Source organism: Lytechinus pictus, chromosome 2 (genome assembly GCF_037042905.1).
Source record: "Lytechinus pictus isolate F3 Inbred chromosome 2, Lp3.0, whole genome shotgun sequence".
Classification (NCBI taxonomy): Eukaryota; Metazoa; Echinodermata; class Echinoidea; order Temnopleuroida; family Toxopneustidae; genus Lytechinus; species Lytechinus pictus.
Window position 1 is genome coordinate 53,442,057 of NC_087246.1, and position 144,179 is coordinate 53,586,235.

Sequence of the window (144,179 nt, forward strand, 5' to 3'; positions counted from 1 at the left end):
GTGTATAGCTAGTCGTGGTCCACCTATAGCCACCCCCATCAGTGATTATCAGTAGACCTGAAGGGGGGGGGGGGCACTAACATTGACGAGTGGATACCATACGCGACCAAAAAACACGTAAAAAGGATGTACTTTTTCAAGATAGGGCACGTTACGTACGTAACGTGATTAGGGTGTCTAAAACACAAAAATAATGAAAAAAGGGTATTTATTTCGCTTGGAAAAATATATTCGTTAGGGTTAAATTTGCGGGGATGATAAAACAAAATTAAAATGTTGTATAAAGGATGTTCTTTTTGCATCAACACTACGTGTTTAGAGTCCCGATTTGCATGAACCGTGAGGAAGGTGGGGCCGTACTAAACCAAATGGTGTGTAAATTAGGTAAAACCGACGACCGACGGACCCGTGACACAACAATAAAATATCGCTGTATACTTGTTTAGGGGTTCATTTCAGGGAATACTTGCCAAGAGTATAGTTTTGTTTCCAATACTTGTTAAGGGTAGGGTTTCAGACGCCAATACTTGTTAAGGGGTGCATTTTCAGAACATGGAAAATACGTGTTTAGGGTGCTTTTCGAGACTCCGTGGTCGTGCATGGTATCCACTCGTCAATGGAAGTGGCCCCCCGGGCCTGAAGTTCAAGGAAATTCAGTTCGCCCCCCTCCCGGCACAGCTATGACGCCGAATGATAATAATAACGATGATGATGATGATAAAAATAATAATAACAATAATAATAATAATGATATATAGCAGATTTTTAAAAAGAAATCCACCCAAACAGTGACATCGATTAAAAAAAAACCTATCTAGATTCGTAATTAAAGAACGTAATTCCCCACCTCCTCGCTCGATTCGCAACCACGATGGCGGCCTATGATGATCTTGATAATTTCAAAATGATATTCTTCCTTTCCCGATAACATGTTGAGGGTAGCAAAACAGGGACAGAGAAAATTTGAGGGATAACCATGTAAAGCAAGAACAAAAACAAACAAACAAAAAATAAACGGCAAAAAGCACCTTTTCGGGTATTATCTAGATCAAGTATATATGACCCATATCTGCATATGGTAAACTAGGATTTGTTAATTTCCACTTCGAGTCAGGGGCGACGATCCGGGTGGGGGCTTAGTGCCCCCACACTTTTTGAAGCACAGAAAAAGTGCCCTTTTTACGCAATAATAATGCCCCCTCACGAACGTGTACTGTGCCCCATTCACCTGAGGAAAACCCGTTTTTAAGTGCCATTTCTCGTATGATCAGTGTTTTACCAAAAATGCCCCCTCACGAACGTGTCCCTTTCACCTGAGAAGGACCCGTTTTATGTGTTAACGAGTGCCCCTTTGCCTTATCAAAGGTGCCTGTATAGTCATTAAAAACACTCTTTTCGTGCCCGATGAGCGCCCTTTCATTTTAATCGCATAATCCCTTTCAAAATATGATTTGCCCCTCTCGCTACATCCTTTTTTTTAATAATAAAATTCATCCCTTTTAACCTCTAACTAAATGCCCTATTTTAATATGCCCTTATTTACTTTTGATGCCCCTTTTCTTTTCTAGTTAGTTCAAAATTCAGTCCGTTAATGTTCGGATGGCGTCCCTTTTCCTTTGGAACAAGACGTGTTCCTAGTATATGATTATGGAAACAGGAACAGCTAGCGTTTGCAACCCCTTTGGCTAATTCCCATCAAGAAACGATTACTACTTATTAAAGAAAAAAAACACTTGTAAGAATAATCCTACGTGAGTGGGGTAGATAACTTTGTTTAAGATAATGCCCTTTTCGAAAGAAAAGGTACCTTTTCTCCCCTGTGCCCCCACTTTCAACTTCGCTCCACCGCCCCTGCTTCGAGTGCTGTCAGTTGTAGTATGGACCAATGCAGAGGTCTCCCAGCTGGGAACTTCGAGGCTGTCTGGCTTCAGGGCAGTAGAAAATTTTTTTTTTTTTTTTTTCAAATTTGAAAGTGCTCTTTTTTAAAGATGAAATGTGCCCTCTTTCAACATAAAATACCCTTTTAAAGTAAAACAATACATATAAAGTTAGAAAATCACATTTGGGGGGCTCGCGCTTCGAGCTCGCATCAATTATTGTTTAGTAAAGGTACTTATCTTGTTCTTGGTTACAAAAATGCTTAGAATGTCCAGTTTTCAGATTGGAACATCACAAATTTTTGGCTCGCGTTTTGCGCTCGCATCAATTATTGTTTAGTTATTCTATTCTTGGTTTTAAAAACTGCTTAGAATGTCTATTTTTCAGGTTGGAATATCACAAATTTTCAGCTCGCGCTTCGCGCTCGCATTATTCAATTGGTGAAATATTAGTCATATTCATCAGTCACTAAATGCAGTCTTTACCAGCTTCCTTTTCTGGTCAGTATATTAAAATTTTCAGCTCGTGCTTCGCGCTCGCATAAATGCTTAAGTTAGATACACATCATCCATGATTTTAGTACACGTACAAGTCATGAAATGTCCAGAAGTTTGAACTCGCGATTCGCGCTCGCAATATCTCGCTTGGATGCCCTTTGTAAACAATAATTTGCGCCATAATTGACAAAAAACGAGTTCTTACAACTTCAGATTTGAATTTTTTTCAAAACCGCTCGCTCGCTACGGTCGCTCGCGGAAAAATAAAGCCTAGATATATATTTTATCAATGCGAAATAACTTCAAGAGGCTTTGCTCAACTTGATTATTACAAAACACAGGCTACTTCAGTACTTCACGCAGATGATACTCTCATGGTGAAAATATCAGTTTGCATCAAAATGCCCATTTTGACATACAAGTGCCCTTTGGGGGTTTGCCCCCCCCCCCCCCCAAAAAAAAAAAAAAAAAAAAACGAAAATACGTTCCGCCGCCCCTGTATATGACTTCCTTACAAACGATACATTTTCCTAACGAAAATATACAATTATATATCTTATTTTTCATCACCAGTCATTACAGACAAAAATAGACAACAATGAAAATAAATGAAGCATTATTTGCGTTCACAGAAAATGAATTATTTTTTTTAATTTTATTGTGTGAAATTATGTTTATGCATTTTTTTTCAATGAATTGACAATTTATTTAATGCATTAGATCATCGCTACAACTTATTTCATTATAAGGGAGACGTATATTCACACATTACTGTATAGAAAAATAAGATAATTATGATTTCATGAAATAACATGAGAAAAATAGGAAAGGGGAATGTGACATCATCAGCCAACCTAATGAATACTCATAACGACGTGCACATAAGTGATTTTAAGGTTCAATAACTTCGTTATTTGTTATCAAATTTTGATAAAATTTTCAGCATTTCGCACACACTTTTTAGATATAGTTATTTTCAGCACAGAGTAGCCCTATAAGTTGGACATGCAAAAACTATGAAAAGGGATAATAATTATGTACCGGCATGTACAGTGGAAAGGGTATCATAATTGACAAAATATGTATTCTGAATTCCGTTACACCCGAAAAACTTGAAATATAAGCTATAAAGTTCTCGTTTTCTCAGTTTAAAATATAACATCCGAATACTCCGCTTATATGTAACCCATTCATTTTGTCAGTAATCAAGGATTTTATCCCGCAAAGTATACTACGTGTGGAAACATAATCGTAAATACATTTTTAGGCTAAATTAATAAATCGTTTAAATTCAAATTAAACAGTGAATTCAGGAAACAAGGGTTATTTTATACTCTTGCTAAACATGCTAAAAGCGATCTGAATTGGGTTTTTTTTTCTCTCAAGAAATAGAATTCCTAATATTCAGAAGGCTATTCGAGAATTTAATGAGTAAATTAATATAACAGAATGAAAAAAAGATCATATTGTATTGGATTTGATTTCTTCAGGATCTGGTTTGAATCTGTACATATCATTGTGTAGGCATGTCATGTGAAAAGAACGATGGGCAGACGAAGCTCGCTTCATCTGCAGTCTCTTGGTGCGCCTCTCCGCCTCGAGCTTCCGTCGCCGTGCCACGATGGCAAGGACGACAGCGATGACGATCAGGATGATGATCACGGCAGAGATCACAGATATCGAGATGACGAATTCCAGTCGCTGGAAGATGCTAGTCGTCTCCTCTGTCGAATGAAATTATTATTTTGACTCAATTACTATGATTGAACACCCACGTCTTCATATAGACCTTTAATCATCGTCATCGAACATCATCGATCATCATCATTGTCATCATCATCATCGTCGTCATCATCATCATCATCATCAATCATCATCAAGATCATCATCATCATCAACAACAACTTCATCATCCTCCTCGTCATCATTGATCATCATCGTCATTATCATCACCTCGTCAGCATCATCCCCATCATTATCATATACGCATTATCGTCATCATCATCATCATCATGATCGGACCTTCATCATCATATTCATCATCATCATCGATCATCATTAATTACCACCACCACCCCTACCACCACCACCATCGTCATCATCATCATCACCATCATCATAATCATCATCATCTATAAGCCTAAATCATCTTCACTAAACACCGCCATGAAAATCCACCACCTCATTACACTAACATTGGAACCATCGCAATTTTCACCATCACAACCACCATCATTATGATATACCAGCATCATCAGCATGAAGCAATTAATCCCCATCCCCCGCGCCGGTAGCCTCTTGTCGAGGCCCTGTCGGCTGCTTTCCGAGCGAACATGGCAAATAAGGGAGAGAGCGAAGCAGAGCTCGCGCCAGGCCTAATTCGCTTCGCGAATTAGGAAAGCCCTCGCTTCGCTCGGGAAGCAGCCGCCAGGGCCTCGACAAGAGGCTACCGCGCCGGCGGCCATCCCCATCATCATTATTGTGGTGTTTAAAAATGCCATTCCACTATAACAGTACTATCCCTATCTTGACAATCACTATGGTATAAAAGAAAAGGTCAAATTGATTAACTTTGTTTTTTATATCCCGGGATGAGTATGCATTAACCAATATAAATCATTAAATACCTATTTGATCCTATAAACGAACAATTTGGGGAATTATTTTCTGGTAATCCTCAAACATCAAATACTCTCACCCGAGTCACCTCCATCTGCAGCTGCTAATTTCAAAGGAATCGGTGGCGGGGGAGGAGGTGGGAGTTGCGGTAGTAGAAGAGGAGTCGGAGGAGCTGGTGGTTGTGCAGGTTGTGATGTTGTCGTTGATGTTATCATTGGTGTAACTTGTTGTGACAGTGGTGGGTTTCGTAGATTCCAATGGAAATATGGGGGCATCTGATGCATCCATCTCCACATGATTTTCCTGTATGTCCTCCAATATTTTCAGAGAAAATAAAATGTGTCCAATTAAAGTATTTTATTCAAGAGAATTATGATCTTCACTTATATAATAGAACACAACTTATCAGCCTGACTAGTCTTCTGTATATTTTGAGCTTTTTAGAACATTACTTTGAATTTATTGATAATCAAATCATAATTTGTGGCCATAGTGAACTCGAAATAACCCGAATAACAATGTACCGGCATACTGGCTGTTTATTTATTTATTTATTTAAAAAAACCTATGTGGCATGCAAGTTTATAACGCCATGAAGTCAAAAACACTATAATGATTATTTTTTGCTGAGATAGGTGCAGCCCCATGCAATGAAATAAAATGAAATTTACCAGTCAATATGATGGCATGCATATTTTCATGAGAACACATGCAATTAAGGCTTAAAATTTAGTTCACCGGCTAAGGATGCTCACTTTTGGTGACATTTCGATAAGTCTAAACTATTTAGAAGACAAACTCCCCTAAACTCTTATAAGTATTGTCACTATAAACCTTTTATTCATATTTTTCAACAGAAAATTCACATCAGTCATTAAAAGAATAAAAGGGAACATAAGTACTCACCACTTTGATGCTTCCTAAAGAAATTAGTATGATGGATGGACTCCTTTTGTTATACTGCGTCTAAGGTGTATTGATTAATAATGATCATGATGACACTGTTAAAGATAAAGGAAATGAATATGTCGTATATTTAAACGCATATAGTTATTGAGGACTGGATTATCCATAAACCGCTAATAAGCCATACAGCTCTATTGAAGCTCTTAATATGCTCTTAATCCCCAGTGTGATAAGAGTACAGAGAAAAATAATTTATTTGTTAATATTATTGTTGATTCAAACCCACGTTTATGCTCAGAGGTTGCGTTAGGATTTCATAGGGGGGGAGGGGGCAGACAGCAGCACTTTCAAAGAGTTAACGATTGACATATTTGTATTGTGTTTGGGTTTGATGTATTTTCTAGAAATCTTTAAAGAAATCTGATTCAATTGACAATTCAATTCAATTCTTCAATTCTTTTATTTCATTTCCATTCAAAACATAATACAAAGTAATATAAAGTAATACAAATCAATTACAATGTTACAGAAGGGCATTCTTACTTCGTAAAAAACAACAACAGAAAAAACAGTATAATATAGAGCATAAATGGAAATGAGGGGGATCCACTAAGAAGCAAAGCTTGTAAATTGTGGATCCCCCTTGGAAAGGAAGTAATAGTAGACTTATTCTCATATGCGTACATACATGTATATGTATTACAGGAAAGAAAAAGAGAACAAAAGAAATCATACGGATGCAAATATAATTACTGAACAAATGCAAAGCTTTTCACACAAAGAGGTCTTCGTAGTAAAGACAATGAAACTATCTGTTCGCGAGCATGATAAGTTTTACTAGCAGGTCTTGGAATTGATTTTTGTTTAATATTTGTACATACATGTACGTGTTTTATGTTATGTAGGTCCCCCACGTAATGTCTCAATTACCGATGGGGCCACCCTGATAAAGTAAATAAATATTCCCCCTCCGTTGATCTTAAATGATTTTTTTTTCATTGCGACATTCGATAAAAAAATGATTTTGTCGAACCTGCTAAGATTACAAATAAATGGTAATTTGCGACCGAAGTATAAAGACTATTATAAAACAAACAGTAATAGAAAAATACCTCACCTGGATCAAGTGAAGCACGATGGGTATAACTTTCTTACTGAGGGAAATTGATGCCATATTGCAAACCTACGATTAATTTTTATATACATGCTCATGCTATACCTCCCTTTTTGCGTAAAATAAAAATATAGTCAAAATATAAAAAACGCAAAAATGATTTGTGCAATATTTCACACATACGGTCAATTTACGCCAAATTGTAATAGCATATATAGCTTTGTATATAACAATTATCCCTGGAAGTTGAATCTACAGTGTAACTGTTTTGCCCCACTTCTTCTTGACTGTCCCAGTAGCGGATTCAATGGAGGGGAAGGGGGGGGGTCAAGGGCTGGAGGCCGGGAACTGATTTTTTTTAAGGCATTTAATATAATGTTTGTTAAATGTAATATACGTAGGCCTATTATTCTGATTCCTTGCATGGGATCAATAGATCAGGGGGCATCATCGGTGGATCCGGATACACTTCCAGTCCGTGCCCCCCTAGCCTCTTGTCGAGGCCCTGGCGGCTGCTTCCCGAGCGAAGCGAGGGATTTCCTAATTCGCGAAGCGAATTAGGCCGGGCGAGCGCAGCGCTATATATTCTTCGCTTCGTTCGGGAAGCAGCCGCCAGGGCCTCGACAAGAGGCTAGTGCCCCCATTTTGACAGTCATAGCCTAAAATTTTTTAATGTAAATTTTGTCTTCAATTTTCGCTTCGTTCGGGAAGCAGCCGCCAGGGCCTCGACAAGAGGCTAGTGCCCCCCCTTTTGACAGTCATAGCCTAAATTTTTTTCATGTAAATTTTGTCTTCATTCACATTTTTGCTTGTATTTTTTTTCGAGTGAAAATGTGCCCCTTCCCTTTTGGAAAATCCTGGATCCGCCTCAGGGGGCCGCGGTAGGGGGAGCTATAGGTGCAAAAATAATCACAATCAGATGGTTAGTTAAAATTTTACACTTTTGTACAAGGTTTTTGGAAAAAATGACCCTTTTGACTGTTCAAAAATATTCGATGGTGAATGTTGCAAAATTTGTTTAATTTTTTTATCATTAAGCTAGACCGAAACATCTTTATATTTCTGTCATCAGGGATATGATCCACGTAGCTGAGACTTCGTCTGGCTCCACGGCATCCTCTCCTATACATGTATAGCAGGAAGACTAAAATAAATCAGAAAGTGTTTTCAGTCTTTCATTAGGCCTATCACACACATGGGCGTAAATCCGGGGGGGGGATAAGGGATACTCCCCCCACACTTTTCGGAGAGGGCCTGTACAATCACCCCCGGCCTTTTAAAGACCGACAGAAACGATATTTTTTTAAAATCATCAAATGATTAATACTGATGTTAATGCGTTGATTCATCTTTAAATGCTTATAAATTTGCTCAATTTTGCATTCAAAATTTCTCGCGCGGTCGCTCCGCTCCGAACATCCTTTGAATACACTGGCGTGAATGGGGGCGGGGGTCAATCTATCCTAGCATCTTTGTGGAAGCGGGGGATAAATAAAGTACAAAAATATAGGTATATGCTCTATATTGCAATGAGTTTCTGATGACATTGACCAAATCAATGCCGTTTATAAAACACAGAGGCAAGAAAAAGGACAGCAATATTTCCCACACACTTTACAATTTCATCCGTTTATAATTAGACTATATATCACATTAATTCCATAACAATCTAATAAATGTTTCAAATATTGCATAACCTCACAATATAATCTTGAAGATTATTCAAAATCTTTCCTTTCCGCAATTTATTTCTTTATATTTGCACCACTGTGCTATTACCACATTTTTGGAAGTTTATACTGTGGTCTGTGATGACCTAAAATCATGTCATAAAAGCACCCTTATTCCCGATAATAATAATTCCCTTTTTCATTCTCATCTCATCTTTAACCAGTGAGCAAATGGATTTTCATTGAAAAAAGATGGACTGTTAATACTTATTTGCTATTTATATTTCTCTTTCCTTTTCTTCTCCATATTCATTGATACCGGTAATTTACCTTTATAATATATCCTATTTATACTGTATGCGCATCACTTTAAACCAGGGGCGTCGATCCATTTTTCAGATTGGGGGGGGGGGGCAAAATCATGAATCAACTTTCCAAAGGCGCTCGATCACACAAAACAAACTGGACTCAAACACACACACACACACACACATATGCCTATATGTATATATATATAGATTATATATATATATATATACACACACACACACACATCTCACCAACAAATTAAATTTTAAAAAATTTAAAAAATAATAGATGCGAGCACGAAGCGCGAGCTGAAAATTTTGATCTAAAAAAAGAGTTTTTAATAAAGAACAAGAAATATATCCAACAAAAGATTATTGCAAATCGAAGTGGGAGTTCTTTTGAGGGATAGAACTGAAAACTGGACATTCTATTCACCTATTCAATCATGAAAAGTATGGGTTTTGCTACAGAAATGATGCGAGCGCGAAGCGCGAGCTGAAATTTTTTTACATTCTAATCTGAAAACCGGACATTTTGAGCACGATTTTAGATGAAGAACGAGTTGTGTATCTCAATCTCGCTTGCTGATTTCTGTGTAACATTACAATCTTATTTTATTTTTTGCACATGCGGAATTATTGGGGGGGGGGGCAAAACGATATGTTTGCCCCCCCCAATATTTTCATTGGTGGGGCGGTTGCCCCCCCTGCCCCCCCCCCCCATGATCGACGTCTCTGCTTTAAACGACTGTAGCAACTTTTCAAGGCACGCCCATATACGCCCACTCGCTGCATTTCTACCATAATTACACATCCCATGAAATACGATTTCGGTCATCATTATTCCAACTATATGAAAATTTGCTCGCTGGCCTCGCGCGCACGCATTTGCTGTACATCATTTCTTTATAATATCCTAACAAATCTAGGGTTCATAAAGCTGTTCGTAAGTTAAGAGCGACTTTAAGAACGACTGGTGATCCTTTTTTATCAGGGGCCGCGGAACGGTTTTCAAAGTGAGGGGGGGGGGGGCTGAGCCAAAAGTGGGGGGGGGGGAGGCTGACCATGCAAAAACTCACAATCCTATGGTCATTTTTACGTTTTTGTACACGGTTTTTGAAAAAAGTGGGGGGGGGGGGGGGGCTGAAGCCCCACCAGCCCCCCCCCCCCCGCTTCCGCAGCCCCTGCTTATATGGCAAATGATATTCACCATTAGATGTTCACTGGTGATTATTAAGAGCAAAAGAAAGGTTCACCAGTCATGCGTAAAGTCACTCTTCTTAAAGGAATGGTCCGGGCTGAAAGTATTTATACATAAATAATGAGCAAAATGCCGAAAATTTCATCAAAATCGGATAGCAAATAACAAAGTTATTGAATCTGAAAGTTTAGCAATATTTTGTAAAAACAGTCATCATGAATATTCATTAGGTGGGCTGATGGGGCTGATGATGTCACATCTCCACTTGTTCTTTTGTATTTTATTATATGAAATTAGATTTATTCAAATTTTTTCCTCCAAGAACTAGAAAAATTGGATTGAGAACTGATTTAGTGCATTAGATATTTATTACTGCAACTTATTTCATTATAAGGGAGACATATTATTCACACAAGTATGAAATAATTGAAAAAATATGATTTTATGTTATAACATAAGAAAAATGGAAAGTGGGGATGTGACATCATTAGCCCACCTAATGAACATTCATGACGACTGTTTCACAAAATATTGCTAAACTTTAAACTTCAATAACTTTATTATTTGTTATCCGATTTTGATGAAATTTTCGGCATTTTGCTCAGTGAATTCTACTCTATATATTTTCAGCCCGGCCCATCCCTTTAACTTACGAACAGCCAGCGGCGTAACAGGGGTCGGTGGCCAGGGGGGGCAAGAGCCAAAAATTTCCCGGTCACATCATGGTATGAACAGGCGTAATTGTGTAATGAGGGGACTATTTTGAGAAGGCCAGATATTGCGTATCGAGCAAAATTTATCTTTAAAAAAAATTGCGAGCGAGCGAAGCGAGCGAGAAAAAATTTTGACCTTTTTAATACGAAAATCCAATTTTGTGATAGATTTTGACATGATATCCAATGAATAATAATTTAACTCTTCTCTCTTTAGATTCCTTTTTTTTTGGTCTGTACGCCACTGTGAACTGTGGGCGCAGTATAGCACATGTGCTAAAAAGCTGCTTTACATAAGTCCCGAGCGAGCGAAGCGAGCGAGAAAAAAATCACCTTTTCATGAGAATCTAACTCTGAGCTATTTTTTGACATTATATTCAGTAAATAAAATCATATCATACACTTTTCCCTTTGCTTTTCTTTCCTCCTTCTTTTGTTCTTGTTTGTAGAACTTTTTGGGGCCATGACCCAACCATTCCATACGCAGTGCTGCGCGGTTGGGGTCCGGGGCGGAGCCCCCCGGAACTTCTTGATATCAAAGCCATTTAAACCTCGCAGATTGCCGCTATTTTAATCAAATCGCGGGCATATACAGAATATAGCTTTTACACAACACATTTATTCAACCCAGTTGCGCAAAAGTCGCCAGCGTGCAAAGCGAGCTGGGAAAAAAAATTCCTATTGAAATTAAATTCTAATTATGTGATAGATTTTTCCATTATATTCAGCAAATAACACATTTCATTGTTTCCATTCATTTCATTAAACGTTGTCTCCCATAATTTCTTTTATTTCCTCTTGGGTGTGGAACCAAGACCCCCCCCCCCCCCGCGCCTGTATGCCAGTGATTGAAATTGATTGAACGGGGGGGGGGGGGCGTTATAGAGCCAATTGAAGGTTATAAATGAAGAGCCCCTACTGCGTGGGGTCTGGGGCAAAGCCCCGGTAGCTTATTTGCATAAAATTTAGCAAGCTTATAGCACAATGTTGTACGCAGTTCATCTTTCTTTCCGCTCTTTAATTTCAATCATCGGCAGCCCGGTCGTGTTATGTTTTTTTTTTCTTGTCCCTTTTCTTTGTTTTCCAATTGAGCTTTTGATTAATTACATTCTACCTTCGTTTCCCGCTATTATTTGCCATTTTGTCATCTTTTAATTTATTTCCCACCGTGTTATTGCATTACATAGGCCTATTTCGGAATGATTTGTTCTTTCTCAAATGTTCTTCTTTCGTAGATTTTCCCGCTTTCCTTCCTTTTCCATGAAAAAAAGAGTTTTTTCTTTTCACTTTTCCCTTTCCCTTTCCTTTTCCTCCTTTCCTTTTCCCCTTTCCTTCCCCTTTCCCTTTCTTTCTTTCTCTCTCCTTTTTTCTTTTTCCCGTTTTTCTTTTCTTTTCCCGGTGAAATCCGCCAGGGGGGGCAGCTTGCCCCCCCTGCCCCCCGCCTGTTACGCCACTGCGAACAGCTTTATGAAACACCCACCATTGGTTTTATATAATGTACACATTAGTATATGCATACGTAGGCCTATACATGGCCCGTGATGTTATAACTACTTTCACAAGGTTTTTGGACATCATCATAATTATTGCTATCGACCCCCCCCCCCCCCCCCCCCCCACTGCTCGCAGCTAGCTAAACAAAACAACGACAACATTACCCTACGGTACGGTACTTCCGGGGAAAAGGGCCGAGTACAGTTCAAAGGCGGACAATCATAGTTCATATTGTAAGTGATTTTGTCGATGGCCTACATAGTCTCTATTGTTTGTATAGTCTTTTAGTACTCATTCTTAATTAATTTCATGTATCCATGCTTATGGACAACAGTCATTGACAGTTTGTCTCCTTCGAAAGTTCGAGTTCGACTCTGCGAAGCGAGACTCGCACAGATAGCGGTAGCTGGCTTATGTCGCGTTAGTGATATCGCTTATGTGCTATTCGAATACATGTATCAAGGAATCGTGATATTTTATATTGGCATGTGTGCTTAAGAAATTACGTACGTCTATAATAGGAATGACTTTTCAAATTTGCCACTGGCTGTTTACCAACCATTATCTTGATCTGATGACCTTTAATTTGTACCTCAACCTGTGATGAATTCTATAACTGTAATTTACTAGACCTGAATATTTACTGTGTAACAATCCCTTGCCTTGTATTTCTTTTTATTTTTTAATTTGGTTTCTGATTTGGGGGCGCCAGTAAATGCAGTTTCGACTTTCGCACCGGCCGAGTTTGATTTAATTTTTTTTTTGACTTTGTCTTTGAGAGAATTTCCCCACCAGTGATTGTTTGTAAATGTTATAGCATAATAGCAAGACTCTCAATCACATTTCAAGAAATTCATGGTCAATATACCCACTGCTTTTCAGAATATCACGATCAGGAACAACTGTATTTCGCCGGGGGGGGGGGGGGGGGTAGCCTGGTGGTTCCTGGAGAGTAAAAGTCATTTATTGACGTAGGCTTACTCTCACAGAGCCTGGGACGGCATGCCATTGCTTTACACATACCGATGAATTGGGCAACAATCATGACAATAATGTTGCTCCAAAATAGTTGTTTTCTTTAAGGTTTTGAGCCCAAACTTATGTAAATGGGCTAAAATACATTATGTAAGCATTTGGCACTAAATAGACATATTTTGATCAAATTAAACAGAAATAATAGAAAATATTTTAAGTAGAGAGGCATTTACTTACAGTCTGTTATTGCCATCTTGCTGTCTTTGTTATCGCGTAGCCTAGCTACAAAGACGCGTATAGAGGGCAACAATATCATGAGCAGTGCCAACTTTAATTTTAAAAAATACTTGCATCGCCCGATAAATATCATGAATCGTAAAATACTTGCATCGACCGATAAATATCATGAAATACAGTTCATGACTGCATTCAGTCTCCACCTGAGAACATTCATAGCCCACCAGTAAGCCACAGACAAGCAGTTAACTTAAACTCCTGCTTTAGAAGAAGTGTATTTGCTTTTCTTTATACAGTTTGCTGTAGGCAGTGAGAAGGATGCAGTCCAGGAAGTTTCGAGACCCTCCTAAGGTGACAGGACTGTCCCCCAAGGAGGGCCCACCAGGAACCAAACTCACCATCAGAGGTGAAAACCTAGGGATCAATGAAAAGGACGTCTTCAGTGAGTTCATTCCTTCATTATAAACAAATATTTGCCCTGACCTGATCAGGGATAATAGAACATTTGGATTGGGGCTTGTTTAAAAAGTACCGGTAGGTCTTATCGCCAACAGAATTCTCAATTGTTCAATAAGCATCACCACCAACTCTGCAATTTTTTCAAGCATGCTTTTTTTAGGAGAATTTCATGGTTAAAAAACTAGTATGAGTGTTAAGCAATGTTTTTTTTTTTTATATAAAGTTTAGTTATGATTGTAAACGTGTGTTCAAAGCTGAAGGAATAAAGTTGCAGCAAACAAGGAATTCATGAGAAAGCCTTTAAAATGGAAGTTAATTTTCACCATGTAGGCCTATCATTGTAGATCTAAATCAGGGGGCCGTTTTATAAAGCGGTTCCTAAGTTAAGAGTGACCTTAAGAACGACTGATGAACCTTTTTTTGTGGTAAATTATATTCACCATTAAATGTTTGTTGGCGATTATTATATCACGCATAAGTAAGTTTCACCAGTCATTCTTTTAAAGTCGCTTTTATGAAACACCCACCAGGTTCAGTTATGTAAACCTAACTCTGTGAAATCTAAGCTGAAAAATTATTACACTGGAGATTGCTAACACAGATAAGCACATGTGGGACAGTGTATTTTCATTGCTTGGAAAAAAAAGAATTGAAATCTGGTTGGATTGCCATGCTTATTTTGCAAATATCTCAGCATTTAAACATTTTTTCCAGAATATTTTGTTGAATAGTATCTGTGCTCTGTAATTCTATATTGTTATTATTTGGCACATATATATATCTCTTTTTTAAAACATATATTTGGGTGGTCATTTTAATGGATGCTGTTTGAGATTGTTGGCTCAATTGGCATTTACATTTAGATGATTTTTTTAAAGTTTTAATTTATGGTTGAATCTTCCATTCAGTCACCTCTGGTGTATAATTATTTACAAAATTAGAATATGAGTGTTAATTGAATTAAGACATTACATCAGGGGACTAGCATTGTTGTTCAACCTTTCTCATGTTTATGGATCTGCCAATATACTGTTTGCCGAGTCAATGTTATTTTTCTAGTCTAGTGAATCTCATAGACTTGCATGTAGAAAAATCAAATGTTGGGACAGCTTATTGTTAAGGACCACATTCATTACTGGCCTGCTTTATAGTTCAGTGCATAATGGAGATATTATCATTTTCAGTTTATGCATTCATTATCATGTGTGTATTTGGTGTGATCTTTTTCAGGTATCATAGTATGTGGAGTCAACATCACACTCCTAGCCGAATGGATCTCACCCAGTAAGATTATCTGTAGAACAACCAATTGTAAAGGCCCTGGTGATGTCATAGTATCCACCAAGTCCGGAGGCATCGGCACTTCCACGGTCAAGTTCAGAGGACTCCAATTCTTACCAAGTAAGTCAGAGATTGGAAATTTACCCATTGTCATATTCATGTAATGACTGACTATGCTTTGTCTGAGCAGGGGCCGTTTCATAAAGCTGTTCGTATGTTAAGAGCGACTTTAAGAACGACTGGTGATCCTTTCTTGTGGTAAATTATATGTTCATTGGTGATTACTTAGCGTGTAAGAAATGTTCACCAGTCGTTCTTAAGGTCACTCTAACAAACAGCTTTATGAAACACCCACCTGAACAGTAGAAAGAAAAATCAAATATGGCATTGTATTATTAACTGCCATCATAATTGGTCCTACTGAGATACTTGGGCTCTGATAATGGGAAGATGTTTTTGGTTTGGGGAATGGGTCAAGTTTGTAACAGATTGTATACAGTATATCTGGCTCTTTGTTGATTTCTTCAGAAGGAATTGAAGAGGAAATTTAAAGAAGGATGATTAATTGACTTTTCGTGTTTACTTATGATAATTCTGTTTTTCCTGACTCTGTTCCCTCTTCAGATCCCCTTCAAGATTCAGCCATTTGGGTTGATGAATCATCATTGTTTGAGAGAAGACTAAACAGCATAAGTCGACCATCATCACCCCTTCAATCAGGAAGAGAAGATCCTCTGGGTCTACCCATGGAACACACTCCGTAAGCACACTCTTCTTCAATCTTTCAATCTGCAAGAGAGAACTAGTAATGAATGAATGAATTAATATATTTATCCAATGCAATGATAATAACCATTTTACAGCCAATCAATTATGAAATTCCTAGAAAAGCAAGGATAGTAGGAACCAGAAAATAGCATGAATGCTGAATGCTAGTCAATTCTGGCCCCTTGTAGTTTAGGCAGATAAAACATGTGTTTCTTAACTTGTTAGTTAAGAATGAACAATCGTGTGTCTGCTAAATATACTCTGTAAAATATAAACAATGCCTACATATCAATTTAACAAAAACTAACATTATTTACATACAAAAGATATATAACAGAGAAAAATAATATTGGATAGTTGTTGGATTAGGTATTCTATTCAACCAATTGAATTTTCACATTCACTTGTACAGGTGTTAGACAGGTCCAATGTGACTCTATGTTTGAGCGTAAATGATATTTTTCTACTCATTAAAGTCATATATACTGATATACCTGTAATTTTCTACCTTTTTTCGCATTGGTGTGCTTTTAGAAACTATTTCACCTTTTGATCATATGCAACTATATGAATTTCTTATTTTTGATGGAACATTTTGAAGGGATCGAGTGATAGTCTAGTGATTGGGTATCCTTAAATTTCTTTACAGTTTTTCTAAGTGTGGCATGATGATCATATTTGCACATTGATGTTTTCCCTTTATTATCTATTCATAACTGACATTGATGCATGTTGTTTGAATTATTTGAACCAGGCAACTTTCTGATGAAGAAGCTCACCAAATGTTTCCTAAAGGTATGTTATTTATTTTTGAACTGATGACTTATTTTATGACAATGTAATTCATCCTAAACACAGACCCATATGTATAAGTAATGGCTTGAATCAGTCTTAAAGTGTTTGTTAGTTTATCAACAAAAAGATATGAATTTGATGCAGTGATGGTTACTTCAAATTTGATTATTAAGTAGAATAGGTGATGTTTCATTTGTACATGTTATATTGAGTTCATATATACTTAGGTTACTAGAAGTTCAAACAATAAAAGAGATGAAAAATTTCTCAGCCTTTTGGTTTTCTGGTTACAAGGAAATAGCTAATGAAGATTTACCACGTAACAAAATTCAGTAAATGTTCCGTTGCTTTTGTTTATTATTGTTGTAAGTATGACTGTGTTTTGACCCTGTAATTTGAATACCATGAAAGATAGTTGAGTTGTTTGTGACAGAACAGAAAGCTTACTGGCTCACGTCTAAGCATTTCTTCTAAATAAATTTTTGTCTCTCTTAAAAACAAATTTGTATAAATCCAGGGAGTAGCAACTTAGCACACAGGAATTTTGAACCAGCTCTATATCTCATTGAAAGTCACAGTAGTACCAGGTACGTATTGAAATAAATTACTGTGTGTATAACAAATATATAGTTCCAAATACAATATCACAAGAATACCAAAGTATCAAAATTACAATTTTAAGTGATAGTATCTGTGTATGTAAAATGTTTGAAATTATTTAGAATTGATCAACTACAATTCATCATAAAATTTGACTGATAAATTCAGCCATCATTAGGATCTTACTATTTAAATAATTTTGGACTTTGAAAACTAAATGGACAAGTACAGAAGAGAGATATTTTCATCTAAAATATTGGACTTTAGTGATAATCAGTGGCTTGTAACGCAGAGCTTAGCAGTGATCGTACAGTTGTCTTGTGAGATTGATTTCATGCAATATTCAATGAATTTAAAGGAGGAGTGAACTGTGTGTGGTCTCTCATTGACTGTGTGTTATAAATACATAGTCTTAAAATATACGTTTTCAGATATCTACTAATACTACAGAGAAAAAATTGACCTATAATTGTATTTGTGTAGAGAAACTCAAATGTTTTGAGAGGAAAAGTAATTGTTTTGCTATTTGGTAACATAATTATTGCGGTATAAATGTATTGAGTAGTCAGTTAGCATGTTATCATTCAAGTGGGTCTATATTACTAAACTACACTAGCATTATGGGTCAGGAAATTGGCCAGGTATGAGTAGTTGAGGACTCGAGATGGCGCTATTGGTTCATATCTGCTTTAAGCTCTGAAAATTTGCCTTACGATCAGGGGCAAAGCTTTATGGGGCCCTAGTTTCCTCCAGTTGAGGCCAGAAGTTTACATACACCCAGGAAATGCAAAGAAAGTTGACACTTGCCAAACATCATAAAATTTACTGTATCTTAAAAAATATTTGTGCTATCATGATGAATTTGATATCAAACAAATCAGTATGTCATGCCCCTTCATCACATTGCTTTGTCATCGGAGCTGAAAAATATTTAGGTGTTATTTTCTGTGAACAATCTTCATATTTTAGACAAATTAAGAATAAAAACTTGACAAAAACATTTCATATTTGTGCTAGTTACTTTTCAACACAAACATTTAAGATTACACTTTTTTGTAGTTTTGGTATGAATGTTACTTTTTTTTCTTTGAAGAAAATTCCACCTTAAATATACTTTAATCCCTACGGCATTCCCATTATGTGAAAGAGCTTGATGTGAAAGAGCTTGATACACTCTTTCATTTGATACCAAATTCATCATGGTCGTATTTATATTTCTGAAGATATAGTAAATTTTATGGTGTTTGGCAAGCGAACAAATTTCACTGAATTCCGTGGATTATTGTTTCATTTGTCACCAAGAAAACTAATTTCTGCACTGTTTTCCTCATCACTCTTACCTCCTTCCTCATCCTCCACTATTCCTGTCAAAGATTATCCTTAGATCAGATACATAGGAAATATTAAAATGAACACTAAGTGCTATCAGGGCCCCATCTTACAAAGAGTTGCGATTGATGTGATCAACCTCAGCTATATGGAAATCCATCAATGTCATAATTTTTTGTACGGGAAATTTGCACAATGTCCTTTGTAAACAAAGAGAAGCACACTGAATTTTCAAGAAAACGAGAGATGTATAAACACATACATCGTATCTAGAAAATATTTTGAACAAACATGGATTTTAGATGTTGACGTTGCTGGCTTTCCATAGTGGTGGTTGATTGGATCAATCGCAACTGTTTTTAACTGACTGGGCCCTTGTCTTGTTATGTAATTGCCTCTTTAACTCTGTTTAACTCTGGTCGCATAGATTGGTATTTTCCTAACATAGAATGATAGTTTCAGAGTGTAATGTAGCCTACATCATGATTATTTTTGTTTCTTTCTTTCTAGCTTTGGAGATCTTAAGAAAGGTTTGGAGCATTTGAAGAGACAGTCATCGGGTCTGAAGACTGAAGGACCACAGACATTCATCAAATCAAACCTGGGTACCTTCATGAATTGTCAGGACATTCTAGCAAGTAAGAAATGTTATTTCCTAAACTCAAATTTTGGGGTAATCTTTGTATTTCATCTGATGCATACTATCTGATGCATACACAAAATAATGTTTTTGTTCAACTTTTCCTTGCTTTTAGTATTAAAGTTGTAAAGGACCTTGGTTGAAAGTAATCCTGAGTATAGGTGGTATTCTGTAAATTATTGTATATTTCAACCTATTTCAGTTTACATCGCAGTCATAAATAGGGTACACTATTCACTTATATTACATTTTTGACGTATGCACTGGGCCATGGGCACAATTTTGCACAGTGCAAAACAATCACAAGACAGTGTATTCCTCATATGACAAGTCAAAGAGTAAAAATGCAGTTGGCTACAATGATTTACATAGTTAACTTTCATATTTTCCATTTGATAATTTTGTACATTTGATGCTGTAAATATGTAATATCTCTCGGTCATGTTGTTTAATAGCACTTTGTTCTTGGTTGTTTGGACCAGAGTCTGTGTTTAAACCAGTCATTTTTTTGCACTTATTAGAAACCAAAAGTAATTTTAAAGAAAGTGAAAGAGTATTCAAGATGTCGATACCATACTGTGGAATTATTATTATTTTTCTTTATTGTACTTTTTTCTTCTAAATCAGCTATTCATGGAGACCTGTGTAGGCATGAGAACATAGGCGATCGGTTGAAAGCATCCCCCGGGGAGGAATCTATCGAGGTAGACGGAGGAGATGAAGGGAAGGAAGAGGATGAGATGGAGATGAACGGAGAGGGAGATGGAGGCCAAGAGAAGGCTGTCACTCTGCAGAAGATTGAGGACTTGCTTATCAGTGAGTTTGTGCTAAAACTTTTTCTCTATTTACCTAAAAAAGATTGAGAGCCTAATGGCCCAAATTCACAAAGGTGGTTTTGAAAATGTATGAATTGTTCTTTAAAAAAAATAGGTATTCGCCAGTGTAATCCAAATGATTCAGTTTGTATGGATTAAGACCTGTGTTGTAAAAATTTTGTGATGTAACACTATTGATGATTTTCTGCTGGCGATCATAACTGATTGATTCTAATTGGATTACAGAAGGAAATTAAGAAATGTTGATACTTGATATGTTTGTTGATTAAATAGAAATACCTTGTTGATCACATTTTATTAAGTGGAATGTGAGAAACTGCAATCTCTTATTTAATCCATATAACACAATTACATATTTGTGACCAGCCACCCCCAAAACAACAATAAGTCACTAGGAGAGGTTCTCTGTAAATAACCAAATTAGTAATTTGGTTTTCAAGAGGTGAAAATTAAAATAAATAGCTTATCTGAAAGAGTCATTCTTCTTCTTCACACTGCTAGAATGTCAAGAGGTAAAGTTAAATGGAACACAAGATACAAGAGCTTCTTTGAGACAGGTTTTTGTGAACTGCTTGGAAGTTTCACCAAAATTGCAGTGTGCACATCTCATTCTTGAGTGAGCCCCAAATTTAAAATCTTGTTTTCTCCTTATTTTTGGAAGCTCTCACTTAGTTTCTTCTGCATTCAGTCAAGTATTTGTGTGGGTTATTCCTGATGAATTTTGACATGTTATATATTATTTCAAAGCTTAGGATGTGCTGTTTCAAACTCAATAAAATTATCAAAATTCATTTTTGGCGACATTTTGGGGTGGCTGGTCACATTTGTGATTCCTAGGCTGTATTGTTCTGGGCCTTGTCTTACAAGGAGTTGCGATTGATCCGATCAACCTCAACTATGGAAAGCCAGCAACACCCACATCTAAAATGCATTTTAGTTCAAAATGTTTTCTAGATATTATGTATATTCATTGTTTTCTTGACAATTTGGTGTGTTCGCCTTTGTTTACAAAGGACATTTTGCAAATTTCCTAAAGAAAAAGTTATGACACTGATGGATTTCCATAGAGTTACAATTGATTGGATTAATCGTAACTCTTTGTAAGACGGGGCCCTGATTGCTCTTCTGTTTATAGTACAGCTCACTGTAAAAAATGAGAATACATAATTATGCAGATGAATTATTTCTTTTCTTTTTCCCTATTCAGAGGGCAATGAGAACGCTCAGAAGATATTCCAGAGTGTGTTACATCGTAAAGACCGAGCAGACTCCACCAGGAATGCCCTCAACGTTCTCAATAGATTCAAGTTTCTCTTTCATCTTCCAATCACAATTGAGAGAAACATCAAGAAGGTAGGAATGATTAACCAACGATAATTGACATATATATGGTATTCACTCCACTTCCTTGTATGAATACCTTAGCTTGTCAATACCAGTCCACTGTTTAGTAATTCATGATATAAAATACAGTTATGGCTTATTCATAATTCATTTAAAGTAAAAATCAATTTTCTGAACAGAAGAAGAGTAAAAACATTTGTTTGCTAGACTTTGTACTATAGGCCTTTATGGCAAGTGATGTTGAGAGATACATTTGTTTCCTAATTTTTCTTGAAATCTAGGCAGATACTTCTTTTTTAAAATGGTTAAAGGACAAGTCCACCTCAACAAAAAGTTGATTTGAATAGAAAGAAAAAAAATCCAACATGCATAACACTGACAATTTTATCAAAATTGGATGTAAAATAAGAAAGTTATGACATTTTAAAGTTTCGCCTAATTCTACAAAACAGTTGTATGCACATCCAGGTCGACTTTGCATCCGACTTTGATGAAATTTTCAGCGTTGTGCTAGTTTGATTTTTCTCTATTTATTTTAAATCAACATTTTTCTGGGGTGGACTTGACCTTTAAGAAACAATGTGCCTATATCATTAACCCAGTTTTCATTAAAAACCGGATCCAGTTCCTATTAGAACTTAACTTATATGTGCATGGGTGTTCTTGTGTTGATTTCTTGAGATGACAAGTTATACCAATTCGAAAGTATTTCCTTTAATTTAATTTCATCTCAATAATCCCTTTCGGTTTGACATTTTTTTTTGTAATGCAGGGAGACTATGAAGTTGTTATCAATGATTATGAGAGAGCTCGACAGCTATTCTCTAATACACAGGTATCAACTTTTAAGAAAGGTGGGTATCACGGTCATGGTCATGAAATTGTTATTCATATTATAGAGCTCAAATATTGTTCATACACAAGCCACATTATGAAGTATATTTTGTGCTGATGTTATAATATGCTGAACAAGTTTTAAAAATCTATCTTCTATTTTCATCACCCATTTAATAGTTTGATTTAGCATTCTTTTGCTTGCAATAGTTGGCCTCTGCACTATTTAAATTACTTATCTTATGCTTACAGTATTGTATTTCTGTCCATTTTGAGTCGAGCATAAAATCATTTGTAACTAATTTATGATACACCCCATACATGAACAGTTTAAAGTATAAATATAATATATATAATATAATATAATATAATATGATATGATATGATATGATATGATAGATATGATATGATATGATATGATATGATATGATATGATATGATATGATATGATATGATATGATATGATATGATATGATATGATATGATATGATATGATATGATATGATATGATATGATATGATATGATATGATATGATATGATATAATATAATATATTATGCTATTATATATAATATAATATATATAATAAGTAATTATAATTGTCTGAAATCTTCTCATACCCATTCACTATTGAAAGTACAGTATTGAAGACTACATACATGTATCATTATAACAAAGGATGTCATGCCAATTAATCAAACCTATAGCGACATACCATTTAATCCTTGAAAAATACTTTGCAATGATATATACATCATCTTGAATTACCTGTTTACTCTTTGGTTTGCAGTGTATGATGAAGTTGAGAATAGGATACGTGAATTACAGGTCCAGCTGCATGAAAAACTCATGGAACTTCCAACACCTTTAGACGAACAGAAGAGGCTCATAAGGTAATATTGTCTTTCACATGTAACTTCTTTCTGTATTGTGGATAGCACAACTTTTTGAAGTTTGAAAATTCTGTTCCTTTAATATTATTGATTTGTGTCAGATGTGAATATTTATGTCTAGGACGACCTCAAATGTCATCACCTGAAAGATGTCATCAGGACACAAACCTCTGCATCAATTTGGAACTCCCCCTTGGATTACAGGCACACGCCACAACGCCCAGTTAAATGAATGGCTCGGGTGTATTTATATAATGTATGGACCACATTTAATTGCCTATATGCATGTATAAAACTCGATGAACCATGTTCATTGCGTCCAAAGTCATCATCATACTCCAAATCAGATGATGCAATCAAGTCAATAACTAGTTCTTTGTTTTTTTCCCCAAGTTCATACAAAAATGCTGCAGATTTCAATTTTTGAGATTTCTGATACTTCTCTGACTCCCCTAGAAAAATCCTAGCATTTATATACATTTAATTGCTGTTATTGTAACATATGCAGGGAATAATTTTCCTGATATCGCATCGCAATTTGCTCTACATTTTCGAAAGATTGCTATGCATAAAGTCTTCTGTTGAGCATATTTTTACATATGACTGTACATAACTTAGTTGAGAGCTTAATTCTCATGACCAAAAATGCTATTCAAGTTTGTAAAGCAAAATTATTCCCTGATATGACTTAATAACTGGCTTACTATTGATAAAAAAGTTAGTTTCGTTCTGCATTTTGAACAATTCCTGAAAGTTGCATATCCTTGAAGTTCTGTGACTTTGGCATATGATTGTCTTGTCAGGTACCTGGTAGAGCTAGGTGGTCCAGGAGATCCAGCCTGGGAGTGTATCGTCAATGAACACAAGTGGATCCAAGATATACTAGCAGGATGCAAGGATCAACATATCCAGATAGGTGAGCATGCCTGAGTGCAAGGTTCCGTCTTACATAGAATTGCGATTAATCTGATCATAACAACTATGGAAAGCCAGCAATGTCAACATCTTAAATACATGTTTGTTCAAAATATTTTCTAGATATGATATATTCGTATATTCACTGTTTTCTTGACAATTCAGTATGCTTCTATTTGTTTTCAAAGGACATTGTGCAAATTTCCGAAAGAAAGAATTATGACATTGACGGATTTCCATATACTTGATCGGATCAATCATAATTCTTTGTAAGATGTAGCCCAGATATAACAGTCTTCAGGCATAGGCAGTTGCCTGATTTCAGGCTCTGACATCCTCCCATTTCAAGCATTTTGTCTCGCTTGTATAGCAGAAGCAAAACATCGGCAGTGATTTTCCGATGACAGCAGCTTGGTCATCAATAGTAAATCTTAACCAGGGTTAAGTGTTTGAAGTGTCATCATAACTTAATCAATTGTAGGGTCTATTTCATGAAATTTTGAAATAATGGTAATCAACTCTCGCTCGTTAATTGGTTTGAGTTCCAGGTCACATGATCTTGGCAATCAAAAGGCTTTCTAGCTTTTAGTATTGTAGCCTATTCATTGATCATTGGTGAATGGAATTAACTCTGTCACCAGGTCCACTAGAAAGAAGCATTTACATATAATATTGAAATAGCTCATGAAGCCATTCTTTTTATGTGAACCTTTTATATTTACATCATAATGGGTGATAATTGTACATGGACACCATTGTATGGACTGCATCACTTTATCCGAAGCTTCCAACTAGTACTGATTTTCAGTAATTGGTACTGAAACACTGATGGTTTAATGCAAAATACTGATTTCTAAATTTTCAGTTTCATGTGTTGTTCTAAGGTATTTCTCTGAAAATACTGATTTCCTCACCAAAATACTGATTTTCAGCTTTAAAAATATCAAATGTTCTTGTCCGGGTTGGCAGCGCTGTTGGGTTTCTTACGATAGTATACACCTGCACAATTAAATGTAATTCGCTGTGCTGCCGAGGCTTTTCTTTCAGTAAAAACAATAAATGATTTATATAGATGGGTAAATATGGAATATAAATTATAGAAAATATTTCAGTAATGTCATGAAGTCGAAACAGCTGCAATTGAACTGCATTATGCCGGCTAGACTGCCAAGTGTGTTCTTCTTGTAAGGAAATTTACACAGTACTTCATTCTAATATAACATTTTACACAATTAGATGAGTATCACAGCAGAAGTGTTACTGGAAAGAAATATCTGTTTTCATCTTATATTTCAGATCAAAAAGGATGTGAGATTGTTGAGCCACCGAGTCATGCCTCTAAGGTCAGAGGTCATCGAAGAAACTTTTCTGGTAAGACAATCAATTTGAGATTACATAGTAACATTAGAAGAAAAAAAATTGAAACACCAAAATCAGGTCAACAATAATTATACTGAATACTTTTAAATTCAAATCATGATTATTACAAGATAACTTAGTTTTGCTGTGACATTAAAAAAAAAGAAATTGGCAATGGAATGGTGATAATTCAGGATCTGGAAATAAGACACATATTTGCCTATATCACACTCAAGTCATGTTTTTTTTATGTATTTTGTTTTTCCTTCTTCTTCAGGGTCTGGTATTCAAGTCAAATTTACATCTGATGCAAACAGTAAGTGTACCTCACTTTGTATGTTAACTATCTTTTCATATTTATTTTTTGTTATTGCTTAACTATTGATGTGTGACTCTGTTGCTGATATCAACATTTTTTTTTACTTCTTCAAAATGATACTTTATTCCTTTCATTTTTTTCTTTGATACTATCCCATCGTGCCCCCCCCCCCCCTGCAAAAGATAACGCTGTCAAATTTTCCTACTTTTTTTCTTGGCTTGCACATTTTTTTCGACTAAATTCATGATACATGGGTATAGCATCTCAATACCGTGTAACTTTTCTTTAAGCAGTGGCCAAAATTGCTAATTTTTTAAAGTGAAAGTGCAAAGAGGAAAGGAAACTTTCAGGGTCTGTGGAACAGAGTTTTCTTTAACTTCTGAAATTAACAATGCTTTTTAACCAAAATTTGGGGTTGAAAGTGGGGGTTTCAACTGCAGAACATCTGTATCATTTATTTGATATTTTTTGTTAACAGGCAGATGAAACAAACATTGTCCATGTCTCAGTTTAATTCAAGTCTGAATGTTTTTTTTCAGTGGATGGCAAGTTTTCACCCCCTCAGCAAGTGTTGTTCTTAGAAGAGCTAGCCGATAACCTTCTATCGACCTTCCCCAACCTCTGGAGGCTTGGTCAATCCTATTTCAATGCATCTGTTGTATCAGAGGTACTTGCTAGCATGGACTTGTTCAGTAATTTTCACTCAAAATTAATAGATTATTTTTCTTGTGAAAGTAAAATGATATTGATTGTAACATAAGTAGATTATAGAAGTGCAAGTATTTTCATTTATTGAAGGCTCCATTTTATAAATTAAAATTTACGTGACCAATTCATCCCTTTTTTTTTAAAGAATTGGTTTGTCTTGTGCACATCAATTTTTTTCCATCTTTAAGATTTCCTCTTCATATGCATTGTTAATTGATTTTGGAATCGTAATTGAATTGAGCTTAGTGTTTTCTCATGTTGGGGCATTGTGGTCTAGTGGTTATGACTCTTATCTATCAATCTGAAGGATGCAGGTTCAAGTCTTAGCCATGGTATGTTTTCCATCAGCAAGTAATTTACCCACACTGTGATGCACTCAACCCAGATGAGGTGAAAGGATACCCAGTAGGAAAAAAAATCCTTGATTGCTTGAGCACCTATATGGGCAGCGCAGCTAAAACTGGGATAAAAATAGTAGCATTGTTTATCCAGCTATTTTTACTATTATCATTATTCTCATGTAAATAACTGAATGTCGTTTCTTGTCGAAAAATCATTATGCTACTTTATTCTAGAACACTCAGATGATGTGTTTGTATGTTCCAGACTGCCATATATTAAAGGAGAATGAAACCCTTGAAACCAGCTGAATCCATATCAAAGAGAAAAATCAAAGAAACATATTGTTGAAAGTTTGAGGAAGATTGAATGAATAATAAGAAAGTTATGCGCATTTGAATGTCGAGATCACTAATGCCATGTAAATCCTCCCAGTGGCAATGCGACCAAGATCTGTGATGTCACACACGTACAACTCCCTCATTACTTTAGTACTTTTTTCACTTATATTCTCACTTTTATAGAGTCTATCACAAGGTGAGGTGTTCTCTTTATGAGAGGACAAGTATAGAGGTTTCACAACATTATATCATTGATGAATCGTTTGTCATATGATTAGAATGAGCAAAAAGAGATGTTTTGGGGTATATTTTCAGTGTCCAAAAGGGGAGAGTTGTTCATCTGTGACATCATAGATCTTGGTCGCATTGCCAATGGGAGGATCTCCATAGCATTAGTGATCTCGACCTTCAAATGATCATAACTCTTCTATCGCTAGTCCTATTTTACTCAAACTTTTGTTGATCTTATTCTTTAATTTTTCTGCTTTCACAAAAGCTAACTTACTCCAAGAGTTTCATTCTCCTTTAAGTAGGATTCTTTTTCTATCTTACTCTATTCTGGTGAAAGTGTTATTGTATGTTTGTTTATTCATGTGACAAAACAGGCTGGAGGCAAGTCTATGACTGTGGACTCGTCGAAGGAAGCTTCATTCACTGTGAGTATAAACTACATTTCTGCCTTTAAAAAAAATGAACATAATTACATCAATTTATGTTAGAAATCTGCACCATCCATTGATTCATATCTGAATTTTATGTGAGGGATTGGTTTGAAAATGATAAAGTTTATTAGTTCTTTAAATATGATGAACAAGTAGTTTCAAGTTTGTCAAATATGTGTTGTCCATCATTTCTTTTTTGATATTTAATTCATTTTCAGGCCATGATGACAAAGATCACTACTTACTTTGCGGACCTTGTGAGGGCGGCATTCCTTCCGGAATCACTTGAGAAGAAGAATGAGAAAGAGAGAGCTAAACTAGGAGAGTGGGGTGATAGCAAGAATGAAGTAGGGGCAGGTGCATGGCTTCCTCAGTGTGTTCGATCCATCAGGTATTTTCACTCTTGCAATTTTTCAGTTCAAGAATGCAGTGTATCATTGCAAAGCTTACCACATTTCTTGATGAGAACTATGCATTACGACTTAAATTGTTTAAATTAATGTTTATATAGAATTACCTGGAAAGATTATGAGGTTTCGCCATGTTTTGTCTCTATTTTATGTTCCAAAATCTAAATTTGATAACGAATTTTCAGTCGTTATGAGATCAAACTATTTTAGATTAGTTTTTGAAGTGCTTCTTTTTACCAAATTATTTATCTGTAACTCACAGTAGGTTGAGTTTTTGTCTAGTTATTTCTCTTTCAATCGGAGTATGACTCTTACCCCATGGAAGTCCTTAATCATTACTAGCTGATCTGAGAGTTAATTCTATGGTTACTTAAATCTTAAAGGTTCCTTCTAAGAATGTTGATAAAGCTTGAAGAACCATTTTCTTGGAATCCTGCATTCATTAATAGCTGATCTTAGGGTGCATTGTTTAGTCATTCTATTTCTCTTTCAATCCCACAGGTCTGTTCTAAGTTGCTCGATGAATCACTTCTAGAACTGCATTCATTACTGGCTGATCTTAGGATTTATTGTTCTATTTCTCTCTTTTTCATCCTACAGATCAGTTCTAAGTACCTTGATGAATCTCCAAAGTTCCGACCTCACATCTTGAAGTCCTGCACTCATTACTAAATTAACTTTTAAGGTTCCTTGTTCATTCTCTCTCCTTCTGATTAAATCCTACAGGTCTGATATTAGTACCTTGATGAATCTTGAAGTCCTGCACTCATTACTAACTTAACTCTTAAGGTTCATTGTTCATTCTCTCTCCTTCTGATTAAATCCTACAGGTCTGTTCTAAGTACCTTGATGAATCTGGAAGTACCAACCTCACTTCTTGAAGTCCTGCACTCATTACTGCCTGATCTTAGAGTTTGTTGTTTGGTAAAAGTTTGTTGTTTGGTTAATCTCTTTGTCTTTAAATCCTACAGGTCTGTTCTAAGTACCTTGGTGAATCTTGAAGTACCAACCCCACTTCTTGAAGTCCTGCACTCATTACTGGCTGAACTTAGAGTCCACTGTATGGTCACTCTCTTCAAAGAGGCCACAGAAGGTAAGGAGAATTGTCATTTTCCTGGTCAGGTGTCAGAATTAACCGATGCTCTGCACGTTCAAACAAAATTAAAGCCTTTCTTTATATCCAGCTCCCTCGCAATCATTGACAATACCACCATATTTTGGGGGAATCAAATTGTTATGAAACAAGAAAGCTAATGAATATAAGAACACTTCAAAGAATTTTGTTGATTGTTCTTAAGAATATGCATTTGATTGCGTCGTTGTTAACTAATCATTTTGATATGCTTGTAGATGATTCCAAATCACAAACAAATCCTTCTTATCCAATCATAGAAGTGACTTACGGTAAACCATATGATTAGTCCTGGAAGGACTTAGAAAAGTGAATAGAGGTAGAAGTGAAATGGATAGGCAAGAAAGTGGAAGGTTGGAAAGCAGAGAATTCATTCCTGAAGTGAGAGTTGTCCTTAAAGGACTGTAAACCAGACAAGTTTGGAGGCTTGAGTAGTTGGAGAGATGAGGGAAGTCTTGCTCGAGTCGGCGAGTGGTGTTACAGAGCAGGAGAGAAGACTCGGGGGGGTTTTCAGACAGATTGACTGTCCGTCTTCCACCCGTCCATGTTCTCACCTTTCCATTTCACTTCTACCTCTATTCACTTTTCTTAGTCCTCATAGGACTCACCAAATACACTTCCTTGATTGTCCATACCACCATGCAAACCTTCAAACATCAACCAAATCCTTCCTATTTAATTGTCATAATTTTTTTCCTTCTAGATATTTACAGATGATTCTAAGTATGAAGTTAGGATTAGTGTTGTAGCGGTTTGTTCATAAAGGCATTTATCTAGCTGTGCCACCTTCCACCCACATATTAAATGTGTAACCAAAAGAATGCGATCATGAATGTAATTAGATTGGCATGTATGTGCTTATGAAAATAATGCCTGGAGTGTAGATGATGCACTTAATGTGTAGAACAGTGATGAAAATGATAACATGACTTGTTGTATGACCTACTGTATTTGTGTGCCGCCTCTTAGATATCAAGGCTCTTCATGGCCGTGAGACCTGGGTGCTTCAGATGGATGAACATGGAGGCATCACAACTTTGGTAAGTCTGATATGTTATAATCATCTTAACATCTTACAATGCAGTTTAGTAAGCTTCTATTCAAGTGTGCATGAATCTTTTTGGAGCAAGCCCATGATTGCTATGTAGTTACCATTTAAATTATTGAGCACTTATATAGGATCTATTCATTTTTTATTTGAGATTGCAATATGTTATAAGAACTAAATTTTCAAGTTATCTGAGTAGCATGCAAACTAGTAAAACATATTTCCAAAGTGGTTTAGACATTTGACACAACTCTGCTTCTTTTACCAAGCTTTTGTTAGTCTGCTTTTAATATTCAGTAACAGATGTCAGAGCTGCCAAGTAGTGCAGATTTTTTGTATTTAGTACTGAAAACTGAGAAGAATACTGATGGTTTCATGCAAAATACTGGTTTCTAAAGTTTCAGCTTTGTGTTTTGTCTTATGGTATTTCTTTGAAAATAATGATTTTCCCACCTAAATACGCATTTTCAGCTTTTAAAATATTGAAATGTTCTTGTTCAATTTGGCAGCTCTGAGATGCCATTATTTTTCTCTTTTATTTCTCTTCCCTTCGTTCAAGTTTTTTGTCTGCTTACTGAGTACAGTCTGCTCTCCCCTTGTATCAAGTATCATGATATGTTTATTTGTGGAGAATTTGCTTTTTGAGCATTTTTAGACCTTCTTCTAAGATGGATATTGTACCTTTTAATGATATCAACCTTGTCAAATAGAGTCTCGGAAGGAGATATTAATAGAAATGATTTAAATGTGATGATCTTATTTTTCATCTTTCAGCCTACTCTATTTGAGAGTATAGTAGTAGACACATTACAGCATCTCAAGGAAGTGATCAGCTGTAATAGCTCCAGTGAAAAGAAGGTTTGTATGCAGGATGAACATCATTATTGTATTCCCAATTCATTAGAATGTACTTCAATTGCTAAGCCTTTAAAAAAAAAATACTTGATGGTTGCAGTGTATGAAGTGCCAAAAGGTTTTTCAAACAGTTGCAGTGTATGAATTGCCATGTTTTTTTAAGAGAGGTCACATTTTTTGGTACTTTCGGGGCTACTTTCCACAACTTGCTGCCTAAATCTGCAACATTTGATAAGCTTTAACATTGCAATGGATGGGGATGGGCTATTTGTTTTGGTTTTCATGGCCCTTTTGAGCATTTCGGGGGCTAAATTACCCCCAACCCTCTTGTAATTTTTTCCCCTTCAACATACCCTTCCAAGAGGATGGTATGAGATAACAGTATTCAAAGATTGTTGGATCTTTTTCTCTGAGATGAAAATATGTATCTTGAAAGGAATTATTTCATTTGCATTTTTAGTGAACAATATGTAAAGTTGCAGGTTGATTAAAGGAGAAGTTCACACTGACAAAAAGTTTATTGAAAATATGGCAGAAGATAACATGAACATTTTTTGTGAAGGTTTAAGGATAATTCATCAAAGATTTTTTAAATCTATGAGAATTTTAAGTTTTGAATTTGTGATGTCTTATGTGAGCAACTTCCTTTTATATCGTGTATTAAATTATACTTGTATCTAATGTCATTTTCTTCAAATATTGTATCATCAGTTTATCGCCAAACACATCATTTTGTATTTTGGTAATGCAACTTACACAGTGTAGTCTGTGCAAAGATGTATGATAATTGTGGGAGAATCTTTCCATGTTTTTCATTTGTTTCTCCAGATCTTTGATAACAGACATGTAGAGAGACAGACTGTTGATTTATCTTCTGATATGCTCATGGTAAGAGGTTTCTTCTCAAATCTCATTATTTAGCTCTTGAATTTGATCAATGTTAAATTGTTTGATAAATTTCTGGAGCAAATTAAAGGTACACCGAAAGTTACAAATGCATGTACTTTCCCTGTTTATTCATACCTATTACAACTGTTATGAACAGTTAACTGAAATTATACAATATAGTTTTATCAAACAAGGAAAAATTAATATTTGGGCTAATTACGGGTCCTCAGTTATGTTAATCAAGAACTACTGTGTCTTGTACCAAATGATTATACTTGTTTAAGAGTGCTCTAATTATACCAGTTGAATTTGGTCATCCTTTTTTTTTAATGAGTTTTTGAAGTAGTTTTTTGTCAATTGGATTATGCCTTGGCATTTGATGTGATGAAAAGTCTATTTTAATCCTTTTATATAACAATCGTTGACCCTTCATTTTCAAGTATTCAATCCATCACAGTGAAATTATTATTATTGTATCGTATATGGATATGTATTTTTATGTTTTTGAATGATATGATTTTTTTCTTTTCTTTCTTTGAATTTTTGTAGGCATTTGCGTCATGTCTTGAACAGTTAGCTTTTCTGGGAGATGATGGAGACATGCAGAAATTAAGGTAAACCTGTAAATGACTAAAATTAAAGAAATGAAATATCTCATATTTAGCAATGTCTTAGGTATATACATTTCTGAAGAGAGCAAAAAGGAGAGAGAACTTATGATGACATTATGAAAAAAATGCATGCTTGAGTGAATGGTTGAGGGTAATCATGAATTCGGAAGGCAGGAAACTTCTTTGTTTCATTTTGAGACATGGTTGAATTAATTTATCAAGAGGTTAGACAAAAGCATTTGTTATTGGATAGTGAATAGCCACTCTTGAAGTCCCACCAGTAGATAGTATGCATACATGCACTAGCAGATACTAATTCATGTTTAGAATGAAAAATTATAATTAATGTCAGAGAACAGTATAAGTCTACCCCAGGGGACTCGGAAGGAAAAGAGGAAACGTAACCTGAGACTTTGTTGCATCTTTTTCACAAATCTTGTTTTTCTTGAATTGGCAGCCCCCGATAAGTTTAAAAAAAACAATGATGTAGGTGAAAGACGGAATGTGATGTGCAGTACCAGTCACAATTTTTAACTCACTATATTACACTAAAAAGCAGAGAACAAAAGCAAATCTATTGTTCTGTGCTTGACTTGTAGTTTACTGTGTGGGTTAACTTCAAAGATTCATATCATACTTGGTTATTTATTGTTTTTACTAGATTATCTGAGGCAGCAATGAGAACTCCTGAATCTCTATTCCAGTCTCCAGAGGACAGTATCCCATCCATGGTAAGATTTGATCTATGTCTCTCTACTCATGATTCCACAAAGAATGTAGAACTGAGAAGAGTTTGGTGAAGGCCTATTTGCTCGTGATGTACCTCGTCACTGGAATCCTTTTTTTTGGGGGGGGATGCACTTAATAAAATTTCTTGGAATAGAATCATAAACAAAAATCACAAATCGATGATGCAAATGCAAACACAACTAATTGCACTGTTTTCTTGGAAAGTAAAGGTCAACCATGGAGAGTGTGCAATACATATCCGAAGGGAAAGAATGCCCATGATAGAATCACGATTGAGATCTCAGCTGTGTTTCATCAAATTTTTGTCTGGTTTTGCTGAATCCCCTTAAAACATATATTTTTTTCAAATTGTTTTGTGTTTGTATTTTGGAAGATTTATTGTTATGATGATGAAAGATTTTATTATTTGCTACTCTAGTTGAAACTAAATTAAAATGTCTTTTAAAACCATGATTGTAGGGTAAAAAAGGTGTTTAATAAAATCTGAATATAGGTCATCCACTCTAGAACAATTCTATTGCCCTTGAACATGAAGAGACTCCCTCAATTATAACTATTTAATACCAAATTTGCTTTATGATCATTCATAGTTTTATTGTGTCTGTAAAATTAATGAAACTTTATTTTATTAATCAAACTCTTTCCCAAATTTTTTTTTGTAACTGTTTTTTTGTGTTGATATCATCGTGCTTGTTTTGATATCTTTTTCTCTTTGTTTTTCTTAATACAGGAACAGTGTTTGGTAATTGTACTGAGTAACTGTAGTCATGTTTCTCAACATGTCATCCCTAATCTGATTGAGCAGTTCAAGAGACTTGGCTATCCTAGCACCCATGAAATAGAAAATGTAAGTAATTTGCTGTGAATTAGAACCTGGGGCTTGTTTCATAAAGACTTCCAACTAAGGTAACTTTATCATTATTGTAACTACCATGGAAACCTTGATTTTGAATTGCTGCTGAGCCCTGTTACCATAACGATAAACTGATGTACGTAATTTAGATCAGGGCTAAGGTGCATTGAGTCAAGTTTATAGCTTTTGATATTGAGTCAATTTTGGTGTCAAGTAGACACTCAACTCGACTATTTGTGTTTGATTTTATTTTTTCCCAATGACGAATGATAGAACTCTGTGACAAATATACTTTCAGACAGTCATATGTTTTCAGTACATTTTAACAGTACCATCATAATCTGTCAATGTCTACATATTTTGGGAATCGGGAGCGCAGAATTCATAAGTTCATTTATTCAAAGTACTCAAATCTTGTTCCATTAAACCTGCATTTGTAGACTTGAGTTCATTCATGGTAGTGTCTTAAGACTTTTAAAAATAAAAATTCTTCAGTATAAAGAACCAATGGGATTCTCCATTTATTTGTTTACAAATGCCAAGGTTTATACAAGTCTAGAGTAGTATGATGAACTAAATAAAATGTTCCAATGCAATATGTATTGCTCATACACACCTGTAGATGTCCCAAGAAGCGTATGCAGAACTTGACGAGAAGATCTTCGAAGCTTACTGTGAACAGAAGATAGATCCGTTGGTTGGAGCTCTGGAAGTAGGGGTCTATGCTGGCAACTATGACTGGGGCAACTGCCCTGAACCTATAGGTATGATTACTAGAACCTTCTATGAGTCAAATCTACTAACACCTATGAAAACTGCTCTGATGGCCTTATGCAGGGAATGAAGAAAACGTAAACATCAACGATATTCTGTCGATGAGGCTGATTCTCTTACTTCAGAATATTCCTATTAATATTCTATGAACCAAATAATATTTCCCTGGTTTTCTATTTGCTGAAAGCTATGAGTATTGTTCATATCTTAAAGAGTAAATCTTATCTTTCTAAATAAGACCATGAATAGATTATATCATCGATTTAAGAAAAGGTTAAAAGTACTGTGAATAATGTGATCTCTTTTTTTTCTTCAAAATAAAGATCTTATGGTGTATCAGTATTCAGCATTCTGTTTCATAAAAGTTTTTAAAAAAATATAAATGTATGACAAGTTTGCTGTCAGTAAATGAAATGATTCAATATCAGTAGTATGTAACTTACAGTGCCCAGATTAAGGAACCAAATGCATTCTTATCCTGCCATTGCTCAAATCAATATTTTGAATCTGTATTTTCACTCTCCACGAAGTGCCTAGAAGAATGTTAATTGTTAAGATGATGCTCACTGTGATAACTCAACAGGGAGTAGAGAATGCTCATATATATAACATTCCCAATTAAACATGAAACCTCCAACTCTAAAGGCTTAAATTACCTATAGGCAAGGGTTCAACCAAGATCAAATTTCATTGAATTTAAGAGAAGACAAGTTACATTTACAACATTTCTTGATTTTTTTTAGCTCAGCCGAATTCAAACTGTATCAATATTTGTTATGTAGCTATTAAACAGTGTAGCCAATTATGCTGTGGTGTATTGCAATGTATATACAATTTCAACACATGGACATCTAGTCAACATTTCATTGAGTTATCTTCACTTGAGAACTTGTTATGCTTAATGCAGTAAATAATTTGAACATTTACGGTCATTTTTCCACCACTTGGGCAAGATATAAAGCTACATTGTGTCTAATTGTACCCTAGACAGGAATAACTGTCTTTTCTGGGGATTTATTTATCAATTTCTGACATCTTACTATTATTCCCAGTGAATGTAGCCAAAATAATTCAGTGGAACAATCTATTTTACAGACACTGAAGCTTTTGGTATAAATGTACCCCTATACTGTCAAAATACCACTCATATTGTGGAACTTGTTAAATCCTTCCATTTGATACCAAATTCATCATTGAATTGAATTGAATTGAAAAAGTTTTATTGATATTGCACTTTGCAACCAAGGCCTGAATTGTGTACAATTTACAGGTCTACATTTATAGTGCACATAACTAGTTAAAAAAACATCAAACTTGAAATAATAACAGTAATATAATGCAACTCAATATAGACTGTGAACATGCGTACCAAAAGGAAAATGTAAAGACTGAAAAGTAAAAAGTAAAGACTGAAAAGTCGTGGTGGTGGAAGGATGCATTTTATTAAGCATCCTGATTTAAAAAGCAAAAGTAACAAGATTTAAGCAGGTGACAAAAAGTAGGATGGAGTCCGGGGACGAGTGAGCAGTCAAATTCAACCAGAACAATGGAATTGATTGTTCAAATCTATTGCTCTGGTGGGACAGAGAAAAGGCAGAATCGACTAACATTGCCTGGAACTATGCATTATTTTGGCCGATGGACAATTACTTTCGAAACACTCACATTCATACCACACTCCTCGTACACCAACATTCATGTTTGGGCAAATGACCCTGAAAATACATTTAAATAACTTCCTTCCAACCCTCACATTAAAAAGTGGGGGGGGGGGGGGCTGAGTGCTCGCACATCCCAAGAGTCATCCTACTCAAACCAGAATATGTGTACATAAAATGTAAAAGATGATACAATATGTAAATTCATAAAAATGTCCCCCATCACATGCAGAAATTTTGATGAAAATGAGTAGAAATATTGGCATAAAAATCCAAACATTGTTTCCTTTTAGTTGGTACAATGTGATGTACATGCACATCAGCATTAAAACATCTGTGATCCTAATCAATTATAATTGTTTAAATTTAATTTAAAAGGTTCTAAAAATATTTTTAAATTGCCATCAAATGTTTTTGAGGTAGTGTCTAACAAATTGGAAACAAAATATTGAGTCAAAACAATTTACTTAAAATCAGATAAAAGTGTTCTTTTATTGAAATACTCACATGGTGCAAATATTGACAATCGTACATGAAATAATAATAATTTCAATATTAAAGGCCAAGTCCACCCCAGGAAAATGCTGACTTGAATAAATAGAGAAAAATCAAATTAGTATAGTACTGAAAATTTCATCGGATGTAAAATAAGAAAGTTATGACATTTTAAAGTTTCGCTTATTTTTCACAAAACAGTGATATGCACAACTAGGTGACTCAGTCGATGAGGTCCATCACTCACTATTTCTTTTGTTTTTTATTGTTTGAATTATACAATATTTTATTTTTTATAGATTTGACATTAAGGACGAACTTGACTTAACCATATAGTATTAAACAATGCTAATTCCACACGTTCTGGGAGGAATTAATCGTTGTATCACTTGACAATGAGGAGAAAATTAGAATATTTCATATAATAAAATACAAAAGAAATAGTGAGTGGATGACGTCATAGTCTCTTCATTTTCATACCAGCCAGGATGTGCATATAACTGTTTTGTGAAATTAAGCGAAACTTCAAAATGTCATAACTTTCTTATTTTACATCCGATTTTAATGAAATTTTCAGGCTTGTTAGATTTTTCTCTTTTTATTCAAATCAACTTTTTGTTGGGGTGGACTTGTCCTTTAATCTAGTGCCTATTAAAAATTTCTCTAAGTGCTTTACATTACAAAACTTAACTACTTAACATAATTAAGTATATTGATTAACCCAATTACATAGCTAACATAATTACCTTGAATAACTTAATTACCAACTTCAATACCTCAATTTACTTCAGTGCTTTTACTTAACCTAACTACTTAACTAAATCATATTAACTAAACTCAATTGCTTAGCCAACTTCACTACCTTGAATAACTTAATTACCAACTTAAACACCTTAATTTACTTTCAGTGCATTTACTTCAATCTAACTACTTAACTTAATCATATTAACTAAACTCAATTGCTTAGCCGACTTCCTGAAATAACGTAATTACCAACTTAAAGACCTTAATTAAATTTATAACTATGGACAAATTAACTGTGAAAATAAGAAAAATCATGAAAATTAAGTGCTAATTCAAAGGAACTGAGAGAAGAATGGGATCTCAAGCTAAAGTGAAGTGAGTTCAAGAGTATAGGAGCCACAACTAAAAAGGCTCTATTGCCATGCGTATGAGAGGTTACCTTGTTACGACCAAAATGAGTATCCACGTTTACAAGCAAAAATATATATTGATAACCTAAAATACAAAAAAAATTAAGAAAACAGTGCCCAATTAGTTTCATAAGAATTAAATATATGATATATAGAAGTTGCACGAAGTGCATGTCATACAATAATTTTTATTACATGAAAAGCAGTTGACTTGGGAGAGGATGCTAGTCCTCGGTGTTTATAAAGTGGTATGTTAAAGTGAAAAGACATGTTTTTAAATTTCCTTGTATATTATTAATTAAAAAGGCATTTTCATTGTTCTGGCTTGAAATTGTTGAAAAGATTTCAAATGGCAAAGTGTAATTAACCATGAAATTAAAATTAGAACGGAACAAGGCATGTTCCTTGGGTACTCCATCATGATATGCATTTGACCAAGTTTCATTATTTATAGTACTTTGTTGACGACATTCTAAAAAAGCCCATAAAATTGTTAATACATTATTTTTTTTACAATCAAAATATTGTAATCCAAGCAATCATGTTGATAAGCCCGGGTTTCCCAAACTTAAAGGAAGTTACAAAGGATCCCATACTCATAAGCCAGCTGACTAAAGTCAATGCATCTTCCTTTTGATTTGAATTCCAAAATGTACTTCTCAACATGCAACTGATAAGTTAACAATAAGCGTACGTAAGGTGTATATTACAAGAATAATGATCTTACTTGTTAATGGTTAAATCTTCCCAAATCAGGCGATTTTGTATCAATTTATAAGATTGATGTGACAAATACAAATTACGATGATTGACGATATGATTTACCAACCAAGATGCATAGATGAATGCATGAAATGGGACCATAAAATGTAAGTCGTATCATTCCTGAGTATGGGGCATGGAGGCCTTAATTGTGCCACCAATGTTTCACTCACGGTTCAACATTTTTTTCAAGTGAGTGAATAATGATTTGAGTGCATGTCAAAGAGACCATGATTTGAAAATGGACTTATATCCTTTGACGTATTCTCCCCTAGGACGAAATCACCCATGCACTTTTGAAAGGATTAGTCAAAATGATCAACATACCTTCAAATATGTATTCAGCGTAATAATTGCATCCAGGAGGGGGCCAAAGCTAAGTAGAAACTAACGAGTCGTGACGTTATATTTTCTAGTTGAATCATGATATTCATGGATATAGTAATTGCGGGAAACGAGGTTTGAAGAGTAAGCAATGTAAATCAGTAGCTGGTGAAACTTGTTATCTAGAAATTCAAATGAATACTATAATGAAACTCATCCCCATAAGGTAAGATCAAGTAACCCATACTTCGGAAACTGAGAGCGTTCTCTCCATTTCTTTGAATAAGATTTCCAATATGTGGAATATCATTCAAGGAATTTTTTTCTCCAAATACTACTGAAATTAAATTTTTCCCCTTTGATTTCTATGTGAACAAGATGATTTTATTTCAATGCACTGGCATAATTTGTTTTAAAGTAAGATTCTGATTATGGTATTTTATGAATTCTCACAATCCTTAAAATGCTATTTTTTAAATTTTATTTTGTTTTTGGGGGGCGTGAGTCTATCAAAAATTTCAGCTCGCGTTTCGCCCTCTCATTAGTTTGATGTGCACCGGAGGAAATGTTAACTAGGTACCATGACATGTTCGGCGACAATTGCTCTGATGGAAAATCTGCATGTTAAGCCAAGCATAAAACTTACCTCCAAAACTAAATAAACCTTAATCCTTATCTTTACATCATTCTGAACCAGAAAGAGTAATACCAAACCCAAATCTAGAAAGGGGTTTATCGGGGGAGAAGTTGGGTGGAACTGTAAATCATTCCATATTTTGCTTCTCATAATTGACAAGCACATGAAACAGGGTTATCATGAACTGAGCGGGGCTTTAGAACGTTTTATATGAAAATTAATTCTTGTGCAGGTCACACTTGAGAAACAAAGAAACCCTTCTCCAGTTCTCAAAGAATTTTTGTGTCTTTGATTATCTGCTCCAGTTTTATTTCCTCTTCCTCTTTTCCTTTTATTCCTCTTTTAATTTGTTTTCACTTTTTTCCCCACATTTGTTTATGATTTTCAGTATAGCGATACGAACTCACTACCTTAACATGAAACATATTTGACGAGGTCTTTATGTAGATTCCCCTCAATTTGTTTTATTCTCTGTAAAGCAATACAATTTAACTCGCCACCTGACCATGAAACATATTTGACATGGTCTATTTTGCTACCTGTATGAAGATTCCCCTCTTCATTATACAAGGTGAACATAATAAGATTGGATTTCAACTGCAGCATTAGCATGCAAAAAATTGGGGGACTCTTTTTGAATTTCGATACAATCCTTGTTAAAATTGATTATTAAAGTTTTGATTCATAGGATGGTTTTATTTGATGAAAATTCATGAGGTCAGGGGGGTGGGGGGCACATGCAGCCCGTGCCCCCCCCCCCCTCTTTTGAGAGCCATAATCAACATTTTTAATGCAAATATGCCGTTTTTACCCAAGTGTGCCCCCCCCCCCTTGGAAGGTGAGGACCTTTTTTTTTTTTTTTTGCTTGTTAAATTTTCTGCAGCAGAATCTAGACTTACCATGTCAGACTCTACATTATGCACTATGCAAAAACTAACGGTGTCTTGTAGACTAGGGGGAGGGAGAGAGGAGGGGAAAATGAGGGAGGGTGTGCGGGTGTGTGTGTCGGGGGAGGAGGGGTGTCATGTTGAGCACCCTTTTACAAGACTTATCAGTGACAACAAACCTGTGTTAAAAGCAACCAGATTAAAACTATTTGATTTCCTGATGTGATGATGAATTTGTCGTGGAATTTCAGAATTGTAATTGAAAACGCACTTTATGAAATGATACACTGAATCTCATGATAGAGGTAACAAATGATACATGTACATTACCAGTACATCTGCAATGCATTTCTATATATTAGTATTGTGTTGAGCAAAGATGAGGTCTTGGTCTGTATAAAGAGGTCACAAGAAAAGGTAGGCCTTGAGTCAATCTACTATATTGAGCACTATTCAAGTCATTATTGAACCAAATCTGTGTTCTTATTGTATAATGTAGGAGCAAGTCCGTATGTGAAGGAAGCACTGATGAATGCTGTAGCCATTCACGCTGAGATCAATGCCATAGCTCCTGCCTTCATGCTTCGCGTGATGGGGCGTGTCTTAGAAGCCGTAGCGGATGAGATGTCACGCATCATGAGCTGCGTTACTGGGTCGTTCTGTAGTAATGGTGCTGTTCAGGCAAGGCTAGATATTGGTATGCTAGAAGAGGCCATGTCGCCATACAGGAATGCAGGAACAAGGTCAGTTTATGGTAACAGTTTTCAAAATGTGAAATTCGAATGCATTTCGCAATTTAAAATGGAAGTGACTGACAAAGAAAATTCTCCAAGGACAAATAATTATCATAACATTGGTGTGTTGGCTCAGTTGGTAGAGCGTCTATCTCACAACCAGGAGGTTGGGAGTTCAAACCCCGGCCGCGTCAGACCAAAAGACGTTAAAAGATAGGAGTTGCTTCTACCCTGTTTGGCGTTCAATGATTACTCGTTGATCTGGCTCTGCGGAGCGGCTGCCGGGCCCATGATCGATTGGGCAAAGCAAATTTTTGGAGTATTTCATTTCATGTCTATTTTGAACAATGAAATATGGAATTATTTTATTGATCATTTAGCTTTCAGCAATTTGTCTTGAATTGATTCTTTCTAATGAAATATCAATTATTTTGTAATGGAAGCAGGGTGCTCTCTTTCACCAAACTGTGAACTCAGACTTGTTCAGATCATTGCACATTTTCTCTTTGGCAACAAAGTGCTGTACACACCGCTCTACATGATTCTTAATTTAGAAAATTACTGTTTATAATTATTTTATTGATTGTGGTAAGCACGTTATGCAATTGATTTGTATATTAATCTTGTTTGTATTTTTTCTATTCCAGTGCATCCTTCAAAGAGGCATTGTCAGTTGTACCACAAATCAGGACAGAGTCCCACAAGAGGTGAGTAAACTGTGATCAAGATATGACCCACGGCCGGTATCAATGGAGGCGCGATAGCTCAGTCGGTAGAGCGGGGGACTCGTATTCCGGTGACCCGGGTTTGATTCTCACTTGGTGCGCTAGTGCCCTTTGGTAAGGCATTAATCCTCAGTACCAGGTCCTTCGGAGAGGACCTTAAGCCGTCGGTCCTCTGGTTACTTGCTTACAAGCATTCATGCTTTCTTAGCAATCAGGTAAAAAAATCACCACCAATACCAAAATACCAAAGTTCGATTCTTAAGCCAGGATTTTGAGCATTGTACTAAGTATTCTGCTTAAGTAAAGCGAAGTTGGCTCAGTCGGTAAAGCGTCTGCCCGTTGAACCAAAGATCGTGGGTTCGAGTCCACCCCGGGCGGATGACTGAAGCCAGTGCGTTGTGTGTAAACGTCTCTCCCCTGTTTCATAGATGCAGGCTATGTTACAGTGGAAAACACTCCGTCCCTCAGATAGGACGTTAAATTGAGGCCCCGTGTACAGGAGAATCACCACCTTTGCACGTTAAGAACCCACTGCACTATTCGAATAAGACTAGGGGGAAACCCGGGTGTAGTGGTCCACCTGCATTCCCCCAACCAGTTATCGGGAGGAGAGACCTGCGGGTCACAGTTCTGTGTGCGTGCCATTGTAGGCGACCCAGATTGGCTGGCTCCTCCGATGCGCCTTTGAATGTCTTTGACAGATATATGGCGCTATAAAAATGCTGTGCATCATCATCATCAAATACTTAACCATCTTTAGTAGTCAATTGCATTTTGTGGCTATTAAAGTATTTTGCTTAAATCCAAGTCAACCGCCTACATGGCTTGCGTGTAGTTTGCAAACGTGATATGCACAGTGCATACATTCTACCTAAGATGGATACATACATTGCACATTATTTGGCTCAAACTTTATGATGTAAAAAAGATTATTAGTAAGATCATTAGATTATTTTTTTTTGCTTAAAGTTTGCTTGATAATATAAAATACATTGATGTGATCTGAATACAAGTTTAAGCATTTGCTTAGCCAAGTAAAATACTTACAAAATCAATACTTTCTATTGAATACTGGACCAGATCTTTGTATGATATGCTGTATTAATTTTATTGACGTAAATCATTCATGGAGATTGCGAGTAAAAGATGCATGAAAGAATGAACAGATCATCTTTAAGGCGATAACCTGTAAAAGCAGATTTATTAAATTGGTTATTTTTCCATTGGTCCTTGTCTTCTTTCATGTGGCCCATTTCTTAACGGCTTGTTATCAAATGCACAATTTTGATAACAAGTTTGCGATAAGCCAATCAAATTGAATGATTTCAGTAGCTTTAAACTGTTATTGCATGTTGGTTGATATAACAAGTTTTATAAAAACGAGCCCGTTATTAATCTTCAAGTCTGACCCAATCTCAATTCTTAGAGAACAACAAATGATTCACACAACATAAATCTTGTTATTTAGTAATATGGTTGTCATTCTTATTCTTATTCTTCACTGGTATTCTCTTCCTTTCATCACCAGACTTCTCCAAGAACTTCAGGCCAGCTTCCAGCGTGACCTTCAATTCCTCTTGACCTGTTTCACGACAGACTCCTAATCGTCATGGCAGCAAGATGGCCCCTCTACAAAGGATAATCAAACGCTCGGGTCGTACTGAGATCCATTCCAGCTTCATTAGGAAGTCCGTTGTCATGTTGCCACAAAGAGGAAATTGAAATCGAAGCCACAAATGTATTTTGTTATATTACATAGGTTATGTAGATTCAAATCAATGAGAGGTGCTGCACAGCAAGAAATGTGAGGTTATCTTTAAGAAAATGAAGTCTCTGATCGGATAATATAACAGATTTTTCCTGGCTGCAGACCTCTTCAAACATTGTTCTTGTTCATGAGCTCTCCTGTGATATCTGTGATAACAACACAGACAACCTTGTATTATTTGTGTGAGGCCTGGGCCCTACATGCCCACTGTAGTGAATGACCTATGCCCTAGCCTGCGGGTCTTGATAAAACTCAAGGCTGTGTGATTTGTTGACAGCAAAACGATCACATCATAGCACTTACCTTTCCTCCCGTCTATATAGTCTCGCCACATCAGCACATCTTTTGCGAGATACATAGTTGCGCGCATTGCAGGAGCCATATCATCACGTCGTTTTAGTGAGAATATTATGACTCTAAAAGGATTATAAAACTATTTTTCCCATGTCCCTTCCCAGGCTCTGGAGTATTGATACTATTCTAACTAGAAATTATGAAGTTTTGCACTCAAGTAATTTTGGTTTTATTAACCAATAATTTATTGAACAGCTCCAATTTTTTCTTCTGATTTACCCCTGAGCAAATGTATGGTATATAGTAGTATAGATTCAAATCCTCCCTTTTTTGCAAGGTCATTTTATGGCCCTTGAAAGGAATGAACATTTTAAAAATACTGATGATAATTTATGAATTCTTTTTTCCCGTAAGTGAATGTATATATGGAATAAAAAGCATATCAATTTCCAGTGAGGAACAATACGTACATGTATTCGCACTGTTGTTTGTCATGATCAGCAGACTGTAAATCTGTCTATTTAATCCTGCCATGGCTATTAATTATCAAGACGTTAATCTACATATGAATTCATGAGTAGAGGGTGGAACCATTAGAGTAGTACAACCTCTGGTAGCCCTGTATTATTATTATTATCATTGTTATTGTTATTATTTGTCTTTTTGGAGATTGAAATCCTTGGATCAAGTTAGTGTGTATGAAAACAGACTAAGATCAGTGCAATTTTTAAAACCATTGGACAGACAATAAGATAAGTTAGGATTTGTGATGTCACTGATTCAAAAAAAAATCTTTTCTTTTTGCACATTCTTGTGTTAGTATACAAATAGCGGATAGGCACAAGTGCAATGGTGCGTGATTTCGCATAAGGTGAAAGGAAGATGCTCTATTCAACTTGAGGCTAACGCCTCGTTGAATAGTGTCTTTTTTTCACTGAATGCGAAATGTCGCACCATTGCAAGAAAAAGAAAATTTGCTCTTTGTGTTGTACAACGCCTCTGAAGTTAGCGAAAATACAAATAATCGATTTTTCCTACGTTTATCTATGAAAATAAAGAAAATGTTGAAAGCAATGCGCATTCAGCCAGTAAGCCCTACACGCATTTAATAAGCGCATGCAATGTGTTAAATCATATTTTTATAGCGTCATCAACTTTTACTGACCCGTGCAATGGTACATTAAGGACGGAACATTAACCCTATCTTAACTGGGCTATTTCAGACCAGTATGTATTTGGGGGGGGGGTCAATTTGACCCCCCCCTCAGATCTCATCCGCTGATCACGTGATCGCCGCGAAAATTTGTATGCGCATAGAGCCGGATGTCAGCTAAGTAGGTGTTGTACAATAATATATTTTATGGAACCTCTAACTTTTCACCCCCCCCAAAAAAAAAAAAAAAAAAAAAACACCTGATCTATGGAAAAGCATGTCCACACTCAAATGCTCAATATTTGTATCTCTGATTTTTCCGTTTTCATGCAAACTAGTAAACTTGTTCTCAGGATTTTATTCTCTAACTCAATACATTGTTATTTTACATGGTTCTTCAAAGTTCAACTTCATCAGCAAGTCCATCCTTACATCAGTTAGTTTAGATAAAAGCGGAAATATAAGAAATTTCCTTCAAAAAGATTCAAAATAAAAGTGGATTGCTTGTAAATAGAACCCAATAATTATATTTGGCTAATTTCAAAGTTATTATGCATTATCCAGTAGGGAAAATGAGAAACTATCTATCCATGTGCAATATTTGTTTTATTAAATAAAAAGTATATTATTATGTCGCCTATTAAATAGAAATAAATATTATGTTGCCTCAAAATTATCTTTGAGCTGTTTTTATTGATGTCATTATCTTGAATGGGGGAGGGGGTAAAGTGTACATATGAAAAGAATATCAGAAACCATTAATTCATTTTGTCTTCAAAGCTTTTATTCAAGACAAATATGATTGATACAAGTACATTCTGACTGTACTTTAGAAATCCACATGATAATCTCATTCGTGAGTATCTGTACCTTTGTTCAAAACTTAAGACTATAAGTCTTATCAACAAAATCTTAAAGAACAAACAATGATAATGAAATTGTTAATAGGAAACAAAATTGTAGTTCACATTTTCCTGATTAACTCACTCATACCATAGCAAGTCTGGCAAACATTTTTTTTCTGTAGAAAAATTAATATTAGAACAAAGGACAACCACAATAGCTTGCTAAATGAAAGATAATACATGTAATAGTTCGCCACAGATACTGTGGGTCATACAATAAGCAAACAGAAACAAAAAGAAAATTGAAGCAATATATGCAAGCAGGACAATAAGTCTCGTAATTCACTGAAAGTATAAAGTGTCACTTCAAATATCACTTATTCCCTGCGAATGCAATTTACCAGGTTATGGAAGGTATGTTTACATGTATGGCTTGATGAAAAGATACGTTCTGTTACAAATCACTGTTGGTAATGGTATGCATGACACAAAACAGAAAAAATAAGTGAAAATAACCTACCATGATTTGCTTGACATCTTTCTTTTCAATTGACAGCATGTTCATGAACAGGGCCTCTGGTTCTAACAATACTGAGCACTCATTACAGGTCAAAGTTGAAATACATAACAATCAAAGAACATGTATCTCGGTATTCATACGAGGCATTTATAAACGTGTACATTATGACACTCCACGTCCCAAGCAAGTACGGCCAGCTGGGGAGCGTTTCATGAAAGGACTTGTCAGACATTCTATCTAACAAGTTTGTTTTATCTGACAGTTACCATAATAACGGTGCTTCTCAGCCAATCAAATTCAAGGAGAGGTCCATGAAATGCTCCCCTGGTGAAACATCAAATATATTTTTATAGTAAAATGTTATACCTCCTCATGCTAGCCATGTAAGGACTATTTCCGAGGAGGGGTGAATGTGCACGAATGGCCTTGATGTCCGGGGTTACAACATGGAAACACATGCTAATTGTTCAGAAAACCATTGATTTATCATTCCTAAGAAAAATAACCCCCAAAACATACATGTACATGTTCATATCCCCAAAGATAAAGCATACAAGTAGTATACTGTAGATCACAGCCTACATGTATTTGATTTCAATCCCGTCATAAAAAAACACAGATCATTGTGAATTCCCCAACCATTTATTGTCAAGAAAAAAAACAACAGAAATCTGCATTCTACCTTCAGATTTTTTTTAAAGTTCAAATCAGTAAAGAATCTATGATCTTTTCGTTTGCACATGAGACCATCTCAAGCTCAAGAAAACTATCAAAGCTACCGGCACTTCAAAATAATAACAAATTTTGAACTGATGTGACAAACTTGTGCTCCTTTACAGAATATGTAATAAGACTATGGAAAATAAGGCACTTGAGAGTTTTCTTTTAGCATGAAAGTTACACAAATATTTGAGCAAATTGGAAGTACAACAAGGGCAATATTTTATACTTTCATTTAACATGGGGAAAACTCTGTACACACAGCATTTAGCAAGAACATGTACATCATTATTCAGGAATTCATGTTCTTATGCCAGCATATGATAAATCATTCTGTTTGAAACATTGAGAAGCAATGACAGTTTTCAAATGTCTTCTGATATTTCAACATCGTTTCGCTTGTTGTATTGTTAGAAAGAAGATACATGTATAAATCAGTCATTAAATGACCATTGGCTTGCTCAACAGAGATTACACAAGCAGTAATGTCAGGGTTTCTCAATATTTATACATTTGAAACATACAAATGGCTAGCAACAAGTGAACATACAAAATATGATATTTTTCAAGTATTAATGTTTCCTACTGTAGGTGACATGTATCAATGATCAGCGACTTTTATACTTTTTTTAATGAAACGTATCACAAGGATGTTTTATTCATATTTATTGCTTGCAAAAATCTTCGCAGAGCTCTCGGTAATCAATTCCAACGAAAGAACATCATCCCCAGCTTTTTTTTTCATTTATTTTTATAATTATCCCGATCTAAGCAATTCCATCCATTGTGTACTTTGTCCATTCATTGTGTACTGTATTACACAATGTTTATAATAACATTCACATGTATGCACTTTTTGACAAGATACATGCATGTGAATAATTGTTGGCAATGCCACAAGTGACACATTTTAAATGTGTTCACATCTCCTAGAAAGGCCCATCATCAAAGTTGCACATGATAAAATAAATGATAGAATAAAGATTTTTCACTCACAGACACACTATTGACATTATCTCAGAGTCGACTGTAACACTATATGATTTACACTATGTACAAATTTCATAAATCAACTAGTTTTCACTTTTCTCCCAAACGTTTCATTATTTTTACAATTAAATTCCTTCAAATCCAACTTTTATCATTTTACATGTACAGTATAGTTACTGTTTAGTAATTAACTTTGAAATCAAAATCACAGGGAGAAAAGAAGAATAATAATTAGAAGGAAAATATAAATATCTTTAATTATACTGGATCAATATCATTTATTAGCTTTAAATATATATTACTTAAATAACTTCATGGAGCAATGTAGAAATCAGATTAAGTCAATGCTTGTACATACACATACAAAATATCTCATCAATATTGAATTCACCATTTATTTCTTAACATGTGATACCAACAACAAATCTATTCAAACAAATAATAATGACCAATAATCTAGAGGAAAAAAAGTAATCAGAGAAAAAAAAGTAGGAGACAGTTTAAAGAGGGTTAATAATCCCTTCATAATAATATTACATAACAAATACATGTGAGCTTCACATTATTATGCGAGTTGCATTAAAGTCAGTGCGTAGAAGCATCACAAAAATAATTCAGATAACCTTGACCTCTTTTGGGCCTGCCTTCTAGTTTATAAACTAGAACCATTCTACTTATATAGTATACATATTTGCTCTTAAGTAGATTCTCTTTCTCAAGTGATACAGTTTCTATATCTTGAAAAAAAATGCTTCTACATACATATCAGACCAATGACTGTGTCCACAAAGTAATGACAAGTTCTAATCATTCTTCAAACAAAAAATCAAGCTTTGCCTGTCAGAAAGGAAGAAAGCCTACTAATATATCAACTCAAATTATCATGCATCACACATAGTCCTTTACATAGCAGTACAGTACTTTATTTTTACATTATCCCATCAACATGAAGAAGATGATTCATTATACATCTGCAGGATCATGTCCTCTAACCACCCCTTGATGATGAAGTTTAGATATCATAATTTGCTTCCTATTCCAATATTGCAAGGTGAGATTCAAATGGCACAAGATGATCTTCCTCTGAGCAACATAATTAGTCAAATAGAGCCATCAGGGTAAAGGTGAATGATTATTCCATAAACTGCAAACTCTGGGAAAAGTCAGGTTCCTCGAGCAGTCTGTTGGTTTTAGAGAACGATTTTTCCTCTTTGCAAGTGATTGGGCAGATTCCAAATAATCAACACACCATCTGTAATCGATCATTGTAACACTAATATATCACAGTTATGCAAAGCAGACATTTGCTTTCACACACGTAAATTTGCAACTTCCCGTTACCAGTCAGAGAGCTGGCTTCATCATCCAATGAGGTCATAATTATAATCATCAGAAGAGCATAGTACACCTTCTTGCAGCGATACAGAAGTTTGTCATCGAAGGATCCATCCTCGCTTTAAGCATTCTGTGCAATGTTCTCAATCACATCATATCGTCGACAATCAAACAGAAAAGGAGGCAAAAAATAGCAAAGAAAATGCTTTAGACATTCTATAACTGGCATAGTATTCAGAGCAAGTGTTTTGACCATGCCGTCAAAAAATCATCAAAAATACATCCCTCAAAAGTGGCTCAACAGTAGTTCCTTTATCACCACAAAATTGAAATCCATTAATTATCTGCATACAAGTTGTTGAATCCAAGATTCATTCACTTTCATGAAGTTGTAGGTTTTGTAAGCAGGTCTTTCCTACGATAGAAGAGCAAGTAAGGTATACACGTTGATAGAGGCTTGGTGACCTGTAGGGCCTTGACCGGCTTGACGATACTATCATCACAACGGAGCCATCCACTGGATCCTACGTGATAGACATCTGTTATGTAATGACCTCCTGATGCTTCTTTGCCTGTGTGGTACACAACTACAATAAAAGGTAAAAACCAATGTTGATTTAGATTAACAAGGCTACCTGCTTGATACAATCGTCCTTGTGATACATCATATGTGCTACAAATATGAGTCTTAAAGTTCATACTTGAATTCAGATAAATGTTTAATAAAACAAATACCATATCTAAAGCAACCAACAACGCAATCAGAATAACAATAAATTGTTACAAGAAGAACTACCTACTGAGTTTCACACTTTAGATTATATCAAATGCATAATTCATGGAATTAACTGATTTATTTACTACTACTAAAAACAAGTTACCTGCAAAAAGCTTGTAAGTTCTTTGAACCCCTCCAATTCGAGACTTGGTGTTTGGAGAGATGAGGTCTGAAAAGGAATAAGAAGATATTCAAAGTATGTCCTAATGTAAAGAAAATCAATTAAACATTGTCTGTTAAAATTCATTGCATATCCTCATCACTCCCATGCTAATATGCAAATATGTTTCTTACACATATATAAAATCAAATAAAGCCAGGTTTGAATTCCTGAAACAGAATGATTCTCTGCTTCTTTTAACAATACGGCATCACGGCCCGGATGTTTGGAACAACCTTCCGAATGATATCAAACAAGCTGCATCTCTTATATCATTTAAAGCTTCACTAAAGAGGTACCTTTTATCTAAATACTTATAAATTCTCACCTGCACTCGCACTCACTTGCACACACTTCATCTTGCCCCTTCCCCCCCCCCTTTCCTTTTATTATATTTTAAGCAATATAAGTGACATCACTTTTAAATAATAAAGACCCGGTATTTTTATTATGGTTTCCATGTAGCCTCTTTTCCCCTGGCTGCTATTATTTCAAGCTTTCAGCTTACGATAGCTGGCCTCTGCATTTAAATTCATTTGTTATTGTTTACATGAATATTATGTCTATATATCTACTTAACTACTATACAATTGTCACCTTTGTAACTTGATCAGTATGTATGTTTGATTTTATATCATTGTTATAAATTTGTAATTTTGATTTACTAATAAATGCAGAAAACCTGCTTAAAAAAAAAAAAAATAGTAATCAACCATCACAATTCATATATATCTCGGCCAAATACTGTCTTATTCAATTTGCAATTTATCACTCTACACTGCATTTATTTTTTTATATAAACATGAAGTTTTATCTTATTCAGCTTCTTTCTCGTGATACAGATGCTTTGGGGTCCCTTTCTTATGATGGTGGTCCCCAAGTGTGCGCACCTAACGATTTGAGTTAAGATTTAACATGAATTTCTTTTAATTTCACAAAATCTTTCAGTTAATAATGTTCCTCATATCATTCTGAGTAAGTGAGCCAAATATCTCACAAAAATTTGAAAGAAATATAGGATTTTCTTGGAAAAAACCTCGGGCAGTCATTTTCAGATTGAAAAATAAAATGGTACCCCATGTCTGCGCACCCATTTACGTTGCACACGATTCGGGTATTTTGATGAGAAAGGCTGCAGTTTCAGGTTGTCACATGAAATGCCTAAAATTCATTATTTTTCCACCATTTTGAGTCGGATTTTTTAATGAATATATGTCTATGTGTTGCATGTGTAAAGTTTGTATTCGTTGCGTATCTTCTTTTACTAGCATCGCGCAGATACGCGTGTGCGCAGACAAGGGGGACTGCGCAGACTTGGGGGAACTTGCCATATATTTGTGTACAATTTCACATGGACCTGGCCATGAAGGGTTATTCTATTATTACGGGGGTGCTGTGACAATGTTCAGCACCCCCAGTAACAATAGAATAATCCTCTGTGGGCAGGAGGGCCCTGCAATTTTAATGGCGAGTGGGGAAAGGGGTTTTGCAAATCTTGGAAGAAGCAAGTAGACAAGTATAGAAGGGTTGTGATAGATGATGCACTGAAAGAGAGTAAGAAAGAAGTAAATCAAGGATCGTTCATGAGAGAAAAAGATTTTTAACTTCTGATTTACCAATTCAACTATAAATATTCTTTTTTTTTTTGCTGTCATGTCCCATTTATCATTGTCGCTGCACGGCAATTCCATTAAATATGTACATCCAAGGCCTATATTGGGGGATCTTACTGAAATGATTTTTTATCTCTGTTTTTTATTTAATAACTTACCTGGGGGGGGGGGGCCTTTTCAGCCCTTTCGATATTTTTTTCATGATATATATGTTGTGTGAAAGTTTTTACTGTGCCGCTCGCTGACTTTTTATATTTAAGTCTTGCACAACTTTGGAGAACAAATTTGTGAGGCCCAAGCACATGATTACAAAATTACACAACATTATGTAAGTGCATTGTCAGACCAAAATTGCTTGTATATATCATGTAAAAAGTCAATAAAAAATCTGTTTCATCTAAAATTCATAAATGAGTGACTATTCTAAGTTTATTGACAACAGTCATTTAGTTTGATGCTATTTATGACTGAAATAATGTCCCTGATGAAATTTGTTGGGAAAAAAAACAATGAAATTAAAAGATGAAAAACAAAGAAAGACATAAGAAATAAAATACAAAGAAATAGATTTTTGTACCGGATTTTTTTTTCTTTAGTTATTAGGAATGCCATAAAGAATGTTATCACCACAAATTAGCTTTCTAGGAGCTTTATTTAGTGAAGTAGAGCAAAAAGTATGATTTCATGAATAAATTAGCATAATTCCTGTAAAAAAATATATGAATTTTGTGTAATTTCCCTGCGTACAATGGCATAGATTATGTCATTCTCTCCCTTTCTGCAAATTTTTGTCATGATCACGCGATCCGCAGTTGAGATGTTGGGGGGGGGGGGCCTGTTTAGCCATCTCCTCCCAGGATTTTTAAGCTCGCAAAACAGCCCAGGTAACTTAGGGGTTTAAGCACTCCACGAACAAGAACAATTGGGGTTGGGTTTACAAAAATGTTGATTATTTTATGGAATTTCCCTACTGTCAAGCCTGTCATCCACCTCATGTCTCATGTTAACAAGGAAGGTGCTTTTAAAACATTACTTTACCTTTATTGATTTCGATCTCCATGCCATAATCAATCTTCTTCATCAGTTTCTGGCATCCTCCTGACTTATCATAGAGGAACCTCTTCAGATGTAGAATGAGGACCGGTGGGAGTTCTTCAAGAGTGACACGACGGAAAGCTTCAACCTGCAAACATTGTCCACAAATTGGCATTATGATAACAATGGAAGGAGAATAATTTCCCCCAATTCACAAAGAGTAGATATGACAACCATTTATACATAGCATTGCAGCGTTTGATGGTCTAAATTTTTTTCTTTCAGTTGTAATAAAATTTACTCTGAATTTTTGGGAGGACAGTTATTCTATGATATCTGCAATATACTGTGAAAAAGGGAAGAGTAGGCATCACCTTCAGTGGAATTTTTTACAATACCATTCGATAAAGCTGTTCATAAAGCTACCTCAATGTATTCTTGTGCAAAATCAGAAAGAAACCTCAAATTTCCCTGTTGTAACAAAGTGGGACTGAGTTTTTGACAAATAAAATACTTATATTCAAATGAATGTTAACAACAAAGATCCTATATCAACTTTTGGGTCCTGTAACACAAAGGTTAGCGACTGATCGTACGCTTTATTTTTATGATTAAATGTAGTGTAGTCAATGCAATCAATTGAAACAAAATGTTCTACAATGATTGCTTTTAAGCTTTGTGTTACTGGCCCCTGATCATACTAGTCATTTTTAAGTAATCAGTAAACTACTTTATGAAACTGTCCTGGAGCCCTGGAACATAATGGATACAAACTCGAAACCCAATGCCCGACCAGCCATTCCATTCGCAAAATCTATGGGAATCCTACGCCCTGCACAACAACAAATTTCACAGAGATTTTCGATCAAACTTGCATAGAAATACAAAAATTATATCATATTAAGCACTCACTTCTTTCTTGGTCTTGTTTGACATAAATCCATGGACAGATTCCTTATTTCCAAGGTTATCCAAGGCATCCTTCAGGTTCCAGATGTCTGGAGACTAAATTTAATAAAGACCAATAAAAATACAACTAGGTTAATAAAAACATAGCTTACTGCATAGGAGGTTTATTATATTTTGCAACAACAGAATATTTGCAGATATAATCAATTTCTTATCTGGTATCAATATGGTTACACAATGCACAAGCTGATCCTAGAAAGTAAAGTTAATCTCCTTTGGTAGAGGTATACATAAAAAAAAAAAAAAAATGATGGCTGGATTTATATAGCATTTTTTTGCCTGAGGATACAAAGCGCTTGCTATTATTACCCCGGCTTTAGCAAATAGATGTCTTTAATACATGAAAACCTACCTGAATGTCTAGCTGGAGAGAGAAGAAAGGCTGTAGAGTAGCAGACTCTTTAGAGCCATGTTGATGAAGAGCAGATCTCATGATACCTCCAAAGATCTTAGAGAGAGGGGAACTTGAGAACTGAGCCTGTAGAGAGGGATGGATTCAAACATAGAACAATCAGTGGAGAGTAGCAGTGGGATTCTAAATAATCACAGAATCGCAATTTCATTACAAGAGTAATGACTTTTAACAAATGACTTTGCCTGACTTTTAACAAATCCCATTCGTCCGTAAATACTTTTTATAATGATTTACATTGGTCTAATTAATGCTTGTAAGTATAAGATTAAATAGAATTTGGAACATGTACAAATATTTAGAAAATAGATAGCAAGTTAAAATAGAAATATAACCAAGAAGCCTGTTCCACAACACAAGTGCAGTAGCTATTCATGTTCTATGGTCATGCAGAGGGTTGAGTTGGATAACTCCTATAATAACCTATTCATTTGAATATGTTTGCATTTATAAGACAAGCTAACCACACACAGTGTTTGATAGAGATGTCAAAACGCCACATGGCATGTTCTTCGTACTCCCACAAGCTTGATAGGGAAATGCAGACCTGTAAATGCGATGCAAGGAATTTCTACAAAATTTGCCAGAGAATACATGCACAGAGGTGAACTATGGGTTGTGTGACCAAACCATTGAGTAGATCTGCCTTCTGATAGACGATTTGTTGAAAGACCGTACTGGTGGACAACTCACGAGTCTAAAGTGTACCTTGGGGGGGGGGGGTTGACTGAGGTCATACTCACCTTTCTTGTGATGCTGGACTTGTTCCGTGGTCCGACCTGCTCCCATTCATCATCATCACTACCTTCCTCCTGATGACCATTACCAACATCACCATTAGCGACTGCCACAGATGATGGGCCATTCTGTTTGGGATCTATTCACAACAAGAATACATTCTAATAATAGTGACACATCTACCACGTAATTAATGACAAAGATGGTGACATTTCAATATTTGTATTAATCCACCAAGAGGAGGAGTTGGTGGCTAGAGAAGAGCAGAGAAAACTTAAATATTTACTGTAATCATACTTGGCCCTTCACCCAACTAAATGATGCATCTCATTGAATTGACACCCTCCTGCCTCCAGATCATACGCAAACTATTTCATAAATTTATTTTATAATCAACATATGTCTTTCTTCTGAAGACAGCCTGAAAGGACACAGTGATTCAATGCAGCAGATGGCCAAGTACTTGTCAAGGAACCTTTATACAAAATAAACTCTTAAAACATCATGGTGCATGGGGGGGGGGGGTTCCAACCTAAGATTTGTCACATTGCTGTTCAGACACACAATGTTTGGGTGCATTTCATAATAACTTTTAAATTCTTGCTTACCGACGGCATTAACGTCTTCTCCATTGTAAAGCTGAATGAGCGAAGTCATCTCATCATGGAGACCATTCAACAAGCATGACAGGAACTCTTCTGCATCCTCTTGGCGACCATGCTGCTCAACAAACACATCATAAAACACAGAACATAAAAACTTATTGACATAAGAAGTTACAGTGGTGCTCAAAAGTGAACCCCACCAGTAGTGAACATATTTAACCCTAATTCTCCCGGGGGGGGGGGGGCCATAATGGCCCCCCCCCTCGACAATTTTCGCGATATATCTGCTGCGCGAAATTTTTTGACCTCGCCGCTCACTGACTTTTTACTTTCAAGTCTCGCGCAAATTTTGAGACCAAATTTGTGACGTCCGGGTACGCGGTTACGACATTACGCAACGTTATGTAAGTGCATGTCAGACCCAAAATTGCTCATAAACGTGATTTCATGTGCAAATCCAATGTAAATTGTGTATTTAGCCAAAATTCATTAATGTATCATTATTTCTACTTTTACTGATTAAACTTAATTAATTTTGCCTTGTTTATGATCAGAATTAAGTCTGGAACGATTTCCATTGAAAAAACAATAAAAAACACAAAGTAAAAAAACAAGGAAATACATAAGAAATTCATAAAACAATAAAATACATAAGATATTTATTTCAAAACCGAAGTTTTTTTGAATTGCGATTGTTAAGAATGCTACAAAGAATATTTTTAGCAAAAATTAGCATTCTAGGAGCTTTATTTAGTGAATTAGAGCAAAAAGTATGATTTATGCATAAATTAGCATAATTAATTCATATAAAATAAAATCTCATTATTTTGGAAAATTTTACCATACAGCCTTGTAGATTACATCGCCCACTACCAGCGTGCAAATTTTTGCGTCGATCGCGCGATCGGCGGCCGAGATCTTAGGGGGGGGCCATAATGGCCCCCCCCCCCGGTAATGACAAGAATCAAAATACCCCGGGAGATTTAGGGTTAAAGTGTTGAAGTTCTGCCATGTTTATAGATAATTCATAGTGAAGCAGGGCCCTGTCCACAGAGGATTTTTCTATTGTTATTGAGGGTGCTGAGCCTTGTCACAGCACCTCCAGTAACAATAGATTATCCTCCGTGGCCAGATCCATGTTGTGAAGTCAGGTGACAAAATATTAAGTTTGTTTCTATGGGCTCGTCAAACATCGTAGTGTTGTTGTCTACATTCAACACTTAGCATGAAGGAGTGCATTTTATGGTGGGGTTCACTAACTTTTGAGCACAACTGTACATATCAAATTGATTCACAAAGTGCTGCACTAAGCCCAGGCCAGGTAAATGGGTACCGTCAGGAAGAAATTCCTCAAAAACTTGTGAGTGCTGTGGTAGCCAAGCTTAGCCACTGTAATATAGGAGCATCTCGAGCACCTTACAAGGTGGATATGTAAACTATACAAATATCCAAAATTACCAGCATTATGATTACCATAGTAGGTTCCATGGTACATGTACAAGTAGTTTTAACAGGGGATATTCATTGATGTCATGAACATTGGACAAAGGTCTGCTATTGACATTAAGGTTTCAATGTTATAGTTGCACCATAGGGACGGTTGTAAACATTGTAATACATCTTCTAAACTTGACTTCATGACTTATTAATCACCTGAGATGACTTGACTTTGGTTGTGTGTCTTACCTTCACAGAAAGAGAAGTATTGGCAACAGAAAGCATTTGATAGATGACTGTTGGCTCAAAGCACGTACCAGGGCGCAGGTCTTGGGGTGAGCGCTTACCCTTAATCTCCTGAAACTCCTTCAGAAATTGATACCTGAAGTACATGAGTATTGAACAAGAAATAATTGACTTTTTCTATTCTATATGTAATTCCATCACACATACTATCACCTATAAATATTGCACAGTTATGATTCTATTTCATATGTTACTATTTCATATGTTACTATTTCATACTTACATTTATTAAATGGTAAAATAAATGACTAGATCTTTCTTAACAAAACAAGTGGAGCGCCTATGGCAGTCTCACCTGCATTACAAAATTCAATACAGCAGTAGTGCTGACTTTGAAAACAACTATAGAATAATTATTCACAAAAAACACCATTCATATCATGATAAAATACTATGTTCATTGACCCTAAAAGACATTTGACCTTGATCGTGTGACCAAATACTTGTGATACTTGATTACCCTGATGTCCACATTTCATGAACTAGATCTATAAACTTTCAAAGGTATGATATGATGGCAATCCAACAAATTCCCCAAATATAGCCAAAGTTTATTGACTTCGGTCATGTGACCTGAAACTCACGCAGGATGTTCACTGATGCTTGATTACTCATATGTCCAAGTTTCATGAACTAGAACTTTCAGAGCTATGATATTCAAAAAAACTTGACCATGGTTAAGATTTTGTTTTGATTCCAACAGACCTTTGACCTTGGTCATGTGACGTGAAGCTCACAAAGGATATTCAACTCGTATGTCCAAGTTTCATGAACAAGATCCATAAACATTTAAAGGTATGATGGAAATCAACAAATACCCCCAACATGGCCAAAGTTCATTGACCCTAAATGACCTATGACCTTGGTCATGTGACCTCAAACTCTGGCAGGATGTTCAGTAATAATACTTGATAACCATTATGTCCAAGTTTCATGAACTAGGCCCATATACTTTCTAAGTTATGATGACATTTCAAAAACTTAACCTCTGGCTAAGATTTGATGCTGACGACGCCGCCGCCAGAAAAGCGACGCCTATAGTCTTACAAAACTACACCATGATTATGTACATCTTTCTTTCTCAACACCAATGTCACATTGCCTCCATTAAACCATCCAGATGACTACTGTTAGAATCATCACCATAAACACCATCGTCACTATCACTATCATTACCATCACCATCGTCATCATCATCACCATCAGTCCACCACCATCGCCGCCGCCACCACCACCACCACCACCACCACCACCACCACCATCATCATACCATTATCATATATAATCATCATCCCCATCCCCACCACAACCACCACCACCACTACAAGATCACATCAACATCACCTAAATTGATTTTACCATCACAAATGATATCATTCCTTACAGTGTCATCATCACTACCCTCTCATTTTGGCATAGCAACCTGAAATGAGCTTCCTGAGGTGCGGTTTTGTGTAACCATGGTCTTGAGTTTCATTTCTACAGTGTTACTTACATGGCATCAAGCATGGGGGTTGAGCTTGACTTGCGTACTCCATGGTTGAGAGGCATATTCTTCATAATGTGATAGAATGGTGGGCAAGATAATAATGCTTGAAGAATCTGTATCGAATCAGTCAAAGGAATCACTAAAAAATGGCAAAGCTCTACTACACAACTTTCTCCTACAAATAAAACAAGTGAGTAATCTCCCAATTTAATCAGATTAGAGGTTGAAATATGCAAATATTAATGTTTGACAAAATGAAGTATCTGCCTACCAGCAATGTAAACAAGTTAACGATTCATACACGAAAGCATTAACATGTCCTTTCCCAAAGTCAAAGATATCACTGTACTTTTCCTCACTTCTCCTCCAAGTATGGAATGTGTACCCGGGTATTAAGGAATTCCTTCAATGCTGCCCACTTTACCGACTAGCAGAGCTACGGCAGTATTATTTGGAGCAGCATGAGCACCGTGTATACGTACATGTATAGTGCACAATTGAACAACATAAAGCATCTACTTCCATATATTAATTGTAATTACTACTATTAATATCATCCAATGATGTTTATAAGAGGATACACTGTTGATGTAGCACCAGTTGGCTGTATTAATGAGACCACGTGGCTGCAGGTTCATGGGATGGTGTGACGGGATCACTTTATTCAAGTGTTCTGGGGGAAAAATCAAAACAGGAGAAACATGAATATATAGAAATTCATCAAGACTAAATTTGAGTTGACCCATTAGCTTTTTTTTTGACCGGTGACCGCTAAAAAAAAAAAAAAAAAGAAATTCAGTGTTACCAAAGATTTTCAAAATCAACTGCTGTTATACCTATACTTCCTTATCTAGATCTATGTATCAAAATTTTCACATGACAGGGCGCGACAAACCCGGTTGCCCGGGGCAAGTGAAATTGACGTGCGGGCAAGCATTTTTCAAAGTCAATTGCCCGATCGGGCAAGTGCTTGTTTTGAAAATGAAAAAGATAAATTGACAGTAAAGTTTAATATATTGCAATTATCGGCCAATTATCTCTCATACAATGTCATACCAGTCAAAAAACAGTGGAAACATGTCAAATCAGCGCCAATTTAGTGAATTTACCGACATTTTATCGCCAGCGGTCCCGTTCGATGGGGGCTGCCATCTTACTTTCTAAACTACACTGTGCGCATGCGCTACTAATCGACGAAGGAGCTAGCTGGGGAAACCCCTCTCTCGCCCTCTGAGCGCATGCTCTAATACATCGGCGCTACAGTACATGGACGGACGTACACGAGCGATCGCGAGCCAGTCGACTCTCGAGCTAGATCGCGCTGAATGCATGCAAGCTTCGGACTGACTCGGCCAGGGTGACCAGACGTCCTGTATTTTATTCATTTCTAAAAACATTTTAATTTTGTTTTAATTAAAAAAAAAAATTAAAAAAAAAACACCAAATATCATTAGGATTTTTGTTATATGATTGGATTGTTTTTATTTGCTTGAAGTTTGAACTTTTTCCTCTTTCTTTCTTTTCTATCTTTATATCCTTCCTTCTTGCCCTTTTTTGTTACATATCTAGTTTTATTTCCTGATCCTTTCTCTCTCTGTTCATTTTCTTTCTTTCCTTCTTTCTCTTACTTGCCTTCTTTGTTACATTTCCTTTTTTTATTTCCTTCATTCCTTCTCCCTTCCACTCGTTTTTATTTTCGTTTTTTCTCTCCTTCCATTATTTTCTTCTTTTTTTTCATTCTGGCCTCCCTTCATTCTTTCCTCCCTCTCTTTCCTCCTCTCTTTCTTTCATTATTTATTTCATTTTGTCCTTCTTATTCTTTACCCTTATACTTTCTTTCCCTTTCTTCCTTCCTTCCTGTTTTCTTCTTTCTTTGTTTCTTTCTTTCCAAGAATGAAGAAAACATTTTCTTTCCTTCGTTCTTTCTTTCTTTCCTCCTCCTTTTTTCTTACTTTCTTTTTGTCTTTCTCTTCTTTATCTTGACTTTCACACATTTATTCATCTTCCCTTCTTTTCTTTTTTTTTCTTTCTATATTCAATTCAAAGAATGACGGAAACTTTTTTATCTATTTTTATTCTCTCTCTCATCCTTCTTTTATTAGAACTTTCTTATATTTTTTATTATTTCCTTCATTTTCCCCTTCATTTTATCTTTTCTTCTCAGTTCATCTCTTTTCTTTCTCTCCTTCATTCTTTCGTTCACCCTCCCTTCCAATTCTGTATATTTTTTTCACAAGTCTAACACTGTGTAGCCTTCTTTCTTGATCTTTTTTTTTTGTCGATTGTCCTGTATTTCATTTTGTGAAATCTTGTCACCCTGGCCAGGACTCAGCTTCAACTTCAAACCAAATAAACAATGAGTCGTCAGACTATTAAAATAGGCGACTTTTGTCGTCGTGATCGGCGACCAGAACTTGACCAAGAGTCAAGAAAAAGAAATGCCAAGGGCAGCGCCAGTAAATTAAGTTCAGCCAGGACAGAAAAGAATAATTAAGAGCAAAAGAATTTTTGAAAAAAATCGGGCAAGCAGTTTTTTCTATCGGGCAAGCAAATTTTTTTATCACTTGCCCTGTCGGGCAAGTGATTATTTTTTTTGTAGAGGCCTGCATGATATTATATTTTCCGAATGTTTAATCAACCAAGTGGAGCTATAAAATAATAGTACCGAGATTACTCCATTTTCTAGAATTTATCAGCTCGTTAAGTTATAATCCTAGTGCTAGTATATTGTGAAAGTTAAGATGCATGTATATAGATCTTGATGAAGGCATAAGTACCGTTAGTTGATAGATATTCTCACTGAATTTCTTATGTACATGTATTCCTTTATTTTGTGATCCACCGGTCTGGAAAAAATTGCATCATTGACCAGCAGCATCGGTCGGTCACCGGCTCTAATCAAGAGTACACTAACCGATCAATGTGCTTGTAAACAAAGGGTCATTCAGGTCCATAACTTGCAATGGTTCTAGATGTGATAGATGATATATTCTCAACTTCATGAACTCATAATATATGCTTTCTGTGATTATACATCAGACTTCAAATTGACTTTAATCTTAAATATTTTATGATTTTAAAAAAGATCCTTACCTCCTAATCTCTTGGCATGTGGATCTTTATCAGTTGTGACCAAAGAGACGGATCCATCATCTGACACCTCTCCAGGAGATGGCTCAGTGACAACACTGATAGCCACATATGGTGTACTGGGTGGCTGTCCTTGACCTCCAGAGCTTCCTTTGAAGAGACTTGCCCAAGACTTGACTGGAGGAGGAGCGGCAGAGGCCGGTGCTGCAGCTGGCTGTTCACCAGATCCTTCTGCCGTAGCAGTAGGAAAGCTCTCATCAAGGGAAGTGCCGCTTTGCACGTTTGGTGTTGTGTTCTCAATGGGTGATATGTGTATGGTGGGGACAGGTGGCTCACTGGAAGCAACGTCATTGTCTTGCTCGGTATTGGCAAGATCATTGTTCACATTGCCATCATCTACATCCACAGCCTCTACAGCAGGCATGTTAACATTAACATATGATGGCACAGATTCCTCACTATAATCTGATGTGATCTGTTTATCATCAGACATATCTGCTGTTCTTGTAGGCACATAGCTAGTGCTTGGATATACCGATTCAACATATGAACTAGTTCTCTCTGTGCTCTTTTCATCTGCATTATATTCATAACTAAGAGCAGGGGCTGCATTCACTTCAGATGTGTATTGATTCTGCTCGACAGGTGCTGATGGGGGAACATACTCTACCGTCCCACCATATTTAGAGTCCTCTTTTGCACTTCCACTATCAGCCCCGCTATCATTGTCCAAGCTACCCTGCATACGATCATAGTAGCTTTTGTAGTACTCTGGATCACGCTTTTTCTTGTTGCGTCTCTTCTTGAGGCCTTGTTCCAGTTGTTGGTCGGTATCGTCGACTCCGGCAGAGCTGTGGTCCAGGGGTTCAGAGGCTGCAACCCCAGCTGACTGGTTGACCCACTGCTGAGAATGGACTTCTGGATATTCCCTGGTGACTAGTACACCTGTGCTGGAGGAATTGTTGGCCAAGTCATGGTGACAGTTTTGACGACCCTCGTAGCAAAGCTCCGATGTAGCCACAATGTTACCAACAACTGGAGTACTCTGTAGTATTGGCTGTTTCAAGAAAGCTTGCTGGCTGAGGGTACAGTTAGCACTACCAACATTTCCTGCAAATCATGAAAGGAGAAGAAATCATCCAAAACACCTTGCTTTAATAAGAAGACAAAACAAGTGGATCGCCTCAGGCAGTCTCGCCTGGATTACGCGATTCAATATAGCAGTAGTGCTGACTTGGAAAACTATTGGATAATTGTTCACAGAAAACACCATTCATATGATAATAAAACAGTATATTCATTTACCCTTAATGACCTTTGACCATGATCATGTGACCTAAGACTCGTGCAAAACAATAAGTGATACTCTATTACCCTTCAGTTATGACAGCAATTCAACAATACCCCCAACATGGCAAAATTTCATTGACCTTAAATGACATTTTACAATGGTCATGTGACCTGAAACTCACACAGGATGTTAAATGATACTTGATTACTCTATGTTTTAGTTTTATGAACTAGATCCATAAACGTTCAAGGTTATGATAGCAATTCTATAAATACTCCCAACATGGCCAAATTCTGTTGACCCTATATGACCTTTGACCTTGGTCATGTGACCTGAAACTCGCACAGGATGTTTAGTGATACTTGATTGCTCTTATGTCTAAGTTTCATGAACTAGATCCAAAAACTTTCTAATTTATGATGACATTAAAAAAACTTAACCTTGGTTAAGATTTCATGTTGCGACGCCGCCGTCAGAAAAGCGGCGCCTATAATAGTCTCGCTCTGCTATGCATGCGAGACAATAAGTGCTATGGAATCAAAATATAAATAAAGACACAAAAATAAGCACACACATGTACAAGATTAAATGGCACTTTGTCGATGGTGATGGTAAAGGTGAGTCTCTGAGCATAACTCAGACCAATAAATCACACCTGATTGATGCCAACCATTTTCTCAAAAACACTCCAAAGATATTAATATGCCAATTACAATTTATTTCACATGTATACATGTAATAAAAGTACAATATACTGTAACATGCCTTAGCCACAAACCTTGCATTTCAAGTTGAGGGCTTTTACAACTCTGCTATGATATCTTGACACATCTGGTCCTTACATGTATGGAAAGACAAAATTACACATACAAGCACTCACACATTTTTTTTTAACCTTACCACTTGGCACACTGCTCCTTCCAATGCTTTTGTCATCCCATGGAAACTGTGTGAAAGAAAGTTACATTTGCAAATCAATATCATTCTATTAAAAGAGGTACTATAATTTCAGATTTGTTTAAATTGAATAAAGAAAAAAAAAAGCTGAACACAAGATCAACATCAGATAAAAAAGAAAAAAATAACATTTTCCAGTTTCGCAAACTTTCAAATTAATGAACAACATATGTCATAAGCCCATCTTTCTGGACTCAAGAATCTAATCGTTTGATACTCCGGTTTACCATTAAAATAACAACAATCACATTTTTGTTAATGAAAGTGAATATGATTTTAAAAAATTCTAGAAGTATATACACTTTTTCAACATGACTTATGATTTATGAAATTACAATGGAAGTTTATACACCACTAAAATGTTATATGACAGCAAAGATAATGGCATCTGTGATAGACACAAAATTTTTATGAAACTTGACTTTAAAATGTTTTGTGATTTTATACATTATCTTTCCCCAATTTACCTCTACATCAGAGCTTTGCAAGGGTTCCTGGAAGATGGCTTGATACTCCTCTAAGCAAAGAGCACTGAAGTCTCCAAATGTTACTTCCTGTCATATAAAAAAAATGAATCCGTATAACATCGTGCTTACTGTATGCCTTTTCATCAAGTTTAAGCATCTTACAGGAAATCTTTAGTGAATTCAGAGTACACAAATCTTAAAAACAACAAGTGGAATGCCTCTGGCCGTCTCACCTGCATCACGCGATTCAATATAGCAGCAGTGCTGATTTTGAAAACTACTATAACTCGCACAAGATGTTCAGTGATACTTGGTTACTCTTATTTCCACGTTTTATGAACTAGACCAATACACTTATAGAGATATGATGGCAATTCAACAAATACCCCCAACGTGGCCAAAGTTCTTTGACCTTACATGACCTTTGACCTTGATCATGTGACCTGAAACTCGCACAGGATGTTCAGTGATACTTGATTACTATTATGTCCAAGTTTTATGAACTAGACCAACACACTTTCAAATTTATGGCTGTAATTCAACAAATACCCCAATTTGGCCAAAGTTCATTGACCCTAAATGACCTTTGACCTTGATCATGTGACCTGAAACTTGCACAGGATGTTCAGTAATACTTGATTACTATTATGTCCAAGTTTCATGAATCAGATCCATAAACTTTCAAAGTTATGATGGTAATTCAACAGATACCCCCAATTCGGCCAAAGTTCATTGACCCTAAATGACCTTTGACCTTGGTCATGTGATGTGAAACTCATGCAGGATGTTCAGTGATACTTGATTAACCTTATGTATAAGTTTCATGAACTAGGTCCATATATTTTCTAAGTTATGATGACATTTCAAAAACTTAACCTTAGGTTAAGATTTTGATGTTGATTCCCCCAACATGGTCTAAGTTCATTGACCCTAAATGACCTTTGACCTTGGTCATGTGACATGAAACTCAGGCAGGATGTTCAGTAATACTTGATTAACCTTATGGCCAAGTTTCATGAACTAGGTCCATATACTTTCTAAGTTATGCTGTCATTTCAAAAACTTAACCTCAGGTTAAGATTTGGTGTTGACGCCGCCGCCGTCGCCGTCGGAAAAGCGGCGCCTATAGTCTCACTCTGCTATGCAGGTGAGACAAAAATGTGATAGGCCTACATTACAGGTCAAATGACTTGCACATCGAGCCAAAGTGGCCAAGTCAAACCATCAAGTCCAACTGTGCCCAACAAGCATTACACTGAAAATTTCATCAAAATCGGATGTGAAATAAGAAAGTTATGAAATTTCAAAGTTTCACTAAATTTCATACAAGTGGAATGCCTCTGGCCGTCTCACCTGCATCACGCGATTCAATATAGCAGCAGTGCTGATTTTGAAAACTACTATAACTCGCACAAGATGTTCAGTGATACTTGGTTACTCGTATTTCCACGTTTTATGAATTAGACCAATACACTTATAGAGATATGATGGCAATTCAACAAATACCCCCAATGTGGCCAAAGTTCTTTGACCTTACATGACCTTTGACCTTGATCATGTGACCTGAAACTCGCACAGGATGTTCAGTGATACTTGATTACTCTTATGTCCAAGTTTTATGAACTAGACCAACACACTTTCAAATTTATGGCTGTAATTCAACAAATACCCCAATTTGGCCAAAGTTCATTGACCCTAAATGACCTTTGACCTTGATCATGTGACCTGAAACTTGCACAGGATGTTCAGTAATACTTGATTACTATTATGTCCAAGTTTCATGAATCAGATCCATAAACTTTCAAAGTTATGATGGTAATTCAACAGATACCCCCAATTCGGCCAAAGTTCATTGACCCTAAATGACCTTTGACCTTGGTCATGTGTCGTGAAACTCATGCAGGATGTTCAGTGATACTTGATTAACCTTATGTATAAGTTTCATAAACTAGGTCAATATATTTTCTAATTTATGATGACATTTCAAAAACTTAACCTTAGGTTAAGATTTTGATGTTGATTCCCCCAACATGGTCTAAGTTCATTGACCCTAAATGACCTTTGACCTTGGTCATGTGACATGAAACTCAGGCAGGATGTTCAGTAATACTTGATTAACCTTATGGCCAAGTTTCATCAACTAGGTGGATATACTTTCTAAGTTATGCTGTCATTTCAAAAACTTAACCTCAGGTTAAGATTTGGTGTTGACGCCGCCGCCGCCGTCGCCGCCGCCGTCGGAAAAGCGGCGCCTATAGTCTCACTCTGCTATGCAGGTGAGACAAAAACTGTTATATGCACACCCTGGTCGGTATGCAAATGAGGAGACTGATGACATCATCCACTCACTATTTCTTTTGTATTTTATTATATGAAATATTCTAATATTCTCCTCATTGTTAGGTGAAACGATTAATTCCTCACTGAGCATGTGGAATTAGCATTGTTTAATATTATCTGGTTCAGTCAAGTTGGTCCTTATTGAGAAATCTGTAAAAAATGAAATATTGTGTAATTTAAACAATAAAAAACAAAAGAAATAGTGAGGGACATCATTGTCTGTCTCATTTGCAAGTAACTGAGTTGTGCATCACTGTTTTGTGAAAAATAAGCGAAACTTTAAAATGTCATAACTTTCTTATTTTACATCCCATTTTGATGAAACTTTCAATGTTAAGGTGACCGCACACCTTATGATTGGTCTGCGACCCAATTTCAGAATAAAATGTAGTAGAATTTTATGCTAATATTGATTGAGACTTAGAATATCTTACTGTGTAATGTTCTAAATTATTGTACAAATACCCATGTTCAAATCTGTGATTATGCTATCATCCTTCCTAGAATAAAAGCGAATTTAATATCTAGTCGTAATGACGTCATAGCAGTCGTACGATTGGCTAAGATTTGAAACTAATTTGGCCTTTACTCCAAAATAAAGGCATGCAATCTTTCAAAATGTTCATATTAGTATTCTTTCAATGTTCCATTTACATTTTCAGAAAATGAGCAAAATGCGATTTGTTCCAAAATCAGATCGCCAACAGTCTAAGGTGTGTGGTGGCCTTCATGCTAGTTTGATTTTTCTCTATCAAATCAACATTTTTCTGGGGTGGACTTGACCTTTAAAGTAGACAGTGGAAAGGGGTAATTTTTCATGAGGAATCTGCTTATCACATTTTTATTTGCCGCCAACATTGGCCAAGGTAATCCTTTTGCAGCAAATGTAAACAAAGGAAATTGGTCTCCCAAACTGGAGACTGTCTCTGAAATTGGATACCCAAATTCTTTACAAAAGTCTCTGAAAATGGAGATAAAGTAATCGCTCTCATGGGAGACAGTCTCCCATATTGGCCGTGCGCCTCTACTGACGGAGTTCAGCAGAACAACCAATAAAACAGAGACCAGAGCCGTATACCCAGTTGTTGTGTCTGGACAGGTTGTGTGTCCGGACGATCAATTTTCATTGATTTTAGAAATTTAGTACCGGTATTAGGTACATGTATGTGACTATTGCGCAATGTGATCTCAATACCTTAGCGGTTTCAGAACGAGTTTGGGTTGCTCTGTAAGGGGTGGCTTGGATTTGGCTCATGTGAAAGTCTAATGTTGTCTTTACCATCGTGACCGGCCCTGAAGGTAAATTTTGACAGTTTTAAACCTATTTTAACGGCTTGATCATATATTTTTCTTGGTGAGTGGTGAATATAAATCGAATCTAAACATCCCATCATTTATTTTTTACTTCCTCAAAATTGATTGTCAGAAAAAGCAAACTGCCGCGAGAGTTGCGTGCTACGCGACCATCATGATGAATGCAGTGTCGCCGGGAGCCCTGACATGGGTGCACCGGCTCAGAGGGGTTATGCTAGCACAGTAGCAGTTTGTGCATCGCATTGATTGAATTATTATTTGCTTTTGAGATCTATAGTCTACTTGTTTATATTATTAGTTATTACATCCTTTGATGAATATAAATATACACATTACACAATTTTAGCTTGTTTTCAGTATTTTGTTGTAAGATAATTGGGATGTCATTTATCATTTTTTTTGGCAAACTTAAATATACCAAATCAGGATTTTTTTTTTTTTGCAGCAGTGAGATTTGAATAGATAACTAATTAATTTGCTAATTGATAATTACTAATCAATACATTTATCAAATACTGCAATACTGAGATCTTTCTGTAAGTATTCAATGTTTTATCATTCTGAAAGTTTTATTTAGAAGATGTGTTGTTGCATAAGTTCCTGTCAGAAAATTCCAAACAATAAGGAAATTATATCTGTCATGAAAGCTAGCCGAGTACTTGCAATCATCAAGAGAACCTTCCTCACCAGGGATAGGGATACAATTCCAAAACTATTCAAGGGTCTTGTACGACCAATCCTCGAATATGGGAATGCAGTTTGGCACCCAAGACACAAGACAGACATGAAAGAGATTGAGAAAGTACAAAGAAGAGCAACAAAACTCATACCATCCTTGGCAATGCTTGACTATGGAGACAGACTTCGAGCCCTAAAACTACCATCCCTGCAATACAGAATGAGAAGAGGTGAGTCAGGTGACATGATCCAGACTTATAAAATAATGCATGGAATTGACTGGCTTGACAAGGATATGTTCTTCTCGTCAATTACTGTTGAGGCAACCCGAGGTCACCCATATAAACTCTTCAAGAAAAGAAATAGACTGGATGTAAGAGCAAATGCCTTCGGAGCCAGAATAGTGTGTGACTGGAACTCGCTACCAAATGAGGTTGTCTCTGCTCCATCTGTAAATTCCTTCAAAGCCAGGCTTGATAAGTTCTGGAATAAAGAATGGTACAGTCACCCTTGGGAATGATTTGATTTGATTTGACAAAAATGATTGCAAATGCACCATGTACACTGGACACTGTCACACATATTATACATGTGGAAGAAGATTAAACTTGGACGAAAGCTAGACCTGGAAACTTGGCTGCAGCTTTCTGCATTTTTCCAGTACATCCGGTAATAAAGGTAATAAAGGTAATAATATAAGTTTGTATATGTTCGGTAATGAGTTTATGAACAATTAACATATCAATTTACTAATTGATAATTACTAATCAAGTATTTAATACATTGATCAATTAAGACAAATACTGATATCCTTTTTCATCACCTGTTTTTACTTAGTTTTATAGAGTAAATTGAATAATTTGTATAATTTGTAAAAAAACATTTTTTGGTCACGGTCGGTCACACATTTTGAATTTGAATGGTCGCAATGGTAAAACAATGTCAATGGCAATAATTAAATCAGATTTTTAATATTCAAAAATCATAACTCTCTTATAAATATATGGCCTAGAGTAATGGTTAACATACCATTTCATTTGAAATGGGGTTTTCAGCCCTTTCCAATGCCAATGGTATAGAAGAGTTAGAAAGTCATTTGGAAAAATTGACAAGCGAAGTTTCATCAATTTTTAGTACAAATGTTAAGAAATATTAGAGAGAACAATACAACTATTGAATTCATATTTTAGTGTAATCCAAAGACAAAAAAGAAGGTTTCAAAAATATAAAAGTGTCTGGACACCCGACCCCCATCCTACACTACACACACACATTCGCAGATCAGCAGGAGTGGAAGAGTGAACACAGCTGTAGCAAACAGCAGAAAAATACCGTTTCTCGACAATGTATCACATGTATTTGAATTGAAAATATACTCAACACGAAATATATGCATCGGTGCAAAATCTAAACGTTTCGTGTGATACTTTACCTCGGCAGATGCAGCCATTCTCATTGATTTTTAGAGTCATGCTTCACACATATAAGTCGCCATTTTGTGGGCTCTTCTTCTTGTTAGCGCTTGCGCATGTGCGCAGGATTGAGATAAATCGAGCGAGCGCTCACAATCAATCGCGAGCCCGAGATCAAGACCCCCCCCCCCCCCTCTGTCCATTTAGTCCTCGTACATGTCGTAGTCCTCCTCGATTCCTGATCCTGATTCCCTCCTAAGACTAGTAAGATTATAAAGAATTTGGTCAGTATTTGGAGCTGCAATGGCCGAATAAAAAGAGGTGTTTTCGTCCGCACCAAGCTCGTTAATGCAAATAGTCATGAATATCACTTGGATAAAAAAGAAGCTACTTTCTGAGGGCTTGCCGACTGACTGTAAGATCCTCATATCTTCATTATATTGAATTCTACTCCTCATTCTTACCTTTTCCCTATTTCCCATTATCCTTCCTGTCTCTTTTTCGTCATTCACTTGATCTGCATATAGATCTATATATAAGGTTTCATTCCCCTTTAAAACAAGTAGGCTTGTGTCGAAACACAGAAAAATCAAAGAATAAGAAAAAATTAGTTTGAGAAAAATCGGACAAATAATGAGAAAGTTAAGAGCATTTGAATATTGCAATCACAAATTAATGCTGATCCTCCCACTTGCAATGCGACAAGGATGTGTGATGTCACATGTGAACAACTTTCCATTTGATGGACTATAAAATACCCCCAAAATGTCTCTTTTTGCTTTTCTTATGGTGATACAAACTGTTTATCCATGTTGTATTCTTTAAAGATATGTATTACATGCCCTCCATAGAAAGAATATATGCTCTACGTACTGATCTATGTGAAAAAGAGGCAGTAAAGTAATAGGGAGAGTTGTTCACAAGTGACATCACACATTTTTTTGGGACGCGATGTATAATAAACAATTCTTCCCCACTATACGTTTCTCTTTCTTTCCTTCTTTTTCTCTTTTTTCCTTTTTTTTTTGGCCAGCCGATTATGTTTTTTTTCATGATTGATAAGGGGAATCAGCGTACCAACTTGAAAGAAAATATGAATGATGGATGAGTAAAATAAGCTGCACTGTTAGAAAATTTATCCCTAAAATAAAAGAAGTTCCTGCAGCACAGACGCGTAGCCAGGGGCGGTGGGGGCGGTCGCCGCCCCCCCCCCCCATCGTCCCCAAAAAGAAAAAAAAAAAGAAGGGGAAAAGGAGAGGAGAAAAGGAAAAGCGAAGCGAGGAAAGGAAAGAAAGTTAGCTTTGTTGGTTTTTCTTTTTATTCTTTATTTTTTCTCAAAAGAGAAACTCCTTCACTCTTGCTCTAATTCATATATATGAATTTTGCTTCCGGGCTGCGCGCGGTTAAATGACAATATTGCAGTTCTCCTTTGTATCCCCTTATCCTTTCTAACCCTGTTTTTCCACCTCAGCTATATTGTGTTTCTTGCCAGTTAAAGTTCAAATATATATGGCATGGAATTAGACATGTTTTATAGCTCCATGGAATTAGAGTAAGGTTAGTCCGAAGTATATGAAGTTACCTCTTTTTTTTCAAATTGATCGCGCAACCTCTGGTCGGGTCGACTCCGGGCGGGTAAGATCTTTATATCAATTTCTGCCGTCACCTCCATATAGGCAACTTCTCCCGCTTTTCAGCTCATTACTAAACAACCATAATTTGGGGGCAAACAGGTACCTAATTTAAAAAGAGGAAGGTATACAATTCGTGTCGTATTGAATAAATAAAAAAGTACAATATCTTTTTATCAAATTCTATTATAAACTTCACTTCCCTGCACATTCATCTCCTGTCCTGTTTTGCGACCTCAGTTTGGAATTTTGAATGGCACTTAAATTTCTTTATCATTCAAAATCAAGCGCTTCAGGATAATAGTCAAGAAATCATCCTTTTTTTTATAACTTAAATAAATCACAGAAGTTTCAACTTTTTGCCCACTATTTTCTTTGTAATGAAGTTCAATAATCCTTGAAAATCAATTGAATTAGCGCCAATGGGGTATTAGAGATATCTGCATTTGATGTAACGTCCGCCCTTTGAAAATTTCAGAGTTTCATTGCTCTGGGCGGGGAGGAATATCTTCCTCCCGGCATATACCCTTCTTCTCCTCTGTTTTGCGAGTTAAAGATATAATTGTTTGTAATCAAATCTGATCTTTCCAAGGGAAGCATTCATTTTAACTTTAACTCGAGAACCCCTCGAGACCCTTTTCTTTGGAAAAAACATTGATAAAAAGCTTTAGCTTCCGCGCATCGCGCGGGGCAATTATTATTTTAATTTCCTCCATTTGATCCTTTTTTGTGCGTTCACGATCACTTTTGAATACAAGGTTCAAAATCACAAAATAGTCAACTGAATTGGAGCTGATATAGGTACTAGAAGAGAAACGGCTCCTTTCTATTTTAATTTATGAAATACCGAAAGCTTCGCGCTTCGCGCGGGAGGGGGAAACTCCCCCTCCCTGCAGCCACCCCCTAGGGAACGCGCTTCGCGCTTTGTAAGTGTTGGCACCAAAGACCTTATAATTATAATACCGCCCCCTCCAAAATGAAATCCTGGCTACGCGGTTGCTGTAGCAGAGTCTCGAGAACACCTGCAATCTTACCAGATTGCGTAATCTTACAAGAAATTGGTATTTGGTGTGGAACCTTACAAATTTCCTTTACACCCTTTTCCCCTTTTTAAACAGACCTGTTCTGTTAAATTGCAGAAAAATTCCTGTAATTATGAATTTACAGAATGATTCTGTTATTACTTTCTGCAATATCTACTTTTTTTTCCCTGTAAAATCAGGTTTTTTTTTAACAGTGTGAAATATGAAATATAAAGGGGAATCCAAAAGTTAATCACCCTTTGCGGAAAAAAAACTTTACCAAAGAAAAATTTGATTTTTTTATTTTTCTTTTAAATTAACAGTTACATTGAATTAACTTGACTTCAGTAGCTTATTAACTAAAAAAAAGGAATGAAAACAAAAATGCAGTATTGTTGGAATTAGGCATGAAACAGACATGACCCGTTGTCTCAATCAGTGAGCATCTTCTATTATCAAACATGAAATGAACTGTTAAATACTGTTTTTGCCCTTCTTACCGGGCCTTCTGAACATGCTCAAGGTTGTGATTTGATGAGCCTGGTTAGATCATGGAGATTTCCCTGGTCAGATCGGGGAATTCCTTGGTCAGAATGGTCAAAGTGGGTTGATATGCGAGAAAGTGCAGAACACACAGCAGTGCTGCATACATGCAAACTTGGAATGGGCAATAAAGCACCACTGTTACATAATAGACTGTGTATTCAAAACAACTGAAGCGAGACCAATGAAGTTTGTATAGAATTCAGAACATGATATGAGCTTCCTATATCCATACACTTCGATGAGAATATTTTTTTTTATTTAGCCGCATATCAGAGGGACATTTTTTTTTGGGACGCGCTGTATCATTACATAAGAAATACAAAAATTTCCATCACTTTATGAAACATAATTTGCTTAGGGCGTGTTCATCATTCCTGGTGCTCGCATAAACAATCCTGCATGTTGCACTAAAACATCCCATTTTCACTGGCAAGTCAATATACACCAAATATATTTCCTCGCACTTCGATTTATTTTGTTTTTTGTAGTGACATATGCTTTTTTTTTCATGATACTTAAATTTAAGTGATTGCCCCCTTTTAATGTCTGAATTCCTGAAATCAAGATGTCCCTTTTTCTGGTCAGAATATCAAAAAAATTCAGTTCGCGCTTCGCACTCGCATTAATTGGTTAGTGAAATGCGTATATGGTCTTAGTGAATTCCTACAAACAAGCCTTAGAATGCACCTCGTCAGGTCTGGATTTCAAAAATTTTCAGCTCACGCTTCGCGCTCGCAATATTTGATTAGTGAGATATGTATCATGTTCATGATTACAATGACTACAAAAAGTGTTTCGTGTGTTAGGTGTAATTCTAACAAAATCAGCAAGCGCTTGCGTGACTATGGTGAGATGTGTATGCTATCCATGAATTCATAAAAAAAACGTACTTAAAAAGTTCATGTTGGGGTCAATATATACAAAAATTCAGCTCGCGCTTCACGATCGCATTGTTTGTTTTGTGATAGAGTTACGTATCATGATTACAACAATTTGCTTAATGTCCCTTTTTTAGGTCTGCCAAAATATCAAACATTTTTAGCTATAGCGCTTCTCGCTCGCATTATTTGATCATTGAGATACATATCCTTTTAATGGCACAGTCCTTAAAATGTATATAGTCAGTATATATACTTGGCAATTGAGCGCGCTTCGCGCACCCACTAAGTGACTCAAAATGTTTGATGGCATCCCCCCAACGCCATACCACCCACTGCCGAAGTCCTTTGTCTGAATTGGAGAAGTGTGGGTGATTATCGTTTTTCAGTATTTGTTGTATTTCTAGTAGGCCTATATACAATTTTTTTTTGCAGGCGGGCATGTTAAAGTTTGGGATTGCATGGTGATCTTTCCTGCTTGTTTGGTGATTCTCTCAATTTCCGTAAGATCCTTCTTTCGACACCCCCCCCCCCGGAACCACCGTACCAGACAACACAACTAATTTTTTTTTGTAATAGTATTTATTAAAATCAGTCAGTTCATCAGAATGATACAAGTAATAGTATATCAACAAAACACTGTTCACAAAGTCAAATAATTATTCATAATACAAAAAATTGTACCAAGAAAAAATACAGAATATAACATTCAAATCATCTAGAACAAAGTAAATACTTAGTCTGTAGACAAATATAAAAAAATACAAATATAACAAAAAAGAATTTATAGCGACGCAAATAATATAACGCTCTCGATGACAGATTTAATTGGTAAAACAAAGTAAAGAAACTTCCCATTTCTCGATTTTAAAAAATGGTGATTTATTCATACAGATCCTCCAATAATTTATTTAATTTAATTACTATAGGCCACGGCCGTCTAGCTCTGCAACTTTGGTAAGTTGCAAGCTTTATTCATATTTTACTTAATCTGTTAATTTTATCAATATGTTGTACTTTTTGGAAGCAGAGTCCTTTCTTCGTTTCATTGTTCTTTCTTCAAGAGAGCTCATAATGAGCTGCTCATTGTATTATGAGGAATCAATTTATAGGAGCCGCCGGCGCAAATGTTTTTTTTTTTTTATTTTTTTTTTACGAGAAAAAACTCTGTCACTCCAAAATCGGTCAGCTTATATATAAAAATTACAAGCCCCCACCCCAAAGATGTTCAGTTATAAAATTGCCCCCAACAGCATTTTTCACTCTTCAAATTTTGAAAAATTTATCATCTAGTCACGGTAAGCTGAACTTAGCTCTCTAGCTGCAATATTAGTCACTAACATAAATATTTGAGGTCATTATATAGGCCTATGAAATTCAAAATTTCGCTCGCGCTTCGCGCTCACAGTGACTGTTGATCGAGATAATTAAATGATCTGATCATTAGGATAACACGGGGCTTAAAAGTCCAGTGTTTAAGTCAATTAATATGCACAAGGTAATTTTCTCATTGATTTGAGTTTAATCATTATTTTGTTTTAGCAAGTTACGCGCATATTGCATGTGCCAGTGTTGAACATAATTTCAGCTCGCGATACGCGCTTGCATTAATCATTTAATTAAATACCCAGCTGTTCGTGATCAAAAATGCTTAGAACGTTCCTTTATAATCTCAGGATATTAATTATTTCAGCATGCGCTTCGCACTCGCATTGTTTATTTGGTGAAATATCATATGTCACGCCCACAGTCCTCAACTTCGGCCGTTTTCTTTTTGCGCTTTGCGCGAGTCGATTTTGCGACCCAGGCAAAACAAAAATTGCCCCCAAAATTTATCTTGCATCCCCCCCTAGTTTTAAAATCCTGGTACAATCACTGGATACAGCCAGATCCAGCAACATGTACCTTAATCTACAATGAGGCAACCTTCTGGAGTCATAGACAACCATTTAGCAAAAGGCCTCACGTATATATACTTGGGGGAAATTATGTTTATTAAAGAGGCAACAATGCAAACGGAGATTTTATTACTCATTATCCTGTGTCTTTTTATACCATTCATATTATTATGAATGGAGTATATAGGAATGTTGGAAAACTATTCATGTTTGAGTGAGCACTAGCTGCCAACCCCGCGGTGCCAACCTAAATGAAGGGGAAGAAAATCAATTAGACTGGGGAGGAATGAGCCTTCCTCATGCAGGATCCCATACAACCTACTTCACCCAAAGTCACATCTCTCCCACTTTTCCTAACTCACATTATAAACGCACTGCTGAGATCCACAAGATTAAGTTAAAATGCTATTTCTGAAATTCATTTTCACTTGGCCTAAATCGAAACTGTGGGAGCAATTGATCGTTTATTTAGAAAAAAATGTACACTTGGGCCTATACTATAATGTAAGTTTCTGAAGGACTCGACTTTTAACCCCGGCCCCCCCCCAAAAAAAAAAAAAATTAAAACTACTATAGTAGCAGGCTAGCAAGTTCCTCCCGGTCCATTGATTAATTTAGGTGGGCAGTGCTCCGCACTCAAGCTTTTCCCTCCAAATTGAGTTATTTTCAATTTCAAATGTGTGGAAACGAGCTGTGGGACTATTATCTCATACTAGCTCCTCGATCATCTCCGACTTCGCGCTCTGCATGCTCCGATCCCGGGGATTGATTCCCCCACGGAATTTCCGTGGATTCCCCTGCCCCCCGCCCCCCCCCCCCCTTGATATGCTAGTTGCCCACAGAATTAGAAGTACACATTCGTTGATTTTGCCTTGCGATCGTGTGCGTGTCGATCGTAATGGCAGGACTGGAGCTTCTATCCGACGAGGGATTTAGATTAGATGGTCGACGACCATCTGAACTGAGAAAGATTCAGTGTCGTCTGGGAGTTTTTGATCAGGCAGATGGATCAGCATACATTGAGCAAGGAAATACCAAGGCTTTGGCAACTGTTTACGGTCCACACGAGGTAGATCTACTTTGTTTTATGATACAGTCCCATATGTTCATATTTGTGTCAAGCTCATCTGCTCATGATCATTGACATTGTCCAATCTATTCACAATTGTGTTACTCCTTTATTCATGCCATGGTAATGTCACTAAGTAATCACTTGTTCACTGCAACCACCCTGCTGCCTGTGGGGAATCTACTTGTAGATCTATGCAGTATAAAATTACAAAACACATTTGAAATAAATAAATAAATTACCACTTTTTTTGTTCAGTAAATGTCACTTTTGTCAGTAACTGTAAATTTGATTTGTAATGCAATGTAGCGGCATAGGCAGAGGCGCTGGTCAGAAAATTGGGATCGTCCCAGTTTACAGGGACGGTCTCGGTTTTCAAAGAAGAAATCTAAGAAAGTTCATTCACCTGTCAATTGCCAACATCAATCGAGTGCTAGTCAATGTAAACATATTTATCAGGTTTCATAACAAGATGATTGGAAGACAGCAAGTCGTGAAAAATAGACGGTGAACTGGGGGGAATTGATGTCATTGAATCTATTTTTAGCACTCCCGATCCCCGTAATTGCCATTGATGTCCCGCAGGGGTAAGTGAAAAAAACTCCCCATAAACAAGGAAATTCGCAATTTATCAAGACATGATTTATCTTGGTTTATGAGGATATCCTTGTTTTCTGGGACAATCCCAATTTTGGACCAGCGCCTCTACTGTTTCCATAAAGTGCAGTTGCAATTTATTTTTCATTTAGTAATTTGAAGTTGGGGATCATTTTTGTATTCCATTCCCCAGAGCACTCAAAAACTTGAATTTTGGGCATTGTTTTGTGTAGGCCCTCTATTGGTGGAAAGTAAAATTTCAAGAAAATTGTCATTTTTCAATCTCTATTTTCAATGTAGAAAAAGAATTTTAAAGAACTCAATTTACTTAAGAGCCAAGTTATGTGATGAATAGTTGTAATGGAGACTCAGTGTAAAAAAAATCAAGCATTTGTCCCCAAGATCAAGAGGAAATAAGCCAGAAGTTGCCAACCTTATTTCCCCACAAAGGGAGTACTAAGAGAGAACAAGGTTATAATATCATAACCTTGTTCATTGAATGAGTGACCTCACTGCACATTCTTCCTGAATGAGGTATGAACCCAACAGGCTATGAGTGTCTGTGTCAAGTATATGGGGCAGAATATCACACTCCAAAACACTATGAAATTACCATCAAAATCTGTTTTTCAGTCATCATGGCAACATGATCAGTGCAGTATTCAGATTTTGGTTTGGCAAAAACTTTTTGCTTTTGTCGTTCTTATTTTTCAATTTTTTCATGTGGTGTTTGCATTAATTTTTTTTAAAAGTCAGATATCTTTTTCTTTTTAAACCATGCCGAGTGCACTCAACAAAGGTTCTGTACTTCTGTTACTTTTACAGACCAAACATCATAAAGACATGTGGAGAAAAAGACAAAGTCAGTAATAGGATTCTTGAAGGAGAATTGAAAAAATACGGACAAAGATAATATACCTAGAAATTAGAATACATGACTATTCAGTGTTTATGTATAAGTATTATGCATTCAATTTATCGTTTTCACTTGAACTTTTGTAATTAAGATCCCTATATAGCATAAAAGAGAACGTCTTTTACCAAATAATGTACAATATTAATAAATAAGATTATCAATATCTTTTCTTGATAATGATAATAATAATGATAAATATTTATATAGCGCTTTACACAAAAGTTTCAGAGTGCTACAACATGTATACAAAAAAGGTAGAACATTACACGAGAACAACTACTAATACATAATAAAATATTACATTGTGTGCGATCATTTATTCAAATAGAAACATAATACATAAATAATCTACAGAAGACAAAGAAAACAAAAACTTTCTTGGATGAATGCCATTATATAAACAACAATAACTGTCAATGTCATTTGTCGTCAGTGTCTCACTTCCTTTATAAAATACTATGAAGTGAACTAAATGGAGAATTCATGTTGGAAAAACAATGGAATTAGTATTTGATTCATGATTAAATATTTAAAATATATGGCATAAATGTATACTCTTGAAGTAATCTTTGAAGTTTGTAACATACCTTACAGTTTACTATACAATTCAACAATTAATTCATTTGACTGATAAATAATATTAAAGCAGATACAAACCAATGCCAATAGCGCCATCTCGAGTCCTCAACTACTCATACCTGGCCAGTTTCCTGACCCATAATGCTAGTGTAGTCTAGTAATATACAGTAGACCCACTTGAATGATAACATGCAAATTAACTACTCAATACATTTATACCGCAATAATTATGTTACCAAGTAGCAAAACAATTACTTTTCCTCTCAAAACATTTTAGTTTCTCTCTACAAATACAATTATAGATCAAATTAATCTCTGTAGTGTTAGTAGATATCTGAAAATGTATTTTTTAAGACTATGTATTTATGACACACAGTCAATGAGAGACCACACACAGTTCACTCCCCGTTTAACTAAAATTAATTGATTATGTGATGAGGCAGGCTTTCAGTATACTGATACTTTCTTGTACTCCTTCTTTTCCTGGTAAGGTTGTTGGAGGAAAGGGTAAGCCCCAGCATGACAAAGTGACCATCAACTGCCAATACAGCATGGCCACATTCAGCACAAATGAGAGAAAGAATCGGCCTCAAGGGGATAGGAAATCAACCGAAATGTCACTGCACCTGCAGAGAACGTTTGAAGCTACCATACAAACACAGCTCTATCCAAGATCACAGATTGATATCTTTGTGCAGGTCAGTGAGTGTGTGGTTAACAACATCAATACAAGTAGTTATCTGCTGCAATTATTCATGCTATCAACCAACGGCGTTTTTAAAGTCATTGCGACTATGAGCTAGGACAATTTGAGTGTCTAGTGACATCATAATTTCTAATTGAAGACTTACAATAGACCAGTTCGTAGTTACTTCTGGGACAATTTTGGACAAATAACCTTTCATTTCTTTCATTAAGATAGGGAGATTTCAAAGCAAGATATTACGTATGCATGCCTTACATAGCGGGATGAAGAAATTGAATAGACCAGGTGACTAGAATAGCACATCAATGAACACTCTATACTTATGAAGTTATTTGTTGCATTTCTACTTTGAATGCATACTAGAGGATGTTGTACAATGTACTTGGCAAACTGAAATATACCAGTCATTCGTGGACACATTTTTTTGTGGATGTGAATGAAAAACACAATTCAAAAGAATATATATGAATAATCAAGACATCGCATTTGGTGCTTATCTCATTAAATTTTAAACGACCATGTCACTTTAGTACAAATGACCTTCCTCTGATCATGCGCAGAATCTTCTGATCATGCGCAGAGTGGAACTACGAACTGGCTTATTGGTTTGTAATAAACATTTCTAAGTTACAGTTCAGGATCCTAAAATTGGTTCTAACTAAAAACAATTAGGTGTACAGTACATGTTGGTGATTATTACTACACTGCTTTCATTGTTACTAGTTATCAGTAATTGTTTATTAGCACAGATTTCCTCTCTTTGCTCCCAAGAGTCCCAATTTTTATATTTCAAGCATTTGCATATAGTTGTGAGAATTGGTTTGTATTATGCCCCCCCCCCTCAATTATAATGTATAGTTAATGCCACAGTTCAAGAAAATATACATTACCAGTTTCAACGTCATTTGATAATGGGAACTTGCCCCTTTCATGATTCTTATGGATATTGTTTCTCTGATAGTACTTTCCAAGAAGAATTTGAAAGAGATTTGTCAGGATTGTGACCTTATTGATTTTGTTTCCATTGACAGATTCTGCAAGCAGATGGAGGGAATTACTGTGCTTGTGTCAACGCCGCTACTCTTGCAATCATCAACGCAGGTATCCCCATGAAGGACTATGTATGTGCTTGCTCCTCTGGTTTTGTAAATAATACACCTCTGTCTGATGTGAGTTACCTTGAAGAATCTCAGGGAGGACCTGTAGTGACTGTAGCCTTGCTGCCCAAGTCTGATCAGATTGCTCTCTTTAAGATGGACAATCGTCTCCATGTGGATCACCTAGAGCAGGTGTTGGAGGTAGCCAGTAAGGGTTGTAAGGACATGTATGCAGTCATGGACGCAGCAGTGAAGGAACATGTCAGTCGGATGGCAAAGAGTATGGAATGTAGCTGATGAGGAGGAACTGCAACCAGAGTTATTAAGTTATAAAGATGGAGAACATTTCTTTGCCTTCTGAATTGAAAGAAAATAAATCCTCTTTGAGATGCCCTTCAGCTTTCTCTAGAGTCTAGGTGGTAAACCTATTATACTTGTAATAGAGGAGGTTGTCATTGCCCATCTCAATATCACAAGACCAGCATGAGTAGAACTTTGCTGAATCCAATTGAACGGCATGTTAAATGTATTACCGGTACTTATTATTAATTTGTTGGCTATTTATGAGCTTGTACTAGAAAAAAATCTTAAAGCTTGCTCATTGTGGCCAGTATCATGACTCAATCCAGCCTGAGTTGTCATGGTATAAGTTGAATGATCTCCATTAATTTTAAAAGCAAAATGATTACTGAAAGTCCATTGATGTACCCCTCATTAGTTTGTACTTAGAGCATTAAATGTACTTTGGAACTCTATCAGGGGACTTGAAGAAGTGACAAAGATTTTTATTTTTTACTGTTCTTACAAATTTAGCATTCCAGGATGGAAATCTTGTGATATTAGATCATCATAATGTACAAAATCCACAGCTGGCATAAACTTTTTGAATGTGTTCTCTTTTTTTAAGACTAACAAAAATAGAGTAAGATGGCTTCCAAAAATATATACCACAAAGCTTTTGAAATAATTGATCTCTGTGGCTTATACCCTTTTGAACCTCAAATCTAATCAAGGGGGTGTTTCACAAAAATTTAAGAATGACTTAGAATCGCACTTAAATGCTGACACATACACAATATGCAACGCGCAGTCTTATTAATCAATATGCAGTAGTGTGCATCCTCTTCACATGATCTGACCAATGCGGTCATGCCTTTTACAACGCTCGCAACTAGGCATTATGTGCGACTCTTAACCCTAAGAAGACTGATTCAGCCCCCCCCCTCGACATTTTTCGCGATAAATCCGCCGCGCGAAATTTTTTGACCGCGTCACTCGCTGACTTTTTACTTTTAAGTCTCGCACAAATTTTGAGACCAAAATTGTGACCCTTTGTACGCGGTTCCGAAATTACGCAACATTTCGTAAGTGCATGCAGACCCAAAATTGCTCAAAAACGTGAATTTGTGTACAAATCCAATGCAAATAGTGTTTTTAGCCAAATTTCATAAAATGTATCATTATTTTCCTTTTATTGCTTAAAATCAATTAATTTTATCTTGGTTATGGTCAAAATAAAGTCTCCGACATTGAAAAAACAATAAAAAACAAAAAGTCGAAAAACAAAGAAATACATAAGAAATTTAGAAAACAATAAAATACATAAAAAAATAAATGTGATGTTGACATTTTTAAAAATTTTTAATCAGATGCCTATAAAGAGTATGTGAAACAAATATTAGCATTTTAGGAGCATTATTTTGTTAATTAGAGCAAACTTATGATTTTACGCATAAATTAGCATAATTAATGAGCAATGAGATTTTTCGCAGAATTTGATATTATAGTTTTGTAGATAATGCCATGGGTAATGCGCGTGCCAATTTTCGTCGTGATCGCGCGATCGACGGCCGAGATCATAAGGGGGGCTGAATCAGCCCCCCCCCCCCAGTCTTCTTAGGCGTCGAAATAGCCCAGTCTATTTAGGGTTAAGTCATACTTAATTCCTTGTGAAACTCCCCCAGATCATTAAAACAGCTATTTAGTTTTCACAAAAACAAGATATTTCAATGTTTACTTCATAGTGATGTCTGTGACCTTTGACCGCATGACCCCAAAATCTGGTCCAATCATTGTCACTCCCATATGCATCGAGCCCAGTTTGAAATTTAACACTAAAAATGGTTATTCATTTATCACAAGATATTTCAATTAATGTATATAATGTCTGGGACCTTTGACCTCACGACCCCAAAATATAATCTGGTGGGCGTTTCATAAATCTGTTATTAAGTTAAGACTGACTTTAAGAACTACCGGTGAACCTCTTTTACGTGCTAAATAATCCCCAATGAACATTTAATGGTGAATTTCATTTTCCACAAGAAAGGATCACCAGTCGTTCATAAAGTCACTCTTAACTTACGAACAGCTTTATGAAACGGCCCCAGATCATTATTACACCAATATCCCAAGTTTGAAGTTTAACCATTTTAACCATTCCATAGTTATCATGAGAATGATTAACATGTATAATGGCCTCAATGACATTTGACCCCCACCCCTCTAAAAAAAAATACATCCTGAACTAAGTTTGAAGTTAATCCATCAAACGGTTCTTTAGTTATTAAGGAAAGTTTATCAGGATGATCAGATGGACAACCTGAAACCACCTATGGTGAGCGGAAGCATAAAAGCCTAATTTTCAGACTTGGAAACTTGAGAATGGAATAAAATGAATTGTAAAACATGGAATACATGTACATCAAGTGTCTGTTTTTACTATTTTAATGTGTAACTAATCCACTAATAGTGTAAGTTTCTACAGGAGAGAGTAAATGAACCTAAACAAAGTAAAAAGAAACACAAACGGAGTGAGGAATATCATAAAATGGGAGAATGGTCACTTGGTTGACTCCTACCTTGTGACTTGTCTAATGCCTGTTGTGCAACACAAATAACAAATATTCCACATCAGAAAAATGTTGATTTGAATCAAATAGAGAAAAATCAGACAAGCATAATGCTGGAAATTTCATCAAAATTGGATGTAAAATAAGAAAGTTATGATACTTAGCTTATTTTTCACAAAATAGTTATATGCACAATTTAATCACATGCAAATTATGCAACTGAGAGAATCGATGATGTCCCTCACTCACTATTTCCTTTGTTTTTTCTTGTTTGAATTATACAAATTTCATTTTTTACAGATTTGACAATGAGGACCAACTTGACTGAACCATAAAATGTTAAACAATGGTAATTCCATATGTTCAGGGAGAAATGAAACTTTGTTTCACAGCACAATAGGGAGAAAATTATAATATTTCATATAATACAATACAAAAGAAATAGTGTGTGATGTCATCAGTTTTCTCATTTGCATACCGACCAGGATGTGCATTAACTGTTTTGTGAAATTAAGCGAAATTTTAAAATGTCATAACTTTCTTATTTTACAGCCGATTTTGATGAAATTTTCAGCGTTGTGCTTGTTGGATTTTTCTCTTTTTATTCAAATCAACTTGTTGGGGTGGACTTGTCCTTTAAATGATGCGAGGTTTAAATCAGCTTCACCTCATTGAAAAGAGCTTATTTCTTTCACCTTATGTGAAATCTACAACCATGGCACTTGTGCCTATTTGCCATTTGTATATTGGGTCTTCCACATGGTCTAATATGATTTTGTCATTTACCATTGCTTGTATGTCCAATTTTCAGTTATTTTTTGTTGCCCATTGCATCATAAAAATTGATAATCAAGGAGGGGGGGGGGGTGTGGTTCAAAAAATAAAATTGATATGATCAGCAGATAAAAACCGAGTGATATTTGAAGATAACACCAATTAGACCGAACTGGTAGAAGACCAAACCTGTTTAGCCATAGTGGTTGTATACAATGAGAATTAGAGATACTGGGCATTAGAAGTTCTAATGTGTTATGTACATTATTATGTTAACACCAACAGAGTGAAGATCTTAGGGTTCCATGACATTCACTCAGGTGACAATTGCTTTGACGGAAATCTGCACGTTAAGCCAAACATAAAAATTAAATACACTTTTATCCTTTTCTTTACATTATTCTGAACTAAAAACTCATTGCAATCCTTATTCTAACCCTACTACACCCTCTAAAATATTCAGACCGGAACAAATGCCACAAGAGCTAATGTTGTGTAACCGATCATAGATGCGAGATAGTGGTGTGTGGAGTGGAGAGCGCATTTAAAGAATGGGAGAAAGACATCAAAGGGACATTTAGCCTAATTTATACAAAATAATTAGAGAGGTACTCAAGGCTGAAAATAATGATTTGTACAGATACAGAAAAATCAGACAATTAAATCATTGAAAATTTGATCAAAATTCGATAGGAAAATAATTGAATTTTGTTCAGGGAATTTTTTGCAGATATAATCATTTTCATCCTGGGGTACCCCTTAAAATTAGTCACACAGACGGAGAGACTTCATCAGTATTTGTCAACAATTGGACTTCAAGGTGTTATCTGGAGAGCATTTCATTAGGTTGTCTTCAATTATTTTTTTTTCAAAAAAAATTATCCTTAAGATTGAAACAAGTTTTGTTCATAATAATACACGCACAGAAACATATGCTCTACAAGGAGTGATTTCTATTTTCTTTTATTTCACAAATACAACATAACATTATACAGTTATCTGTCACTGTACATTGCTCAAAGGGCTTTTGTTTTGGCCATCCCAAATTCATGCCATTTTCACCGAGTTTCTCCTTCAAAAAAGGCCATCACCTACATTTGAGTATCTCTTTATCATTTCATTTAGAATCTTCCTTGAAAATAAATTTCTTTGCAATCTTCATATCATTTGCATTCAAGTCATCAGCATGCTGAGGTCTCTCACAGGTTACCAGAACAGTTTCCACTTTTCTATCAAGTCCACAATTCTGCTGCTTACAACTTCTGAAATGCACATAATACATACTGAATATTAATCTCACAAGGTTTGAAAGTAATTTGATTAATCAAAACATTTTTTTTAATACAACAGCTTCTTAATTCAATGATCCATCATCACACAAAAATAAAGAGTTGAATAAAGTGCCATTTTTAAATTCTAACTTTGAACCCAATTGTATGTAGCTGTTATACCGATATTGAAATAACTTTTTAATGTACACATTCCAAAATACTTTCCTTTGAAAAAAATGTCAAAATGAAACAAGTGAAACAGGAAAAATATTTGATTGTGTTTGAAACCATAGCATAAAATGATTACTTTACCACAATCACATAACCCCTTTTACTGTGGGTAAAATGTGTTTACTTGACTTATGAATATCACCATTCATTTCTTTGTGATACAAATTCAATTAAAGTTAAATTACAAAACGTCTTGTCATACTTCAAACACAAAACATTTCCAACTAAATAAAAATTATCTTTAAAACATACCCTTTCTGTACGTTCTTAGTACGCTCTTCATAGTCATTTTAGCTTGCCTTAGCATCTCTTTGTTATTGTAAAAATTAATAAATACTAAGCCATGTGTTGAGCTTTACACATACTGCAGTAAAATAATCATCAAATGATAATTTACAATTTGTAAAAAGTTAAATCCAAGAACATCGCTGATAATTCTGCCAGGTGTGATTTTCTCATTTTGGTCCGATCTTCAATTTTACCATTTCACCTTGAATATTTGGAAAATTGCTGAATCGTTCATTGCCAATTACATCAGACATAAAAATCGAGGAAATGTTCAAATTCACGTTCATCATGGTAAACGATAAATCAACCACAAGTTGATGCCATGAAAGTGACAAAAATAACCTTAAAACACACCAGATGCCAGATTTTTTTAAAGAAGACCAATCCTGCAGTAAAAACTGCTTACACCAACACTAGGAAGACATCGACTAATAACCAGTACAATCACTACAGTATTAATACAAAGAGATGCAGCAAACTTACTGCTGACGACATAATGTTATATTGATTCCTTAGTCACTCAAAGTGGGGGAAAAATCAGTCGGTGAGAATAAATAGCCAGTCAGCCAAAATCTCAAAACTCTGAAACAAAAATAATAACGTAGTGTATTAACCTTTGTGTACAGAGATTGCACCTGTAGCCTATATTCGAGGCAGAGGCTCTAAACATATATTTTTGCTGTTACGCTACTGTTACAATAGCGACTCATCTGATACACAAGACTACAAATACCGCCCTCTAATCATGGTCTTCTCATCAACAAATATCTGGAAGCAGTTTTTTCTACAAAAATCTGTGTAAATCATAGTTGATAAAAGAAAACTAAAGCAATATGAGAAAAGTACAGGCAGTGGTTGCTTCGCACCCACTATTTGAAGTCTCGGTGTATCAGATGCACTGCTTACAGTTAGCGTTTACAACAGCAAGGATACAGCTGCAGCCTTTGCCTACAGATGCCTATCAGAGAATTTCATGCCTTGTGTAAGAGGGATTATGTATGCATTGACCACACAAGCGAGATAATAAAACATCTTTCTAGATACGCCATGTGCACTTAAATGACAGACATACTTTCTCAAGTTTCTCCATAATTTATTACTTCTTATATCACCCCATGGAACGTTAGAAGCATTTCACCGCTGTGGACAATGGCAATATATATATGTCGTGTTTTATTAATGTTACAAACACATTTCTAGTTTTGCATGACAGACACACATAATCAATGATATTGTCACCTCATTAGCCTGAGAATGCAGTCTTCCCTATTAATTATCTGCCTGATATTTTCATGAAATTATGAGAAATTGACACATGTTCAAATCTATTGAAAAGATTACTTTGAAGCACAATTATTTTTCACATTCCTGCACACAATAGCATCAAAGAAGAAACCAAATTGACAGTGCTAAATTTAATTGTTGAATTAAGACAATAAAATACTCTATAGTTGGCAAAGAGATAACCAAGCAAACAGTATACTGCCATTTTTGTGATGTTCCTTTTTTTTATACAATGCAAACGGGCCTCAAATATTAGTCTCTTTATTTCTTACCCGTAGCATTATTTCAAACTCAAAGTGGGAGGAGTTCAGTCTATATCAGATGGGATAGAACACATAGTTCTGTTGTATAATCAAACTTCTTTCAAAAGTCATATCATATAACCAGTTTAATATTGAAATTGACAACATTAACACACACAAAAAATCACCAGCAAGTTTTTCAAACATTTTGTTTAAAGTTATATGAACAATTAAACATTAACCTCATTTCATCTGTTCCTATGGAAAACCACTTTTTCAACATCCTAGTATAGTAAGGTGATATAAATAGTTGAGTAGGTGAATGGAATATATAGCTTTTAACGTCTATCCTAGTTCCATAAGTTCTAAATAACGCTTTGTTGACAACAGAAATACATTGATGCTAAGTGCATATTATATCTAATAGGGTAGAAAGTGCCATAAAGAACTGGTGCAAGAACAGGGATAATTGAAAGAAAAAACAAAATACTAGCTGTAAGGTGGGGGCGAGTCTGGCCACAGCATGGTAGGAAACTCCAAAAGGATTTATTCTTCCTATGATCAAGGGAATCAAGAGATGTAAAGTATTTGTCGAGATTCTATAAAAAAAAGGTTAAATTCTGGTAAATTGATTTCCAAGCAAAAACAGTTCGAAAGCAATTTGGATACTAAATTCTAATGTAATAATCAGCATCTGACTTCCCCAAAAGGTAAATGAATTGCACACATAAACAAGTGCATGTATATGAAAGTAGAAGCACATAGGTACTTCTGGTCTTGCATGAATTTTCATTGATGGGCATTCGAAGAGCAGTCTTGACCGATGAAATTCCTTCTAAATGACTTTTTAAAAATTATGAGAAAGCTCATAAATCTAACTTTTCTTAGAATTCAGAACTCAACTTTTATTTAAAAAAAAAAATAATTCCAACATGCATCCCCTTCTTCCTCTCTTTCTCCAACTACCACATATCACGTCACTACTCTATTCAAATCCTGTGAACTCAGTAATTTTGACAATCTCTTGTTATCATTCAGGATAAGTATATCATTTGCCTACTTCAAAAGTGTTAAAACACAATATCGGGTTGACCTTTTTTAACACACCACGGGCCTGTGACACAAAGCTTAGCAATCATCGCAGAACAAGTTTTTTTATGATTGCATTGACTACAATATTCAATTAATCGTGATAACCAAGCATATGATTAATCGCTAACCTTTGTGCTATGGGACACAGAACCCATATTAAGGATACAAGCAACTTACACCTTCGCAACTACATCACTAAACCACAAGAACAATGTCAAATGGGTAAAAAATGAACAATGAAGCTAATAGCTGCACTACAATGTATTACAATGGCTGAATGATAGAAGACGTACAGTTACACATGGTGTTACATGGTATAGATGGGCCATTATGACATTTACCGTGCAGTGCTTTTCATGCAATTGTTGGTTATGGGCTTTTCTGTCTCTGAGATTCTCAATTTATTACTTCTTCTGAGAAGATCCTACAGAAATTATTTCCTTCATATACACAGCAGAGCCTTCTTTCTTGGCTAAAATTATGTGACATAAAATAAATAGTCCATGTATGCTTTGTCCAAGTAGCCAATATTTTTACATGAAAATGTGAACAGTAGCATAATTTTCTTGAAATTGTTAACTTCATTGCAATCCATCTATTTGATAATTGAACAAAAAAGGCAAAAAGGAAATAAAATAGAAATAATTTAATTGTGCTTTTATTCCAAACATGCATCAAATACTGGAAGGGGGAGGGGGTGATTTGTACATTGAACAAAATGTTAACATACAGTGTGACCCAGAAATAAGGAAACCGGGATTCCCATGTCTTTTTCTTCAAAGGAAAATAAATTATGACATTTCATTTACATACTCATATAATTCAATTTTTCCACTTTATTTTGATACTTAACATGAGACAAACACTTCAATCATTAAAGGGCGAGACGAGTGTGAAATTTTAATGTCAAAACCAGATTGCGCAGAAAAATGGGACAAGATTGGTTTGCGATACGACAATTGGCTCATTAGCATTTCTTTTGTATTCTTTAAGATTCTCTCACTGATCCCTAAAATGAGAGTGGATTCAGATTCACACGGGAGTTTCTGCGCAAATCGTTTCTGATATGCCTCAATATTTGTTTGTAATCTGCCATGCATGAACGATTTGCTTAGCTGTTGGTTTCAAATTTGAGATGAGATGCCACTCTTGCCATGAGTATCAAATTTATAGTAAAAGTATAGTATAGTAGTGGGACACAACATTGTCACTGCCTTCAAGATTAACACTTGATTTCTGTAAATTATATTTCACAATGCACAAAAACTAATAAGTTTTTGACATCTTTCCAGCCTAAATCCTTACTTGATTGTTCCACAAGTGAAAGATAAAGCATAATTAAAAAAAGGAATTCTTCCTTTCCAATTTAAAGCAAGAATCCACAGCTTGAATACAACACAACTTTCTCTGAGAGACTCTTCAGAAATTCCTCTTGTAATAATCATGTACATGTAGTAGGCAATGTATGGATAACCTCCTTTCTTGAACTGATCAATAAAATAATTCTACTACAATATTTAGAAATATATTTATCATCATCTTTTTTTTTTCCTTTGAGCCAGGCACTATATAGATCCCATGAATTGATTAGCACTGCTGCTCCTGCCATGCATAGCTAGCTCCTATATCAAGCTCTTCCAGTGAAGCTCTGCTTATCCTTTTGGCCACAAATGTGAACAAAATTGTCCTTTGTACAAAAAAAACGCTCATTTGGCATTTGGTCTGCCTTTCTTCTATGATCCTTCAGCAACTTTAATATCTTCTTTCTGGCTGCTTTCCTGCATAAAAATAACAAATAAATAAATGTGAACAACAAGACTAGAGAAAAGGGGGCTTATAGTTTGGTGCAATATAAAAGATCTCTCGTACACCAAATATAAAAAAATTAAGTCTTAATAAACTTAATTTCGATTGAACCCTTTCAATTGCTGCCTTACGGACAGCTCCTGGTATTTGAATTTAGTCTCAACTTTATGATAACCAATAAATATGAGACTAAGTCTGAGGGAAAAAAAACATGGATAAAACCTACCATACTAATAAAATTGATAATTACAAGACTATCAGAAGATGAATATGACTTACAGGATATTAACTGCTAGAACTTACTGATTTTTATCAACCACTTCTCCCCCCCCCCCCCCTTCCCGCACTTCAATTAATAAACCCACTTTTGTTTCAAAATCATTACAAGAGTAATTTCTATAATGAGTATTTTCAGGTTAAAGGTAAATGCTAGTTTTGGTAACGATACCAAAATGAGTTCGTACAGAATCCAATGAAATGACCACCAAAGTGTCTGTTTGCATAAATAAAACGCATGTGCCAAAGGATTCTGGAAGAAATTGTGTAATTGCTGAGAAATCAGCAAATAAGCACAGGATTCGGCTAGAGCGTCGGGCCCGACGCTCAAAGCAATAATTATACACAGTCCCACGTGCGCTTATCTGTGTTGGGGAAGTTCAGTCTGAACATTTTTCAGCGTAGATTTCAAGATTTCACAAAGTTCAGTTTATGTAACTGTACCAGATCTAGATCCTCGATGATATACTGACAATTAAGCCTGGTTTTACAGACTTTCTCATGAAATCAGTGTTTACTGCAACTACTGGAATTTCTCTTTAAAAGACTTGGGGGTAGCAAAACAAAACGTTACCCAAACATAATTAGTGCATATCCTGTAAACTGATATATGCATCTATGTAGTATATCCATTTGGGAATGAATGACACTTCCCAATATCAAAATGCAAAATAATTTTGAAGTCAATGGGATAAAAGTTTACCACCACTCTCTCTATTAGACAAACAGTATAATAATACTTTCAAAGAATTCTGTGGTTCATCTGCTAGCACTCACCGTAGTGCCTTTACTGATCCCATCCTCTCTCCTACGATTATCATCTCCACGGTCCCTACGCTGAGGTGCATCCCCTCGCCCCCAGTCCTGGTTGCGATTCCTCCTATTATTCCAGGCTGTACCGCCTCCCCCTCCTCCACCTCTTTGGTAGTTGTTACGGCCTCTGTATCCGCCACCACTCCTGTTGTATCCGCCCTGGTAGCTATTGTATCCACCTCTATTGTAACCACCCCGGTAGAATCCGCCTCTACCACGACCACGTCCCCTGGAGAACGGCACTCCAAAAGTTTCCGTGTTCATCTTGTATTCTTCACGGCGGCTAGGACGAGTTCGATTTCCACTGCCAAAATAATTATAATGAAAAATTACAAGTTTACAAAGCCCTTACCATTCAATTCCCTGAAGCTATTTATTATACTTTTAGCTAACTTTCTTTTTAACATCCCATACAGTCAAACTTGCTTTCATAACAACCAGTTCTCCATACAGATCACCTGTCTAAAAGAATACTTGTCTTCTTTATTGTGGTATTGAACAACAGGTTCCAATTTATTTGTTTGAAAAGTGTATTCGGTCCTAATGCTGAATACAGCAGGAATTTCATTTCAAATAACAAACAAAATATAGAGATCTCTTTTGTTATTAGTAGGGAAACTTTATAACACAATGTTTAATGATGCATTTAGATAAATCATACTGGACACTGTTGACCTATGCCAAGTTGGCACCCTAGTTGATCCTAATCACAGCAAATATATAGCTGCACTTTTTTTATTGTTTGGGTGAGGAACAAGTATATCTAAACCATGACCTGTCCATTTCAAAACAAAATTGCACAGGAACTAGTGGTGAAATAATTTAAAGTAAGAACAAGTCTTGATGAAGATGAAAGATTGATGTTGATATTGAGGAGGATGAATTAATAACTGAAGCTTTAACTTCAATTCTAAATACTCACAACCAAATTAGTTAACGCTTTGCTGTTGCTGGTACTGTAAACACATTCCCTATTATTTTATGTTCTGTGCATGTTAAAATAAATGAGCAGGAATTAACCCACATCATATCTAATGACAAAGGTAATAACCATGATGAACCTATGGTTACGAGTCAAAGAAAATAGATGACACTACCGAGCGATCGTTTCAGATCATTCATTGTAGGATGTCCAATACTGATTTTGAAAGAGCACTTTGTTCAAACTTTATTGCAAATCTTCATTTGTAAACGCCAAATCTAATATAACCAATAAGGAAAAACATGACAGTTGAAGCCGATTTAACAGAATCATTCTCTGCATTGTATCTGCAGAGAAGCTGTCCAGACTAAGGCAATCTTGATAACCCCAAAAAGACCAATTACAAAGTAAAAGAAACTTCTGAAAGAATGATCATATCTTGTTGATAAATTTGAAAAATATCCACTGACACAAAGTAAAAACAGTGAAGTTGCAACCGATTCCAATCAAGCGTACTTGAGACTGACCCAAGTAGTATTACATCGGCAAGATAGTAAAGGACTTGATATCAATCAACTACAGATGATCAAACTACAAAATACTGAATCAACCCCAATAGCTTGGAACTCTATGATTTGATATCTGCCGCACAATTCGATTAGGTCACAAAAGAGGCTTACTCTGAAAATGGACAGATTAAATCATTCAGTGGTTATTCAATGCAAATGGCAAGATTGCAAGCTTTGATTATTAATATTTGGCAATCTGCAATAAATCAATTTTGCTCATTCAATTTATTTTCTCCAAATTTCATGCTTACTTTTCAGATAAAGTATCTTAAACTCTGATGCAATGAGAAATGATTGCTCTTTTGATTCCATGAATTAATTGTATTGCTACGACAAGTACTTTCCATCACGAATCAAAGAAAAGGAGTCTTACTCTTGGTTATTTGATTCACATGAGATGCTGTCAAAGAATGATTTCTCTGGTTCATAGAATGCCTTGTCATCTTGATTCTCACTGGTAGGCGTCTCACTCCCTGACCCTTCATGTTCCTGCTCACTTGACTTCTCATCCCCATTAACTGTCGAGAAGAAAAGGGTTAATTATTTATCAAGCAGTTTTACAATAAGCCAATCCACAGCTCATGATAAACTTTCCTCTAATGCCCTTTTCCAGTTTTCATTACAATGAGCACTAACACTTTCAAATGAAGACATTGCATAAGCAACATTTATACATCCACTATTGTCAGATCTGAAATATATATATGAACAAGTGGAGTGCCTCTGGCAGTCTCGCCTGCATTATGCAATTCAATATAGCAGCAGTGCTGACTTTGAAAACGACTATAGAATAATAGTTCACAAAAAAACACCATTTATATGACAATAAAATACTATGTTCACTGACCCTAAATGACATTTAACCTTGATCATTTGACCAGAGACTTGTGCAAGAGGATCAGTGATACTTGATTATCCGTATGTCCACATTTCATAAACTAGATCCATTAACTATCCCCAACACGGTCAAAGTTGATTGACCTTGGTCATGTGACCTGAAACTCATGCAGGATGTTCATTGGTGCTTGATTACCCTTATATCCAAGTTTCATGAACTAGATCCATATACTTTCAGAGTTATATTTAAAAAACTTAGCCTTGGTTAAGATTTCTTTTTGATTCCCCCAACATAATCTAAGTTAATGGACCTTAAATTTACCTTTGACCTTGGTTGTGTGACCTGAAACTCAGGCAAGGTGTTCAGTAGTACTTGATTACTCTTATGTCCAAGTTTCAGGAACCAGGGGGGTGTTTCACAAAGATTTAAGTATGACTTAAAGTCGCACAATGCCTGGTTGCAAGCGGTATAATAGGCATGACCGCATTGTCAGATCATGCCAAGAGGACGTACACTACTGCGTATTGATCAATAAGAATACGCGTTGCAGATCATGTACGCGTCCGGCATTTAATTAAGTGTGACTCAAAATCATACTTAAATCTTTGTGAAACACCCCCCAGATCTTAAACTTTCAAAGTTATGATGGAAATCAACAAATACCCCTAACATGGCCAAAATTCATTGACCCTAAATGACCTTTGACCTTGGTCATGTGACCTGAAACTCGTCAGGATGTTCAGTACTACTGGATTACACTTACTCCAAGTTTAATGAACTAGTCCCATATACTTTCTTAGTTATGATGACATTTCAAAAATTTTGATATTGATTTCCCCAACATGGTCAAAGTTCATTGACTCTAAATGACCTTTGAACTTGGTCATGTGACATCAAACTCTGGAATGATGTTCAGTAATACTTGATAACCATATCCAAGTTTCATGAACTAGGGCCTTATACTTTCTAAGTATTGATGACATTTCATGATGACCTTCAGTTAAGATTTGATGTTGACGATGACGCCGCCGCCGTCAGAAAAGCGGCGCCTACAGTCTCGCTCTGATATGCAGGCAAGACCAAAATCTAAGTAAAATGCTGAAAATTTCACCAATATCGGATGTAAAAAAAGAAAAGTTGTCAATAATTTGCATAATGTCACATAACAAATTACCCGATATATTTATCAATACTGAACTCAAGATTTGTTGTAAACTCTTACCAATCTTCAGTTTGCTCTCAAATTCATCCTCAATGGCCTCCTTATCAAACTGGGCATTAGCTGTGTCAAAGTCAAAGTCTGTTCCAACCTTGATGGGATCTTTAGCCATCAATGGACGATGACCACGGCCACGTCCTCCTCGACCCCTCCTGTAAGGCTGCTGTTGCTGCTGTTGTTGTTGATCTGAAATAATAAAGATGCTTAAATTGTAAGCATAAAGCTCAATAAATCACAACATGAAAGAGATTAAATATCAGCTTCGTACCTTGTGATATAATTTATACAAATATAGTGGGTTTCTTTTTTTGTACGGCACATATATCCACCTTGGTAGGTGCTCAAGGAGCTCCTGTTACAATGGTTAAGCAACCAATTCTAATGCTCACAGCTTTCTGAGAAATTTCTTTCTGCCAGTATCCATTTACTTCACCTGAGCTGAGTGCAGCACAATTTTAGATCAATTTCTTGCTAAAGGAAACTACACCATGGATGGGATTTGAACCCATGACCCTCTGTTTCAAAGTCTGGAGACTTATTCACTGGGCCAAAACGCTCCACAAATAGCTACATGTATGGTGTTAAGACCATTCTGGTGTAAAGCCCATGTTTGACTCTCCATACTACCCACAAATACTATTACCTTCATACAAATGTCAAGTTAGCCACATATTACAACACATTATCATATTTTCAACACACTTTGGAAAATGAATCTTGCATGTCATTACCCAAGATTAATATTTGCGCCAAATGTCAAGATCAGTGGACAAATGAATGGGGAATTAGATTTCCAGGGTTTTTTTTTACAATAAACTGTTGTTACCATGGCAACACAATTTCAAACACACATTTGGAAAAGGGGATTCCATGTTTCCTATCCAGTTTTCTACCCAAACCCAAAGTTGGTGCCAACTTTCATTCATGAGCACTGGCCACAAAATGGGGAAGTATTTTGATCCACAACGAGTGTTCCGTGGTTTTTGGCCATAATATGCAGTTACCATGAAAAAAAAATTTCTAACAAAATTGAAAAATGTGTCTTGCCCTCTCCTTAAGTCTAGATCTATGTGTGTGCCAAATTTCATAAGAATTGGTTAAAACTGAGAAAGTAGTTTGAAATGCAAGATTTTTACAAAATTTTTGTCATATAAATATACATTTCCAAAGCAAAACACTTTCCAATACGAAAAATATATCTTGCATATCTTTACCCCAAGACCAACGTGTACTCCAAATTTCATTGAAAATTGGTTAAAAATTGAGGAAGCAGTTCAAAGCACAAGATTTGCAATGGACTGACCGACCAACCAACTGTGCGCTGATTCATATAGACCCCCCTTTGAACTCCATTTGGCGGGGGGTAAAAAGAGAAAATAGTATTGAAACAACAGTGTCCTTATCTGATAGACAATTGATACAGAACATGATTCTTACTATCTGGTCTGCGGCCTTGATCCCGAGGTCCTCTATCATTCCTTCTCCTGATTCCATCTCTATCATGATCCCTGTTCTGATTGTCTCGGTAGCGATCCTGGTTATCCCTATTACGCCCCTCTTCTCTCACATCCCTGAAATCCCTGTTGTTGCCACCCCTGCGCTGTTCCTCACGGGATCCTCGTCTCCTCTGCGGCTGGGGCTCCTGATCACGATGGTCATTCTTGTCATGGTCTTTCCTCCCCTTACTGCTGCTCTCATTCTTCTTGTCCTTGTCGGGTGACTGCGGACCAGAAGCTTGGACTGCCTGCTCCATAGTGGGCGACTTGCGGTTGGGTGGAGGAGTCTGCCTGCCAACTTTGTAAAAAATAAAGTGTTCCATAAGAAAATTTGTAAAAAATACTGATTAGAAATAACATCACTTTTAGGTGAATCCTTGGAACAGTTTCACCTAGTACAAATTGAACTTCATCATACGTGCCAAACCTATAAATTGATAAATCTTACTGAAAGTGAAACAAAGTAATTAAAAGTACACTAAAAGTATACTGCATATAATTTTATAAATCTGATTTTTGTTTTACTTTTGCTATTTTGAAAAAAAAATCTTACTGGATGGTGGGTATGATTCATGTATCAAAAAAGGAAACTTTTCTAAAAGGAAGATATTCTACGACTAAATTCACCCTAATTAAAAAGTTGGTCAAAATAAATCATGCCAAAAGTTGCAATGTAAAGAGAAGTGCTCATGGGCACAGCAGAATGTTGAACACTACACTCCACACTTTACTACATTAATAATTTCCTTTTCTCTCTTTCTCTGTTTCCAACTGAACCAATCTAAAATGTCAATAGTTTTAAAATATTCTCTGCTCTTGACCAGGTTTACACAGGATTAGATGGTTAGGTTCACTGGGCTTTGATTCACCTCCTATTTGAGGGCGCTGAACCTGGCCTGCTGCAAACTGATTTGGCATCATACCTCCGATAGCACCATATTGGTAGGGGAGCTGATTAAATGGAGCAAAGGGAGCTGGAGCCGACGCAAAGGTGTTGGGTGGCCGAAAACTGGGGTTGGTGGTAGAGCTCACTGCGCCCGAGTGCTGTGAGAAATATAAGACAAAGAAACAGGCATATTTTCTTAGTTTGAGTTTGGGTACTTTGATATGGTTGAAAATATCAATATCCACCTATAGGCCAGGGGATAAATTTCTCGTGGCAATACTTCTAAACTGCATCTTTTTCTATCTGTGAAAGCTATAAACCCACTCCTTCAGTTAATATAGGTTGTATTCCAAGGGAACAAGGAATAATTTCTCACAAAAATTGATTGGCATTTTTGGTAATAAGAAAGAAAAATACCCAACTATATTCTGTACAGTCCTTTGTAAAAAAAAAAATCCAACACAAAATACTTTTTGGGTAGATTTGAAAAAGTGTGGAGCAAATTGCAATGTGATACTAGGTAAATTATTCTCAGACAATATTGACATGTACATAGTCTGGCAACTATTAATCCATAAATACATCTATTGCTGAGATAATGGCCTTACCCCTATTTCATTTGCTGAAGCCTGAAACAGAAATTCATAAATAGTGCATGTATCGATTTTTGATAATTCATTCAACTCACCTGCAGAATGGCTGGATCTTGGGCAATGGAGGTTGTCTGTGGAGGTTTAGGAGCTTCACACACCATCAGGTCTTTAATGTCAGAAGCCCTAAACACGATGTAGTCATACATCTCATCTCTCTGGGCGACGGGATGATCACATGGCCTGTCCTCTGTTCCAAAGGAACGTACTGCACAATTGGAGGAACAATGAAACAAGAATACACATTTATACTTATTACTACAACAGAGTACTAAGTAAATGTATGATGGGATGTCAAACTGAACAGATCCTTTAACAAAATACAGTATATAAATCCCCCATCAACAATATCTCATATCGGTTAGATCTAGACCTAGTCTGTAGGATCTAGATCGATCTAATCTAGACTAGATCTAGATTCTAGACCTAACATGCCTAATGAGAATAAACATGCCATCCAGACATAGCCTTGAGGAATCAGTGATGATATTTTATTCATATTTTGACATAGTTTACATCACAGATTTTTGACACTCATATATGCATATAGGACTGCATAGCGAGGCATGTAAACACGGATGGATTTCCTGGGGAAATTGCCAATCTGTTAATTTAACTTAATTTTGTTTGACTACGTACCTTAATATGCCTGATGCGTATGAAGGTATACAAATTTTAGGGGTAGAAGTATGAAAAATGAGGTTTCCTACATGTACCAGTCTTACCACCTTTAAAACGTTCCCAGGATGAACAACAGAATGACATGATCTTAAGTTTTATTTGCTTTGTGATAACGTACGTATGCAGATAAATACAGAGAGAAATGGTGCGCATGCGTAGCTGATTGTGCTACTACAAGATTCCTGGATGATGTAGTGCATAGGTAGGACGTTCTAATGTCAATGACGAGTTTAGAGTGCTAATTAATAGTAGATGGCGGTATGCCAGTTGGATTGAGTAAGAACAAAATTAGCACTCTAAACTTGTCATTGACATTCGAACGTCCTACCTATGCACTATGTCAGCCAGGAATCTTGTACTAGCACAATCAGCTACACATGCACACCATTTCTCTCCGTATTTGCCTGCGTACGTACGTCACCACAAAGCTAGTCAAAGGTAAAAAAACGTCATTGTGTGGGAACGATTTACAAGTGAGCTGACTGGTAAGAAACCGCTCATTTTCATATTTCTACCCCTAAAATTTGTATACCTTTATACGCATTACGCGTATTAAGCACATCAAAATATAGCGTACATGAATAACACAACGTTCGCCGCTAGCGGTCAGCATATTACATGACATCATCCAGCTTTGATTGCAAGCCAATTTATAAATGAAAATATAGTAAGCATGTGCACTGCAAGCCTCCCAATGCCCCACACAGTATTCCATCAAAACAAGTGTGCAATTCTCTATCACCTCCTGTCAAAATCAACCATTTCACTTTCCTATATTTTACATGAATTATGAAAGGTATTCTCGGAAGATTGTTTTTTTCTCATAGATACCGCACAGGTAAGCGTATTTTGATTAATTCCGCTTTTCAGTCAAAATCATACAGAATAGCACCATAGTCACATCGTGTTCGTCAGAGTTTACAGAATCTATTGCAACGAGTACAAAGCCAATGGAGTTCTGGGTTTCGGAGCGCACAATGAATTTGCAAGAAATTGCCAAATTAATTTTCTAACGATACTTGAGCGATCTGATCACGAGACAAAAACCATTGCAAGTGCGGAAAACCCGAATCGCTGCCGTGAGCTGTGCGGAACTTTGCTGTTTTTGCTAGTCAATGGGCAACATTTCGATGTGTTAAGGTAAGTAGTCAAACAAAGTTAAGGGAAAGAGTTCCTTTGTGACAGCCACCCAAAATAATAAAAGATTGTCGAAACTTTGTTCATTAACTTCTTGTTTCTCTATTGTTTTTTTTTTTTTTTTGTAGTGTTTCTTACATGTACCTTAGCTGGGACTCGAACTCGCATCATAACTGCAGTCAAGATTCTTCCCGCTATGCTAGCGAGAAGCGCTGATAAATACCGATGGGGTTTTCGAGTGATCATAAGCTGAAAAGGTGGTAGTAAGCTAAATGTATTTAATATAAATTTATCTTTATCATTTCTTCCGTTACCCCGTCAAAAGCAAAATTTAGGAGTAATCAAGGAGGGTGCAAATGCGCACCCTTTCTCCATAAACGCTGTAGTTATGCAGCAGTTGTTTGCTCCACCATTACCACTACCAGTAGAGGCGCCAAGCCTTTTATAAACTGGGCGCCAGGCGCAATTTTGCTCCCGGTTTGAAGGGTTTTGCGCCTGGTTCCTCCAAAAACGGGTATGCCCAGGCGCCAGGAAAAAATTCACAAATTGGCGCCCGGTACACTATGGCAAAATTGCCCAGTTGACCCCGCAATATAGGATAAACATAGCATATTTTTTGCGCTATATTCCTACACACAAAAAAAAATAAACACACAGCCTGCCACATATATCGCGACCGCGCGCTGCATAGCACCCCAGCTACAAAGTTTGGTTCTGTAACTTCTCCCAAAGAACTTTAAAATTTCACATTTTACACCAATGAAATGCTCTTATAAAATGTCTTATTTCCTTAAAAAATGGTGTAACTCTGTCATTTGTGAGTAATCAAAACAGAAATTACCACTCCTTTCTTGGCCCCAAACGATCGGGTTTCGAGTGACATCATCTGCATCAACACGCACTAAAACACATTGGGGAGTACATTACAGTCCCATATATGCATTTGGGTGTGGGGCTGTGTGCTGATAAAGTTGGTTTCATACGAAACTAGATCTAGGTATCAGTTTGAGCCAAAATGAAACATGATTTTTTTTTTCCTTTTCCTTTCTTGCCTTCCATCTTCCTTTCTTTCAATCAATTCTTCATCAATCCTTTTTTATCTTTCTTTTCTCTCTAACTTCCTTTCTTCATCCTTTCATCAATCTTTCTTTCCTTTCCTCAGTTGGATCCATCTATTCTTTCCTAGTTTCTTTCTTTCTTCCTTCACTTTCATTCTTTCCATTTTTCTTTCCTTCTTTATATCTTCTTTTCCCATTCATTCAATTTCTTCCTTGTCTGTTTCTCCTTCCTTTCATCCATTCTTTCCCATCCCCTAATTCTTCTTTCCATCTCAGAATCTCTTTTCCTGCTTTCCTCCTTCCTTTATTTCTTTCCCCTCCTTTTCCTTTTCCACTTCTTTCATTTCATTTTCTTGCTTTACTTGGATTTCCTTCCATCCTTTCCTTTTTTGTTTCTTTCTTTGCCTGTTCTTCATTTAATTTTTTCTTTATTTTTTGCTTGAGACTCTTTTTCCCATTCACTTTCATTCATCTTCCTTTTTTTATTTCCTTCATTCTCATTTATTTCCCCCTTTCATCCCTTCTTTCTTCCATCCATCCTTTTCTTTTTTTAATACTTCCATTCTTTCTACCTTTTTTCCTTTTATTTCTTTCATTATCACATTTTCACTTTTTCTTTCTTTCTCTTTCCCTTTCTTTTGTTCTCTTTTTCTTTCTTTCCTTTTCTATCTTTATTTTCTTTATTCTGGTCACAGACAAAATTAAAATACAATTACAAGCCAAGGTACTCCAGTAGTCATCTTTGAATTTGAAAAAGATATAAAACATTATCCTTCTCCTTCATCTTAATACAAAAGCATCTGAACTGACTGAATTAAAAAAAAAAATTGGCTCCCGGTTCCACCAATGTGGCCCCTGGTCATCCCCAAAATAAAGGGGACCAGGAGCCACTTGCCTTCATATGTGGCTCCTAGTCCACGCAGAGTTAATAAAAAGCTTGAGAGGCACCGGTCCAAAAATTGGGATTTTCCCAGAAAACAAGGTCTATCCTCATATTCCAAGACAAATCTTGTCTTGATAAATTGAGATTGTCCTTGTTTCTGCCAATCTCGGGACAGTTTTTCTTCATGTCACTTACCCCTGTGCCACTGTGGGACATGGACAGCAATTAGAGGGATTGAGTGCTAAAAATAGATTCAGTGACCTGACCTCAATCAATTCCCCCTGTTCACTTTTCACGACTTGCCATCTTCCAATAATCTTGTTATGAAACCTGATATGTTTACATTGACTAGCGCACTCGATTAATGTCTGCACTTGACATGAACTTTCCTAAATTTCTTGTGTGGATAAATCTTGACTTTGAAAACCGAGTCCCTGTAAACTGGGACCATCCCAATTTTCTGAATGGCACCTCTACTGATTACGAGCCCAATCTCAAATCTGCCAATGCCGTGGCAAAAATGGCCGTCATCGGTCTATTGAACGGAGGGGATGCCGCGGAGCCAGACGAGTCTCAGCGGAGCATATCCTGGCGCTAATGCAGTTTCGCATCGGCCGATTACCAGCATACCCCATCACCAATACTTGTTCCCAAATGTCATGACAAGTCTCTCAGTCACATTTCGAGGTCAATATACCCACCTCTTTTTCGCGATATTTGGAAGAGATGGGTTTATAAAATAGGTGTATTATTTCAAGCATCGCGATTGGCCAATACGCGTCACATGACATCCAACTTTTTTGGTGCACTGCACGGCAGTGCAAAAGGTGTGCAACGAAAATTGACATTGCACGCTCAAGCAAACCAGTGCGGTATTATAATAGTCCCGTGAGAAGTCCAACAAAACTGTAGGATGGGGGGTCGGGTGTCCGGACACTTTATATTTTTGAAGCCTTCTTTTTTGTCTTTGTATTACACTAAAAATATGAATTCAATACTTGTAATCATCTTCTATTTTGTTCTTTATATTATTTCCTAACATTTTGTACTAAAAAATTACGAAACTTCGCTTGTAAATTCTTCCCAATGACTTTCTAAAATTGATCGTCCGGACACACAACCTGTCCGGACACACAACTGGGTATACCGGTACTGTAACTTTTCAAGAATTTGTTTCTGTGTTGCTATTTTATAAAACAAATAGGGCCTAGGCCTAATGCACCTGCTCTGTCGTGCGTAAAAGTAAATGCAGAGAAAGCTCGGTTTCTTCATCAGATGGTGCACACTGGGCACTCGCCGCCAGCGGCTCGTGCACAGTGCGGCACTTATCTTAAGATAAGAAACCTCGCGTGCTCTGCATTTCCACTAGGCACTAACGCACTCGGCTGCATGCATTATTATAACCTCGAAATGTGACTGAGAGTGAGAGACTTGTCATGACATTTGGGAACAAGTATTGCCTGATGAGGTATGCTGGTAATCGGCCGGTGCGAAAATGCATTAGCGCCCATATCCCTGACAGAAATAGACCTCGAATATTCCATTTATCGGTCTAATTGGTTGATGGCTGCCAGTGTAAACCGGTGTTTCGCCACCGCAGTCGACAACTTGTGTGGTGGCAATAGCCAATACAAATTATTTACAATAATTTGTAGACCTAGCCTAATCTAAAATCTATATTTATTGGCACAGCTAAACACATTTACATAGAAGAGAGGTGACAGGTTTATGGACTTCAATTAGAATTTTACCAGTTCGTTTATTGTCTTGTTATGTTCACCCTTTTTTTTTCGCGGCAAGGACAAGGTAAACAATGTATGCATAGGTAAGGTACATACGGTAGGCCCTACGTAATTTCATTCGGTCTTCGCTGAATTGCCTACTCACCTTTCGAAAGAGTCACCGTCGAATCGGCAGTATCAACCGAGAATAAATGGCCTTCATATCGAATTCCAGCATTCGATACTAGGCTTATCTTACTCCCATAATATGACACTCCTCCACTCATCTTTCTAAATTATTATAAACTAATAAGGAGGAAGGATGCCTCCGGATTTTAGATAAACTTCGTAGCTCTTCGATGGTGTTGAGGATCACAGATCTGACGCGAAATAACCTTTGACATTTTCTTACATCGACAATAGATGGCGCTGGCCTGCGCGAAATTTTAGCAGTAAAGATTTATAATGAAAATCAGGAAAATGGTGCGAGATTGAAAAGCCAAATGTATTATAATAATTATTAAAATGTATATGCAAGTAAAAATCTTGAAACTAGTGATGATATTGATAAAGAAGGAAATATCATTTGCACATGAAAAACTACAGGCCGATAACTCTTTGGAATGTAGTTTATACAATTTTGTCAAAAGTGTTGATAGCGACAAGGGTGAAAGAGGTATTGGGAGATAAGTGGGTTATGTCAAAGATCGTAATAATTATTGGGGGAAGCAGTTCGGTTACTTGATATGTTTTTTCAGTTTTTGTATCAATCGTTAGGTTTTTTAATTGCAGTGGATTTTGAAAAGGCATTCGATTGTATCTCTCATAAGCTTTTATTAAAAACTTTAGAACATTTCGGGTTTGGGAAAAATCTGTGTTCTTTGGGTCAAAACTTTTTATAATAATGTTTAAAATAGTAGTTGCGTGTTGAAAGGGAGAGGGCATTCCACGGGATATTTAGAAGTTAATAGAGGCCCGAGTAAGGCAGGGGGATCCACTCTCTCAATATTTATTTATCATAGCGATTGAATTATTAGCTAATTATATAGGAGAGATGATAACATTAAAGGGATAGGATTTGGGAAACGGGAAATAAAACAAGTTCTGTATGCAAAGGACATTACTTTGTTTTTAAAAGATATGGATTCGATCCACAGAGTAAAGAAATTATTCAGAGATTTTGAAAATTTAAGTGGATTGAAGATTAATATGGATAAAAGAAACTTTTTATGGTTGGGAGAAGATAGAGATAGACCTGGTTTACCACTTCTTGGACATTGGTTACACTATCTTAGGGGTATATTTCGCACGGGATTGTAAAGTCAAAGATGACTTGAACTACAAGGAAATCTTGAGTAAAATTAAAAGACTTATTGGTTGGTGGAAGCAAAGAGATCTTACGATGTATGGTAAAATAAAACTTTTGAAAATGTATGCATTTTCAAAATTAAGTTAGTGTTTCTTCCCTGATGACAGTCCCAAAAGACGTTTTTAAGGAGATAGAAACAAATTCTTTCAAATTTATTTGGGGAGGAAGAGATAGCAGTGGCGTAACAGGCGGGGGGGGGGCAGGGGGGGGGGGCAAGTTGTCCCCCCCTGGCGGATTTCACAGGGAAAATAAAAGAAAAACGGGAAAAAGAAAAAAAGGAGGTAGAAAGAAAGGGAAAGGGGAAGGAAAGGGGAAAAGGAAAGGAGGAAAAGGAAAGGGAAAGTGAAAAGAAAACGAAGAAAAACTTTTTTTTTAATGGAAAAGGAAGGAAAGCGGGAAATTGTACGAAAGAAGAACATTTGAGAAAGAACAAATCATTCCGAAATAGGCCTATGTAATGCAATAGCACGGTGGGAAATAAATTAAAAGATGACAAAATGGCAAACAATAGCGGGAAACGAAGGTAGAGAGTAATTAGTCAAAAGCTAATTTGGAAAACAAAGAAAAGGGACAAGAAAAAAATAATAATAACACGACCTGGCTGCCGATGATTGAAATTAAAGAGCGGGAAGAAAGATGGACTGCATACAACATTGTGCTATAAGCTTGCTAAATTTTATGCAAATAAGCTACCGGGGCTTTGCCCCAGACCCCACGCAGTAGGGGCTCTTCATTTATAACCTTCAAATGACTCTATAACGCCCCCCGTTCAATCACGTTCAATCACTGGCATACAGATGGGGGGGGGGGGTCTTGGTTCCACACCCAAGAGAAAATAAAATCAATTATAGGAGACAACGTATAATGAAATGAATGGAAACAATGAAATGTGTTATTTGCTTAATATAATGGAAAAATCTATCACATAATTAGAATATAATTTCAAAAGGCAATTTTTTTTTCCAGCTCGCTTTGCACGCTGGCGACTTTTTTACAAATTTTTCCCACATTGCTATGTTTTTGCCCCCTCAAAATATTTGGTTCATTACGCAACTGGGTTGAATAAATGTGTTGTGTAAAAGCTATATTCTGTATATGCCTGCGATTTGATTAAAATAGCGGCAATCTGCGAGGTTTAAATGGCTTTGATATCAAAAAGTTCCGGGGGCTCTGCCCCGGACCCCAACCGCACAGCACTCCCGCGTATGGAAGGGTTGGGCCATGGCCCCAAAAAGTTCTACAAACAAGAACAAAAAAGAAGGAAAGAAAAGCAAAGGAAAAGTGTATAGGATATGATTTTATTTACTGAATATAATGTTTAAAAAATAGCTCATAGTTAGATTCTCATGAAAAGGTGATTTTTTTCTCGCTCGCTTCGCTCGCTCGGGACTTATATAAAGCAGCTTTTTAGCACATGTGCTATACTGCGCCCCTGTTTTTTTTTTCTTTTTTTACTCTTCACGATACTGCCACAAAGAATCCTGTTCACAGTGGCGTACAGACCACAGAAAAGGAATCTAAAGAGAGAAGAGTGAAATATATTATTTTCTGGATATTATGTCAAAATTTATCACAAAATTGGATTTTTGTATTAAAAAGGTCAAAAATTTTGCTCGCTCGCTTCGCTCGCTCGCAACTTTTTTTAAAAGATAAATTCTGCCCCATACGCAATATCTAGCCTTCTCAAAATAGTCGCCCCATAACACAATTTTTTGGCTCTTGCCCCCCCTGGCCACCGACCCCTGTTACGCCGCTGAGAGATAGAATAATACGCAAGGTTCTATATCAAGAATATCAATAATAAGACCTTTTTTTATATTGAATTATTTCAGAAAGGTATACTTAAGGCAGTGGCGTACCTAGGATTTTAAAATGAAGGTTTTCGTACCAGAAAACAAAATTGACAAGCAAAAAAAAAAAAAAAAAAAAAAAAAAAAAAGGTCTTCAACCTCGTCAGGGGGGACAATAAAGGTCTTCAAGCTCGTCAGGGGGGGGGGGGGCAAAAAAGGTCTTTTAAGCTCGTCAGGGGTGGCAGGTATATGTCTTGTTGCTTGCTTACAAGCATTCATGCTTTCTTAGCAATCAGGTAAAAAAAATCACCACCATCACCATCACCATCTTTTGTATGGGTTGTGGCTCGTCAGGGGGGCAGAGTGCCCCCCCTGCCCCCCCCCCCCCCCGTAGGTACGCTAGTGACTTAAGGTCTCAGATAATTATAATAGTTGGAGGTCAATTAAGACCAGTTTTATACTGGTATAATTTGAAATTTTCATCTGAAAACTTGCTCAGAATTCAAAAGATATTTTCAGTATTAACAGAAGAGGGGATACAAGGTGAATTTATGGAAATGGATACAGACAACTTTGAAATTGAACTGATGATATTTGGGCGTGTTCAGGAACTATGTCGGATATAAAATCTAAGATCATTTTTGTTCCTTTTGTAAAAAAAGAAGTTGAGTCTTACCAACATTTATTTTGTTATTAAGTTAAGCGATTATGGGAAGAGATGAGTAAAATATTGCAACTGAATGAACTTGGCAGTGACAGTTGGACAATAATTTTCACTGGGATATCTGAAAATACTACAAGAGTATCTTTAATAAATTGTATTATATTCTTAATCGAGTATATTATTTTTAGTTCAAGAATACATGGAATATTGCCAACCGTACAGAAAGTGACACATGTGGTATAGAGATACGGAATATCAAATAGCGTAAAAAAAAAGGGGAGGCTGGGGGTTCACTTAAGAAAATGGAAACAAATCAATGCATACCTGTCTTAATACTATGGATGTTTTGGTTGCTTCATTTTTGTTTCTGTTTTGTTTTGTTTATTTGTTCAAATACAGAAAGTTGTACTAGAGCAGGATGTATAGTGTATGGGTGTACGTGTGTAGATGGATGTGTGAGTTTTGTGACGGGGAAGAGAGGGGGGGGGGGAGTTTTGGGTGGTGGTGAGTTTTAAAGTGAGCATGTGTGAGTGTCTGGGGAGAGAGATTGGGGGGGGGGTATGGGGGTAAGTTGAGTGTGTAGGGACGTTTTAAGCTAAATAACCTTCCTCTAATTAACCCTTAAAATAATCTTTTATCCATTTTTTCTTTTTACAATTATGAGCAAAAGAGATTATTTGTATTCTGTTCAGGAAAAAAGTCACCTTTTACAAAGTCTGTTTTTGTCTCACCTGTATAGTGCTCAGAGTGAGACTATAGGCGCCGCTTTTCCGACGGCGGCGGCGTCAACACCAAATCTTAACCGAAGGTTAAGTTTTTGAAATGACAACATAACTTAGAGAGTATATAGACCTAGTTCATGAAACTTGGCCATAAGGTTAATCAAGTATTATTGAACATCCTGCCTGAGTTTCATGTCACATGACCAAGGTCAAATGTCATTTAGGGTCAATGAACTTAGACCATGTTGGGGGAATCAACATCAAAATCTTAACCTAAGGTTAAGTTTTTGAAATGACAACATAACTTAGAGAGTATATAGACCTAGTTCATGAAACTTGGCCATAAGGTTAATCAAGTATTATTGAACATCCTGCCTGAGTTTCATGTCACATGACCAAGGTCAAATGTCATTTAGGGTCAATGAACTTAGACCATGTTGGGGGAATCAACATCAAAATCTTAACCTAAGGTTAAGTTTTTGAAATGTCATCATAACTTAGAAAATATATGGACCTAGTTCATGAAACTTAGACATAAGGTTAATCAAGTATCACTAAACATCCTACATGAGTTTCACGTCACATGACTAAGATCAAAGGTCATTTAGGGTCAATGAACTTTGGCCGAATTGGGGGTATCTGTTGAATTACCATCATAACTTTGAAAGTTTATGAATCTGATTCATGAAACTTGAACATAATAGTAATCAAGTATTACTGAACATCCTGTGCAAGTTTCAGGTCACATGATTAAGGTCAAAGGTCATTTAGGGTCAATGAACTTTGGCCAAATTGGGGGTAATTGTTGAATTACCATCATAACTTTGAAAGTATATTGGTCTAGTTCATAAAACTTGGACATAAGGGTAATCAAGTATCACTGAACATCCTGTGCGCATTTCAGGTCACATGACCAAGGTCAAAGGTCAATGAACTTTGGCCATAATGGGGGTATCTGTTGAATTACCATCATAACTTTGAAAGTTTATGGATCTGACTCATGAAACTTGGACATAAGAGTAATCAAGTATCAATAAACATCCTGTGCGAGTTTTAGGTCACATGTTCAAGATCAAAGGTCATGTAAGGTCAATGAACTTTGGCCATGTTGGGGGTATTTGTTGAATTACCATCATATCTCTGTAAGTGTATTGGTTTAGTTCATAAAACGTGTACATAAGAGTAGCCAAGTATCACTGAACATCTTGTGCAAGTTATAGTAGTTTTCAAAGTCAGCACTGCTGCTATATTGAATCGCGTGATGCAGGTGAGACCGCCAGAGGCATTCCACTTGTTTTTATTTGTCGATTGATATGATATGATTATTATTTCTCTGCTTTCACATTGTTATGTAAGAGAAATTGGGCAGTTCATTTGTAATAATTCTGAAAATTTGTAACCTCATTGATATTGATATATTTCTTTGTTTCGTATATATTTACAAAAATTGGATTTATATGAATTGTGATTGTAAACTTATTGATTTGAAAGATAAACAAAATAAAATATCATTCAAAACAAACACTGCAAAAACTCTGGTGTTGATTTAACATCAGCCCGGGATCTATATATGTCCACACCAGCAGAGAAGTGTTAAACAGCACCAGTTTCCTTTTGGACTAACACCAGATAGGTGCAGGGGCGTCGATCCATTTTTCAGATTGGGGGGGGCAAAATCATGAATCAACTTTCCAAAGGCGCTCGATCACACAAAACAAACAAACTCACCCACACACACACACACACACACACCCTTATATGCCTTTATATATATATCTATACACACACACACACACACACATATATATATATATATATATATATATATATGTGTATATATATATATATATATAAATATGTATTTGACTCATGAGATAGAGACACATATCTCACCAACAAATTAATGCGAGCGCGAAGCGCGAGCTGAAATTTTTTTGTATACTGATCTGATAACAGGAAAAAGGTGCCTGTTTAGGACTGTTTGTCATGAGGATACATATCTCACTACACAGATAATGCGAGTGCCGAGAGCCGGAGGTGAAATGTCTTCATATTCTGACCTGTAAGCTTGATATTTTATGCATTTTTGGTACCAATGATTAAGATGGGTATCTAAAAAACAATAGATGCGAGCGCGAAGCGCGAGCTGAAAATTATGATATGTTGATCAGAAAAAAATTGAGATTAATGGACGTTTTTAATTAAGAACAAGATAAATATCCAACAAAAGATTATTGCAAATCGAACCGCGGGTTATTTTGAGGCTTAGAACTGAAAACGGGACATTCTATTCACCTATTAATCATGAAAAGTATGGGTTTTTGCTACAGAAATGATGCGAGCGCGAAGCGCGAGCTGAAAATTTTTATATTCCAATCTGAAAAGCGGAAATTTTGAGCATGATTTTAAATAAAGAACGAATTGTGTATTTCGATCTCGCTTGCTGATTTCTGTGTAACATTACAATCTTATTTTATTTTTTACACATGCGGAATTATTGGGGGGGGGGCAAAACGATATGTTTGCCCCTCAATATTTTCATTGGTGGGGCGATCGCCCCCCCTGCCCCCCCCCCCCCCAGGATCGAAGCCTCTGGATAGGTGTTTAAACAACACCGATTAGTATTAAACCAGCATCGGTTTGATTCCAAACTGGTGTTGTTTTAATACTTCTCTGGTGTGGACATTATATAGATTCCGGGCTGATGTTAAATCAACACCGGAGCTTTTGCAGCGTACCAGGGGGGGGGGGGGTCTGAAACCGCCCTCTTAAAAAGGAAAATATATCACTTCAACCAAAAAAGGAGGGAAGATGTTTATTTTAGCTGACTCTCTCTCTCTTAATCAAGCAACTGTTTCATGCCACGACATCTCATGAACCTTTGCGACTATGTTATTTTGTTTCATTTATTTTCATATAATTATCTCGCTTGACATTTTTTTTACAGAAAAAAAACCATCAACAATAAGACATTTAACATCAAGGTCAAATTGAAAATATAGGCCTACAAGTAAAATTATACAATAAAGTTATAGCTTAATTAAAGTCAAAGAAATAAGATAGGACCTACATCCCGGGACCTACATAAAAGCAAGCTATATATATACGGACTCCGGAGAAATAAAGTTAAAAGTAATGAATGGCAGAAGACGGGTCAAATCTTGCCTCCGACGAAGATTCTGCTAGGATCGAAAGCTTAGGCCCCTTTGTTACTTTCGACTTTAAAAATCAGTTGTATTTTATTTTAAATCCAGATGTATTATAATACAGATGATTGTTACATGTTAATTTTTGATTGAGAGAAAATAAGACACACACTGTTAGAAAATTTATCCTTAAAATAAAAGAAGTTCCTGCAACAGAGTCTTGAGAACACCTGTAATCTTACCAGATTGCGTATAATCTTTCATTATATCATGTAAAATTACAGGAACTTTGTATTTGGTGTATGCCGGGTGTATGGAACCTTACAAATTTCCTTAAATAAAACACCCTTTTCCCCTTTTTAAACAGACCTGTTCTGTTAAATTGCAGAAAAATTCCTGTTTTATAAATTTACAGAATGATTCTTTTATTGCTTTCTGCCAAATCTTCTTTTTTTCTGTAAAATCAGGTTTTTTTAACAGTGTAGATCGGATAAGATGATGGTAGCTGCAGTGAGGACTGCCATCCAAGATGGCAGTGAATTATGCTTCAAGTGATGAATAAATAAAATAAAATGACCTAATACTTTTACTCATTTAACAGTTATAAAATGATGATAATGGTAATTACCCTGAATATGCCTATATATACTTGCTGTTCTTATTATAACAATGATCTCGTTATACTCTTTTAATCGTCTTATGTATAAGAATGAATGTAGTATGTGCACGCCAATATTTTGTATTTGTCTCTCCTTGATTATGTGTATTTCCTTATGTGTTGTAATTTGTATGTTTGCATGTAAACAAAATGAATTTCCATTAAGTTGGACAATAAAACAATATATATATTAAAGAGCTACATAAGGTCGCCAAGCATGCAGGCTGGCATAGCAGCGAACAATTAATTTGCATAATTATGCATCACAGTCATGTCGCTGGATACCATATGCATAATGTTGTATCATGGTGACTGGCTGTATGCTCCCAAGAGAGGGAAAGAGTGCAGTGGCGCACCGTGGGTCACGACATGGGGGGCACCAGCAGAGAGTTTGAGCCTCACTTAATGGGCGCGCGAAGCGCGTTCAATAGCCAGGTATACTGACCTAATAGAGACATTTTAAGGACGGTGCCATCAAAATGAAATGTATCTCACTAGTCACATAAAGCGAGCGCGAAGAGCGAGCTAAAATCTTTGAAAATATTCAGACCTATAAAAGTTACATAATATATGCAAATTATTGCAATAATGATACGTGCCTGTCTCACTAAACACACAATGCGAGCGGGAACCGCGAACTGAATTTTTTAGTGTATATGATCCCAAACAGGGACATTTTACATGTTTTAAGGACTATTTTTCAAGGAATTCATGATCATTTCCCCATAGTCATCTAATGCGATATATATTTTTTTAATTACACCTAAACACATGAAGCACTTTTTGTAGTCATTGTAATCATGAACATTATAGGTATCTCAGTAATCAAGTATCACGAGCGCGAAGCGTGAGCAGAAAAATGTTGATATTCATTGTTTGTAGGAATTCATTAAGACCATACGTATTTTACTTACCAAATAAAGCGAGAGCGAAGCGTGAGCTGATTTTTTTTTCTTTTCAGATCAGAAAAATTGACATTTTAAGGACTATTTTTAGGAATTCACGAACAGCAGACATAAAATTATCTTACCAATCTACTAATGCGCGGAATAAGCACGGACTGGAAATGTTTTATATTCAGACCTTAAAAGGGGGCAATCACTTTAAGTAGTCGTGAAATAGAAGCATAGGTCTATGTCAGTACATAAAATAACAAAAGCTTGAAATGCGAGGGAATATATTTGGTGTACATCGAGTTGAAAACGAAATGTTTTAGTACCATTTAATCCCCTTGAACATTATTTATTTATCCCATTAAACTGACAATGCGAGCACCATGAGTGATGAACACATAGGCCTTAAGTAAATTATGTTTCATAAAGTTATGAAAAAAAAATCTTATGTAATAAACAATTATTTCTTCTTCTTCCCCTACTGCGGTTCTCTTGCTCCATCCTTTTCTCCTCCCTCTTTTTTGCCATCCGATTGGGATGGTGGCACGTGCCCCCCCCCACCGTAGTTACGACACTGGGGGGGGGGGGTGTAGAGCAAAAGAGTTTCACACCGCGACGCAGGACGGATTCGAGAACAAAGGAATTGTTTTTAAAATGCCCGTCAAATGACAATGAACAGCTGGGAGGTTTTTGTCAAAAAATTGATGAACAGGAACAGCAGTTTCAGCCTAAGTTTCGTAGCTGACGAAAAAAATGCAAATAAATATGTTGTTTATCCAGAGTTCAGAACAAACTTCTGTTTTGATCCACCAATTTTCGTCAAAGGCTTCTTGTTACCCTCTGTCATGAAAATTAGGGCATTTGACGATACATTTTCTTTGTTCTTAAATCAGTTGCGAAACCCGGTGCAACAGTAGTCCCTATGACGGAACCTTGCGGAACGCCATATCATATTAGCAAACCCTTCTTCTACACAGTGTTCCGTTGATATTCACAGCCTGAAATTCATTGAGAACCAACTGCTAAAACATTTTTTTTTGTCGTCGCGTTTATTCTCTCCTTTTCGTTTTGTCTTCATCCCCCTTATCTTCTTTCTCTAATCTCTTCCTCGATCCCCCCTTTGTTTCTCTTAACCACACTCCCAAGTTTTCTCCCTATCTCCCCTCTATTTCCCACTCCTTCTCTCTACCTCTTTCCCTCTCCCCCTCTCTCTCTCTCTCTCCTCTCTCTGCCTTCTCCCACTCACTTTCTTTTTCCCTCTCACCGACGTCACTGATGTCTGCTCTGAAAGAAGCAATCGTCCCTTCGTGATATCGGATGAACATGGCGGCCCAGCTGAAAATGATTGCTATGTCATGCATTCGAGTCGGATTTCGCTCGACTCTAGTCGTCCTCAGACATTTCCAGGTTACGTTTCTCGTTAACAAAATGAAGAAATCTCACTTTATTCAGGTCAATGAATTTGTGTAACCTCACAAGACTTGTGGCTAGCTAGTCTGTCTTAGATGAGTATATATTTTCTCGATGAATATACTCCTCATCTCAAGTCAATGAAGATAGACCTGTTTGTTTAAAAAAAAATTCCACATGTTTGTTTAAAAGGTTTTTTTCCACATGTCTCCGATTTGATTTTATTTTAATATACACTGCTCATATTCTAATGGTTATAGATTATAAGTGATTGAATTGTTCATGTGCAATGTCAATTTCAAAGATGCAAACAATTTTGGATAATGGATATAGATTTTTTTTTGTGCAAAATTGATATTGAATAGGCCCAAACAGTATCGAAGGAAGAGGGGGTTGTGATAATTATCTAGAATTTCGATGAACTAACAATTACTGGAGACCAAGTATAGCATAGTGATGGGAGAAGTAGGGACACTTCGACGATAAGAAAATGTTACCTCTCCTTTAGGCAAACATGGTTCACAAAATATGTTATATTGTTACAACATTTGTATTGTCCTCAAACCTAAACCCAATATCGATCAATGTATTACAATGGACAGATGTCACAATCTTTGGCCTGAATATTTAGAATTCGATTTCTATTTCAGCTTTCAATACTGACTATAAAAATATATCACATGGCACATGAACACTTTCTACATTATTTTTTTATAATTGTATTATGAATACAATATTTTGTCATCCAAAATAGAAAAAGACGAACCACGTTTACATAAATCAATAAATATTAGCAGTAAATTTAGAACGCTGGAGACTGTCATAATTCACTTTCCTTAACATCGTGATGAATTGAAGGCCTCGAGGGTAGACGATATTCACAAGTTCTTGACGAGGTATAACATTGTTGTAAAACTCATAGAAGTGGCAGGGCCCTGGGAACGATTTTTTTTTACTGAGGGTCCTGGGGAGTGTTTCATCAACATTTTTGTCCGACAAGTTGTCAGATCTGATATCTTTCCTTGATGTTGATTGGCTAAGAAGCACTGTTACTATGGCAACTGTCGGATAAAATGGGACTTGTCGGATAAAACGTCCGACAAGTCCTTTCATGAAACGCTCCCCAGATGTAAATTTGAAAAGCAAAAAAAAAAAAGGTTTCACTACAAAATGAACGTCATTTTGGTTACATTTTTTTCTTCATTTCACTGACACATCTTCAAAAAATACCTGGGGGTGCTGCCCCCAGAAGAAAAATACATGCAGCACCCCCTATGAAAATTTTGGGGGTGCTTCAGCTCAGCCCAGCACCCCCGCTTCCCAGGGACATGATAAGTGGTATCATTAAAGTAATTTCTTGCCGATTTTGCCTTAACTTACTTATACTGCCCGTTATGCCTCCTGGCATGTAGGACAGCATCAAAAGCTCCCCACTCCCGTCTGTCTGCGGCTAGTCTCTGAAGTGTCTGTCGGAGGCTAGACATTTTACCCTTCACCATGTTTACGGTCCGTCGCCAGGTGTTCTTGGACCGAACTCGTTTTCTCCTTCCTTCTGGGGTCCACTGTGGTGCTATGCATACGGGGGTATATAACCATGGAGCTCTATGATATAACCGTGAACATAATTTTTCGATGGCTATATTGTAATGGATCTGTTGTGATAATACTACTGAAATACAATAAATATCAAATGCGAGCGAGCCAATATTCAGTAGTTGAAAGACATGATGACCAAAATCGTTTTTCATGGGGTGTAATTATATGGGATAAATGCGGCGACTGAACATAGCGAGCGAGCGAGCGAGCAAAGTTTCAGTAGATGGAAGAAAGAATAGTTCCAAAAACCTAGCTCTTTTAAGTGGTGTGTAGTTATCACATCAAGGGCTATACTTTACAGGAGTATAAAAACTGCTCACATAATACCACCACCTTTCATTTGAAGGACTATTTTTCGATGGTTATATTGTAATGGATTTTTTTGTGACGTAAACTACTGAATTACAGTGAGTATCCAAATGCGAGCGTGCGAAGCGAGTGAGCAAATTCTCAATAAATGGAAAACGGAATGATAACAAATTGTAAAAATGTGTGTTTCATTAACAGAAAATGTCTTCAGTAACTCATCATACACTTATACTTGAAGAATACTGTAGGCCTATATATCTTGTAAAAATTATCTCCCTTTTCCACAAAGATACCCCCCCCCCATTCACAAAAGTGTTTCTAGAGGATGTTTTGATTCGTTTATGATCAAGTTATAATCATATTTTAATAGTAATTGGAATCACATATTCATTAAAAGTAGCATTAACCATTTGATGATTATTTTTTTCTGTTAGAGAGTATAATTAGAGCGAGAGAACCATTTTTCGAAAGAAAAATATCATAAAGAATGACAAAAATTTGGAGAGCTTTTGACAAAACACGGAAAAGTTTAGAGTCTTATGGCATTTTATGGCATTGGTATTGTTTATATATTCGTGATGGGTGTTTAAGTTGCAAGGCAGTCTACTGTATTGCAGGAGATCATTGACCTCCTATACTCGCACTTTAAGAGAGCGTTAATGTATTCTGCATCTAGATGATATTTTGCGAGGGAGCGTTTAGCGACCGAGCGAGAAAATTTCGAATTTGAATCGAATTTGAATAGTGAAAACTTTGATTTTAGAGCACTTGACAACATGAATGGAATAATGCATTAATCAATACATATATACGCATATTAGGGCATTAAGAGAGCGTTAATGTATTCTGCATCTAGATGATATTTTGCGAGGGAGCGTTTAGCGACCGAGCGAGAAAATTTCGAATTTGAATCGAATTTGAATAGTGAAAACTTTGATTTTAGAGCACTTGACAACATGAATGGAATAATGCATTAATCAATACATATATACGCATATTAGGGCATACATCTATTTTTTTTCCTTTGTTGTCAAAAATGTTGGGGGGGGGGGCTTGAGCGATTTTTTTTTAGGGGGGAGGCTTAGGGGGGGAGGCTTCATTCCCCCCTAAAACCGAACCGAAAAAGGAGAGGGGAAGGGGGGTGTGAACTGGCACTATGAAATTCACAAAAATTACAGGTACATTCATTTTGTAATCATGATCTTCATCGAATTTCTTTTATAATGTACGTCCAGCTTGCCTTTACGTGCCAAATCTTGTATGCTTTTTGTTCGGTTGCTTTGCTTTCTCGGAACATTCTGGAAGGCTGCTCTGTAGCTAAAACACAGCCTCCTGAAGAATTTACCACTTTGTCCCCTGCATGGATTTATGTATTCTTATATAGATCATACTATAAGTCGACACAAAAGAGTGATGCTGAACATATTCTTGCTGTGGATAGATTTGTCAGAGGTGCGTGTGTGTAAAAACAATGTATATAATTTTTACAGAAATGATAACTTTCGATTTTGGCCGACCTTTAATTGACGTCAACATCCGAAAGACGTTACCAGGGCTGAGCTCTAACCTACAACCTGTATCAATTCGTAACTTCTCCCATGTAGCTTGGATTACATACCAAGTCACGGTGACTGAGAAAAATTATACGGAATATATTTTCTATTATTATTTTCATTAAGGGGACAACGGTAAAGTAAATGACCATGGTCAAAAACTTAAGCATACCCAATTGTGACTACCCTCGAATGTTGCAAGATGCGTCAATCAGATGAGCTATAGAATGCATTGAATTTCCGATTTGACTTGAGATGATTCGCTTCCTGTTTCGTCCAAGGAAAGGCTCTTATCTTTGGCTGATAGCATCGAATCAGGTGTAATTACTTCTATTATGTTTTCATGACTCCTTAGGGTGCCCAGTCAATTAACATTCAGGAAAAAATGACATATGATGCCTCGGGTATTCATTATCTGTGACATCGTTCAAAATTGGGTATCGATTCGTGCATGAGCGGGATATGGTACATTTTGTCATAGGCCCAAAAGTTGGCCTATATAAGCGTGTAATTATTTTCTTTGTCATATTTTATTTATCTAAAAAAGGAGAAAACTCACAATTCTCTTTATACAGAGTTGACTTAAAAAGAGTGATCGAATGATCGCTTGAACATCTTAGAGTGATTTTGGAAAAGTACTCTGATATGAAAAGAGATGCACCTTTCCATTCGGAAATCACTATAAATATAATCTAAATTCACTCATTTATGAGTGATCTTATCATATCCTTTTGACGGGCAATGACTTTAAGTCGCCTGGGGCTTACATTCATTGATTCTTTATAGTGTACCTGGCGTGACAAGAATTTTGACGAGGGTGCGACTTCCTACTTTTAGAGCAATTGTCTATACTGGTTTGAAATCATTGTCATAAATATGTTAGAAAGAAATGTGTATTTCTCTCTCTTCGGTACAACAATCCATTCCTCTGATCATTACCAACTTTACTAAATCTGAGAGAGTCATCGGTCCTCTAGTTTGCAACCATAATACTACGAATGCTTAGCTGCGATGTTGATGTGACCAGAGCCCTGGTAGGTCTGTGACCATAATGATAATACATTATAGTAACTCCTATTTTCACGGGGTAGCCACCTCAGCTATAACCTGTTCTTCCAGCAGGTCCTGTATAACTTAACATGCTATATCATTACCCTTCTACATGTTCTTACATCTAGCGCCTGGTAAGTAGGAAGACGTTACCATTTTAAAAGTCTTATTATGACTCGGCCGGAGATCGAATCGAACCCACGAACTCCCGGGAGCTATACCACTAAGCCACCGTGCCAACTGAGCCACCATCTTCATCATAATGGAATCAACTCATGGACCTGGGAAGCGGGGGTGCTGGGGGTGTTGCGTGTATTATTTTCCATAGGCAGCACCCCCACGAAATCAGGTTCCCCCTGTATTTTTTCTAAATATGTTATAATGTACATTATTATCACATCCGACAATCACAAAATCATTTACTACTGTCTTTCACATATTCCAATAACACATATCCCTCCTAATCCACCGGTTTTTTTTTTTAGATCGGAATATCAATTATTTTCAGCTCGCGCTTCGCGCTCGCATTATTGATTTTCATAGTAAAAAAATGTATTTAGAATGCCCAAATTCAAATTATAAAGTTTCAGATCAGAATATTAAAAACTTCTGCTCGAGCGTTGCGCTCACATTATAAGGAAGATACCCAATCACCCATCCTTTTCCCGATTTACAAAACATGAAAAGAATGTCTCATGCTTAGGCCTCAAATCTCAATTTTCTTTTCGATTGCGCTTCTCGCTCGCATCAATTGTATAGTTATATACCTATCCTGTTCATGATTAGAAAAGTGCTTAAAATGTCCCGTTTTTAAGTCAGAAATCTCAATTTCTTTTTGTATTGATATATACCTATCATGTTCATGGTTACAAAAAGTGTTTAGAATGTCCAGTTTTTAAGGCGGAATGTCAAAATTTCAGCTCGCGCGTCGCGCTCGCATCATTTGATTGTTGAAATATGTTTCGTCTTCATGGGAAACTGCAATCCCTTTTTGATCAGGCCAGAACGTATATTAGAAATATCTGCTCGCGCTCGCAGTAAATTTGATATTCATTACACATGCACCTTTAACTCGCACTTCGCGACCGCATTATTTAATTATGTATCTATGTTCTTTTATGAGAACAATAGAAAACCCAATTGTGTCCCCCACCTTTGAGGAGAGAATTCAGCACCCCCACTGAAAAAAAATCGTTCCCAGGGCCCTGAATCAACCAAGATTGAAAGACGTGTTAACTATATCTCTATTTCTGTTTCTTGATATCCATCAATGTGAGATAAAAACGGTCACACAATTTTAGCTCCGTTTTCTTAAACTGTAAACCTATATGCACTGGCATACAATCCAAATATTTATCATTGATAAAAGATTAATAACAAACTCTGAGTTAAAAACACATACAGTATAGCTCATCATGGGAAGGTCTCCCTCGAGTGTGGTGATAGTGGCTCATTAATATACGTTGGCACGCATATGACCTTCCATTAATACATTGATGGGCAACATGTTTCACTTATCTTGGCCTCATTCGATAATAGCGTTCCTGAAATAACAAGACCTCGGGATGTATCTCCTTAATATTATGGAAGCTTAAAAGTGCCACCCAGATGTTCAGATAATCATCTCGTCATGTCTACGATCCTTGAAAAAGATGATGAGATGACAAGATCTTGGATCTCGTCATATCTACATCCCATGGGAGAGATGTTCAGATGACAAGATCTTGGGTCTCGTCATGTCTACATCCTGCGGGAGAGATGATCAGATGATAAGATCTTGGATCTCGTCATGTCTACATCCCATGGGAGAGATGTTCAGATGACAAGATCTTGGGTCTCGTCATGTCTACATCTTTTAGAAGAGATGATCAGATGACAAGATCTTGGGTCTCGTCATGTCTACATCTTTTAGAAGAGATGATCAGATGACAAGATCTTGGGTCTTGTCATGTCTACATCTTATAGAAGAGATGATCAGATGACAAGATCATGGTTCCAAGATCTTGTCATCTGATCATCTCCTCCACAGGATGTAGATATGACGAGATCCAAGATCTTTTCATCTGATCATCTCTCCCACAGGATGTAGATAGTCTGCTGGGCAAACCCTTCACTCGAGTTAAGGGTCTGAATGTGCAGCCTACTCATGCCTTGTGTACTGAAGGCTCTCTCGCTCCTGTATTGGAACAGCAAGTTTTGTATGTGCTAGTCTTTGCGTGGAGGCACACTTATTGATCAAAGTTCCAATCAGGGTCTGTGCCTGCAGACTAGGATGTAGATATGACGAGATCCAAGATCTTTTCATTTGATCATCTCTCCCACAGGATGTAGACGCGATGAGATTCAAGATCTTGTCATCTGATCATCTCTACCACAGGATGTAGATATGATGAGATCCAAGATATTGTCATCTCATCATCTCTCCCACAGAATGTAGACACGACGAGATCCAAGATCTTGTCATCTGATCGTTTTTTTCTAAGGGATGTAGACATAACAAGATTATTATCTGAACATCTGGGTGGCACCTTTACGCTTCCATATATCGTTGACTGTAATAGAGTGAGTGACGCATGGTTTAAAGAGCAAACGAACCAGCAGCCTTATAAATAGCCCCACCTCAAGTCCTCAACTACCCATATCTGGCCAGGTTTATTACCCGTGATGCAACATTCTGAACAGTGTAGTCTCTTGTGATATAGTCCCACTTGAATGGAAACACATTAAATCACGAATACATCCATAACATAATTATACCATCAAGAAGCAAAACAGGCATGACGGGTAGGCCTACTTTTATTCTCAAAAACATATTAGTTTTTATCTATTAAGATAAAATTATATATTCTCTTTATTACTTTTAGTTATCTCAGTAGTTATATTTTAAGACTAGCCATTTATAACACACAGTCAAAGAGGGACAACACGCAGTTCACTCCCCTGTTGTTATTTTTTGTTTTTGTTTTTTATTATATGAGTTAGCGACATGGGTATATGTCCATCGAGGCATACAGGACACAAACGGGCATGTATTTTAAGACGAATAAGGGTCGGGAGAGAGGGGGGATGAAAAGGAAACAGATATCAATGGATATCTACACTGTAAAAAAGGGAAGTGCTAATTTAGCACTTACAGTGCTTCTATAGTGACTGCACTACGAGTGCTGATTTTCTAGTTTAAATTTGAACTAGAAAATCAGCACTCGTAGTGCAGTCACTATACAAGCACTGTAAGTGCTAAATTAGCACTTCATTTTTTACAGTGTAGATATATAGATAGATAGATAGATGGATGGATAGATAGAAAACTAAGCATAAAAAGTGACTTGTATTATTGCTCATCAAGATAAACGCGATTCAACTTGATGATTGAAAGTGGGGGAAACGACTCTATTTTTCTGCGATTTTTCATATAGAATACGCCCTCTTGGTCCCAATTGGGCAGATCTCCACATAGTGTACGAGAAATTGGAATATACAGATATATGTGAAATAAATGTCACTATCCAAAACTATCAAATTAAAATTTAGCCCCAATGACCAGTTGTTCTATTTCTACTTCGTCTACTTATTTCTTTTTTTTTTTACTTTGTCAAACAAATAGACATTTGGATCATTAACAGTTCATCTCATTATAATTTCTGAAGTCTGGTTTAACTTAGACCATGGTCTAACTCTGTGCTAACATTATGGAAAGCCAACAACGTCATTTTTTTTACATGGTATGTTCTTTTGTTAATCCAATTCTTTAACGATAAAGACAACTATCTTATTTATCGTTCCCAGACAGTTAAGACTGATTTGAGAGTCAAATTAGCTGATATACCGAACCTGTACTGTTAGAGATTTACATCACAATTGGCTATCCATAGTTAAACCACAACTTTAAACAAACCAGAGTTTAAATTAAAACCGACTTCAGAATACGGCCTGAAGACCAAGTGGATATAAGCCATGTAAGCGAAGTTTGTATAGCCTACGGGAATCAGAAGAAATTGTAACAGTCCATTAATAAATTATAATCAAAGTGGCAAGTAGATAAAAATATAATATAAGACGAATGAGTTATAAGCGATATGTGATTAGATAATCCGAGATGAGACCAAAATGTGTATAGAAGACAATGTGGTTCTCGACCAATCGGAAATTACCGTGAGGGGAAGACGGAGAGAAAAAGTGGAAGATAGAAAGAGGGGGGGGGGGAGATGGGATACGACTCCGTCACCTGGTTCAAAGATGACAGAATAGTCGAGACACTTTCTAAAGATCAACTTGCACAATTGAAGAACAGAGAGAGAGAGAGAGAGGGAGAGAGAGGAGAGAGTTTGAGGGGGAAAAATGAACATTTGAAAGTGAGATCGATATAAACGGAAGTTAAAAGTGATGTCTACTAAATCATAATGAAATGACGAGATATTTCGTCTTATTACCAAGTCGTGGTAATCGCCATATTTTATCGACGTGGCGAGATACGTAAACAAGATAATGTCTCTTAACGTGTCGATATACAATTTTTTTATAAATCAACTTGGCAAGAAAACATAATATAGCCACATCGACATGTAACTTATATAATCAATATGACGTACTTCGACATGTTAATAATTATAAAATCGACATGCAAGAATATATGAAATGTGTCGCCTTCTCGTCAAGTAGATGGCGTGTTATTGAGCTTCAGAGATGAATGTATATAAAGAAATTTTGTGTAGGTTGTCTCTAATACAAAGTATCATAATAGGAATTTCTTATTTCTCGCATTGATCACCTCCGATTTTTCAATTATGCTTGACCAATTTCGATTGTTTTTTTACAATAAAAGAAATGAAATAAAATTTCTGAAATGTCCATCGTCCCATGCCAGTTCACATTCCTTCTCCCACTTAAATTACACACCGTGATGATTGTGAACTCCCAAGTCAGCACCGCGCTTAATTGGCTCATCACATTCACGAAGTGGTTGCTGGCTGTGTCAATCACTGCGAGCATGGCCGTCATCGACAGGGGGAATGATTAAAGTCGTGTGAGATTGCTTTCTCGACTTCCAGGCGTCATGATCTCGCTCGAGTATCCCAAGCAACATACATCCTCCTATTTTCCTCAACGCAATTGGTGTATAGTACGGCGTATACATCCAATTACTGGTTTTTGTTCCGAATTGATTAGCTGTAGTGTATGATAATAGGACATCGTTATTTGGGTTGCTCTGTCACGCCCGTGTTCCCCGCTCATTGACCTTACAGGACCAAAGGATCTAGGTCGAACCCCCCGTAGTCTTTATACCAAGATCCGATCGCTGGCGTCTCAAACGGAACGCCACCGCTGACCGTTATTTATACGTGCACTCTTAAAGCAAAATGGGAAAAGGTTGCAGGGGGGATAAATGCTGGAGTGTGTCTATGAATATGCACGATTAGGAAGAAAAAAAGAAGCATGCTACAGCCGTGTTTTCTCCCCCATTGCCGTGATCGCTCTCTCTCTTCATCTCTCCCTCTCCTCGATGAGTTTGTGCTGATCGACGAAACAGACTCCGCACGCAGCCAGGCGATCGAGGGAACACGCACATTCTATTTACATCCTCCAGACCAAGTACTCTGGGGGGAGCTGCAGTTACCTTCATAGCAGACTTGTTTTTAGGACGCACACGCCAAGATAAAGAGATCAGAAACACATCCCAAAACCTTTATTGGATCCATCGTGCTGGACACAACAAGCTACTTATAGAAAACTGTGAGCTTGACATCAGGACATTTTACCCATCCAAGTTCGTATATCCGCTTCAGACACCAAGAAAGCCATTCTGGAGGAAGATTCTCAGTGAAATCGTTTCCCCCTTCCTTTGTCCAGGTATGAGGGATCTGTCGTGTAAGGAAGCGCCGATCGAAGGATAATTAACGTAAGCTCAGTCTAATTAAGTCTCATCAAGCCACCATCTTCCCTTCCCGGCGTGGAATGAATATTATCATGGGCGGTTTGGAAGGTCGCTGCCGAATTCTACATAGGATCTACATTGTAACCATCACATGTAAGTCACAAAATTCAATATTATTATTATGATATGTTAAGCTCAGGCAAAACTATTGAATAACAATAATATCGCATGAAATATGTGAACAGATTTCCGTTACTTCACTGTCAATTTATTGCCAATTGTTGTTCATTATGGAAATTGAGTGATAAAGATTTGACATCTGACATGTCTGTCATATTTAAATGAATATCATCATTCATTTAAAAAAAAGATTTCTTTTAAAAATAGTAGAATCCTCCCAAAAATCGCAGTTGGCAAGTTGATAATGTTAATCTGTATTTGAACTTTCCAAAAATCGGGAGGGATGTCACTTATGTGCACTGTGGTATACAGTGTTTATATAGCAATATTGACGAGTATAAAACCTTTTCGGCGTTGAACATGACCAGTAATCCGATTGTCAAAATATTACTTGTTTCAGTGCAGTTCTTAAATAAAACACACATAATCATAGGTGGCATTTTATGAGATTGTTTTTAAATCTCACCAATCCACTTGAGAATATCTGTCAGTGAATATTAATATCCATACCAACAGTGTATACCGTATATATTCTTCATGTTTTCGTGATGAAATTACATCATGGAGATTCAAGCGAAAAGGGTCCACTTTGATCGACAAGGTATTACCGTACAGATTATTGATTATCATTGAGATTGTATGGTGACCTGATATGTGGTGCAAGAAAGACGTTTACATGCATGCTTATATAATAACGCCCTTTTGACTCTTAACAATGGATTATTGAATTCATATGATCACCTTTCATGACAATTGTTTGGTAAAGAGAGACTTAAGTCCCAAATACCTCAGTGGCGCCTGATATTTCCTGTATCAGCGTATATAGTATTTTCTATCTTCGCCTGGAAATCACGGCCATTTTCAGCAGTATGTATATCGTATAACCACACTCAAAATGTCAGAAACCAAAAATTCTCTGTTTGGTGATTGAATCCAGCATACTACATGCCCACGCATGCCTTAGGGTCAACATGCGACCGGTTGATGCTTCCTATGTGGGAAGCAAATTATCATTCAATATTGAAATGAATTTGTGTAATATTCACAGGCACCGTTTCACATATATCATTGTTTTTAAATCATTATGATTTATGTACTTAAAATGAATGCGTAATGAAAACTATATATATATTTTCAAAGGTTCAGGGTTCAATCCCAAAGAATAAATATCGTATATAAATATATAAATATATAAATTTTCGTATACGGAAGAAACACCTATATATAGATGATATGAAACGGTAAAAGTGTAATATTGTATCAGGACTGTTGATGACACTTTAACAAAAATGTTTATTAAGACCAAAAAAAAATCAAGAAATTATATATAATTCAATTTATCAAAACTTCGTTCCCCTTTCCTCAGCCCTTCAGATGCTGAATTAACACTCTAGAAGTTAGCCTATTTCTCTATCATTTACACGATCGGGGTTCGATTTGATTCCGAAGAGTTGGTACAATATCAGCACCCCAGACATGCCAAAGCTAGGAGTATAGCACCTCCAACGGTGCAGTTAGCTATTTTTGAGCACAAAGGGTGCATAAATGAACCCTTTAAGGTCAAAGATGCATTTTAAAACAATTGTATTGTAACATATCTTGTACCCTAATGGGTGCAAAATTGCAACTTTTGGGGTGTATACGAGCATTTGCGGGTGTAAACGATTTTCTAAGAGGTGCCTTTTTGCACCCTTTCACTATAGGGTGCAAGGCAACCCAGTAAAGCGTTCAGTGTTTCATTTGGAGTACAAACTTGAGGCTTCATGCGTTTGTCTAGTTCATTTCTTCATTTTCAATCTTTATTTCTCCTTCCTTCCTTCTCTATATCTTTCTTTTACCCTCCCTCTCTCTTCTCTCTTTCTCTTTCAGTTTACATTCTCTCCCTCTCTCTCCTTCTCTCCCATTTCACCTTCTCCATCTGCCTAATAGCATACCTCTTTCTTCCACTCTCCCAGTTTTTCTCCGATCCAATATTTGATTTAAGATGGAGAATGTTCCGTGTGCATGATCGATGAAGTACTTATTTTGAGTACTAATTTATCCACCTAATCCATATGTGTCAGGTCTCAGTCCCATATGTTAATCTCACGGTATGTTCTTGTCATTTTAAGAATATATATAGGATGGCATCAATATATTTTTTCTCACTCTCACAGTTTCGATTCCGTGATACCAATGCCATGATATGCATGATATACACTCTATATAATTATGCTTATCCGGAATGCGTACATTATTTGGATCTATTTTAATGATTCCTTCTTTTAATAAAATCATATAATTTGGATCTATTTTAATGATTCCTTCTTTTAATAAAATCATATAATATATGATTTTATTAAAAGAAGGAATCATTAAAATAGATCCAAATAATGTACGCATTCCGGATAAGCATAATTATATAGAGTGTATATCATGCATATCATGGCATTGGTATCACGGAATCGAAACTGTGAGAGTGAGAAAAAATATATTGATGCCATCCTACGCATAGTTGCATAAATACTGTTGTTTCTGGTATAACCCCTTCCACAGCCATAATTGAAATGTAATTTGTGACATCAGTGCAGTATCCGTGAGTATCAATGCAAGGGTAATTGTGTTCATCCATAAATGAATTAAGAAATGAATTAATGCACTGTTAAAGATAAAATTAATCCAATATGATCAAAATTTAATTCAAACTTATATTATTGACGCATGTTACCATCTGAATTGCTCAGATCAATACAACATAAGAAGAGCATTATATCATTTCTGGTGTGCTTATATGATCACGATGACACCCTATTAAAGAGAAAAAAAAACCTTTGAAATCTTGAGAAGTACAAAGGAGTATATGCTTGAAGCGAATATAATGAATTTCTTCGTGCTGTCCATAATTTATTATCATTGTGTTGCATTGAGAAATCAAGACAGCTATTACTGTTTCAGAAGAAAAGAAAAATATCCCCGCTAATCCATAATTTTGAAGAATAGATAGCACTTATTCTTTATCAGAACAGGCTCAGGAGTATTCGATTGCGACGATTTCTGATCAATTTCTGTCAAAAATCACTGAAACATTTTAAATAAAAAGAGCACATCATCCAATCGATTATAACAATGCTTTGATAGTCTACTTTGCGATTTCATTTTCTGAGAGTAATTGATTTCTGAAAAGATAGAACGTTGCCCTAAGCTCCAGGGCAGACAATCATGTATCGAAAAGATTTCTTTCTATTTCCGCGCTATTCATTGATGCATTCATGTTTTAATGATGAGTATTATGGCGTATCAGCCGGCATTATCTCCCTCTTGCCTTCAAATAATACACGATAAAGGAGACAACGATATACTATCATGAAATATTTATCATGGAAATGCCAAGGGCGTAGCGTGATGAAATTATGTTCAAGGGGCACTTTGATTTACGTATATAGGAATCAAAGATAAGGGTTTGCGGAGAACTCTATAATTTTACGATCGCTGCAATTAATAATTTAGCAGGCGTACACGATTGGAGTCATTTCTTCTGCGTTGCATTTCAGTATTTTAATCCATTTTCAAAGAGAGTGAACGGGTGGATAACCCCTTTTTTTCTTGATAAAACAGTTAAGGAAACAATCCCTAATGCCATGTTATTCGTTTTATTAGCGTTGAAATTTCAACTACTTTGTACAGGAGTATGCTAAAACATACCCAAACGGAACATTTTCCTTTTGTAGGTCTCCTTTATCCTTTAAAATCCTGGAGTGAAAAACATGCCAATATGCCGATATGAGTGCATGTACCCTATCTCAATCCTAAACACAGATTTGCTCGCTTTTTTATCGAATTCATAATTTCATGTTTTGATGAGCTTTCTTAATGCGTTCATTGAGCTCTCAATCGAATTACCCATTTCCCCTCACATGACTAAAATGTGATTCGAACATGAGAAGAATTTCGCAGATGGGTTAATATCCTGTTCCGCATTTTAGACAATGTTGATAACGTATGTCATATTGTACTGTGTAGCATGTGGTGTGATCTCATCTAATCACAAAAATGTCATCATCCGTGACAACTTAATCGCACTTTGCATTTTTTGCATCAGCTCTCGTTAGCGAAAAAAAACCTCTTACTTCATCATGTCAATGATATCTTTTATTTAGAAAAAAAGTCACGATTAGTTAAAAAAAAACACTATGGGTTTTATTTCTCATTTTCTGCCGAACGAAAATGTTTTGATGTATTTTATGAACATTTTCTCTTTCAAGATTCCTTATATCTTTCACCCAAGTTTGAAACACGACAAAATTGAAAATACACCGAAGATAAAGACATTTACATCAAATGACTCCAACGTGTTTGATTATCAAATTAGTTTTTAAATTTATGAAATATTCTGCAATTCATCTGGATTTCATGAAGCTTTCTCATCATGCTAAAGTCAACGACCTTGTATGCTTCAAAGCTTATACGAGTTTCTGTACTCTGTCGACGTCAATGAGTCGTGATATTGGATCTTACAACTTAAAATCTTGGTATTCATAAATAAAATACTAGTGTAGTAATAATACTAAATAGGTTATTTGTATAGCGCAGATATTCACCTTATAAAAGGTACTCCTATACCATGTATACAGATGAAATTATGTTGAAATATTCACAATAATAGGACACATACACCTTGACACGAAGGTGAGGGTTGAAAATGGCGAATGCTGTATATAGTGTTGTAATTGATTATGTGTATTCGTGATGACTGCATAGTTTACATAAGAGCCTCATGGTAACTAATTCAGCCCAACCATCATAATTCTAATGAAACTCAACGTACCCAAATTAAGATTTGAAAAGGAATACGGAAATGAAAAAAGGACTCCATCAGTGGCGGATCCAGGAGGGGGGGGGGGCACATCCGGCCCTTGCCCCCCCCCCCCCCCCCTTTCAAGAGGCACAGAAATATTATTTATTAAGATTTGAAAAGGAATACGGAAATGAAAAAGGACTCCATCAGTGGCGGATCCAGGAGGGGGGGGGGGGCACATCCGGCCCTTGCCCCCCCCCTTTCAAGAGGCACATAAATATTATTTAATGGGATATGTCATGCATAGGAACAAAATGCTATCGATTTGGTAGTGAAGACCCTTTTTTGTGGGGGGGTGTCAAAGTTTTCTTGTACAAAAATGCCCCCGGAAAATCCTTGATCCGCCCCTGGACTCCATTTTTTTTCTTTTTTGCTTCATGTAAAAACAAACTCTTCAAAGTGATGGGATATACCCCTGCCCCTACCCCTTCTTATCTCGTAAACACTTAAGTTTTCTTGAACCCCTTCGGGAATTGGATCATGCAATCATTACCACAGATGAACGGCGCCCAATGTCACCATATACCCCAATGGCTCTCCTTGATATACTCTTGTGTATTTGGTATGAAAAACCCCCTCTGCTCCATTAGATACTACGCCAACCATAAAACATGCATGATGCTTGCCTGAATCATCGTCCATCGCCAGCCAGTGCGGCGAGAGGGTTCCCGTCCATCCATCCATCCATGGCGTTGAAACAATGTCGAGTGCATCGGAGAAACGCAAACAAAGATTACGGATGCAATCAGGATCGGGATGCGTTCGCATTGCATCCGAACTTGATGGTCATGATTATGTACCCGCCGTCATGATTTGCCCCATTTGCCTTTCATATCACCTATCCCTGTTTAGAGTGTAATGATTGAAGAATAATATAATTTAGTGTAAACTTATGACTTTAATGATAAATGATAACACTCTTTGAGGAGGTTGTTTCCATTGGTGCAACTGAAAGGGAACCAGTACTGTACTTAATAAAATACTATTTTGTACCTCCTATCGTTTATGATCTTCGGGCGACAGTCATGTTTCTATAATATTGTCAGTTGTGAGGTGGGAACAATTATATTTCTTGAGATTTTGTATATCATTAATCCAGTCTACTTGAAATGGGTCAAGATTAAAGAACATACGTAACAAAGTTAACAATGCACATAACAAGAATAATATCATCAACTCAGAATCATCCTTATTTCATTCACGATTGAAATATTAAAGTAAAAGAATACCTTTAGAAGATAACTAAATTTTGTTGTTTATTCTTTATGAACTGCAAATGCATCGATAATACGAATTGATGGCATTATACAGAGCGTCCCAGAAAAAAGGAAACCGGGACATTTACGTCATCATACAATTCAATTATTCCTCTACATACATTTTGATACCTAATATGTGACGAACACCTCATGCATTAATGAGCAAGACGAGTTTGAAATTTTAATGTCAAAATCAGGTTGCACAGAAAAAAATTGACAAGATTGGTTCGTGATACGACAACCAAGCTTATTCGACGATTGACTCGTTAGCATTTATTTAGCATTCTTTGTTAAGTTTCTCTCACTGATCCCTGAAATGAGAGAGAATTCAGATTAACACGTGAGTTTCTGCGAAAAATCGTTTCTGATAGGCCTCAATATTTATTATTTGTAATGTGCCATGCGTGAATGATTTGATAAACTGTTGGTCTCAAATTAAAGATGAAATTCCACTTTTACCATAAGTATCAAATTCATAGTAAAAACATGTTTAATAATTGTGAAATCTATCTCTGAAACGGGTTTCCTTTTTTGTTGGACGCACTGTAGTACTCGTTACTACCATATAGTAATGGCAAAAGCAAAGAACTGTAATAGGTTTGAAATCATTGTCAATGTAAACGGGGTATGATAAACCCATCAAGGAGAAACGGTGAAGAGAAATATTGATTTGAGGAGAAAATATAGCAGGAATATCATTAAAAGGATTACAGCACTTTGTATAAGGAATCGAGTCCTCGTTGTGTATTTCAAGATGGTTTTTCTTTAGGATGAGGGTGATGACAAGGTCTGATCCTTGTCCCATCCCCCCTTTACTTCTCATTCTTAATCTCCTCCTTCTTCGTTTTCTATTTTTTTTCTTCTCCTCCACCTACTTATTTTTATCATTCTCATTTTTTCTTCATCTTCTTCAGTCTCCTTTTTCTTTTTCTTCTTCTCCTCGTCTCAACCTCTTTCATCATCATCATCATCATCATCATCATCATCATCATCATCATCTTCTTCTTCTTCTTCTTCTTCTCCTCCTCTTCCTCCTTCTCCTCCTCCTCCTTCTTCTTCTTCTTTTTCTTCTTTTTCTTTTTCTTCTTCTTCTTGTTCTTCTTCTTCTTGTCTTTTTCTTGTACATGTGTTGAGCAAGGGGACAAATTTGATTATCCTTCAATAGTTTCTTAATATCCCCCTTTAATTCAAATTTTAAAATATTGATGATGAATATTTATTGTAGTGTATACTCTAATGCAACAAAAATTCAAAAAATATATAGCAAATAGCAAATATGGTAGGTGGTATTGATCAAGACGGTCATCAATTCGTGTAAAACTTGTCACCAATCGATCTACTTTTAAGTGCCCATCTATGACAGTGAAAATGCTAGTCATTGTCAAATTTATGACTATCACCCCCTTCCTACACGTATTATCTTGCAAAACACCTTTCACAATATTCACAGTTTATTTAATTGATTAAAGAACCACTCCTTTTCAAAACAGTTGTTCGTGCATTACACCATCTAACGAATTTACACCTCTCATGATTACGCAATACTGACCCCTTTTAGCTGATATCGATTTGTATCTTCTCGTTAGATATTCCACTCTCAATTGTCTTCCAAGTTGTGCAATATTCATCGGTGAGTTCCCTGTAATTCACAGGGGATTTAGAAGGAGAGGCTGCATTTGAAATGGAGTAAGAGGATGATAAAATATTCAAGAACGATCGTTCTCTTCACTGTTTTTCAAGGCGAAAGGTGACCTCCCGGTATACACCATTTTTATAACGCATTCAGCATGATATTCAGTGCTTATAGCATGACGATAGCTCAATGCCAACATCAACCAGAATTTTCGCGTACATACATCGTCACAATGGTCACAGGTTGATAAATATTGTTTTTCTAATTGGGATAAAATGTGAGATTTAAAACAAAAAAATACATTAACGAAAAGCATATAGATGCACAAGTCAGGGTATGGTAATATTTAATTTGTTTATAGGATCATGATCACCCCAAACTAATCAAATATTACTTCAGTGAATAATGCTGGTTCAATTCCAGTATAAAAGTCGATAAACCAAAGTATATTTATAGTGTTGAATTGAGGAAATATATGAAAACCTCCACCTCTTGGAGACTAACCTGAAATTGAAGAAGAAATAAATAACCTTGACACTAATTTCGATTCATTCATTTAGCTTGCTTGCAATTCTAGAAACCTCTTCAACAATCTACATTTTTTAACAACAAAAAAATGTGAACAAAAAGTGAAAATGTTATGACAGCAATTCAATAACTTGAAGGAGTAAGCGTATAATAGCTTTTGAAAGTCAATGCTCCTTGAAGAACCAAATTAGGAAAATAAGTATGAACGAAATAAATGGATGAGAAATGGTTAGTTAGTATACCTAGGATGTGATATCAGTACAGGTAAAAAATAATTCAGATGATTCATCCATGAGATAACGATATTATAATTACGTCTGTTATAGATTGTTAAAATTAATATCTTTATTTCGATTATTTTTTTCTGGAATCGATATTGGCCTTTTAAAGCACAATTTCCTTCCAATCTAAATGATGAGGATTCTGATAAGATTAGTTCCCCTTGTTCGGAGGAGAAAAAAAACGTTTGGGCTGAATAAACTTTAGCGGAACTAAGATTTCACCGTGACTGATGGCCTATAAAGTGTCGAAATGAAATGGTATTGATGCGCAACATTTAGGCCTCGGCATCTGACTAGTCCGATCATAGGTCCATGGTCCGATCGATGGTTTATAGGGGTCTAGGACCTCTTCTTTAGGGGCTTCCAGTTTCAGTGAATATCTCGTCACCCACTGTTCTCTTCATTTGCAATCATTTGCTCTTAGTTCAGACCAAATCATAACCTTGCCTGTAGAAGCTAACAAAAGTTATAGACATGACAATATGAGAATGTCAGGTTTTGTCGAATGATTGTTGACAAGGTAAGTTGCATCTGTATATTCACGTGAACAAGGTTCTATTCAAGTACTCTACACAATGACAAGAATACACGTATCGATAAAGAATTGTTCCTTTTTGCCTTTCCGGATCAACTCTCTATTGTCCAACAATTGGCGGGTATAGAGTAAGGGATGAGGTTTAAGCTGGGTCGTATCGATTTTGCTAAACAGGCCGTACTTCGTCTCACACCTCCTTCTCGTACTTATATACAAAAAGGACTACATACAGCGTCTGAACCATAGAATCTTGATTCTACAGCTCTTTATCACCTATGGTTTTTCAATTAATTTGTTTTAATAAGATTGGATCAACGATGATATGGGTATCAAATAATTTGATTTCTTCTAAAACACAATTTTCAAAATAATGTTGGGAAAGACTAAAAAGAAAAAGAAGTCCCGAAATTTCAGAAAATGGTGAAATGATAACATATAAAATGAAATGATAAAATACTTGTATTCGTTAATCCGTATAACTATAACAGATTTAGGCTTATTTCATTATCATATAATATTAAAATAATAATTGTATAGCATTAAGTCGTATGTTACATATGAAGTTATAAAGTGGTATATATTTTACAATTATTTCACTTTGAGAGTAAATCGATCTGATCGTACTAAAGTATCATTATTTTCCTACGGCTACGAATGCTCATTACGTCATTAATAAAACAATATTTATGATTATACCAACATGTTATACGTTTTACTTTGACTTCAAAAGAAGAGCAGGTTGTATAAACCCCACGAAATTCAATTTCAATATTTGTCTCTCGTCATTCCCCCGAATACTTTGAGTCAGACCACATCTCCCGCAGACGATGTACTATTATCTTAACATGCATAATCGTACCTTTCTTGAAAATATAAGGAAACTCCTCACAAACAGATAACGCAATTATCGCGTAAATTGGCAACCCCGGAAATATTATTGAGGAAAAATTACTTGTATTGGGATAACATGGATATTGAAAATGCATTTTGTTTAGATAACGACTAATGCATTTGGACAGCATCGAGGGGAGGACGGTATGATCGTAATGAATACGAGTGTGTTTGAATTTGAGCAAGCGTCTGTCTTGATTAGATGAAACAAGGAGAGTACATAATTAATACAAACGAGAAGAAGTGCAAAGGGATAAACAATAATTGTTAAAAGCAGATCACTGTCAGGACTGTATGGACGGTGCCAGGAGTGGCGACAGGGGCAGTGACCCCCCCCCCTGTGATTGTTCAAGTAAGACAAATGTGAAAGGGGGTAAAAGAGGGAGAAAAGGGGAGAAAGGGGGGAGAAGAGTTAAGCGGGAGAGGCCTGGGTCGCGTAATTCTATAATTATATCTTATAAGAAAATTATGACGTCACCGTTAGATTGTCTGGGGTCCTGATCAAACTATATCCTGACGAAATGGCGAAATCCTTAAAAGGTATCAAAGCACTTTAAGGAGATGAATTTGAAGAAGTGTTAGACAGTTTCGGTTCGAACATTGTTCATATTTTGTTCAAAATGAAAGTTCTTCATATTCCTTTTCGACTGGTTTTGCTTTCCTATAATGTGTTTAAACTTTCAAAGAGAGGTTTCAGATTGACGACACTCATTTAAAATTAAAACGGAGGATGTACACTGGAGCGGGAATGAGAACGTTTGGAGAGATAAAACGGTAATAAGAATTCGTTTCATCAGCTCTTGAGATTCCCAACCAGGGGGGGGGGGGCGTTTCATAAAGCTGTTCGTAAGTTAAGAGCGACTTTAAGAACGACTGGTGATCCTTTCTTACTCGCTAAACCATCGCCAATGAACATTTTGGTGTACACCACAGGCACTTAACTCAAGAAAGGATCTCCAGTCGTTCTTAAAGTCGCTCGTAACTTACGAACAGCTTTATGAAATACCCACCAGGCCCCAAAACCAGAGTAAGACATAGTGGAGATGATGGGTGTGATAACAATGTTGATGAACTGTCGTCTTATCATTTCGTCTATAGCATGTTGGGCATCATGTCATTAAACATCTGTAATTATTATGGGAATTGCAAGTCTGTGTATGCCCCCTCCTCTCGCTAAGACTTATCGAAGGGAAACAGGAGCTAATATTGTTCATTCAAACCCATTGACATTTTGAATAATCTTTAAGCTTCAACCAACATTAATGATTATTTGGGGCAAGCTTTTGCCCACTCCCGTGGACTTTCTCAAGCCAATTGATCAGTCATTGATATTTTGATATTTATTATGTCGTCTTAGTATGCATCGAATTGTTTTAGTGTGATTCTATTACCCCAACTATAAACTTTCTGCTCTTATATATATAGTACCATGCCTTGCTGTTGTCTGGTATATATTTCTCCATACCAACAAACTGAAGCTCATGCCTGGTACGTTCAAGAAATCATATAGTCCTTGATACAAACCCCTTTGGTAATTGCAATCATTACGTGCAAAGCTGGCTATTATATTCTCTGAAGAAAATCTTGTAGACATTGTCAAAAGAAAAAGGGAAATAAAAGAGAACAAAAGTGTTGAAGAAGAAGCGTTGAGAGACCCCCTGGCTTATTTGCCAAGGAGAGCAGTCTAAACATTTAAAATGTTCCTCTTCAAATAATAGGCATGCCCACGGAGGATTACCCATCCGATCGAAATGTTAAACTTGTAGCCTAAATCAGGATTCATGAATTTTCATGGGCACGGAAGGTGATAGGGGGGAGATAGAGAGATTTCTCCGACCATCTTTATATTACCTCCAACTCCTTTTTATCAGGAGACGATGTGTATATGTTTTTAGCCATGTGTTTGTGTGCCGAGTTTGATCCGCCAGAAAGAGGCCTTATGTTTGCAGATGAAAACCCTTTTTTCTTCTACATTTTACCCACTTCAGCAAAGTGTTTACACTCTGCATGGTTTATGAATCTCATTCAAACTCTCCCCTCCCCTCTCCCCCTTCACGCCCCCCCCTCAGGCTCTCCCCCCGCCCCCTATCTCTCTCTCTCTCCCTCTTCCTCTTTCTCACCCTTTTCTCCTTCTTTATAAATTCTCTCACTTTGTCTATCTCTTTCGTTCACTTGCTCTATCTTCCCTCTTTTCCACCCCTATGTAATCCTTGGCTCCTGTATTTCTATCTTTAAGATTGCACCTATACCCCTGCATACCACCTTTTTCATCTCTAAATATCTAATCTTCATGTACAATAACTCTTATCTTCGATACCCGAGCAACTAAAACTGTAAGAGTCCCGGTTATTTAATGGATAAGTTTGTCTGTAGTTCGTGTAAGAAGGGGATTATAACGTTTTTAGGACGAAGCTCACGTTGTTCGAGATTTATGTTTCCAAAGAGGCCCGGGGAGCCTCCCAATATATGATAATATTGATGACATGTTGGAGAGGAAAGTCATACTGTTCTACATCTTTACATGACATGAATACCTTGTCATCTTGCCTTAATGTCAATACCGTGCAAGACATGAATACTAATATTATAAGACCATAAGGCATTGGAGAAAACATGGATCTGTCTTACAAAAATGCATGAGTCATTTTCAAGTGTTATGACAAACACGTTATATGCCTGTGTATTTATTTTAAGGAACAATGCATACAATATCATAAATGAGGAATTATGACATCAATGGCTTGCCATATAGTAAAGATTGATTGTACCAATTCCAAGCCTTTGTAAGATAGGCCACTGAGATGTTGACAGAAGTCTAAATTGTCTAAATCAATAGCAGTATAATACGCCTCCCAGATGTCTATTTCAGAGACCGAATAATCCACAACGCATGATAACGATGCAAGAGCTATTGGATATCTGTCTGAGCTATACCAAAAGTTGAATTATGCATGGATGACGAAAGAAAAAAAAATCCTCGAGGATGACTTTGAAGATAACAAAAACATCTCACTTTCGAAAAATGCTGGCTAAAACACCAAGATAAAACGTAATAGGATCATGAAGGACAGAAGGGATCCACGTCGCACAAGAAAAGAAGGGGGTATACGACTAATGGCATTTTCCTTTCGTTTTTAAGTGCTATCGATCTTCAACAAGTGTAGGCTATATTGCACCTATATCTTGTATGGCTTTTTCTAGTTGGGAGAAGTGAGATAAAATAGCAAGGGGAAATATCAAATCTTCTATAAATGATGCGAACTTTAGATATCTTCATTTTGTAACCAAAAAAATCAAAGAAATAGATAATTAAAAATATGAGCAAAATCTGATAAACAATAGATGATGTACCTCATATTGCATACCTGGAGGGGTCAAATGTTACTCCTCAATATACAACACAGCTTAAAAAAAATTATACTGAAAAGGATATTTTCATTTTAGTAGCATAAAAATTAACACGCTATCTCTGACCTTTGATACCGATCATGCGTCGGGTTTGATGCCTCCTTCACACTTACAGTTTAGGTGGTAATGCAAAATTAATACGCAGAAAGTGGGCTGAAGTCGCCTCGAGAACATTATCCCCCTGATGTAAATGGTCTGAGGCCTGCAAGCCGGCTTCACGTCACCCACATTGTTCTCAATCCGTTGTTGTTCGCCATTTCTAGTTCAGTGGTCAAGCCGGCCTGCGTCCACAGTCCACCTGGGAGTGAAGCACATACAAATTGCAGGATTGAAGCCGACGTGACACGCCAACATCAGTCCAACTTTTAAAAAATGGGTGTTACCTATAAGCCGAGCCGCCTCCGATGACGGTTTCAGTCCACTTTCGACGTATATTATCACCACCCCTTGTTCTTTTGAGAGCGAAGTTGGCTCAGTCGGTGAAGCATCTGCCTGTCGAACCAAGGTTGTGTGATTCGAGTCCAGCACGGGCGGATGACTGAAGCCTGTGTTGTGTGTAAACGTCTCTCCCCTATTCCATAGGTGCAGGCTATGTTACTGTGGAAAACACTCCGTCCCTCGGATAAGACGTTAAATGACGGCCCTGTGTAGAGGAGAGTCACCACCCTTGCACGTCAACAACCCACTGCACTCTTCGTATAAGAGTAGGGGAAAACCCCGGTGTAGTGGTCCACCTGCAATCCATAATCAGTTATACCGGGAGGAGAGACCTTCGGGTCATAGTGATTTAGTTCGCTTTTCGCCTCCCAGGCATGCACATGTGACGCCAAACAAATGATAATAATCATAATAATCATAATTTTTCTATTATTGCCCTGTGGAGAAAAGGACCCCCAAATAGCCCCTATACCACTTGTCACGATCTATGCTTACATAGGTACCAAACCAAGATTTGCATAAGTGCTTAGTGAGCCACAGCTTGCTTATTTCTTGTCCAGGTTCTTTCAAACTTTCAACATTTTGTGTTTTTTATGTCCATTCTTTTAAAAAATCTAGTCCATTTTGATTACCAGGGATGGATCCCTTTTCACAGTTATGAGTGTTCACAGTTATCTGCTGAGAAAATGATGTTTTCTTCTTCAAATGTACTTTGTTAGTCCTTTAATGCTGTTTGGAACGTCACCAGTTTTCCTGCAGTGGAGTAAGCGACCCATTCCTATGTAATCATGATATTACCGGAATAGGACCTCGATCACTCACTGCACCTAGCATAGGAGCGCATCTGTTCTGATTAAAGCATTCTTACACATCAACTTATCTACTCTCACTTCCTACCTGATTCAAATTACAGACATAGAGCCGGTGTTTGAAGGCTGCAATTTATAGATACAGAATGTGTTGGCCTATTCACACTTCTTCTTTATCTCTGTGCCTATATACCTCGGTCACATTTGCTCTACGGCGGCCGTACGGCGAGTCGAAAACAGCCGTTTTATTAATTTTATTTCAAACCACCTATAATGTAGCTGGTAGAAAACAATGTTAAAACGGTTGTTTTCGACTCGCCGTACGGCCGCCGTAGAGCAAATGTGACCGAGGTATTAATCTCCCCGTATCTCCTCCCTTTCTTGACCTTTCACTCTCTCTTTACGTTTTCCATTCTCTGTTTCCCCTCCTTTTCCTACTTTCCTCTCTCACTTTATCTCAAGACTCCCTCTCCTTCTCTCTTTATTCTCCTATTATCATGATTATTCCCCTTCTTTTTTCTTTTCTCTTTCTCTACCTCTATCCATCCCTCTCTTTCTCTCTCTCCCATTCTCTCCTCTCTATCTTTAAAATGTCCCTTCCCCAATGATGATAATATTGATAAAGTATCCTCGTGCTGCCAACATCCCAATATTCATGATATTGAACGATCCGAATGCACTTTGTACACGGGAACACATAATATCTCTCAAGTTCATGCTTTTATTATACTTTACAATCATGTCTGACAGGCAAATACGGACCTATTACATTTTTCTTCAAATGAAAAAACAAAATGAAAAAGAAATCATAACCCCGAGAGACAATGTAAAAATTCATTTTCGGTTTTGCCTGCAAGATTCTCGTCGGTAATGATTTCTGATGTAATCTCCTGGCGGCAATCGCCAAGATAATCCCGCATAGAACCAAATGCAATTTCCGTGTCAAGCCCTCCACTTGAAAAGATCCTATAGCTTTTCACCATTGCCATGGCAACGACGTTTCAAACCAAGAGTGCGTTTATTAAAGTCTTGACAGGAAGAATTTATTTTCCAAAGCGAAACTTGATTTCATATAATGCAGGTTATTACAATGCGAAAAAAATTATGTTGCTGACAAGCCTGTCATTGGACTTTTTATTTTGATAAATTCAGATCAACAATATTGGAGGATTGTAATTTGGAAAGATGTCCACTTTTATAAGTCACAAACAGGGGCAAAACGAAAACAACTGCAGGTGAAATAGCTTAATTTCAAACACTGAGTTGGACGTATAATCGCAGCAAGAATAATCCCTATAGGTGAAAACTTTGTGCACCATTTCATTACGTCGCCATGTTCAATATTTTCAAGCATTTCCTTTAAGATAAAATTATTAGGGTGTTTACAGTTGATGATATTGTACTTTAAGGAGGTAATTACATCATCACGATAGTGTGGAAATCTTTGTTGTACTATACATGTATATAAGAGTTGCACACACTACGACATTTTTGCACCCTAAATGAAACACTGTTATCACCTTTTGGGATATTGCTCGTTTGAATCCAAAAAGGTAAACACTTTCACTATAAAAGGTTCGTAATATTTGGCATTTAAAAAGGTTCAAAATATGTATTTGTTACATATTCATTGCTGCACCCTTTTAGGGTGGTTAATGTCGTTAACTATACCCTTAAATTGCGTCCCATCATGAAATTCCATCCACGTTCTCCAGAGTGTTGTTGCGTCTTGATTTTTTCCTGATTGCACAAACTGAAATATGTGACCTTCACGGCCAGCCGTGGCTTCTGATTAAGCCTCTCTTCCTGAGACATACATTATTTAACTCTTTGTCTCCTTCTTTAATGTCTTTTCAATTTAACCTCAACGTGTCATTAATGTTTTAATTTGTATCCGGGGACCTGCACGGTGCCTTGTCGCCAGCCCCCGTTGACCTTTCATTCTTATCACTTAATCCCGAGGTAAAGTCACGCCTGTACGGGTAGCAGCGAATTAATACACGCACGATTAAAAAGTGTAGGCGACAGGTTCGGGGAGCGTCGAGAGTTTTAAAGGGGACTTGTTCGGATTAAAAAAAAACACATTACCCTTTCGCGTTCAATTAAGGTCTCGTTTAACGCCCTCTTACTTCGAGATGACGTGGAATTATGGCATACGAGTTCTTCTATCTTGGATGGATTAATTTTAACCCTCTTTGTCTATCCCGTAGTATACCCCACTAGGTTCATATCTACCGTCGATAGCATTAACATCAGATGGCAAAGTCAATGTAATGTTTTAACATTTGCATAAATAGACAAAATACATAAATTAAAATGATGAAATTGACTTGAGAATATACATGGCATAATATATGGAATTTGTGATTAGTATTCAACAATACACAGGTCTAGTTCCGTACTTCCAATTAAGTCTATATTTATATTATATTATGTATATCATTAAGGGCGGTTTTAATTTTCTTTCAATTCGAAATCATTCATAAATTTTCCTTTCCCTGTAGCGTTCCAAGTCTTTTTTTTTTCATGCTTTGAACAATATAACTCCTGTGTCCTGCATTTGACGTTAGTGATCTGTGTTTCCCTTCGTTTTCGTATTTACAACAAAAGCAATCCCAGTCACATGCACGGGTCTTTCGTTGCTTCCTTTAATCGGCCTAACCTCGACTTACCTCGCCATCGATACCTTCCAAAGTCCTCCTCGTTTTATTTTTCTCGATGTCGTCTTTCAAGTTTGTGTGTTGGTTCCTGCATGACTGGACACTCTTCTCAATCCAATCTGACATTCGATCCCCCATCCACTTCGTATATACCCTCCATTTCACCCGCTTTTTTCTCTCATAACGTATAATTGCACATAGACTTTATTTGTGACCAGTGACTTTGTACACGTCTAGGATTCGTATTAGAGTGGCATCAAATTTCAAACTGCTCCTGAGGGCATAGGGTTTACTATACTGAATTACATTATCTTCG

General features: G+C 36.4%; 5 protein-coding genes across 6 annotated transcripts; 2 read left to right on the forward strand and 3 right to left on the reverse strand.

Moving 5' to 3' along the window:
* Positions 1-3,836: 3,836 nt before the first annotated feature.
* Positions 3,837-5,290, reverse strand: LOC135153241 (uncharacterized). Its single transcript, XM_064095690.1, has 2 exons — positions 5,074-5,290; positions 3,837-4,099 (listed from the first exon to the last, which is right to left on the reverse strand). Exons 1-2 carry the CDS (start codon positions 5,288-5,290, stop codon positions 3,837-3,839), a joined length of 480 nt encoding a protein of 159 aa, XP_063951760.1.
* Positions 5,291-12,524: 7,234 nt separating this feature from the next.
* LOC129277662 (exocyst complex component 2-like) lies at positions 12,525-46,619 on the forward strand. Its single transcript, XM_064095156.1, has 28 exons — positions 12,525-12,633; positions 13,909-14,054; positions 15,302-15,472; positions 15,977-16,112; positions 16,875-16,915; positions 17,433-17,502; positions 19,355-19,482; positions 20,112-20,300; positions 21,528-21,673; positions 22,437-22,518; positions 23,289-23,391; positions 24,195-24,307; positions 25,603-25,677; positions 25,943-25,981; positions 26,524-26,651; positions 27,978-28,028; positions 28,253-28,425; positions 29,416-29,537; positions 30,546-30,616; positions 31,399-31,482; positions 32,308-32,367; positions 32,917-32,981; positions 33,640-33,709; positions 34,459-34,575; positions 35,204-35,345; positions 41,772-42,015; positions 42,654-42,713; positions 44,260-46,619. Exons 2-28 carry the CDS (start codon positions 13,931-13,933, stop codon positions 44,333-44,335), a joined length of 2,880 nt encoding a protein of 959 aa, XP_063951226.1. The 5' UTR covers positions 12,525-12,633; positions 13,909-13,930; the 3' UTR covers positions 44,336-46,619.
* An 89-nt stretch (positions 46,620-46,708) lies between these two features.
* On the reverse strand, positions 46,709-71,588 carry LOC129253980 (ubiquitin carboxyl-terminal hydrolase 10-like). The gene is made up of 14 exons (XM_064095157.1): positions 71,468-71,588; positions 65,704-65,790; positions 65,180-65,225; positions 62,992-64,098; positions 60,480-60,571; positions 59,905-60,011; positions 58,353-58,485; positions 56,670-56,781; positions 56,067-56,200; positions 55,264-55,389; positions 54,855-54,947; positions 53,946-54,090; positions 51,238-51,303; positions 46,709-50,943 (listed from the first exon to the last, which is right to left on the reverse strand). Exons 1-14 carry the CDS (start codon positions 71,489-71,491, stop codon positions 50,738-50,740), a joined length of 2,478 nt encoding a protein of 825 aa, XP_063951227.1. The 5' UTR covers positions 71,492-71,588; the 3' UTR covers positions 46,709-50,737.
* A 6,681-nt stretch (positions 71,589-78,269) lies between these two features.
* LOC129253979 (exosome complex component RRP41-like) lies at positions 78,270-85,088 on the forward strand. The gene is made up of 3 exons (XM_054892423.2): positions 78,270-78,491; positions 81,075-81,281; positions 82,321-85,088. The coding sequence occupies exons 1-3, from the start codon at positions 78,321-78,323 to the stop codon at positions 82,681-82,683; spliced, it is 741 nt and encodes a 246-aa protein (XP_054748398.1). The 5' UTR covers positions 78,270-78,320; the 3' UTR covers positions 82,684-85,088.
* Positions 85,089-91,611: 6,523 nt separating this feature from the next.
* LOC129277683 (protein LSM14 homolog A-like) lies at positions 91,612-105,829 on the reverse strand. Of its 2 annotated transcripts, none has more exons than XM_064095159.1 (8): positions 105,542-105,829; positions 99,934-100,103; positions 99,229-99,403; positions 98,301-98,657; positions 96,867-97,049; positions 95,180-95,324; positions 93,280-93,619; positions 91,612-92,198 (listed from the first exon to the last, which is right to left on the reverse strand). In XM_064095159.1, exons 1-8 carry the CDS (start codon positions 105,660-105,662, stop codon positions 92,154-92,156), a joined length of 1,536 nt encoding a protein of 511 aa, XP_063951229.1. In that variant the 5' UTR covers positions 105,663-105,829; the 3' UTR covers positions 91,612-92,153. The 2 variants fall into 2 exon arrangements, with proteins under 2 accessions (XP_063951229.1, XP_063951230.1); XM_064095160.1 differs by having other exon boundaries at positions 99,283-99,403; positions 105,542-105,800.
* Between the last annotated feature and the right edge of the window lie 38,350 nt (positions 105,830-144,179).

What these genes read in the sequence shown, in the direction of transcription:
- LOC135153241 (XM_064095690.1), bottom strand. Translation starts at nt 5,290, where the DNA reads ATGTGGAGATGGATGCATCAGATGCCCCCATATTTCCATTGGAATCTA. An exon ending in TGCAGATGGAGGTGACTCGG is followed by an intron (nt 4,100 to 5,073) that starts GTGAGAGTATTT and finishes TTCATTCGACAG; the next exon opens with AGGAGACGACTAGCATCTTC.
- LOC129277662 (XM_064095156.1), top strand. Translation starts at nt 13,931, where the DNA reads ATGCAGTCCAGGAAGTTTCGAGACCCTCCTAAGGTGACAGGACTGTCC. An exon ending in GAACAGAAGAGGCTCATAAG is followed by an intron (nt 23,392 to 24,194) that starts GTAATATTGTCT and finishes TTGTCTTGTCAG; the next exon opens with GTACCTGGTAGAGCTAGGTG. An exon ending in TATCTTCTGATATGCTCATG is followed by an intron (nt 32,368 to 32,916) that starts GTAAGAGGTTTC and finishes GAATTTTTGTAG; the next exon opens with GCATTTGCGTCATGTCTTGA.
- LOC129253980 (XM_064095157.1), bottom strand. Translation starts at nt 71,491, where the DNA reads ATGAGAATGGCTGCATCTGCCGAG. An exon ending in ACTGGTGCTACATCAACAGT is followed by an intron (nt 60,012 to 60,479) that starts GTATCCTCTTAT and finishes GATTCGATACAG; the next exon opens with ATTCTTCAAGCATTATTATC. An exon ending in GGAGATCGAAATCAATAAAG is followed by an intron (nt 51,304 to 53,945) that starts GTAAAGTAATGT and finishes ATTCCTTTTCAG; the next exon opens with ACCTCATCTCTCCAAACACC.
- LOC129253979 (XM_054892423.2), top strand. Translation starts at nt 78,321, where the DNA reads ATGGCAGGACTGGAGCTTCTATCCGACGAGGGATTTAGATTAGATGGT. An exon ending in CTGTTTACGGTCCACACGAG is followed by an intron (nt 78,492 to 81,074) that starts GTAGATCTACTT and finishes TTTCCTGGTAAG; the next exon opens with GTTGTTGGAGGAAAGGGTAA. An exon ending in AGATTGATATCTTTGTGCAG is followed by an intron (nt 81,282 to 82,320) that starts GTCAGTGAGTGT and finishes TTCCATTGACAG; the next exon opens with ATTCTGCAAGCAGATGGAGG.
- LOC129277683 (XM_064095159.1), bottom strand. Translation starts at nt 105,662, where the DNA reads ATGAGTGGAGGAGTGTCATATTATGGGAGTAAGATAAGCCTAGTATCG. An exon ending in TGAGAGCAAACTGAAGATTG is followed by an intron (nt 95,325 to 96,866) that starts GTAAGAGTTTAC and finishes TCTTCTCGACAG; the next exon opens with TTAATGGGGATGAGAAGTCA. An exon ending in TGTGAATCAAATAACCAAGA is followed by an intron (nt 93,620 to 95,179) that starts GTAAGACTCCTT and finishes TTATTTTGGCAG; the next exon opens with TGGAAATCGAACTCGTCCTA.